This window comes from Gymnogyps californianus, chromosome 2 (assembly GCF_018139145.2).
Source record: "Gymnogyps californianus isolate 813 chromosome 2, ASM1813914v2, whole genome shotgun sequence".
Classification (NCBI taxonomy): domain Eukaryota; kingdom Metazoa; phylum Chordata; class Aves; order Accipitriformes; family Cathartidae; genus Gymnogyps; species Gymnogyps californianus.
Genome location: NC_059472.1, coordinates 47,976,103 through 48,120,281, shown reverse-complemented (window position 1 = coordinate 48,120,281; position 144,179 = coordinate 47,976,103). Strand labels below are relative to the sequence as shown.

General features: G+C 40.0%; 4 protein-coding genes across 5 annotated transcripts in view; 3 read left to right on the top strand and 1 right to left on the bottom strand.

Moving 5' to 3' along the window:
• Window positions 1-15,095, top strand: part of LOC127012825 (desmoglein-2-like) — a 25,393-nt gene extending 10,298 nt beyond the window's left edge. The window contains exons 6-15 of the mRNA XM_050891208.1: window positions 874-1,034; window positions 1,797-1,931; window positions 2,079-2,264; window positions 3,254-3,513; window positions 4,397-4,539; window positions 5,228-5,455; window positions 6,766-6,996; window positions 8,019-8,143; window positions 9,268-9,612; window positions 11,679-15,095. Coding sequence (XP_050747165.1) covers window positions 874-1,034; window positions 1,797-1,931; window positions 2,079-2,264; window positions 3,254-3,513; window positions 4,397-4,539; window positions 5,228-5,455; window positions 6,766-6,996; window positions 8,019-8,143; window positions 9,268-9,612; window positions 11,679-12,701 — 2,837 coding nt within the window. The 3' untranslated portion in view covers window positions 12,702-15,095. The remainder of the gene's footprint in view (window positions 1-873; window positions 1,035-1,796; window positions 1,932-2,078; window positions 2,265-3,253; window positions 3,514-4,396; window positions 4,540-5,227; window positions 5,456-6,765; window positions 6,997-8,018; window positions 8,144-9,267; window positions 9,613-11,678) is intronic.
• A 20,807-nt stretch (window positions 15,096-35,902) lies between these two features.
• LOC127013503 (transthyretin) lies at window positions 35,903-43,722 on the top strand. The gene is made up of 4 exons (XM_050892406.1): window positions 35,903-35,962; window positions 36,782-36,921; window positions 41,586-41,721; window positions 43,615-43,722. Exons 1-4 carry the CDS (start codon window positions 35,903-35,905, stop codon window positions 43,720-43,722), a joined length of 444 nt encoding a protein of 147 aa, XP_050748363.1.
• A 2,194-nt stretch (window positions 43,723-45,916) lies between these two features.
• LOC127013498 (transthyretin-like) lies at window positions 45,917-52,541 on the top strand. 2 transcript variants are annotated; one of them, XM_050892399.1, is made up of 4 exons: window positions 45,917-45,982; window positions 47,754-47,884; window positions 50,528-50,663; window positions 52,434-52,541. In XM_050892399.1, exons 1-4 carry the CDS (start codon window positions 45,917-45,919, stop codon window positions 52,539-52,541), a joined length of 441 nt encoding a protein of 146 aa, XP_050748356.1. The 2 variants fall into 2 exon arrangements, with proteins under 2 accessions (XP_050748356.1, XP_050748355.1); XM_050892398.1 differs by having other exon boundaries at window positions 45,917-45,988.
• A 4,362-nt stretch (window positions 52,542-56,903) lies between these two features.
• On the bottom strand, window positions 56,904-89,539 carry B4GALT6 (beta-1,4-galactosyltransferase 6). Its single transcript, XM_050892186.1, has 9 exons — window positions 89,474-89,539; window positions 72,216-72,332; window positions 71,741-71,854; window positions 65,984-66,108; window positions 65,352-65,468; window positions 62,741-62,928; window positions 60,284-60,406; window positions 59,292-59,393; window positions 56,904-57,432 (listed from the first exon to the last, which is right to left on the bottom strand). The coding sequence occupies exons 2-9, from the start codon at window positions 72,313-72,315 to the stop codon at window positions 57,285-57,287; spliced, it is 1,017 nt and encodes a 338-aa protein (XP_050748143.1). The 5' UTR covers window positions 72,316-72,332; window positions 89,474-89,539; the 3' UTR covers window positions 56,904-57,284.
• Window positions 89,540-144,179: the final 54,640 nt, after the last annotated feature.

Here is a 144,179-nt window from a genome sequence, read left to right as displayed (position 1 = left end):
TGCCATGCTCATGAAAAGCCCTGCTTTATCTATGGGCTGGAGAGGTACTTTGCTGTTAAGCGCATATGGCCATGACCTAACCCTCAAAGAACAAGTTAGTGGCAGTTTTCCTACTGATGTCAGTAGACATAAGAGCAACAGCTTATTTCCCAGGAGAGAAGAAAACAACCTAATAAATACCTGACATTGTGTCCATTTCAATGTCACAATAATCTGAAGAAACAAATTCTTGACCATCCACTTGGGTGAGGTATTGAGTTCCCTCAGCTCTCTTTCAAGTCAGTAGCAGCCATATGGTAATTGCTCTTTGCCTGAATTCCAGCTAATGTTCAAACTGGGGCACTGGACACGGAGGTACACCCTTTCCCAGAAGACAAAACTGTGTGCCATGAGTTATAAGGGCATTGCACCATGAAGACTGCCATGTATTTTGAGTAAAGCTGTTGGAGGGCATCAATACAGAGCAACTGTTTTAATAACGTTCAGGTAGAGGAGTTAGTAGTGCTGCCTTTAGAATAATGTGTGAGGGAAATGTAGCTGCATGTTCAAAAACTTCTTTCTTTGTATGATCTCTACAGTTTTCTATCAGAATTTTTGACAGAATTCAGCCTGTTGTTTAACTCTGGTGCATTGAATTCTATGAGTTACAGATGTGTGGATACAATCTTTTTGCTTGCTAGAGGATATACTTTTAACATGTACTGTTTGGATTTTAGGAACGCTTCTTCAGCTCTATTCGTTAAATAAAGGCAAGAGCATCAGAAAATTGTGCAGTGCATCTGACAACATGCTCTTATCTTTGACATTACAGTAAAAATACTTGCCAGTGCATGGCAGTGTAAACAAATACTGTATTTTGTTTGCTTTTTCCAGGTACAATTGTAATAAGGATAAATGCAACAGATGCAGATGAACCAAATAACCTAAATTCCAAAATTGCTTTCAGGATCATTTCCCAAAGCCCTAGCACTGCATTCAGTATCAATAAGGATACTGGCGAGGTTCGAGTAGCAAAAATAAACCTTGACAGAGAGGTAAAAAAAACCCTCCCATTTTTAATCTGTTAACAACAGTCTTCTGATGCCTGATGTTTTTCAGGGATTGGGGGAGGGTGTGGTGTGATGGGATCAAGGTTGTATTCCCCCTGTCACCTCCCTAGCACAGCACCAGCCTGATGGCTGTTGCTTTCTGTCCCTCCCGTGCAGCCAGGGCAGCAGTTACATGAAGCGAGGGGTCATTTCTTTCTGCTGGAGAGCATATGGCAAAGACAACCCAGATCACCATCTGCAAAGCTGCTGACCTGCATCTAGATTTTTGTAGCCTGCTATGCAAATCGAGGTGCAGAGAGTTAGGACGGGCGCTGCTGTGCAACAGCTTTGAAAGCCACGTATTACTAGCAACTTTATCTGTGCTTGCATGAATTTTCACTGGCCAGCAGATGGTGATCTGGATGTTAGCTCTCTGCAGCTGAAGGCAACATCTCTGGCTCTAGCCCTGACCTGACATGCAGGTATCACTGGTCCTGTCCCTGTTTATGGCCGCTGAAATTTTTTCACTTGCCACATAAGTACAGCCTAACTCTTTGTGGGGGAGATGCAAAAGTCCCATATGCTTTTCAGAGCCTCAGCTCTACTCCAGCAGAGCCTGTCAAGGTAGTTGTGTGTGAGATTTACTACTAGCTAGAGAGCAGAGGAGTTATAATTGGCCACGAGAGGGATTACCAAAATGTAGTAATGATAATACAGGGAAGGAAAAATTTTTAGCCTGGTTTAAACACTTCTTTCTTATTGTGGCAGACACAAAGTAGCTATTCTTTGGTGGTGGAGGCAAAAGACCGTGGTGGTGAATTAGGTGGGAATGCTGCAACATGTTCTTTAGAAATCAAGATTTTGGATGTCAATGACAATCTGCCTGTGGTTGAACATCGTGCAGTAAGTACATTTATCACAACATTTGGCATGTTCCTACACTTGCCAGTATCCCATTGCTTAATATGAGGTTGTGCAAACTTTCTTGCACTGGTGAAATGAGGTAAATCATTACATCTTTTTTTAAAGAAGGGCGTTTTTCGATTGCAGTTTGAAGGAAGCATTGAAGAAAACAGAGCAAATGTGGAAATTCTGCGAATGAAAGTATTTGACAAAGATGAAGAGTTTTCTGATAACTGGCTGGCAAACTTTTCATTTGTTTCTGGCAACGAAGGTGGCTTTTTTCGTATAGTAACAGATGCCAAAACAAATGAAGGAGTTTTGACTATCGTGAAGGTTAGTATATTCGTTAGAGAGTCTTCTTTAAATATTAGAATAATTTATTCCCTTTAAGTTGACATACAAATTATTTATATTCAGTCAGTATGTAAACTGTAAATTTACATGGTGGACATTCCTCCTTTGGCGTATTCTTTGTTGGTGTATTCAATAATTCCGTGCAAAATAATAATTTTGTCCAGCTTTACCATTTACATTCTGTGTGATCTCAAATATATCTAGTGGGACAGATGTCCCCAAACTTTCCTTGTTATTTGGGCAACAGTGCTAACAAATATGCTGTAAACTTTCCCATGTTTTTGCTCTCCTTGCTGATCCAAGTTTAAATTTCTTTATTTCCTGTGGCCACAGATAACGTTGCAGGCAACACCTACTCCATAAGCCATGAGCTACAGACTATTTTATTAATTTCCATAAATTGAAATTTCTGTTTTATGAATTTCGCTCCCTTTTAGTCCACAAGAACTGAAGATGCACAGTGCCCTAAGTACCCTTTTTTTTTTCTTTTTTTTTTTTTCTCTTTTCTGCTCTGGTTTCCTTATCTGAAAACTGATAACTGTAAAAAAAATTGATAAGCATTATTAAGTAAATGAATTGGTTTAAAAAAAAAAAAATTGGAAGAGCCAAGTAATATTGAGCCCAGATTCACTAAAAGTAAAGACAGAATATATGGGTAGGACTCATTGCACCTCCCTTACATTAGTTGAAAATCAATAATATGAAGACATACCTATAGTGCCATCCATTAAAAATAGAAGAGTAATCTTCCTTATGTACTTTTAAAGAGTTTGAAACATTATGTATTGAGAGTAACATGTTAACCAACAGTTCTTCTTTGCACTGTAGCATCTTTGTTATTTAAATAAGGATGCTACAGTATTATTTAAATAGTATTATTTAAATTTTAAATATATGAATGTTTTCTAGATACCAGATTCTGTTAAATTCTGAGTGTTTTTTGTTTTGTTTTTTTTTAATTACTCTAGGAGCTGGATTATGAAAAAATACAAACCCTAAACTTGGGCTTTGTTGTTACAAACAAAGCAGAGTTCCACAGGTCAATTAAACACAGTTATAAAGCACAAATAATTCCAATCAAAATTAATGTGATTAATGTGCGGGAAGGCCCTGTATTCCCTGGTGGCACAAAAATTATTGAAGCAAGTGAGAAACTGCAGATAAGACAGGTTATTGGACAGTATCAAGCCTATGATGAAGACACTGGAAAAATAGCGCAGCACATTACGTAAGAATCTTTTTATAACCATTATAACTGAGTATGTCAGAAATCACATCTTACTATAAAAATGTGTATATTGAACTGAAGTAATTTCGAAGGCAATCGTTTTCTGCTACTCATATTTGACACCAAAACAACATCATTAGCATCATCTTCAATATTCTATTATGCATAAAATAGCTGAAGTGACAATCCTACTTGTTTTGTTGTATATGGTGAGACATGAGTGTTTGGGCTGAAGTTGTCTGTGCTTGCATGCTGTTTGTCATGCCTGTCTGCTTTAGAGAGTAGATTTACTCATCTGACTTCATTGTCTGCAGAAACATTAGGAAGAAATACGCAGAAACATCTAGCAATCAGACAGAAAGGGTGTAAAGTAGATAAGTCTGCATGTGCATGCTTAGATTTTGAATCATAGCTCTTCAGCTAAAATGTTGTTGAACTGCCACCGTGGCTTTTACAAATGGCGCAGACCAGCAGAGGTGCATACCCAACGGTAGACCCCTCTCCCCCACGCCTGTAATGCAGTCTCTCCCGGGTGGCTGCTGCTCAGCTTTTGCTGGGAGCAGGGATGGAGGGGAAGAGGGCAATGACCAGCGGCGCAGCTCCCTCTCCTGCTCCGGCCTCGCTCCCTGAGTCTACTTTTTATAATGCCTCCACACCTAAATCCTGGCTCTAGAGGGAAAAGCAGGTTTCAACATTCAGGGCAGGTTTATAATCTTAGGTTTGTAGTTGAAACCAATTCCAGTGGCAGGAGCATCAGACCTAAGACCTAGGGTTTTGGTCTCTGCTTTAAATGAAGAGTAAACATACTGTGAAGCTGCTTTTTCCGCTGATGGTTGTTTTCCTCATTATAAATGTGTACATCTTTATATGTAATTTTAATCAGATACGTGAAAGGAAGAGATACAGCAAACTGGATCACAATAGACTCAGTCACAGGTGAAATCCGACTTGCCAAAGAACTCGATTACGAATCGTCCTATGTAGTAAATGGTACCTACACTATCACCATGCTGGGTATAACTACTGGTAAGTTGAGAGGGTTTTGTTTTCACACTAATTGGTTTGTTTAGGGTTTAGTTCGCCTTTCTACAACTATAGTTGGTTTAACCTCCCTATCTTTAACTGCCTAAAAGTTAGGCGCCTAATGCAGTTTCCCATAGGCTCTGTATTTGGAGGAGACACACAGGCAACTCATTGAAATGGGATGAACCTTGGAATGGGTTCCCAAGGTGCCCATTTCTCTTCTTCGACTAGGTGGAACTAGTGATGTGAACTTTTTGTAAAAGTTTTGCAAAGACGAAGTCTGATAGGAACATCCCTTGTCAAGGTGGAAATTGCCAGTATCTCAGTATGCTAATCGGCGAACTTCAGAGTCCTAAGTTTTCTTGAACGCTAAGCAAGAAGGACTCCCTGAACTACTTGTGTATCTAATTAGAGTTCTCCTTTTGTAATCTGCATGTTACTGTGTAACCATACGCAGGAAATACCTTATTTTTTTATAAGTTAAAATAGTAAAACAGCTTGCATTCAGAAGAACTTTGTCAATATGTTTATTAACATTAGGAATTAAATACTGCTCCCATAAGCTCCAAGGAGAGCTCTTTCAACTTATTTCAGCAATGTTTGTGTTTTGAAGAATATTGGGGTTTTTATTTTAAGATGAAATTTTTGCACTTTTCAAATCAATTTAATTTTTCATATTTTAAAATCTTAGATTTTCCTAAGAAAACGGTCACCGGCACAGTCATTATTCAAATTAAAGATGAGAATGATAACTGCCCAGTTATTGTGAACCCTGTGCAGACTGTGTGTTCAGATGCAAAATTAGTTGATGTTACAGCTGATGATTTGGATGGTTACCCAAACAGTGATCCCTTCAGCTTTACTGTCATTGATGAGCCAGAAGGGACAGCAAAAAAATGGATGATTGCATCCAGAAATGGTAAGAAAATATATTTTTAATTACTTCTAGTTCTTTGGAGTCCTAGAGTTGTAATTTGTTAATTCCAGTCAAACTGACAGTTTGGCTGATCCAGACCAAAAAATCCCATATATATGGAGTCAGGCATGAAGACACATCACTCACGTTCTGCTCCCTTCTCTGTAATGGCTATAAAAGCACAGTCATGTCTTCTGGGGCCTGTCGCCTTCCCTCAGTTGGACCACCTTTGCCTAGCTTGATGACCGGTATGTGGTGACCAGGATTTCACGGGTAATGCTGGGATCAAGCCATTCCCATCTTCCCACAAAAAGCACGCAGTGATGGAGGATGCTTTTTGTTAAAACTGAGCTTGGAGATATGGTTGTGTTACTGGCTGCAGTTGCTCTAAGTTACAAATAAATAAATAAATCTGTCTGCACAGTGGGCCTTGAAAAGGGAAAATACAGTGTAACCTGTCTAAGATTGTCCAGCACAGTAGGAACAAAAATAAATCAGAAATCATAAATAATTTTAATGAGTATTTCAAAATGAGATGAGCATTTTCTTCTTACATTTCCGTTCATACAAGCCCGGGAAATGCTTGAAGGAAACGCTTCAGGTAGATTGAAGGCATCAAGAAACGCTTTTTTCTTCCCAGACTCATTATTCTGTCCTCCGTAATCCTACAGCATAACACTGCAAAGCAATCAGCAGAGTCATCCTAACGGCCAGGTTTAGGACCAAGAAGGAATCTTCTTAGATTTCCTCACCCCGCTTGCAGCCAGACTAGCAGTAATTGTAGGGATCACAGCTTTTCCAAGTAGCGTGGCATTCCCCAGCTGGGAACATCATTTGGGAATCTCTTGCCTAGTTGTGTCCTTGACGTGACACGGCCACAGGAGCAGGTGGTATGTTGGCTCCCCAGTCTCTGCCTGTGGCCTACAACAGATTAAGCTCCTAAAGACTGAAGCTGTTTTTTTGTGAATTCAGCCTTTAGCTGTCCGGATGACGTGAAGGTTAACGCTATACAGGCACTTGAGCTGTCTTCCATGATAAGTCTCTGGTGGTGTGAAACTCTTCACAATTATCTGAGACTGCAAGTGAGCACGGCTGCTTTGTTACCGGCATGAATTACTTGATAAAAATAAGAGCACATACACTGTAGCAGTAGCTAATTAAACTTAATTCCATTGCGTTGGCTGGACTTAACTGGAGGGGGCTTGTTGGGAGGCTGTGAAGGTTTTATTTCCCTTAGTTTATAGGAGTCAACTTTCTCTCCACTCATTTCTTGTCTTTTCTTTTTCTTTAACTCCCCCCCGCTTCTGCCTCAGGCACCAGCATACAGCTGGTACCACAAAACCTGAAGCTGGGCAGAACTGAAGTTCCCATCCTAATAAAGGATTTCCAAGGGTTCAGCTGTCCTCAAGCACAGTATCTGCAGCTGACTGTTTGTAAGTGTACGGATGACGGCGTATGCAGAGAGAAAGTTATTGGCCCTAAATCAGTGGGTCTGGGACCAGGAGCGGTTGCACTAATCGTCTTGGCGTTTTTACTTTTGCTGCGTAAGTAATTCCTTCATATTATCTCAGAAGCACTGTAAATATGGTCTGCAAGGCATCAGGAAAGAAACAGTCCGGCTCCCAGGTTTTATCATCTTGATATATTCTGTGTAAACTCCTAGTCTGTGTGAAGTCATGGCAAATCCCCAACTAATTTTGGTAACATCAGCATTTCACCCTCAAAGGATATCAAGCTGTGCATTTTAAAATTAATATGTACAACTTTAATATTTGTTTATGGTGCTGTAAATAGCAGGTGGGGAAGCAGTAAGGAATCCTTTTGGTGTTCCTGCACCTCCCCGTGTGAACCCTAACTCTTCCCACTCAAACCACAGCACTCTTTCCACTCTCTTCTCCTTCACTGCAGACCCAGGTCTGGTGCCTTGCTCTGAGCAGCATGTGACATTGCTCTTTGAGACAACATAGAAGCTCGAAAATAAGAGAAGAATGCTTGTAGTCAGGGTATGGCCATGTGTACCAGTGCTGCATTTAAGATGGCAATAGTTTATTGCTTGTACCGGTAGCAATCTAGCTGTGGCAAAACAAAGTTCATGCCGTGTGAATATGCTCTGCTCCTGAAACTGGATTGAGTTCCCCAGGCAACGCTCTAGATGTGTCATAGGAGCGGTGAGGTGGAATTTACATGACGCCATGTCATTATCTAGTAGTAAAAGAACAGGAGGAGTTAGAAATGCTGAGGTTGTACACCGATATTTAGGGCTTGGGTTTGGTATATGAGATCTTCGATAGAAGTATAGCTACATACACACATGGTCATCTGCAGGATTGAGGCCCTGATGGGTTAATTGTCAGTTTATTCTCTAGGAAACCAGCCTGGCATATGTTTCTAGAAAATACCTTGAATATTTGGGAACTGTCTTCAGTCTTTATCAGCCCTCATACTGATCACTAGCTCATTAAAGATACATTTCAGTATGGGAGCAGGCCAAGCTTCGGTACTGGCTGTTAGCATGCTTTGACCCTAATAATCACATAGTTAATGGCAAACTTCTGTTTCCCTGTAGTTATTCCACTGTTACTGCTGCTGTGTCCCTGCGGCTCAGGAGCGAAGGGATTTGCTGCGATACCGGACTACAGCGAAGCGATGTTGCGTCAGTGGAACAGCGAAGGAGCAGCTCCCGAGGAGAAGGCATGTATCCCTAATAGTGTTTCTCTTTGATTTCTATCCAAGTGTTGAGTTTGGCACTTGGCACCTCTTCCACGTTACAGGCTGATGTTTCAGAGCTGTACAGCAGATTTTAACCGCACATGAACATTAATTAAAATTAACCCTGTGAGGCTCTGTGAAGGATGCGTGGAAGATTAATTCCACCAGCAGCTCTAGAAAAACCAACCATAGTCTTTAAATCCCAAAGTAAAGGGAAAGCAATCAAGCAAACGTTGATGGTATCTGAGCAGAAGATAGGAGTGTGGGAAAAGCATGCATGCTGTAAAGAGTGAAGCATTTGCATTTGCAAGCCTGGAATGTTCTGCACCCCTTTGGGAGCATGGTAAAGCAGCAAGAGAATGGGTTATAAAGCTTAGCTTCTCCTCACTAGTTTAAAGTTTTAGGCTGCATTTTAAATTACTTCCCTGTGTATTTGTCGTCTTAAACAGAGAAAATTCTTAATTAGAAAAGAAGGCAGAAAAAAGTGCAAATCTGTAGAGGGAACACTGAATGCCAAGAGAAGTTTGCCCATTCTTGTTATGCTCCAAAACCCAGTTTTCAAAAAAAGGGCATGACACTGCCATGCTTTTGCACAATAACAAAGAAGGAGAAGTAAGGTGAAAGACTTTGATTTAGGTCCAATGCTCACACCGAATTCTTGTTAAAAGACAATTAACAGGGAAGCCAAACTGCTAGAAAAGAAGGGCCAGGCAGCACCATAGAGGCAGCAGGCAGTGCCCAATCCCCCACTTTGTGTCTGAGGAAAGCTGGGCAGAGTCTTTCTTGGAACAGCTGAGCTCCCTGGAGTTTTGCAAGCCTCTTTGGTGGGGTTTTTTTCCCACTTTCACTCCCAACCTTTGAGTTTCAAGAAAACAATGATCTATAGAAACATTTCCATGATCCTCCTTGGGAACGCAGTTGTGGAAGCTGCACCCTATTTCAGGAAGCCTTTTACTCTTTGCAGCAACATGTATAAGTGCGAATTCAAACAAGTTGTAAGACGGCACCCTCCCAGGTCCCACCCAGCCCCGCTGCTGGTTTGGTGAGTTCCATGTGCTAGACAGCACGGCTTTCATGTCACATCCTAATTTGTGTTATTTATATAGCCAGTGCTAAGCTTCATCCCACCCACTGCACTGGGGAACTCGAGAGGAGCGACCAGTGGAGCACTAACAGCAGCGGCAGCAGCAGCAGGAATGAGTGGAGAGGAAACTGCAGCAGGAGAAGGCAGCTCTGCCTCTCATGTAAGAGAGCATCACAGCACTATTACCAAAGAAGGATGGGAAGAGCAAAGACATCTCCTTTCTGGTGCTAAGTATGGAGCCATGGCAGCTGGAGGAGCTGAAGGCATGGCAGGTGTAGAAGGCAAGACAGTGGTGGCTGGAGGAGGAGTCGTGGTGGGAGCAGCAGGAGCCATGAATGAAGAATTTTTAAGAGACTACTTCAGTGACGTAAGCATATGACCCAAAAATAACAGTATTTTGATATTTATGCTTAGCGTTGTGCAATGCTGTTCATGTTATTACAAACACAGATGAGTAGATATGTATATATAAACAGTCCTGATACAGTGGCCAATGTTGCGTGCATGTGGAGTTGGGGGCATTAAGGATTTTTGGATTAGGCTCACATGTAGGAGTTAGAGCATGACAATGCTGTCTTATAGCACTGGCTGCTTACAAGGTCTCCCACAACAAGACCCTTCTCTCAAGGGAGGTACTTGGGAATGGGATCCAGAATATTCATCAATGACAAGTGAGCTTCTTGCCCAGGAAAGAAGCCATGAGAAAGACTGTGTAATCTAAATCTCAGGGACTTAAGCACATTAAACTGGCCTGTCAGGAGGCACCTATGACTCATCGTGAGTCACAGCTATAAACTTTACCATGGAGCAGGTTTTTGAAAGATAAGCCATAGATGTCATATGGTCGAGGGTGGGTCTGCATTTTCAAAGTAGCTGATGAAGTAAGTAGTGCTGGACTTGTCTCTCTGCCCAGCAGCCTGGGCACATGTTGCAATTTCTGACTTCTTGTTTTGGTGACCTAACCATTGACCAATAGGCTATTCGTAGTCATTGCAGCTATTTCTCTTTGCATAACGCACATCACTAGTCCTTAGGCCAATGAGCTCCTTACAGTGAAAGTTTCACTTCCATATGCCAGGGAGTGTACAGATTGTCCATCACCTGTACAAACAAAACATCTTCACACTCTACAGCTGGCTGATGATGGGGTTCCTCAGGGGAGTAGCTGTGCAGGTTTAAATTAGCACCTCAGGCCAGGGAAGAATTTGAGCTTAAGATACTTGTATGTCTCCTGAGTGCTCTAGCTACTGGTCTTCTGGGTGAACAGATGCAACAGTAGCAATTCTGCTTTCCTTCCACTCTTTGCGCTTCCTAATATTAAGACATACTTTAAGCATAGCTGCCTCCTGAAGTTGTGCAGGAGGGCTTAGTAAAGGTCATAGTACAGTACTCTTTACCACTTCTGGGAGGTTAAAATATCTCAGATTATAGGGGGGAAAAAACCCCAGACAAGTAACCAAACCAAATAGTTTCAGATGTGTGCTGATTTTTGTAGAAGCATCTCGGGTAATGTGCCTACTTCCAGGACCAAATGCAGATAAACATACAGAGTCAATTTGGGTCTGGATATGTACCACATTACACAGATGCCTGAGCTAATATGCTTTCTAGAACTTCAGATGTGGTAGAAAAGTGGTTCTGAGCACAAGCCAGCAACCATGTTAGGTAAAGCTGGTTCAACAGGCCCACAGGATTTGGCTGTCTTCACTCCTGGAACGGGAGCTGGTGCAAGCATGTACACAGGTATTTGTGCTAGCACAGCAGCAACTCCATTGCAAATGCTGCGTTCAGACTGAGCTGGCCCTGGAAGCATTATGGTCAGAACCCGCGAGCCCTCCTTGTTGCAATGTGGCCTGCATAGAGCCTAAAAATTTATGTGCTGCACTATGTTCCCATACTTATTAAGCCATTTAACTTGTGATTTGTTTGCTGTTGGGCTCCTTGGGTGTGATCCTGAAGGCTATGCTAGTGAAAAGGGCCATGGCAGGTGATAACATGTCAGCATGTACTCATTAAATGTGTGTTTAAATATTAGGATACTCTCAGGCATGGTTTTGACACTCTCCCACAAACACCTGGTTAGAGGTGAAGTTCATTCACTGAACCAAAATAAAAGCAATCTCTTTGTGAAGGTGGAGCAGTGTCACAAATGGCACAGTTCCTGGCAGGAATAGCAGCAGGTGGTGATAGTACCCAAGGTTTTCAATTTAATCTCAGATTTTTCTTCTGATCCAGTGTACTGTCAAGTTCAGACTAACTTCAAAAAAGCAGAAAGCACTTTTAGGTACTGCCCTCGCTTGGTTGACGGTTTCTGTGGGTTTAGTTAAATTTTCTTATTTTAACCTTTTTGACGAAGCATTCCTGATTTTCAAATTTATTAAGTCTAGAGTTGACATTAATGAACTTTTGCTTGCTTTTGTTTTCTGTCTGTAGAAAGCTGTCTCTTTTGCGGATGAAGATGAAGCCCAAGCTGCAAATGACTGTCTCCTGGTTTATTCCCAGGGAGAGTCAGGCTCCCCCCACGGCTCCATCGGCTGCTGCAGCTTTATTGAGGGTGATCTTGATGACCATTTCCTTGATGATTTAGGAGACAAATTTAAGACTCTAGCAGAAATATGCATAGGCAGACACATCAACATGAAAGACGGTAGCTCTGGGAATGAATCAGGTTTCGGTCTTAATGACGCAAAGTCACGGTTCTTAGATCAGCAAAATACTTCCAGCTCCGAACAAGCCTTCGCCTCGGGCAGCCGCTTCCAGCCCGCCCCGCCCGTGCACACGGGCGGTGGCGCCGGAGAAGATACCCTGTCCAAGGAGGTGGTCATGGAAACAACCTTTGCATCCCGCTCTGGGCAGCACAATGCCCAGCCCCTTCCCACGGCCCACGCGGAGACCAATTTCAGCGTGACGGAAACGTCCTTTTCTGCAGGGGCTCCTGCCCGCTCGGCTGCTGTCTTTCTAGACCCCCAGTTTAAGGAGAACGTAGTGGTGACAGAGAGAGTGCTGGCACCCGCGTCGAGCTTGCAGGGCATGGTGGAAATCCCCAATTTACCGCACAGAAGTAACGTGGTGGTTACGGAGAGGATGGTGAAGTCGGAGGGTGCCGGGACAGGAGCCCTGACGGTTCAGGATCTCCCCGACTCCCAGTACGTCATGGTGAGGGAGCGGGAGAGGGTGCTTGTGCCTGCTGCAGAGCAGGGCTCGCTCAGCTTCCCTGCTTTGGCAGAGGGGCGCAGCACGGTGGTGAACGAAAGGGTGGTGACAACCTCGGGGATGCAGAGCAGAGCTGAACAGGCGGCAGGTGCCGGCCCGGGAAGGCAAGAGCACGTGCTGATCACAGACTCCCTGCTTAACCAGGCAGGCTCCAACTTAGAAGGGCCACCTCCTGCCAGTGCCACGCTGAGCAAGTCTTCCAGGGTCACCCAATACAGCACGGTGCAGTACACTCGCTCGTAGCCTGGCCCCTTGCAGGGGTGGCAGTGTCTGGCACTCTTGTGTCCGCGTGCGTCTCACCTCAGGCTTTTTCTTGAGACCTGAATTTGCTGGAGCTTTCAGAATGACATGGACTCACTTGTGATAGTTTGTATAAATAAGGATTATGACCAGGAAGCTAGTAAGGAAATCTGCTGTTGTTATTGTGTAACATTGGCTTTTGAAGTGGAAAGATGTGGGAAATACATTTTTTTTTTTCCTTGTTTGCTATTTTTGTAATTGCTTTTTATTATTCAGTTAGTGTAATAATACCACATAACCACAGCTGCATAATTATGGGTAAGCAGAAGAAAGTCTAAAATCTAGTGATGGATAGTAGCGTGCAAAGCACAAGTTAGGTTACTGAACTGCTGTTTAGTGTATCTGCTGAAGTCCCCCCCTAAGGGGCATCAGTTTCTCATTGCGTGTTTGCCATCTATTACTTTGTGGGCCAGGGCAGCTCCTCCTGAGCTGCAGATCTCTGCTCCTTGGTGAATTGCTAAGAAATCTCTCCTTCCTGAGAAGCCCAGGCCACCAAAGCCACTATGTCCTAAGGGCAGTGTTGTGTTGATCTCCTGGAGGGGAGGAATGTCACAATTTCAGGTTATCAGCGTTTGTACCTTAAGCAATCAATACTTGCATATTAGCACGGGGTTAAAGAGAGCAAGTAGCAAAAAAGCTGAGAACTGCAGTTTTTTTGGTACCTTGATGTAAAAATTCCATTACTTGGTGTGAGTCTAGGCTGACATGGACAAGTAAGCATTTGCATCATATCGATTTTTCACTGGCTCCTAATTGGTCCCTTAATAATGTATGAGAAACAGCCAAAACTTACCTTAGCTTTAGAGCCAGAGATTCAGTCAGTGGCTTTGCTAGCAAAGTTTATGGCCCCTAGACATCTATAGGATATGATTTACAAGTGCAATTAACTAAGTGATTTTAATTCTGTCTGTGAACTCACAGATACAAGCACAGAAATGCAGCCTGATGTGTGTGTGTGAGGTTGTGCTGGCTCCAGTACCAGAGCTGGGGTGGCCTGTGTAGTGCTGTATAATGGCAGCTTTCCTCAGCTCTGACAAGACTAGAGAAAGCTTCCTTTAAGTCTGCAACGCTTAAACTTCTTGGAAAGAAAAGTAATCTTATGTGGTAAAAGCAGAAGACAGTACTGCACTGTTTGGCACTATGTATATATGCACATGTAAATATTTGTATGCAGTTTGAAACTTTAAGTGAATTTTATAAAGGAAAAACTGTCATACACTCCTCATCTTTCTCAGAGTAGGAAGAAGTATTTTAGATTAGGTGTTGGTACCATGTTTATGTCATACCTGTAAAATCAGCAAGCTGGTCATACGGTACTGCAGAGCCCGTGCACCTGCAGAGCTTTCTGGTTGTCTCCATCTCTCCTGGAGTTTTCCTGCAGCTGTAGTGTTATGTTTTCTACTGATATGTTTTGCCTTTGACTAGAAATGCTTTCAGTGTATTTGATTTTACTGATAAGGATGTAAAAGTTGATTCAGAAACATAAACATAGAAAGTAGGAACCATGGCTATGCTCAACAGGGTGCATCTTGACAGATGGGCCATTACATTAAGTGGAGGAGGACTTCCAAGCAAATCAAACTACGCACTTGCTTGGACCTGTTGGTTATTTATCTCTTAAACTTTTTTTTTTAAAGTACGTGCATTCACTTTAAGCAAGCATGCAGTTTTAAGTGGTCACCACTTTTTCCTGCAGTTAGAGGGAGTGAACTTACTTCTGACTTTTTACTGGAGTATTTCTGTGGTTTTATGCAATCTTAAAATAAAGACCTCTGCTGTGTTTCTTTTATTCTTCATTCAGTTTTAAGACAGCTACTCCCGTGAAAACACTGACTTTCCTACTGCAAATAAAAGCTTTAAAGATAGAATGAGGATTGGGATTTTTCCAAACAGCCTGAAAGAATATCTGAAAGATGCAGATGTAATAAAAGTTGGTGTCCTGCTAACTTACAGATTCTGGGGAATAAAAAAAAATTCTGCCTGCTGGTTAAGCGCACTAAATTCTGTAAGAACTTCATGCAAGACAGCAGCATCCCATCCACTGATTTACTGGGCTTTGAGTCAAACTCTTCTAATCAGTTTATACTTCCAAACAACATGGCGTAAAATATTGTCTCAGTTTTATAGTTGTTAAAACGTATAGTTGTTAACATCTAGAAGATGTAAGAGTCAGGACTGTGTCACAGAAATCCTGACTTCCCTGTGTATTGTTTATATATAAACTTTTATCACAGATTTGCTAGTGCTGTAAAGAGTCTATTTGTATAGATTTGTTAAGAGTGAATCTCCATTATTTGGTTAGTCTTGTACCAAGACTTCAGGTGCTATCAGCCTGTGCTAATGCTGGCAGAACATCCATCAGATTAAATGTCACTTCTAATGGAGCTGTGTTTTGTAAATTATGGTGGCTGGTGGGAGGAATGTACAGACCCAAACTAATGGAAACGCCTGGTTAGCATCCAACCACTAGATAACCCAGAGACCAGGACTAGCCCTAGACACTTATTTTTGCCAGAGATGCCTCATTCTGACTTCAGAAGTAAAAACAAAGTCTGTAATTTTCTTATCTAAAAATAACAGAGCACGGTTATGCTGAAATACCAGCATGACAGGGACTGTAACCACACTGCTTTTCTGTGATTTGTGTTTCCTGCAAATCCTCACCAAGTATGTCAGACCCCACAAGTATGAAGCAGCCTGCTGCAACAAGGACGTGGCCATCCCCAGCAGGAGGGCAAGTGGAGTGCCTGTCCTGAGCACCCACGAGAAAGTGTTTCCTTTGTCATGCTTCAGCATATACTTAGAGCCAGGCTAGACTTTGCAAGACAGGATGATCTCTTCCAGGCTCCTTTCCTAGGAATTTGACCATTGTCCACCATCAAAGGCTTAAAGCTTGTCGGGGTTATCAGTAGTAAATCAGTTTTTAAAAAGTTAAATAAATCAGGGGCTCTCCCCAGGAGAGTGATGGTAAGTGTTTATGGCCTTGAGGCATCCCAAAAATGCATCATTCCCTCTGCTTGCGCTGCGGTAGCAGAGCTAGTGGCTCTGGCTGTCTCCTCTACTGGCCCCTTCTCCCTCCTGGTGGCCTTTGAGCTCCCTGTGAGCTCAAAACACAGTGACAACCATCTGCTCTTCCTACCTTGTGAGCGGGAAAGTTGGCCTCTGCCTGGTACCAGTGCAGGCTTTCAAATGCATTCCTCCAGCTGAACCAACCTGGGTGAAAATCAGTAGCGGGAGGCTGGGGAATCAAACTCCTTTTGTGTGTGAGAACACCAGGCTGGGCTGAACAGGGTCCCCAGGGGCTCAGAGTGCCAGTCGGGTGTAGTTTTTGAGCCCATCTTGTAGCACACAAGCTAGAAAGGTCAGCCCTTAGGTGCCTGAGGTCCTAGAGGTGCTCAGCACATCATGCAAAATTTGCCAGCACACCCTGAGCTGCAGGGCAGGCCCCCGGTGGGACCTGTTTTTGTTGTCGTGACACGCAAAATGGCTCCTGTCCACCTGGGCCTGTGTAGGCTTTGGCCCAGTGGCCATGCGTGGAGGTGGCTGGGGGACCGCAGCTAGCTAGCACGCAGACCCCAGCCCTGCCCACACCGACCTGGGCTGCAGCTGGGTGGTGGTGCTGGCACTGTGCCGTGTGTCATAGCTGGGGGTGGTGGGGGGCTGAGCGTGGCCAAGGACTCAGGATTTTTGGCCTTTCCTTGAGGGATTTGAACCCACTGCTCTCCCAGCCCGGGATGCTCCATGTGGGAAGGGGCGCCACGTCTCCTGCCCCTCAGTCCACACCTGAAGCTGAAGCTGAAGCACACACTCCACTACAAAAGCTGCTGCAAATGATAGGGTTTGCGCGGATTCAAGGCACAAGTGCACGGAAAAGCAAGCCATTGGGGGTTACTGAATACACAGAAATGGCTTCCAGCTCTGGGAAAAGCTGATAGCTGAGCGTCCTGGTGTGAAGACCCTCTTCCATAGGCATCCCCTTATGGTGACTGCTGATGATGGGATACTGGACAAGAAGGATTCTTGGCGTGATCCAGGAGAGGCTCGATGTCAAGGGAGAACAGGACAGCAGTCACCTGAGGCAAAAGGACAGTAGATTAGGGAAGTGACTGGATGAGGAGAAACAAGGTGTTTTGCTTTCCCTGCAGAGAGAGCAATCACTGAATAAAAAACTGATGAAGGGCAGGGCCCTGATTGCCAGATTGCCCAGTGCCCCAACCCTCTAGTGAGAGTCTCTGCCAAGAAACAACTGCACAAATGTAGCCATTGTGACCCTTGAACCACACAAAGCGGTTGCAGTCTCCAGCTCCCGGTTTCTCCAGGTGGCCTCACCTCAGGAGCCAGCACTGCAGGCGGTCAGGTCTCCCCGGCACGTCCTATTGCTTAGCACTCTAGCAGCTGAAAATCAAACTCAGGACTGCGACCCCAAGAAGAGGATAGATGGCAACGCAGTCTATGCAGTACAGGTGCCAAAAGCTGCTCCCAAAACGGGCACTTTAGCTTCAGGTGCTGCCACATAGAGCATCACCGTGTCCATGGCTCTCTGCTGACTGCCTGCCATGAAGGACAACTCCCTGGGCAGTATCGAGTGCTGGAGGGTCTCGGGTTTTGCAGTCCAAGAGGATACGGACAAAATAAGTTGTACCAGTCATTGGTACCAGTGGCCCATGCCGTCCTCCTCACTGTACCATGTCTTTATTTCCACAGCTGGAAAAAACACCGAAGTAGGCAAAGCTGCAGATGTAATTTTGAGGCAGAGAAGGGCTGGGTACCTGTTCCCCTATTGCGTAGGGGTGGTATGTGGAGAGGTTTTCCTCATTTTTACAGCTCCTGAGGCTGTAATGAAAGGGGGCATGAGGGTAGGGGCCACAGCTGAAAACTGTCTTCTTATTTAATACTAAGCAAATTTTTTGACATGCCAAATGCTGAGGGAAACTTCCATCATTACCTTGTATTAACTGGGGAAGCCCAGGGAGAGAGGGATTCACACTGTGCAGATGTTCCCTCTACTTACTTCATTATTTTCTTTTAGTTACTGAAATAGGTGTACAAAGCGATAGCACTGGTTTTAAAATTGCCCTGAAATTCATTTTCTTGAAATATAGAACAGAAAGCATCTTCAGCCAAATGGTGGGAGTGCCTCCAGAAGGTGCTGTGGATGTGCTGGGGGAAAACTGCATGGCAAACAGTTTGTTCTGCAGGGCGCTGGGGGCGGGAGGGTTTATAGCCCTCCCACCTCAGCTCCAAGCTGGTTTCTGACCTACGATTCAAACATTTCATCAGAATATTTCTCTTAGATCTGTTATCTCTAGCAAATAAAACTCAGAGATGAGATATCACCTCCCAGTGATTAAGCAACAAACTGCATTGATTCCCTGGCTAATGATTATCCAAGATCTTTGGAGCATGGCTAAATTTTAAAGCCTGGGGGAGCACCAGGGTTTGTGAGGACAGTGCTGGTACCAACTGATGGGTCTCCCTCAGGCCTTGAATCCAGCCTCCCGAAGCAGCCAACTGCCCTTCTCCTGCTGGGGACGGGGTATCTGGGAGCAGCTGTGGGACAGAGAATGGTGGGCAGACACTGAGCTGCTGGGAGTAGCTCGATGGCAGTGACACGGCACAGGGCAGCAGGAGGACATGGGCTGCAGCAGTGCCCTGCGCTGGGTACCAGGGGCAGGGCTGTGATAGCCTCCCTGGGCGACCTCCAGCCTGGTTGGTTGCCTTCGCTGCCTTCTCCTGCCACCCACACTGGTCAAGCTGGTGCCTTCCTCACTTCCCTTGATTTCTTTCCCTCATGAAAAACTCCTCTCTAAAGTAAGGCAGATTTTTTTAATTTTTTTTAATCTGCAAGCATTACCAATTACTCCTTTCATCCTTTCTTGAAAAGAAAACTAAAAGCAGAGCTTCCAACTAGAAGGAATTATGTACTTACGGCACCAGCTTTTAGATGGAGTCAAATCATGTCTCCTGGATGATGCATTGCACCTGATATAACTCACATCTGACAATGCCACTAGCGCTGGCAGGGAGAGACTTGCTCTGTGTGCAGGGGCGCTCACCCTTTTGCCATTTATCATCCTGTGATACACCTAACACTTTTGTCCTGTAGCCAGCAAGCTTGACTTTTGCAACAGCAGGAAAGACCAAGCCTCTCACACTCCTTTTGAATCAGGACCCCAGAGAGGTACTGTCAAAATAATAGATCTGTTAAAGAAAAGCTTCTTTGTCATCCATCCTGCCTTTGTTTTGTTCCTGTAAGCAAGATGTGGGACAGCTGAAATACAGATCCATGCAAATATTTAATGTTCCATAGTCCTGGTAACTTGGAGACGGGCTATTCCTCCTCCCTACACTCTGCCTCACTGGAATAAAATACTTTTCCCTAACACAAACAAACCAAACCATACCCATTCAGAGTTCTGTGTGAGGTTTTTCAGGCATCTCTTAAAATAAGGAAATTAGACTTAACATCGGATGGGTAAAAGTGTGGTTGCCCCCTAAATACCCCAAATACCCTTTTCCAGGTTAAATACCACCCTAATGGGTGGTGCTAGTGGAATTAGGTAGTAGTTGAGCTTACTGCACTTTGGATAAATGGCTGTCAGCTGGGGCAGATGAAGCCCAGACTACAGCAGGTAAACAGCTGGAGCAGATCTCAAGGACGTGTCCTGAACAAGGGGTGGAGGATCATTCTCACACCCCTGTTCTTCGAATTAATGAGCATTTAAATATTTGATACCATGTGAAACAAGTCCAAGCAGAGTGACCAGACAGCATCCTGGAAGCTGTTAGTTAGGATGCTCTTATCAAAGAAAGGGAAGGTAGGATGGAACTGAACACAAGTCTTCTCTCACATGAAAATTTCCCTTACAACTTGAGTAGAGGCAACCACCATTATAAATTCTGCTAAATTTTCTGGCTCACTCTGCTCATTTTACTTCATAAGATTAGTTCAAAATACTTGTGAGACATTCAGAATCACAATTTTTTGAAACATACAGTTAGAAAAAAAAAAATCTTAGCTGCCTTTAAATCCTCACCCCTTCCCGTTGTGTTCTCCTCCTTTCAAATCCAAGAAAATTCCTGCAAACTGGCTTAAAATTAAAAGAAGACATAAGTACCTTGCACCTGTTGAGCATAACAGAGTATTAAGAGCTGGGAAAGCAACCACAGTAAAATTGGACTCGTAAATTAATCCAGGTCACTACAGAAATATAGTTAGCTGTTCAAGGGTTAAGGAAGTCTTCTAAAGGAGATATTTAAGCAAATATTCTGCTAAAAGATCCTGAGCATTCAAGGCCCCCACTAACTCACTCATAGCAGATATTTCAGTGTACAATTTACCAAAGATCTCACCATTTTATTGTGACCCCTTCTTACAAACCCCACTGGTAACTTCTAGTGCAGTCCGGCATCCCACTGTACTGGTTTTGGCTGGGATAGAGTTAATTTTCTTCATAGTAGCTCCTATGGTGCTACGTTTCAGATTTGTGACCAAAACAGTGTTGATGATAACACAGGGATGCATTTGTTATTGCTGAGCAGTGCTTGCACAGCGTCAAGGCCTTTTCTGCTTCTCACATTGCCCTGCCAGCAAGTAGGCTAGGGGTGGGCAAGAAGTTGGGAGGGGACACAGCCGGGGCACTACACCCACAGTGCAAAATCCAAAAGGAAGGGCAGAACACAGTGCTGTCCCAGAGTGTCTTTCTTTACTTATTTTTCAGATATCCTATTCAGGTTTTTCACTGAGAAGGAGTATGCTGCCCTATGACAAAACAAAAAGAAGAATACTTCTGAAGCGCATGAATGGAACAGAAACATTCTTGATGTGATCTGGTGTGAGGAGCAAGAAAATAATTTAAGGTAGAAAGCTCCAGAGCAGTGAGGTTCTGCTGTAAACATGATTTTAGGCTCCCGAAAGCTGATTTATTGCATCAGCTGAAGTTTGGGATCAGCGGAAAAGGACAATATGTGACACAATATGTGATGGTGTGGAAGAAGGAGAGAAGCTGTTATTTTTAAAATTGTTTCTGGAAGAGAATGTGGTGAACGTACCGCTTGGTCTGAACTTACAAAATTATCTATCATCTGCTGTGTGTTAGAGAGAAATAATCTGCGAGGAATGTGTGCTGCACTGGAAGGAATTTGTATCACAAATAAATTAGCAGTTAGTGTCACCAGGGTTCATTTCAGAAAGAGCCTCCTTTGAAAAGCCCTGCCCCTCAGATAACCCCTCTTTGTTTCTCTCCCACATCTACCTTTTCCTGCTGTGCTCTGTAGCCGGATTAAGGGATCAACAGGAACAGAAATACTCCACTGGGCCGACGACTCGTCCAGCAGACTGGGTGCTTTTTTGTTTAGAGGAGTGGGAGTTTGACAATATCTGACCTATCTGAGTGCATTAAGTTTGTTTGCGGAGCGTTAGGAAAGAAATCCAGGCTTTCAAAGGGAAGGGAATGCCTTCAGCATTTTTTTTTCTTTGTTTTCCTTGGTGACAGAATGATTTTTAGTTTTTTATGGCCGGCTCTTTCTGCCACAACAAATAAGCTTCTTGAATGACAGTGACAGAGGAATGGCAGGCCTTTTCCCTGGTGTCGCTGAAAAGAGAATTGGTTTATTATCTTTATTACCAACAGATGACCAGCAGAAACATTAAATCTTTCCTCCTCTATAGGAAAGCCTGACGCTTGCTTCCCTGCCTGCCTCCTGCCGGCAGCGGGCCCTGCCGACGGGGCGGCCCGCAGGCAGCCGCCCCGGCGCCTCCCGCCCCACCGCCTCGGAAAAAAAAAAAAGGTATTTTCCCGGAGTCGGTGGAAAAAAAAAACCAAAAACAGCGGAGGGAGGTGGAGGCAGGCGGGTGCCTGAGGCCACCAGGTGGCAGCCTGCGATCGCGCGTGTCCCCTTGCCTCCCGGCGCTCAACAAAATCCCGAGTGACATTAAGGATGCTGGGAGAGGCTCGGCCAAGCCGGGGGTATGGGCCGGCGCACAGGGCGGTACCCGGGAGCGCGGTGTTACCGGCGCCTCTGCAAGGGACGGGCAGCGGAGCGGCCGGCAAAAGCGCCTTCGCACCCGGCAGCGCCACGCCGCAGCCAGCGAGGCTGCCCCAGCGTCGTTGCGTCTGGAAGATTTTTTGGTTTGGTTAGAAAGACGTCTTTACTGGCATGGAAATGTAACCAGCTGTGCTCAGCAAAGCCCATGGGAAGAAAGGACAAGGTCCTGGACTGCAACACAGCCTCTCTTTTCTAGTGTTTCCTTTCACGTAGGTAACAAATCGCTTCCAAAGAATAATGATTTTTCCAGCTTTGTCATTGATCTCTTAAATAAGATGTTCTCTGGCAACATATCAACACTTTCCTGTTCTCAAAGGATGAATCCCTTAGGAAGCACCTAGGGCATTTTTCTTTCAGAAGTTTTGACACATTTTGTAATGAAAAGAAAAACAATACTTAACCTGATTAATAGAACTGCAGCTAACAAAAGGCACCCTGGGGGAGCAGTAAGTTTCCTTATTGGTCTTACCATCGAGTAATGCCGGAGTGGTCTGTAGCAGCACCTCTCCATCCCCTTTTCCTTCACTCTTCTTCCTCTCAACTTTGCATGGTTTTAGCCTGAGGCAGCTCTACCAGTGTGCCGGACTTATACAGATGATGAGTCAAGCTACAGAGGGGGGAAAAAAGACATCCCAGCACCCCAGTTCACTGTGTGGTGGTTTCTGTATGACTGTCACCCTAAGTCAAAAGGAACAACCGATCAGTGACACCTTTAGAAAAGAGACCTATTATGGATTTATCTTTTTTTAACAGCAAAAATTAAGAAGGGATCGAGAAAAAAAATTACACAAAACAGCACAGGATGTCCCCTCCCTCAGAAAGCTAATAGTCTTGTTATGTGCTATGCAATACAGTACATCTTTCACCCCTTTTCTCTCTCCTTGCTTGGTAGGTTTTCTGCAGAAAGCTGTTTTTCTTCTATCAGTGCTTCTTTCTTCATGGTCCATCCTTTCCATCCCACTATGCTGGAAGAGTCGTAAGAGGAGACTAGACTTGACCTAGGGTCAAGACTAGACCCGATTTGCCACGAAGGCACTATTATGTTTACTTCATCAGGGTTCACTTGGTAGTTTCCTCAGCATCTAGGCAAGGGCACCACGAGAGGGTCCAGCAACTCCTTTTCCTTCTGGGCAGAGCTCAGCCTGGGATGAGATGCAAGTGTAATTCTAATGGGAGTCGCTATGTTAATCAGAGCAGTCATATAGGGAAACATATGTAATTACAAGGTCAGGGACAAATTAGTCACCCTGTCATAACTGGATATTCTGACAAATAGCAAGGCTGCCATAGTCCTAGTAATTTAGTTTTCATGGGTGCAAGGAATTTAGTTTTTGATAACTCTGGTCAAAGAGGGAGTTTAGACCGCAGATGACTAGTCATGAAAACAGTAGGATGTCTGTAGGAGTGAAAAGAGAATGCTCTCTATTTTTGAAGGGTATTTTTCTTCCTTCCAGAATGTCTTCAGATGAAGGGCCCTACCTGATCTTAGGCAAAACCTTTTCTTTCCAAAAGCAGACTGCTCATGGGGGCAACAATCAAAAGCAGAGGCTGTGCGTATCACTGCTCACAAGTACACGCTGGTCCCTCTGCCTGCTTGCTTCTCTGCTTTCCGCCATCTCCACATGGCAAGCTCTCCCAGGCCCTTAGTTCTGGAGTGGTCCCTGGGCACTGTCATGATGAAGTCAATGCTACCTGTTCAGACTGAAATCCCAAAAAACTGTGTCTCAGAGCTGAATGGACTCAGATGGGAAGGAAAGAAAGGGAGGAACCTCCTGTCCTCATCCAGGGTGCTGTGCCAAAACAGAAGAGCCACAAGGGCAGCAAACACCTCCTGCAGCTTGCTGCTGAGGATGAAGAGAAATCAAAACCGGTTCTCTTCTTTGAGTCTGGAGACCCATAACGTACATGGGAAAAATCTGTTCTGGGGTAGGAACTGCAAAGTGAATGTTTGCCTTGTGTTTGATCAGCTGAATTAGCACATCCCAGCAAGAGGAGTTCCATTTTTGGACCCACTGCTCTAGGCACTAGCTGCCCTGGTGGCCGCTGAGCTAAAACCCATCTTAGCAAACAGTGTCCTGTTTGAAAATAGCACAGTTACCTCCAAAGAGAAATTACATGCAAAGCTAAGGCAGAGTGGGGTGACAGGAGAATTACACAAGCTCTTCAGAAAAAAGGACAGTGCGTATTCATTTCTTCTAAAATTTGAAAGCAAAAAAAACCCCGATGTCTCCTTTGCGAGGGGCTCTGTAAAGCAGGATGTCCATCAAACACAAGGCCTTGAGTAGGCACATGGGCAGCACATATTTAATGTCAGCTACAGTTTAAAACACAGAGACTGCCCCAGAAAATATTATTGCAGCCTTGTTTTTTCTTGAGTTACTACTTCCCTGGGAGACTCAAGCATAAAAGACATTGAAAATATCAGTCCGCTGGGAAGCAGGTATATTGAACTGCGCACAGAATTGCTTTTCTATACGTTGCTACTTTCTGTTTCTGTGTTTTATTTGCATGACAGTCTATGTCCATCACCTCCTGAAAGTGTATCCTTTTTTTACCTCTCTCCCTCCACACATCGTTCCCTTCTGTTGTTTTTGCAGCTGTTGTTTCTCACCATCCCTCCATGCCAATCCTACCTTTTACTTCCATTTTAGCCAGGCAATTCTTCTCCTCCCCTTCCCTGCTCTTATCAAATGCTCAGCTTGCGTTCCTTCCTCCCCCTCAGTCCCAGGGACGGGTCCCCACGCAGCTCTGTCCTTTCTGTCTCCTCTTCCTTGCATGGTTCTCCTCAGTGCAGCTTTTCTACTTAAAATAATCTAAACTGCTTTCCTGCATGAAGAGGCCTTTGCTCCTCATGCTTCTGTGAATGGACGTGCTGTGCACGACCATCCTCTCCTCCCAGCTGACAGAGCACATCTCCTTCCCAGACTCTCTTTCTGTCTGCATCCCCACTACCGGCCAGCTATGCTGTTTCCTGATTTTTCCGTGCCCTTTTCACTGGTTCCCTCTCAAACCCCACTCTAAGCAATTTCTGCCAGAGGTTCACCCTTAACATTTAATAATTACCTTGGCCACTCAGGCTTGTTTCTTCCTCCAATTTCTGAAGCTGCTTGACCACTTTTGCTTGAGAGAGTGGAACCGCGTTGGCTGGGAAAAGAGAAAAAGAAGTGGGGAGTTTCCCCATGAAGGAAGAGAATCGGCGACCTCTGAAAGATCTGAGCTCTCTAAACGGTTTTATACACTCTTTCCTGCTCTCTCCCAAAATAAACCATTCAGAAGGACTAGGGTAGGACTTTAGTTTCTGAGACCCCCCCTAAGCGCAGAGACCCTCGGGGTACCCTAGTAGGCAGAGCCACCCTGGGGCACAGAGGCTGAGTGTGGAAAGGAAGGGCCAGTTGTTCAGGATCCTGACCAGCCCCTGAGGATAACAGATCTATGGAGGGGTAAGGGTGGGGTAGGAGCACCGCAGCTAAAAATCAGTTCTCAAATAAGTAACTGAAATGTATAATTACACAAAAGCACAGAATAGAGGTTTATGTTAATCTGTGATCCAATAATCTTCTTTCGTTGCCACTTAGCAACAGAATTACAAACTGAGGATGGAATGCCAGGGTGACTTAAAATTCCTCTCTTTGCTGAGCAGAGAGGAGAAAAGGTCCCTCTGGGCAGGCACAACAGCTTTCCAGGTACTGGCTATATTGTGCCTTTCAGCACTATTATGTAGACACTTGAATTTCAAATTGCCCAAAGTCCAGATCAGCTGGGCAAATAAAATTGTTTATAAGAATTAGCAAACTTTACTCACATACACACAGGATTAATCCAAACAAATACATGCACGGACTGTGTTAAGATCATACGTCGTAAGCAGGAGGAATGTGGAAGAAGGGACCGGTGGGCCAAAACTGCTGCACTGGAAATTACTCTTAACTGGTGGATAAAAACAACAGTCACCACATCTTTTGGAGGATCCACAATGTCACAGAGATGCTCAGAGAATGGTGCAGGAGGGTGTTATCCTACTGCAACGATCCCTACCCAGAGCCACTGGCCTTCATCATCCTATCTTTGAGAGAGGCTCTACACCTGGGAGAGTGCCAGCCTACCTCAACCCTCTCCTAGGCTCAGCTATTTTCATGAACGTCACAAAAAGTGTTAGATTTAGGTGCCTACCACCATGCTCTTTACATCTCAGCCTCTTTTTTCCATCTACTTCTTACCTTTTTTTCCTCCTTCTTCTTCTTCTTACCTTTTTTTCTTCTCCTGTGCTGTTTAACTAAAGAGTCTGGAGCAGCCAGACAAGCCATCATCTTTTGCAATGTTGCTATGATTCTGGGGGCAGAGAGGCAGTTAAAAGACATGCTATAAGCTGCTTGACAGCCAGGCTCAGCCGCATCTCGGAGGGGCTGGTAAGACTGCACGCCCTGCTTGTCATTCAGTAGATTCTCCCCGATAGTCCAGCTCGGATGCCTTTTTCTTTGCATGCGGCATGATCCTCAGAGACTCCAGCGACGACAGCTTTCTCCCACCTTGAGCAATTTGCTCCCCGTACTGCGGAAGGGATGGGCTCCCATCCCAGCGGTGCTGCCCAGCAGCAGAGGAGAGAGGGGAGGTATTCCAGCCAAAGGGCAACAGACCCAAGGGTGCTGTTAAAATGAAAGTTTAATTTAATATTTGCATTTTAAAGGGATTAACTTTGCTTTGCAAGGTTTGTTTATCTTCAGTCAAGGACATGGCTTTTTTTTTATTTTTACAGTGATATTTTGCTCTGGAACTGAGCAGCCAAGACCTGCCTATGCCAGACGCATGAACCCTGTTTAACAGAGTCACTTTGTGCCACAACATGACTCTAGCTCCAGGTTGCTGGAGCCGTTTATTCCCGGGCCAACCCAACCACGGTGGCATGGGTCTGGCCAAGGGGGCTACAGAGCTCCACGACCGCTGGGTGCCCTGCCACGGGCCCCGGGGCAGGGTCCCCTCAGGAAGGAGCTGACAGGCAGGCAAACAGGAAGGGCAGAACAGGGCACTCTGCTACCTCTCCTCTACTTTTTTGGATGGTTGGGTGAAAGGAAGTGCCGGAGGAGTTCTGGCTTTCAAAAGAGCCCAGGGGGTGGTTTCTCAAAGCAACTACACCTGTGTTGGTAGATGTTACTAGAGTACTTATGGACCTCTGCAGGAAATAAACCCACCATCCACAAGCCAGTTGCACGTAAGCAGCATGCAGCTGTGCATGCCACTTCAGGCAGAGGGGGGAAAAGTCTCGTAAGCCATGTATAGCTCAGTGCTTTCATGCACTGAGTTTCTCCCAACTTCTGCATGACAACCCTGGGTTTAAAAAAAAAAAAAAAAAAGACAAATTGCTCAACAAAAAGGAGTGTGACTAGCAATTACACACTTTTCCTGCTATTTACAGCCTTCCTCACATAATGGTACAAAGAAGGAGCAAAATTAGTATGTGTTCCTCTTTTTATGTGACTTTTCGTACTTTGCGGAGGAACTTCAATAGACTCATCAAGCTGATACTATTAAAAGATCTACAATTCTGTCTATAGTCAAATATTCCCCAGATAATAGTCGTGGGCTGGAGTTATTTGCTGCTTTTGCCCATCTCAGGCTATGCTGCTTTCATCATTTTTCAAAGACTAAAGCACCTACTTGGGGAGTATCTTCTTTAAAGAAAAAGTTAAAATTTATTTTTTCCCTGTCACCAGGAGCCCAATAGCTAACGATGTCAAGCTCATGGGAACTCATCAGTACAACGTAGTAGCCAACAGTGTAGAGAAGTCGAATACTGAGGACAGAGGGAATCTTTTAAATTGCATGAAGGAAAGCAGAATAAAGAAAATCATCCAGAGTGCGTTTTGTCCTCTGTTGGTGGAGAATGCTAATTAGCAAGGGTGGATAAGGATTTCAGTCTAACATTTCAAAGCATTTTGCGGGATGCAGGCGATCCTAAAGACTTGTCTATTTGGCCACACTTGAGAGTTAAGGCAGTATGTGAACATAAAGCGTGGTAACTATTCTGCTAGGTGTGGACAAGCTGCTAGCCTCGGTGCCTTCTCTGGCCTATATGAAGGGGGATTAAAATTCCTTTGAAACACACTTAGAGGGGAAAATCACAGAGATGAAGGGGATTAAACGAATTTAGTTTACCAGTACATATTTCCCTAAGCTGGTTTCCAGTGGCTCCAATATTATGTGCTGCGACGCAGCTTCAGGAAGACAAGGGATGCTGTGCACTGCATCATGTAGTAGGGAAGGGACCGTGGTGCTGCCCTACAAACAGGGAGGGCACTACCTGGCAGATGCCTTTGGGCAGGAGGCCTTGTGTGGCCCCCAGATCAGCTCTGCACGAACGCTGGGGTGATGAGGAGCAGGAGTGGTCCATGAGCTCTGGTCTGGGAACTGCTATTAGAAGGACCAGTACAACAATCACAGTTCATACTATAAGGACTCCGGATTTTCTTGGATTACTTTAGTCAAGCAACACTGAATTCCTCAGAGATCTGAAAAACCCAAACTCAACCTCTGGAGGAAAAAAATGTCCCAAAAGGTAAAACACAACCTAGGCATGTTTTACCGGTACATTCTACAGCATAATCTGCATTATAGAATTTATAGATTTTAGAGCCAAGCAAGGAGAAGGGTTTAGAATAATTGCCTGAATATGAAAGACCTGTGGGCTTATATTGAAGTTAGAAGTCATTCGTATATAGCATTCAGTGGACAAACATCCAGAATCAAGGGATCCTTTGGACAGCTCTGCTACTAGCTTGAATTGCTGCGAGCAAGGAAAATGAACCTTCATAGAAAGTTGCTTCAGACCTCCACATCCCATGACAGTGAGCAGTGGGAATAATTCCCCAATAGCTCCATGCTCATCCAGCGCTGTGGATCACTCCACTCACATGGTGGTTTTTTACACAATATTTAAAATCACTATGTGGACTCCAGGTTTTTAAAACAAGCTGTTGGAGTTAGAAACTCAAACTTCTTACCTCTCTGACTTGAGTACAGGTATACATCTTTTTTCCTAACTATAGCAGAGACCTGACTGGCTGCTGTAAGCCAGCTCCTGTTTCACCTCCTGGACACTACGTACTGCATGACACATAGAGGGTCTGCCGCATGAGGTGGTTGTTGTTCTGCTTGAGTTTGTCCTAAACGCACAGCAGGCCTCTGCTTCATTATTATTATTGATAAAGCATCCCTGCATGCAGAACAAGTCCGGAACACTCCTGAGACTGAACAGTTTCTCAGCAATGGTATGTGATGGGCCCATATACTATGCAGACCAAGAAAAGGAAGCTATATGCTCCTCAGAAAGAACATACACAGACACAGAGCAGGGATAAAATGCATACCCCAGTTGCAAAAAGCAGATTTTATAATAGCTGTGATTGTAGATCTAGAACAGTGGCACAACGGCCATACATACAGCTAAGTTGTAGCCTCAGCTGATATATATCTTATTTTTGCACCGCAAGAGGTGTTCTGAACCTAGTTCAGAGATAGTGAGCAAGAAACTGCTATTTTTATCCTCGGCAAGTGTTGCACTGAACTATTCACAAGCTTGCACTCTATAAACCTGAGCATGTACCTGTTACGTGATTAGAATTCAGTCTCCCATCTTGGCTGGCAGTAGGTAAAGGGGGTTATAACCACAGAGACTTAATCAGGGAAAAGCATACACATGTTGCCTTTGTTCATCCGTTTAAAGCAGCAATCTGTGTTTGCAATTATGTAAGGCAGACAGCACTTCATACAGAATGCATACTGGAGAGTTTGTGTGTTTATATACATGAAAGCATACACAAACTAGTTTTTCCCTTACAATATACCAAGTCATGACTGCCAGTTAATCTCCTGTTGACTCATGTAGCCCACAGCATTTCAAAGTTTACAAATGCTTTTTGTCCCACGTAGTACAAAACTAGCTCTATTTACTGGCAATGTGGTGAGAAGCACTAGGAATCTCAGAGCTACTCATATTTTTTATAGTATGCCTTCACCACGTATTTCCTATGTTGCTCACAGAGTTAGCTTTCACATCTACTACGGGTATAACCAGCAACAGCTTTTGGCTCAGGTAAGCTAGTCTAAGAGCAGTGGCTGGTCTACAATAGCTAGTAACTCTTTTCTTCTGCTTATGCATCACACTGCTGGTTCCACAGCATAGAAGTGTCTAGCCCTTCTTCAACAGTTTTTCTCCTTGAAATGTTCTAGTATACTTTATTCTTGTTCTTAAAAGTTGAGGAAGAGCAAAAAGACAAAAAAAGGAAATCCAGACGTTATTACTGTATTGTACATAAGGATCATAATCTGCCCTGTTCCTGTCCTTTTGAGATACCTTTTTCTCTCTATCCCTCAAAAGATACAAGGTGGTTTCCTCTCAGATCCATTTTCATGTGGTACACGTTTGTTTTTGCCAGACCAGTGACACTGGTAAATGTACTTGGAAGCTGATGCAAAAGTTCAGTGAAGCCTGTGATAGATACAGGAACACTGTTTATGAGATAAAATGATTAGTACAGCATTTTCTTAGAGCTTTTGGCAGGAAGCAGGCACCGGTTCAATTAATAAAAAGAAAGGCATGGATGCGTGACTGTCGCTGTAACTTGGTAGCTTCCCACTCAACAGCATGCCTGGTGGATTTTATTCCAGGGCAGATGGGGATCTTACTCCAAAGTGGGGCAGATTGGCAGGAGGGATATAGGGGCTGGGCAGCCCAGGACACATGACAGAGTGTAAAGGCACTCATGGGCACTCCAGCAACAGTTCACATCCAAGCTTTATCCAGATGAGTCCATGTGGTGATCTACACATATTGATCTCCACTAAAGAAAGAATTGAGTAATTTAAATGACATTACAGGATGATTAGCCATTAACCAATGGCTGATTTGGCCCTGTGCAAATTTGAAGAAGCTTTTGAAGAGACTACCCAGGTGGCCCTGCATGCTGGAAAAACAGGCATTTCCACACACCTATTTGTATTCAGGTACCAGAATGAAGTGCCTTAGACTCAGCAGTTTACAATCTTGAACAGCAAGATGCTGAGCAAAGTACATAGCTGCAATAGCTTTAGCAAATATATATATAACCTAAGAAAAGATTATAATTTAACCCTACAGAATCTTTTTAATGGTCATAATAGCTCAGGGAAGATTTTCATTGTCATATCTGATCTAATTATTTATTTGACATCTGCAGTCCGATGAGAATAAATTGAGAATTTATGGAGATTCCCTTAAAAAACATCATACACTCCCAAAAGAGCCTAGCCAAGAGCCTATGAAAGTAGTGGCCTCTGTTAATGTTTTTTGGTATCAGAAACATTTGCATCATGTTGTAGATTTACTGTGTACCTCTTACTGTAAAAAGAGGACAACAATAAATTTATAACCGAAACCATCTAATCATTTTGCTAACAAAGATATTGACCTTTAAAAACATCGATCTCATGGCAAGTTCCAAGCATCTTTCAGCAATAGGAAAGATTAAGGCATCAGGGCTGGGACAAGGTTATTCAGTTAGCTTTGTGTATAAATTGATTTGGGGTTTTTTTGCAGTCACTTGTCTAGACTGATGGATTAGTATGTAGACATGAATACATATTAAAGTTGAAGAACAGAAGTTTGTTTCAGAGGGATCCCAGGGACTATAGGGGTAGCTAATGAAGTAGTACTTCATAGTGATCAGTGCCCAGTGACCTTGGAGTTTAAACACTTCAGAGCAAAAGCCTGCTGAGATGAGCAGGTGCCAGGTGAATTCATACATTACAAATGCCCCAAAGCAACAATCACCTATTTAGATATTTCTTTTTTTTTTTTTGGACTTTGGGCTATGTCCCAGGATGCTCCTTGAACATAACCTTGAAGTGATCAAAACCTGTGATTTTAATACCTGAAGCCCAACCCAACCTATCTGTCTTCTAAATTGTTTGTTAACAGTTTACACTTCCTCGTTTTCAAATTAACTGGATTTGATATAAGATGCAAGATAAGGATGACTTTCTTATTTTTCTGTTTAAGATCAGTAGTGTTTCCTCACTTCCCATTAAAATAGTCAGTGCTAGTCCTATGAACAAAGAAAACTGAGAATGATCATTAAAACTCTAAATACAGACACACACCTCATAGAAAATCAAAACGGGCAGCAGGCTGACAAACATGCACACACCACACACACCTGAAATGCCACTATTTTTTAAATGCAATTCTTTACAAATTGAAATTCAAGCTCAAACATGAACCTCCCTGAGCACATTTTTTAATTATAAAAGTATTATCCCTGGCTTTGCAGAGAGGGAAAATGTTACATAATTAGCAAATAGTGAAATCAACAGAAAATCTCTCACTGGCTTCAGCAGTTACTGCATTGAGCACTCGCTGACGTGCCAGAGCTCTGCCACAGCAACTCAGTGGCAGACACCTGGAGTAAAACTCATAGAGTTCTTGACTGACGTTCAGAAAATTCAGGCAAACTTCTTCGAGAGGTAAATCTCAGGTCTTTTCCTATAAGTCCCTATGGAATGTTACTCCAGAAAAGTGAAAGAAAGTGTCACATCCAGGTATCTATACTATAGAAAGGATTTTTTTAGAGCTCAGGAATTCATTAATTCTTTGGAAAGTGCTAGGGAAATCTATCCAGATTACTGAATGGCTTGCCACCTATCAGCCCCTTTCACTCCAATGTCACAGGAGAAGCTTACAGGTTTTTATGGCCAAAGTCAGATATTCCAGCCTGTCTGAGCATTTAGTCATGTAGAAGCAGTTGGCTTTCTGAATAAAATCAAATAGAAGGGAATGGAGCAGAGAATAAGGAGCTTATCTATGTAAAACAAGCATAAGTGTGTGAGACTACATGGAAGAGAGAGAACAATACTGTAGCGCAGTTGGAAAAATCCTTGACATAAACAAGAGTATTAGCGGGACATGTTTGTTCTTGACCTGAACATTGTAATGCTTCCAAGCAGGGAACATGCTTTCATTAAAAATAGGCATTAATTCTAATTCTTCAGAGATGAACTTCAACTGATTTGGAATTCAGATAAGCCTTAAAGCATTCACATATTTGAGGATTATCTAAATTTTTCCATAACTGGAGGTCTCATACTTCTTGGCTTCCATAAGGCTGTGGTTACTGTGCACACCAGGAAATCTTTGCCATTCTCTTCTCCAGCCCCCTAATCACCCTGGGTGATCACCCCTTCTTCTGGGTTTTTTGTGTCCCCTAGCCCCCAAATAGCCTTATGCTATCTCTGTATTAGTTATGTAACCCTACTGTTTCTTCTACACCAGGATTCCTAAATACCTCTTTCTGAGGAGTTTTCAGTGACTCTGTTTACTGTTTACTCTTTTCTTACAGTAGGGCTTTTATGCTATTGCTTTGTGCTAAGGATTACCACTTTCCTTGTGGCATGTATCCTGCTAGCAGTCTCTGGGAGCTGCCCTGTTTCCTGCTCTTCATGGCAGCTTCCCTGCTTCTTCAGAAGGCCTAGAGTTTCCCAGCCCCACTTACTCCTCAGTGCTCAGCCCCTTGTCATTTCACGTTCCCATATTGTTTTATCTGGGATAAGTTATTCAGTTTATCAGCTTCAGACTGCCATTGTACAGAAAAGGTTTAACAATAGACAGACAACAGTCAATCAGCACTTGTTGGATGCTCAGCAGTTACCCACCCCCTTTCTCCTTTTCCCTCCCACAATCACGTTTCGATTCTCCACCAAGGGAGAATCATTATTCTCAGCCAGCTATTCCAAATTCCTGAGCCCTCCCATATATTTTACGGAAAGCTTTAGCGTATTGTGCTAAGACGTTGAGGCTGACAATGAACGGAGGAAGATCTACCTAGCATTGGTTTCACTAGGCTATAGTAATTTTAAATTAGGTTCACATGGGATTTTAATAGAATTCTGTATAAATTCTGGATACTCCATGACCTTCCAGATCAGAGAAATAATAAAGATCTTTTTTTTTTTACCTTCTCACTGAGTCCACTTGTACTTAGAACTTACGGAAATAATCTAGCTATCTGCAAAATGTGTGAATGGAGATTCACAAACACACAAAGTCTAATTTCCCTTCAGCATGGTGCCCCTGCTAATAGTCAAAGGATCCCTGTCTAGGCTACGTATGGGATGGTGAGAGCTGAAAAAAAACAGCAAATGAAGGACAAGAAAAAAATTCATGTTTGGGGTTAGAATTTTCCATGCTCCTTATTCACTTTAAAAACCAGCTGCCAAAAGGTCAATGTTATAAAAGAGAAAAGTAAAATAGGTAATATGGACAGCTGAAACGTACTATCTCTGTAGAGCTGATTTTTCAGAAACTGCTACCTTGCAGGAAAACCTAGGAAAAATAATTATTTTTTGAAGTTATTCTCCCATAGGAGAGCAATTTCACATGCAGGCAGGTGCCAATATCTTTAGCTCCTTGGCATTATTTCCTTGCAGAACAGCTGATAGCAAATGACAGGACAGTCTACTTGCACTAGAATATAGATGATTTCTCTTCCTGACATACAAAGCTTTACTGCTTCAGTGAAATATTTACAAACAATGAGAGCAAAATAATGAAGTTAAGTGTCGATGCTCAGATCTAAGAGCAGTATTTACCTTTCCTAGATCTGAATACAACCCATAAGCACTAGATTGCAGCATGATTTGTTACTGCTGGGCACCTTGCATTGACTTTTACGTACATGCAAAGCGAGTGCAGAATGCTACCTACGTATCAGCCTGCTTTGCTGTAAGTACAAAGGGCACTTTGATCCCAGTTCAGGAGATTACTGTAATATAGACTTTTTTCAAAAAACAACTTTGCCTGAAGAGAACAACTGCATAAAGCAGCCTGAAGGCATGAAAGCCACTGGAGAATACAGCCCATGACTTCTTTTTAAGACCTTCATCATAATCCTATTCAAGTTAAGAGGCAAAATTGCTTTTTGTTAGAATACTGTGAAATCAGTAAAAACTAAGTATGCCAGCTCCTGAGAACAGAAGTTCTCAGGGTTGTTTAGGATATGGGGAGAAGGAAATGCCAAACAGGGCTGTTTCTTTGTCTCTCAACTTGCAGAGGGTACAGTATGGACAATTTTTATCTGATGCAGCTGGAGAAACCCAGCTACACCATGCCTACTCCCACAGCTGACATCTTCTCCCAACTTATGTTGCGTCTGAGTTCACCCCTGAAAAACCTCTTACCTAAATGTACATTTCAGAGCATAACAATAACATTTCCAGGTTAATAAGAATTTGGCAACTAGAATGTTAGCTAGATGTTAACATAAACTACCAGTCTATGCTAGTTGCCTTGGCTCCTTCTGGTGTACATGGAGCAAGAGAGGACCCATTTCACTTTTCTGAGACATTTCTCTTCCCAAGGGGACAGATCTCTCCAGGTATCTTCCCAGTGACTACGAGGAAACCTCAATGTCTACCTGAAGATTAGGCAAGATGAATCCTTCGGAACTTCTGGTGAGAGGCAGCATGTTGTCAGATCCTATCTAAATTAGATTTCAAAAGAAACATTGCTCCTTCTAAACAAGCAAGAGAACTGCTTGGGAACCTGTCTCCCATCATGGACCATTAGCACTGCTTGAGCCAGACAACGAACAAACTCCATCACCCATACTGAGTCTGCATCTATGTGTGGTGACTGGTCTTCAAAAAGCATTAAGAAGAAACATGGAGCAGGCGCAGAGAAAGCATTGGAGCATTATCGTGCACAACCTGAGGGCAAGGTAAAGAAGATCTCCTAGAACTGGTTGGACTTCTGGGCAAACAAAGGTCATTTACATTATTCTGTGGAGGGCTTTCTACGAGTCTAATCTCCCCAGGCAAGGGTCATGTTTGTGTCCGTTACTTATTCTCTTTGCTCTAGTGATCCTGCAGTCCTTCCATTGACTGCAATGGCAGTGCTATTCATGGACTGACTCTAGGATTGGACTGTTTACTAAGCAAATAATCAGAATCAGCAGATTTGGAGTCATATGGGCACCCAATAAGCAGCCTGTTTTGTTGTAGGATTGGGTATAAAATCCCAAATCCTCTCAGCTCCTAGCTGCTGGCACCAAGGCTCACTAACAGCAAACAGAATGGCCTTTCACTCTGTGCTCTTTGTTTCCTTAGCTGGACTGGTATTTTTCTCTGAAGCTGTACCACTGGTGAGTGTCTTTTTATTCAAATTCAATCATTGCAAGAATGATAATCTAGATTTTCCAGATGACTAGCATCCTCTTCATCCATGAAATTCTGTAACCATTAGGCTTTGCTGGAGTGTTATTTTACTACCATTTTTTAAGTAGCTTTTTCAGAATTCTTAAAACTACTTTTTTTGCCATTTACCCATCTATTTTAGGATATTATGAAAGGGTCAGGGATCTAGGAGGTGTGACCTTTTATTTCTGTCTGTTTCTGTCAGTTCGTGACTCGCATCCCGTATCTTCACTATAGAGATAGCTTTACCTTCTTCACCAAACAAGTACTTCTCTAAAGCCCTAAAAGAATATTCTTGAAGTATGACTAAGGATTCTGTATAGTAAAATGAAGTTTAAGAAACAAATATTCTTTCAGCCCTAGGGATGTCATAGGTATTTCTTTGTTGGTTTCCTAGGCTAATATACTCTGCCTGCACTTAGAACAATTTACTATTTTCTTATTTGTGACCTCATTAAAAAGGTATACTTTATAACGTTTTCCCAGGGCCATATGCAATTCTAAATATTTATCAAGCAATCTGTTTGTGTGTGTTTGTGTGTGTGTGTGTGTGTGTGTAATAAAGTGATCAGTATAAAGCTCTAAGATACTCTGCTTTAAGAAACAGACGTTTGCAAACTAGCTTTGAATACCATTTGGCAAAGAACTTGCTTTTAAGTCGACGTTAATTCTGCAATAAGAATCCATCTTCTCTTTGAAAGAAAGTTTTTGCAGGGCTGGTGAACAGCTCCTATACAACCTCTCCTGCTTTCCCCAAGGTCTCCCATGGCTCTGTTGATTCCAAATGCCCTCTCATGGTGAAAGTGCTGGATGCAGTCAGAGGAAGCCCTGCAGCTAACGTAGCTGTGAAAGTCTTTAAAAAGGCTGCAGATGGAAGCTGGCAGCTCTTTGCTACTGGGTAAGTTATGTGGTCTTATGGACCCATTTTCAAGGTGCCTCGGGCAAACAATTGAGAAATAAAGGGAATGGAGCTCTGATCAAAAAAGCAATATGTTTTCTAGCACGTGTCACACTACCACTGTTAACAGCACAGGAATTCTGGTCTAAAATCCACCAGATTCAAGTGGAACTTATCCATGACTGAAAAACATACTAATTGCAAAAATATGTTGAGAAGCTCATCTTATCTTTGTAAGGGAATAGGTTTAATAACTAATTTTTCTCCTAGCTTCAGTACTTTCTTTTCTTTCTATAAAAAGGAAAAAAAAAATTAAAAGCCTATTTACCAGAATTTTGTCGGTAATAATCCAGGCTAACCTACTATCTTCATATGCAGTGGATATAGAGCTTTATTTGCAGCAGTCACATACAAAATCCTCTCTGTAAGCTTTGTCTGTACACATGAAAATAATAAGCACATTAGTCTTCTCCTATGTAACAAACGTGCTGGTTGGAAGAAACTCCTTGACCAGAAAGTTTTAAGGAGTCCCATTGTAACACAGCACAGAGGCACAATCTCAGCATTTGTTTGTGGTCATTTCTGTAGATCTGCATGGCTTTTGCTGGAATGACAGCTTAGTACTTACAAAGCATCCTCAGAACATCCCTGAGGGGCAGGCAATACTACTATTATCTTCAGTCTGTGGGAAAAGTGTGGGTAACAGAGGAATGCAATTTACTAAAATTCAAATAGGTGAGGTATTCAGGCATTTAAGTTTCATTGTAACAACTCATTGAATCAGATTTTTAAATAAGTCAAGAGAAATCTCTAGTAATAGCAGGATATTCAAGTACAGAATGACAAGCACAAGCATGGACAGGAGCCACCAGAGCATCCAGCTGCCTTTTACCAGGATTTTTATAGCATGATTTACATAAAAGCTGCAGAAAAAAACAGAGAAGACTACAAGGAGAGAGATACCTTTCTCTCCATCTGAAGGGTTTCTTTTTATAAAACTCAAAACAAAAAATACTTTTCCCCATTGAAAAGGAACAAGAAAGGTTAAGAGATTGAAGGAGGAACAAGCACCTCCACTCCCAAATGCTGAGTGTTAATTTAGGAACAAATGACTCTCAGAATGGATTTATATAGTCAAATGAACAGAGAAACCCCATGAAAAAATGACACGTTGTTTTCGAGGAAAGCAGAGACAAAGACAACGACTTGTCCTTAGTGAGCATTTCTGCCATTATTAGGAAACCCAGATTATTTCAGATGTTTCATCAAGTGCTCTTGAACATATAATGCAAAATACAATTTACAGAGGAATAAGATAAATGCAAAATCAGTGTTAAATGCCCTCACTTTTTGGGCATAACAGTGTTTTCTTGTTCAGTTTGCAATGCTGCGCTCAACAAGCCCAAGGAGACAAATACCGCAGTTCTTCTTAGCTAACCTCTGTTGACACCTTAGGTCAGTACACACCTGAGAAAAACAAATCACTTCTTCTTAAACATAAATTGAGAAGATTAACCCTAGGCAAGTGAGAAGCATTTTGATGGGGGAAGGCAGTGGAGGAACATTAAAACACAATTTTTATTGCAGGTAAAGATTTTGACCTTTCCCTTGACTTGCATCTTAACCAAGGCTGCTTTCAGCAATACCATTGTAGCTGATGACACTTGTTTGAACTGGGTTTTCACATGTGATTGCAATTTTTTTCTTTTGGGAAAACCAGAGTTTCTCTGTGTTAAACCAGATGAAAATCTGAAAGCAATCAAGGAACACAATCTGTAACTACTCCTGTCAGGTTAATAATATTTTGAAGTTACAGTAGCTAGCAGATGCATATGGAAAAGTTCTGTTCTGTACAAATGTCTATCAAAGTTTTTTTTTTACCTTTTTGTTTGTTTGTTCTTACTTTGCTACCACATTTTAGGGAATTAAGCAAATGCACGTAGCAACTGGTGAATTTGGAGTAATAGTATTTAAAAGGCAGGGAGGAAGTTAGCATAGCAACAGCTGACTTTATTAAGTGGCTTAATTCAAAATTAGTCTAGCCAAAAATATGCAAGAAGAGATAACTCGAGCTGAGGTGCACCCTGAGGAAGGCTTTAGGGCACAGAGACCTGAGAAGCATATGCTCTGGGTTCTGTATGAGCTCCTCCCATGACTAGCTTTGACCTTCTCACTCCTCACATGTTTTTGGACATCTAGGTCTTATCATGTAGTTCAAGAGTTGCATTCACCAAACATAGTTCTCATGTGACCTAGGTTGTAAATCATGGAAGAAAAAAAAAAAAGACAAAAAAAAAAAGACTACAGCATATTTGAAGTTTCTGACCTTTCTTTTCTTAAACTCCAAAATAATAATTCATGTTCCTGAGATATTTCCTCAGCAGTCTGCATCTGAGGGCAGAGTTTATCTCAGTGCAGTATGTGTCCCAAGAGTTCATAAACATCATTGCACAGACAGTGTAGATTTAACCTGGTCACAATATACAACTAAGGTCCAGACAGTGAAAAAGAGGATCAGGATTGCAGTCTAGGCTGGAGCTGTAGTAACTTAACCAGTGGTTTGCAATTTTTTTGCTGGAAAAGCACAACTTTTTTAACTTAACTGTCCATCTTACAGCAGATGCTGGCAGTCCACATCCTATTAAGAATAAGCAACCACACTATATTTGTTCCCCCACTCAGACAGAAATACAAGTGCTGTTCAGAAGGAATCACTTGTAGCATTTTGCTACCAGGGCCGAATGCAGGGCATCCTCTGCCTTGTGCTAATCCCATCCAGGCTCTGAATTGCATGCTGTCCTGTTGGCTGTCAATGCAGCAGTAATGCTGAAGGGTTTGCTTGTGAGACCACTTGCACTGAATGGCTACCACTTAATAACTAAAATTAAGAAAGTGCCATTAACTCCTGGTAGCAGTCTTCAAGTGAACTCTTGTTTCCAGTTTCCCAGCTGTTCTGGATGGTTAACATCTGCAGCTCTGGGTCAGCACCCATTAGGAAAAGCACCATTCAAGCTGCATCCACACTTTTCTCAAACTAAAACTTATTTGTTTACCTGAACAAAGATTTTGAGGCAGACACCATTTTTCTGTCTAATTGGTTTATGTCTAGACTGTCCAGCTTGTAAGCAGATGTATGTGAATTGCTAACTTGTACTCTGAACACTTCTGCAGGATCTCAGCAATTCTGTTTCACCGTTTCAAGGACACTCGCCCATGAATTCTTCCTCCTTTTACCTCCTGCCTTTTATTAAGGCAATATAGGTTAAGCCAGGAAGTACTAATTAAACCAAAAGAAAACAGATGTGTACACTTCACAAATTGCCTGTGAGCTATGTTTCAAATAGGGCTTGGCTTCTCTGCAGGTTTGGTCTACCATGGATACAGTTGATTTCACTTGTATTGGACCAGTGAGACTTTTGTCAGTCTTCAAAGTGCTAAACTTGAAATACAAGACAACTTGAAAATTACCATGGGATTTTCAATCCTGTTACTTCTTAATTTAAGCAAAAGCTCTGTCATTCAGACTTTTTTCATTCACCACCATTAATCAAAGATGACAAATACGATGAAGGAGGAGGCAGCAGCTGGGAAAGAAAAGCTGCAATAGCACAACTGATTCTGTCTCTGATAAGCAGCATGTCACTGCTTTCTCTCCTCCCTCTCTTCCTTCTCAAGCTTTTCTGTTTTCTGCCTAGACAGCTACTCCTTGCCGTAAGACAGGAAAGTTCCACTAGTTCTTCAAGTCAAGGCTTTCTTCATTTTTCCTTCAACTACATCATGTGGTTATGAAGTTCTATAAATATCAAATACGTATTTTCAGCAGAAAAAAAAAAAAACTGGTAAAAAAATCAGAAATAAAATAAAAGGAGGGAAAAGAGATAAATGGGCTTTAGCAGCTAAGTATGTAAATATTAAACAGCTGTCATACAAACCTTGCTCCTTTTCAAACAAATAGGGTGCAATCCCAGTTATATTTTCTTCTTGCTTCTGGACTTCATTCACCCACAGTTTTTTGTTATGAGCTGAGTACATAATCTCTCTGAGCTGGGAATTCCTATTGCTCATTTATATGGCACCCAGTAGAAGAGGCCCTTGCCCTTTGACCAAAGCATCATAATGCAAATTAACAAAATCTTGTGATGCTAAATTGCTTTTCCAAGACACTACCACTCAGGGTCACATAAAACCACATCTGTGTATAGGGGTAAAACCTATAGCCTCAATGCTAATAACTAGAGAATAAAATAATTTTCTCCTAAAATCTCTCTTTAATTATAATTTGAGATTTGGCATCTTGCCTTTCATCATGACAATCCTTTTCCTAAGCCACTAACATTTGGTTCCAGAGGGCACTTGGTACAAGTTAAACATGATATTAAAAGAGGGGCCTTAACTATAATCCCTGCCGTAGCAACAGAAATGACCAAAAAAGCCAGGCAGCTTTGATTTGTGATGTGTATGGACGAGTTGGTAGCAAGGACAGGCTCTGCAATATGGAAACATACACTACATAGGAGGAGGGAATTATTTCAGATTATTAGAAACCATTCAATGTAGAATTTGGCTGTGCAGCACCTCTGCTATTTAATATTCCACACCGACTGTTTCTGTTTAGCATCTAAATGACAGTATAAAATATTTATGTAGATATTTTACCATTACAGGAAAACCACAGAGTATGGGGAGATCCATGAGCTCACAACAGAAGAACAGTTTGTAGAAGGAATATACAGGGTTGAGTTCGACACCAGCTCTTACTGGAAGGGACTTGGCCTTTCTCCATTCCATGAATACGCTGATGTAAGTATTTGCAAATATACCTAATAACTGATATACTGTGTAGTGGCCAGTCCTTTAATACTGAAGGAGCGGTATCATTCAGTGAAATGGTTCACTGCCACATAACATTGGGCAAATAAAGGCAGTATTTAGCCAGGTAAGCCAAAGGAAGTAGCCGACTTCCCTGCAAATACTGACACAGCTCTTCCAAAGTGGAGCTGTGCCCATTCACCCATTCAGACCAGTAGGGACCTTTGTTCAAAAAGGGCTACATTATTCAAAAGTACACAGTGTTTAAAAAACAAACAAGAAAGAAAAAACAACACCCAAGAAAAAAAAAAAGACTGCTTTTATTGTTGCTGAAGGAATATAGGGATTTGGAAACCCTAATTTTATAGGAAATAAGCTATTCTTTAATCAGAGGTATTTCCCCCATAACAGTCACCTGAAAATCCCTGAATTCTAGTATGACCTGTAATTACAGGAAAAACCAATTCTTTCTGATGTGTCTTCTTTTTTTTTAAATTACGCTCAGTACGGAAATATGCAATAGAAAAAAAAAGGCATAAAAATATAAAGAAATAACCATAGTGGAAAAGGAAAAGTTGGCTGTTTCATCGATACTCAAATTTCATAAGCAGGCCAGCAATATAATCATGTCTTGTGCCTCCCTTTGCTTTCAGCCGTACACTGATTTATTGTGTGCTCTATTCTATTACATTTACTTAGCACTTCCAAAAAATTTGTTTAAATTCTTCAGGCTTAATCTGCCATTAAATTTAAGTTTCCTCAAATTAAGTAGTCTGGAATGGCTACAGGTTGTGTTGCAGAACATTTTAAAACACAAGTTTATGAAGCTCTGTGGAAGACTAAAACAAATGACTGAGGCCTAGGTCCATAAAAGTCTGAGGTGCGGCTTGGGTCATTTAGGTCAAAATAAACAATCCTCAAAAATATTCCCTAACCATTTGGATGTCTGAAAGTTGCTGGGGCCTATGGAAGGGCTTCACCTCAAAAGGTGCTTAAAAGCACCTGGTTGAGACTGTTCCAGCTAGGCTGCTGAAGATTTCCTTTGACATAATAGCCTACAGGTCAACAAATTAGGCTGGGAAGTGGGCAGAATTCAATGACTGTCTGTGTACAAAGTAACTGAAGCCTACAGTCCTCATGTCCCAGCAGCTTAGACTTTGGCAGGACCGGCATGTAGGAGGGAACTCTCTAGTCCTCTTGCAGAAAGTACATCATGGTTCAGAAAATAGATCAAATATTAGGCTAAAGAGAGCCAAAGAAAGTGAGACCTTAACCCAGGTGATGACACTTTCCTGGGAACTGGGTGTCCCAAGTTCCAGGGACTGATTTGGAGAGCAGCAAATTTGAATTATCTTAGGACAAGGGTCTCTCCTTGTTCTGGCAAGTCTAGCCACTCAGTTCTTAATGCAAGAACTGACCCATAACCAGCTGTGTTAAAAACAGGAGCGAGGCACTGAAGTACAGAAAGCAGCTTTGAGCTCCAACTGCCTACCTTGCTTGGACACCTCACACAGAGATTGTATGTAAGTTCACTAGACGGGATTTCATCTCTCTGTCTTTCTTATTGGTCGTTTGAGATACCTCCCCTTCATCCTCCCATTCCACATCACAAACTAGTTTGCCTGACTCAGGCGTAGATATCTCCACCTAGCTTCACCACAGCCGAGGCTCTTTGTGGACTTTGGTCCAAATCTCACAAATTTCTCAGTCTTCAGCAAACATCACAAAGTAACAGGGAGTGTTACCCTTCAGAAGGGTAAAATCATTGACTGGACAAAACTGGCAAAGTATTCTGCAGAAGAAATGGAGTGTGCTTCCTAATTCTTAATAAGGTAGTTTCGAACGCACGTTGTTCATCGTGATCACAAGTTTTCTCTTTTCCAGGTGGTGTTCACTGCTAATGATTCTGGTCACCGCCACTATACCATTGCCGCTCTCCTCAGTCCTTTCTCTTATTCAACCACTGCTGTTGTCAGCGAACCCCAGGAATAAACATGTACTGTCGTTATACAAACACCCTCCTCCGCTAGAACTATTGTAGGCTTTTAGGAGGAAGGTTTTTCCTACTGCTAATGCATAACTTTTTTGCTACATTAGGTTTTTTTCCATTTTGTAACCTGGCAAACCTCAGACAAGTCAATAAAATGTTACTTCTTTAAAACAGTTTTGATTCTATTGGTGAAGTTTTATTGTGTTCTAAGGTGTCATAATTTGTGTTCAAGTGCAAAGGACATCTCGAAAACACGCATGGCATGGCACTTGTTTTAGTTCTGTTATCTTCCTCCACTACCTTAAAAAAGTCTCACCAAATGCATTGGCTCAAAATAAGAAAGTTACAGAGTTGTGCTACCTTAAGAAATTTGACCAAACACATGTACTCAAAATAAGAAAGTCATCCATGCTACTCATAGTTTACACACAGAGATGGTCCCACTATCAACTAGGTCACAGGGTAAACAGGAGAAATTCTGAATACCTAGCAGCAGAACAAACAATGCAGAAAGACTGTTGAAATATATATAACCAGAGAGCTGAAAGAGTTAAAATCTGTGTACCTTTACTTAAAACTTCACGTAAACCTCAACACTGTCATTTCAAGAGGAAAGTTTGCTGCTCAATCAATCTAAGAAGTTCTGAAGCAATTTCAATTAGCACCATTTTTAACAACTTTGATCTTTAACCCAGCTGGTTACCATATTCAGGTGCATTCCAATTAAATCCCTACATCAAATCTCTAGCCATCATTTTTAAAAAGTCCTAAAATAGAAGCATCATCTTAATATTCTCTTCATATTTTTAGAAGCAGGAAAAGGCAAGCTGTAGAGTGACTGTGATTCAATAAACTGACCAAAGACTTTGAAGGCTTTAGAAGCAATTTCTGTAGACTGATGGCCTATTGTATTTAAAATATCCTGAAGCAGAGAAATTGTTTTTTAACAGGATTACAGAAACTAGAGATAGTTACTGAAATCATGCCATTCAGAAACCATCAGCACTCATCTGCCACTGACCTTTGAGTTTATCTCTATACCCAGAGCCTGCTTGGGATGACTGCATACCAAGTGAATTCACAAGTTACAAAAGCTTGCCTTAACATTTCACTATTTGGTTACTTTTTTCCCTGATTTCTGGACACTACCATAGTTACACAACTCTTGTAAGCAGTGCAAATAGTTTCAAAACAGCACCCGTCTTAAAGCATGCAGATTTCATGGGATCCTGCTGTTCCTGGAGCTTGAAAACCAGTAGGTTTGATTTGCAGTGGGCTATGCCCAGCCCTCAAAATAGGATATAAATATGTTCATACAGGTGTAGTCACTGAAAAAAAACCAACAAACCAAAAAACTACTCTGCACATAGTCATCCATCTGATGACAGGATAAACCTAGTAAGAGAGTGTACGTACATGTGTCTAACCAAATCTCAGAAAGACAAAGTTTAATTTCAAGAAGTAACATTTCCCTAAAATGAAGCAGATGCTTTTGGTGGGAGCTGACTTGCAGTTGTACAGGGAAAGTCTTGAACTTGTACTGCATCTAAGGGACAAGTAAAGTGATAGGACTTAAAACACTGTTTTAACTGTGCTTCAGAAATGGGTATGTAGGTATCTCATTATCATGCTGGGAACCAAAAGAAACGTATTTTTCCTCCAGGGGAATGCATAAGATAACTAGATAGCCCACGCATTATTCACTTAATTTTTATCAGCGCTAGAGAGAAGGCCACCACAGAGAGAAATCTCTTAATAGATAAACATGGGTGAGTCAATTATGCCAAGCCATAACCACAGAGAAATTCTTACTGAAACTGAAATTGCTGAGTTGACAAGAAATTTGTATTTCTCTCAAATATATGAGATCTACACAGCACTATTCCTCAACAAAAAGAGAAAAATAAAACAGAATAGGCATTGCTTCCAAGCAAACAGATCACTGCAGTTGAGCTAGGCAATATACACAATATTTCCACAGGCAATGATAGAATAGACTTATTTTTGCAGACAAGGTTCATGTTTGTATGGGTTACTTATTTTCTCATTGTTTACTAAGTAAATAGTATGAATCGGCATGTTGAAAGTCATATGGGTTTTCTGATAAGTAGCCTCAGTTTAGAGGCCTTGATATAAAAATCACAGATCCCACCAGTTTCTACTTGCTGACACTGAGACTTCCTAGTGGTAGGCAAAATGGCTTTTCATTCTGTGTTTGTTTTCTTAGCTGGCCTGGCATTTTTCTCCGAAGCTGCACCACCGGTAAGTGTCTCAGGATTGAGGTCCTTCATACTGATGTAGTCCCAGCTTTTTTTTTTTTTTTTTAAATACTTTAATTAGTGTAAGTGAAAAATAGAATATTCCATTTTATTGCAATTATTTTGTTTCTATGGTATGTATTGACTGTAGTTCTCTCCTACTGCTCTTTTTCTGGTCCTTCTTTCCCCTTCTCTAGTGATTAGTGAGAGGGCTTTACGGTTAGAAAAGCAGCACTTGTCATTAGACTCAGTGACTACGTGAAAAGCAATGTAAGACAAGAAAGGAAAAAAATACCATACTCACTACACAAAAGCCTCGGGCCTGTTGAAAAATAACTAATAGCCCTTATAACACAATGAACAAGCTCCTGTCGTGAGGGATTTAGTTTCTTGTTGTGAGATCCATGCTGGGGAAATGCCTTCTCTAGTCCTCTCCCTTACTGCTCTACCCACTACAGCTCTATCCCATGCAAGGAACGCTCACTGATGCAAGCAAGGAACAGAGCCAAAGCCAGGATCCCCCTTCCAGAGGGCTCATTCATTCCAGCAAAGCAAGCTAGAGACACAGACGCTTCAGCCTGAAATTCTCCTAGAACAGACTTGTCTCTCTCTCCTCCCCTACTCATTCTTCCTCTCAAGCTCTGATCTTTGAGAAAACGAATACCTGACCAACCTTTGTGAGGAAGCAGACTTTCATTGAGCTCCCCGGAGTGTAAAAGCCAGGAAAATACGTGGTGGCACTAGAATCCCCCTTGCCAATGCCTCAAAAGAAACACTAGCGAGGAGCCTCTGCATTCCAGAAAGGGAGCCTGAGGAGTCAGGGCATACAGGCAGTATAGATAGATGCTGATACATTGGTCTGATATAGGGCAGGGTTCCCGGCCGATGGGATGTTCAGTATGTCACGGACTGCAAGAAGGGATGTAAGAGAGGGCTCAGCTTTTACCATCTACATCACGATTCATTTTGCAATGATTAAATGGAGATCAATGATTGCTATTTTGAGATCACCTCTGATTAGCACCTTCCTCAAAGCTCTATTATCTTCTCGCTTTTCATCTACAGAATTAGGTAACGGAAGGTCAAAGCCCTGATTCAACTCTACCTTTGAACAGGTAAAACATCAGGGCATAACCACTGCTTGTGATGAACATGTTGGGAGTGAAACTAGAAAGCCATCCCATCTTTGAAGGAAGGTTTTCCTCTCCTATCCCTGCCTAGCTGCCAGGGCTGACAAATCTCATCCAACGTGGTGTTAGGAGAGAGTCCGTATGTGGTGCTTATCAAGTTTACAGCAGAATTAAGATAACTCTATGGCAACAAGACATCAGAGGCTCTCAAATCCAGAAAGCCGTGGTTGAATTGCCACTCCAAAATACAGAGGAAGCGTTGCCAGATTTTTAAACATTCCTACTACCTTTGATGATTTAATTATTTCCTGTTGAGGTCACAATTTAGTTACAACTTCATGCTGAAGATGATGTGTAGCTAAGCCATGCCAAAGAGAAAACAGAAATGTGTTCTTGCACACAGCCGCAGTGCCTCCCCAGAGCACATGGCTACAGTCCTCCTGACAGCTCCCGACATCTTCCTCCCTGGTTCCACAAAATCCAGCCCCCACAAAGCTTCAGGCTACATTTCTGCAGCACATAGTGATCCTGTTGAGGAAAATATGGTGTATTCTGTAGATCTAAAGAATAATATTCCTTACTGCTTTATTATGCATCATCGCTTACCTTTCTTACAACATAAAAATTCTCTCTTCCTATCTGAAGGACTCTGCTGACTCCAAGCATCCTCTTTTTATAAAAATTCTGGATTCAGTCCGAGGAAGTCCAGCTCCAAATGTTCCAGTTAAGTTATATAAAGAAGCTGCAGATGGATCTTGGGAACTGTTAAATTCAAAGTAAGTCATACCAAAATAATGAGTGAAAGAAGGGAAAGGCAATGGGAAGAGACCAAATAGTTGAAAAAACAGTTTCACATTCTCTAACGTGTCTTTTTTACTCAGAGGAAAGATAACATACTATTGAATGAATTTGCTGCAGACTGTCTTTTAACTGTACGACAGTTTCAGCTACCAAAAGGGCTTTATAATGCTTTATAATTACTGTGAGCACAAGAAGGTATTTTAAGCTATCCTTTAATTCAATCATTGCTTCTCTTCAATTTCATTACAAAGGATTATATTACTTTTTAGTATCCAGCAATGAACTGCTGCATTGTTACCAGAAGAATCACGCAGACTCTTTTAGTTTGTTTGAAACTAAGACTCTGGTTGAGAATCCTTTATTGGTGTCCTGGTTTTGGCTGGGATAGAGTCCCAGCTCAGGAAAATTGGCTATTTTCCTTCTTTCTAAATGGATTTTCATTTCATACAACACCACAGCTTTAAAAAGAAAACACAGAACTGTTTTGGACATATACCACATCATATCTGATAGCCTTCTTTGCTTCAAGAAAAAGGAATCAGCCAAAAGGAGAAAATTTGTGGATAAAGCTTTCTCACCTCCTCCCCCACAGAGAAGCAATTACATCTAAACTAAGAAAAAGAATCTCCCAGATATTTAAATGTTGCTATGTCTTAAAAAAATACAATTGTAGAATTTCAAATGTAGATGACTTTTTTTAAATTGCCCTCAATTTTACTATATATTAACACTTTAAAAACTCAAAAGCAATTTTTACTTAAAGTATAATCTGAAATGAAATTGAAAAGAATTCTTAGGGGGTACACAGAATGAACATTCTTTATTCAATAAGCAGCATCCCACTTCCACACTTATCTCCTCAAGATAGTTGCAAGGTCTCACCTGAGACCTTTCCAGGTCTGTTAACACTCTGTTCTACCTAAAAAAGTGAGATAGGGCTCATAAGGGCTAAAGCTGACATAGTGCAGGAATTTCAATAGTGGGATCTCAGACTCAGATGCATTTCTATGAAGTCCACGAGAAACTGTACGTAAGTGGCTCTCTGGTGCCACAGAGCAGTGGGCTGGCAGAAGCAACAGTACGCTCATATGTGTCCTTGAAAAATATAGCTACAGTGAAGGCCACACGTATTTGTACAAGGTGGGGAAGAACAATCTATTCACGTTGTCCTACCTAAATTGCCTTCCACCCCTCAAGTGAGAAAATCACTTCACACACATTCTGTCACTGGAAATGCGTGAAATTTTCCATTAAGAGTGTGTTCAGTTTACTTATCTTCAAATCTGAGCTTAGAGGCTTTATATAAAGATACTCGGCTGAACAGCTGGGTGTTGACTGAAGCCTTAAAAACATACTTAACATTTGAAACAAAGAACAAAGTAACCTTAACATGAGGTATGCAAAAGTTGTGATAATACTAAATCTACCTCTCCAGCCTTGTTAATTTGTAAATAATTGAACATTAGCAAAAGATTCTGAAATAACTGTTCTCAGTTAAAGGTATGTTTGGTTTTACCTGAGAAAGCTTGTTAGAGAAATGAAGCTACCTAACAATGATCAATCTATGATGAAAAAAATAGATATTTGAATGGATTAAAAAAAATCTGATAACTGACTACAGAGCATCTTGTAAGATATAAATGGTGTTCTATGACTTCACAGTTATAAGCACAGATTCTAAGTAATGCACTGGACAATGACATAAAAAACATTTAATTCTTTATTTTTCTCTGCATGCAATTTGAATAAAATATGTTCAGAAAAAGATTTGGCAGCTAGAACACAAAACAGTGGTTTGTAACTACTAAAATCAGGCACTAGCCGCACTGTTAATTGTGGATAACCTACCCAATCCAAAACCTAGTATTATGTAACTTATTTCACAGAAATAGGTCTCAACCAAGAGACATGTTTGAGAGACAGCATTCAATATTGGTTCTGGAGCCCTAAACTGGTTGGTGTTCAAAGGTGTATAGTTTCAAGCCAGCACTATGGCCTTGGAGAGCACTGATAGCATCTTCAAATCAAACAAAACCATCTGTTTGTTGAGGATGGAAAAACAACTGATCAATACAGACAACAGGGAATTCCATAAGGCGACACTGTTGGCTGACCTACAGTCATTTCAAACAGCAGATCTCAAATTTCAAAAAGCCAACTGTAAAAAATATTCATACCGCTAAAACAACGCAATACATTTAAATAAGAAAGAAAACTATGGGAAAATCAAGAGTTGACCCTACTTAGTTGCACAGTAAGTGCATCATAGAGCTTCCACATTGCTTACAGCAGTGAAGTTTTCCCTCTGAGTGGGTTCATTTAATTAACTCCAAGACTCTGCCAAGAGTCTATGAACAATAATGCCAGCTTTTGGCTCACCCCCAAACCATGCAGAGTAGTGACATGGCAGGCAGCCATCTGCTGTGCCGATCGTGGAAGTAGCAAATGCCAAGATAAGCTCTGAAGCATCCACAATACAGATGGACGTAAGCCATTCCAGATCAATAGAAGTATTCATCATACTACTTAAGCTACACAACATCACTCAAGTTCAATCGCTAAAAATTGCACTTTTCTTAGGCTTTTAACCAAAAATGCATTCTTCTGCCATCACACAGACAAACCAATGACAACGGAGAGCTCCATGAGCTCACAAATAAAAAACAATTTGTAACAGGTGTATACAAGATTGAGCTTGACACAGCCTCTTATTGGAAGAAATTGGGCTTGAATCCCTTTCATCACCATGCTGATGTGAGTATTCATTTTCTCCTGTACTTTAGTTGCAAAGAATGAAAATACTTTATATGTCTAGGCTTCAATTACTAATTGCACTTGTTGAACTTTCTTTTCACTTTAAAATATTTTTGCTTTAAATCCACAATCTCAAAGCTTTGTAACAACATACTCATGAGAGAACCTAGTTACTAGCTTCCCCATAACTCTCAATAAGCTCTTAGATGTATTACTTACGAAGAGGTTTTCCACCCTTCTACCTCTACTTAAGCCTGTAGTTCTTTCTGTGGCTATTTCTAGACACCTGAGGGAGAACAACAGGTGGGGTACTCTGTTAAGTCTCCTGGGAAAGGGATTTTTCTGCCTTTTGGATCCAGGATTTGTACAGCTGCAGACAAAGTTTATAATTTAGATTTTTAAAGATAATGAAAGTATGAACTGTGTTCTGGATGCTTGGATCGTCAGTTTACAGCAGAAAAAAGTGTAACAGGCCTTTTTAGTTTGCATGGGACAGATAAACTGGTTAGATGAAGGTGGTCCAAACCAGGTACCAACTGAGGTCAGCTGCAGGGTTTGGGACTCCTTGGGGGCTGTCCCCTTCCCCTCCACAGCATCAGCCCTTTCATATGACCTTTCAGTAGCAGCAGCAGTCCTGTATTAGTTGTTTGCTGGACTGTGACAGATCAGTGAGCACCACCAGCTGTGCAGTTTGCAACTGCTGCTCAGCCATTCCTCATCTCCTTGGAGAAAAGGTGGCAAACATCTGGGTTAAATTTTGTTTCTGCCTCCCTGAAATGGATGAGAGATGACATTCTTATTCTAGACAATAATGAAGGTTAATGCTGGATAGCCTTGCCTTCTGTGATAACTGAAATAAGAGGCAAGACGAAAGATTTACAGCGTGCAAGTAAATTGATTATATATCAAGATAATGTTTAAGTCTATATTCCAGACTAGAAATGAATTTAATCCAGAGTGCAAGAGCCTCCTTTCTTAAAAACAAGCCTCAGTAGGGATCATGTTTTGCTCAGTTCACTGGTTGTTTCATATGCATCTTTTTTTTATTAATGTTGAAAGGAGCACAAGCTATGCATCACAGTTATTAAACTGTGTCTATTTTAAAAGTTGACACTCACTGTCTCACAACACAAAATTATCTACTATGTAGAGGGAGAAATCAAAGGACAGGACATGAGCTGATTAAGGAGATGTTAAAAGGGCTGTTGTAAATCATTCATACGTAAGATTATCACGTTGTGGTCAAAGGACTAATGCAGTCCGTCCTTCTCTATCTACTAGATATGTAAGTGGGATTAAAGAAACTCATTGCTTCGTATTTTGACCTGATGACAGTTACTGTAGCACTATGTTTAATTCTGTTCCTCAAAGTTCAGGACTTCGTAAGAGCAACAAAAATATTCAAATACTTGAAATAATGCCTTTTTTTTTTTTTTTAAATAAAGACAATCAATGGGGTTCAATGTAGATCTTCAATAAGGAAAAAAATCTTGTTGCCATTTATGAGTACCAACAAGGAAACCCCAATCTGGATAATAAATATAACTGACAAAATTTTAAATAAGTGACATGTATGCTTTTAACAAAGGATATTTAACCAGTGGAAAAACTGTGTGTGACAGGCAATCTCAGATCACAGTGATCAAATCACCACAAGAGAAGATATTTCCAAAGTTTTGTGGGAGGTTAGATAAAATGATCACAGTGGTTCCATCTAGGCTCGTATCTAGAGATCACTTCTCATTTGTCTTTTGTTTTTTCTTTTTCCAGGTGGTGTTCACAGCTAATGATGCTGGTTATCGACATTACTGCATTGCTGTTCTCCTCAGTCCCTTTTCTTACTCAACTACAGCAGTAGTTAGTGAGCCAGTGGAATAGAAGTTGACATTAAGCATGAAAATTTAGATGTGTAAATTAAAATTTCCATAAATGATAAGAACTTAGTTTCTGACTGTATAAACAGCTTTAGATTTCATAGTAAATCACTAACATTAACAGTCGTTTATTCACTTTGTTAACTTTAAGAAGAATGTGTGTTGACTTTGTTTAAAAATACTCTTCTGAATAAAAGTATTCTGTATTTCTGTATTCTGTAAGTATTGCTCTTCTGAATAAAAGTTTAGGGTTTGAAAAAACACATTAAGCTTAGAAAAAATGCATTGGAACTCCATTACTGGGATGCTGAGAATAAACCAAAGTCTTCCATGAAGTTAATAAACTACATTCCCTCTTGCAAAGGAAGTGAACAAAACACATTTGAAAGGTGTCTCATGAAAAGTAAGCACAGAGGAAAGGCAATCCACCACCTACCATCATCTATATTACTGAAGCCCGCAATAGATGAAGTCATATGGGACTACTACCCAGGGCCCCATATAATCATCAGATAAACTCACCTCCCAATTCTGATTTTTAAGATACAGAAGCAAAAGCAGCTTAAAAGTGACAGCAAGGTAGAATAGCATCCTTAGCGTCCTTAAATGCTACACATACTTTAAATGCCTTCTTTCCTGCTTTCCAATATATTATAACTGGTGACACTTTCAAGGAGAGTCCATATCCAATATTGCAGAAAAGTATGTCCATCAAACATACTTGAAGTTTATTTGTGTATTTTCGTAAAATTCTGCAAATACCTTTGTCCCCAGTTGAAGTACTCCCAAAAATTACTTGCATACCTCTAACCATCAGACACTTCTGTAATAGCTGTAAGATACAAAGAAAAATAAGGATAACTGATGATTCCTGAGAAAACCAGCTCCCTATTTAACGCCAGGAGAAACATGGATGAATCCTTCTACTTCCCATTCTTGTAATCCATATACAAGGAAAATTACTCCTAAACAGAAATAAGTACAGAGAAGAGCCATTAGGAGATTCAACAGAATAGCAACCCTATCTTGGAAAAGTTCGCAAAAACGTTGAGTCATTTAGCCTAGTAAAACCAAAAGCTGAAAGCATATAAATACCAATAAAGGGAAAATGATTTGTTAGCCTAAGGCCTGATCCCATCACAGCCTAACCTGATGTATTTGCTGGCCAAGTGTCTCTTCCTTTTGTTATTACTTCGAGGAACGGAGCACTAGAAAAATGAGCACTTTGTCTATAAACAAAACACAAAGAAGATAAGTTCTCCACAGAACCTCAGAATAAACAAACCAACACAATCTTTAGAACATTATATTTCATAAAAGACAATGATAAAAAAGTACAAACATTTTCATGAACAACAAAAACCCAAAACTATGATAGTACACAGGAAATTCCCAGCATTTGTTTCAGTGCATTTTTCATTAAGCCTATCTTACATACCTCTACAAATAAAATAATCTTAAGTACACTTCCTCTTGCTGATATGCAATGGATCCTTTTAATATTTTTAAATAACTGGCTCATTAGTAACCCACTATAACACAGTCATTAGTAAACATAATGATAGAAAAACAGACTGGCAAGATCCAAGAAAAAGGACATTTTGCACTTGCTTTTCAATATACTGTCTATTGCAAAATGGGTATTTTATATTCTCCTACTTAAATCTGAAATACAGCAAATGGGCTTAAGAGTATCTTAGCATATCAGTCAGATTTCACTGTTAATATTTCTGTAATGTTTTTACTTGTTAATTTGCAAAATCTTCAGAATCTTGTAAAATACTCCCTCTTTCTTCTCCCTCCATGTTCACTCCTTGGAGAGAAGACGTCCTTCATTTGCCTTGTCAGCAATGCAAAAGCCAATGTGATTGGCTTCTCTCTACATTTTACAAGAATCATTAAAATATCAAAAGGAATGTGCACAACTCTTAGTTCTGCATCGCATTTATTTTGTTTGAAGGCACTGTCTATGTTAAAATTCACTACAGAATAGTACTGAGTTCAAGCAGGTAGTATACAAACACTATTTTGATGTAATTTAAGATGGCAACTTTTAAAACTTCCCAACAAAGTGATAAAAGGTATTTAGAGAAGAGTGTTGGTTAACAATTCATAATTTAACATCCATCACTTTGGGGCACCAAAATGTAAACTTTTTAAGAACTCAGCTATATGTCATAATCTAATCACATACTGGTTTAAATCACATTTTTCTAAGACCATACATGATTAATCACTTAGAGCTGTAAAGTTATATTAGTTCAGCCACAGCATATGTGTAATATATTATGTATATATATACACATATATGCATTAGAAATTTTAAAAATTGCACATTAATTTCACAGAATGCCTAACAAATGGGCACAAAAGCATGCTTCAGAAACCAGTACAGACCTACAGTACCAAAGGATGTTTCATAATCACAGGTGTTAAATCGTAGGTGAACTTGTACTGAAAACCAGAAATCACTTCAAAATTACATCAGGGATTTAAAAATTTATTCAACAGTTCTTAAAGAATTGTATTAGTCTGTTATGAAATAAGACTAATTTTATTTTGAAGATATAATTGTTCATACAGTGTATTAATTATCTCCCATTTATCCATATGCTTCAGAATATTCTATACACTCAGTTATAGAAAAATATAGCAGGAGGTGATCAAACCACTTAAGCATGCTTTTGAAAGATGTTTTGTTCACTTTATGCTCACTTTTTGTTATTTTCATTGCATTACATCATTCCTAAAGCATATTAGATTAACTGGTAGATTTTAAGGTAATTCCAATACTGTTTAAAATATCCCTTACAATTGTTCTCAACTACTTAAATTAAATCATTACATTTCTACTAAATATTTGGGATGCCTACAACTAAGCTCATAACTTTACCAAAGAATGGCTAAGGGCAAAATCTGCTGCTGGGATGCCAAAGAAATAAAAGGTGTTTATGGCAAACAAACTCAAATATACAAAGCACCACACCATCTGTGGCAGCAATTCAGGAAACCAACACACAGTAATGAGTTAAAGTTAGTATTCTTTGTCAACACTCTTACAGAACACTCTATGGATAAACAATCCTTATTATATTCTGCTTTCCATTCTTGATGGGAGCAGAAGTCAGTCTTTGGTTCCTAAAGAGTTGAGTAACCGTGACAAACAAAACAGTTTACTAGATCTTGGTCAATATCTTTGCATTAACATAGAAAATAAATGATCCGGTCCTTTTCCTTAGTATTAACGAGGGATGTAAAAAAATATTAGGAAAAGGTAATAATGCTTAGCAGTGGGACATTTTTAGGTAGCATAACATTACAAGCAAACAGAAAATAAGAAGGTATATTTCTCATTATAAGCCAGGGAAAGAGGCTAGTTACTCATACAGATAACACCACAAAAATAGAAAAACAGACAGGACCAATCCTTACTGGGACTGTGCAACCTCAATCTCATTGAAAGTCATCGACTTGAGGATACTTAGTGCATCATAGAAGCACTCAGCACTCTACCAGAATAGGCCCTTAAATAGCTATATTGATTAATATATTATGAGTGGAATTTTAAAAAGCACTTGGGATTGGCCTGTTTTCAGTTCCACTTATGCCATCATCATCATCAGCGGAACAGTTTGACCAACACCATGGTTCTGAAAATCCCACCCTGCAAGCATTAGAACTATTAGAACTATGTTTTATTATTTTCTTAAAAATCTAACTTTAATATTCTTCCAGTGAAGACATATTTTTGGCTCTTCTTATTTTGGAGGAATAAAAGTGCTGTTTACTAGGATTTAAAAAAAAAAGAACAATACCAAAATACTGTACACACCCAGACACATTGTTTTAGGCATTAAAATCCCTGACATTGACACTAGTGGCACACTTGGAAACAGTTAAGAGTTCCTGTAGATCATAATACACAACAACTGCAAGATTTTCCGTAATACACATGCAATATGCATATAAATAGGATTTAGATGGCAGGCAGGGTATCATACAATTTTGCTGGCAATAAATAAAATTAAAAGCTTTCTTTCTAGCAAGTTCATATACGAAATTGATTTTTCTATATAGATATGCAGGAGGCCTAGAGCTCAAAACTAGTATAACAGTTTACAGTCATAGCTGGCCAACAATTAATATTTCCTTCATTTCACATAAGGTATAACCTTTTTTTTAAGCATACTTACATTTTACACTTGTTCTTTCATGCTAATAAAAACGTTCCTATAGAATTCAAACCAGAACACACTCAAATACATACTGAAGCATAAAATATTGAGCAATTTAAAAGCAATGTACACACATTAATTTACATCACATATTTACAAAACACATTTTAAAAAGAAACAAAAGCATTCATTTAAATACGAGGCGGGGGGGTAGGGGGTTAGTATAAAAAATTCCTGGAAGAGGCGGCCTCTGTCCCTACTTCCAGAGAAGCTACAAGTCTGTTTTCTGCAGTTTATTTAGTTGAGTGGTTAAGATAGAGAATATGAAGAACGAAGGCTTGAACAGTAGTCTCATGCTGTAAACATCTGAGTGGTAGCTGCTGGCTTTTCTTTCAGAACAAAATGCATGGTACATACAATTACTTCTCATCCCAAATATGCATCATCAAATGGTCAAAAAATCTCTAATTCTAAGCTGCTGTTTGTTGGTTTTGTTTTGTTTTACAATGTCTATTAGTAGCTTCCAGTGTTAAAAGTCTGCTCTGGTAGGGTAGCTTGTCATTCCACTTCCATCAATAGTCTCTAACAGGAGCAAGTTCTGGTATGAGATTAACAGTTATATTTTTATACAATCTACTGACAAGTATTTTAGGAGTATATATTAAATTGTTCAACCCATCAAGATACTGACGTTCTCTGGAATACCTCAGAAGTTTGTATCTGCAGAGGGAGTTGGAAGAAGAAAACATGAGAAAGATTTGCAAGAAACAATTCAATTGATGTTAGACACGACACTGTTAACAGTCATTTCATTTTGAAATATGCTTTAAATTCTGAAACTACCTCTCAGCCCTCTGAAATTACGAAATTACCTGCCTAAGCTTTAAAAGCAAGCCACTTTCTGTTTTTTAATACACTTAGATTTTATGTTCACATATACAAGTTAACATTAAAACTAAATAACAAAGAAGGCATTTAATATGTATACTTTTTATGGTCCCAAACTGAACTGATTTTTAAAGAACATTCAATTTCTTCATGTTCTTTTGCTATGAATCTCAGCTATGGAGCTCAGAGAAGATTTAGGAACCTTCATTGTTCATCATTATACATTTAAATGTCTGAATTGTTTCTCATTTCATTCTTGAGACTCCTGCATTTGCAAACATCTAAATTTGAGGTGATTAAAAAAAGTTTCCCTCCCACTCCCTCAGATTACTGATGTGTACATTTTAGTTTCATATCATGTATTTACTCATGTCTACTGTACATGTCTTTAAAACTTATGAATAAAGCAGAAAATAAAGATGTTCCCAGAAAGAGACACCCATTGATAACACAATTAAACGGTATTTCTAATTATCTGAAAACACATACCATAGAATCATAGAATGGTTTGGGTTGGAAGGGACCTTAAAGATCATCTAGTTCCAACCCCCCTGCCATGGGCAGGGACACCTTCCACTAGACCAGGTTGCTCAAAGCCCCATCCAACCTGGCCTTCAACACTTCCAGGGATGGGGCATCCACAACTTTTCTGGGCAACCTGTTCCAGTGCCTCACCACCCTCACAGTAAAGAACTTCTTCCTTACATCTAATCTAAATCTACCCTCTTTCAGTTTAAAGCCATTACCCCTTGTCCTATCACTACATGGCCTTGTAAAAAGGGCCCTCTCCAGCTTTCTTGTAGGCCCCCTTAAGGTACTGGAAGGCTGCTATAAGGTCTCCCCAGAGCCTTCTCTTCTCCAGGCTGAACAACCTCAACTCTCTCAGCCTGTCTTCACAGGAGAGGTGCTTCAGCCCTCTGACCATCTTCATGGCCCTCCTCTGGACTCGCTCCAACAGGTCCTTCATATATTGGGGGCCCCAGAGCTGAACGCAGTACTCCAGGTGGGGTCTCAGGAGAGCAGTGTAGAGGGGGAGAATCACCTCCCTTGACCTGCTGGTCACACTTCTTTTGATGCAGCCCATAAACCCTTTATTTTGCGTTTCACATTCTACTTTTTAAGTGTAGCTCATCTGCTGCATTCTGGTTGCTATTCCAATCTAGGGCAGCCAGAACCTACTGCCCAGTTAAAAGTGTTTTGCATCTTTGTAGCAAAAGAAAGGAACCCCGAAAGAAGAAGTTCATGTCAATGTAAGCAGGAAATAGAAGACCTGCATCTCCGAAAAGAATGAAATACGATGGAAGAAACCTATCCTTGAGGAGTTTTAAAGTTTGTTTTCACGCAGGAGTCATTTCCCCTAGCTGTACTGCTTCCTTTTGCAGAATATCCAAATTAACCAACTAATGGAGCCCTGCCAGCACCAATGCCCAAACTATTAAGGAACAATAACATTCTGCATCAAAGATTATGACAATAATATCTTCTGACACACAGTCTCTCTCATGGTTAAATAAAAAATACATGAACAACAAACATAATGTCTTTAAGAAAATACAAAGTTTAGCACTAAAGAGAGAATAACACTGATAAGCACTGACTGCTTATTTGTACGTGTGGAAGATTTGCATGTGTGTAAAAAAAAATTTTACATCTTTAGCTCTAGTATTTCAACAGTTCTCTGTTTTTCTTACCGTCCTAAAAACTGGACTTCACCTCTGTGATGATGAGGAATGGATTTGTACTTCCCTAAATCTCCCTCTGGTCTTGTTACATTGTATCCAGCATAGTGAACCCTGCAGTATAATACATAAACATTGGTATGAGGAGTATTAAAAAGATGTTTTTACAAGTTACAGCAAAAGTGAAAAACACACATCAAATCTTTTAAAGCTAAGTCTTTGTGTTCACTGACATTCTCTCCCTAAAAAACCCAAACCACTCCTAACCCAACAACTAAAAAAGCTGGCAAAACCAATAAAGTGTGAAATCATGATTTCATATTTAGTATTTCCTGCTTTGTTCTTAAAGAACAACAGCATAAAAATATGGAAATAGTAAGGAAAAAGAATAAAAACACACAAACTCTTCCTTTAAAATATATCTCTTTATACATAAACTCATGCAGACACTTTGTTTCAACAGCTCAACTGGAACATTTTACACTCGTTTACCGTGAGCGGTTAGTATTACAGTCAGCATTGCTGTCCACTGTCCAATTTGTGACTATCAATACAGTCACAAATTAACCTCTCTCTCAAACACTGCTCCTAAGATATGAAAGATACTTAAACTCATGCTTACTCTACATGTCTGCGGGATGGTATTCCATAATGCTAGCAGCAAGAGAGATGTAAATTAAAATCAAAAAGCAATGCACAGAAGACTAGAAGGAATGAGACTAAAAATGCTTAATACTGTTATCTGTTGTTATATCCGTTATTTGTTACAAGCCCCATCTCTTAAAAGCCTGTTAACTGTCCCCAGGCCAAGAAAAAAGAACATCATACTTATCCCTTCAAATGGTATGTTCTGATATTTCTAAAGTGAACTCTTTAGAAATGTTAGAATTTGTTCATTTAGAACAAATTAAAAAAAGGTAACAATTAACAGAAAAGACACCTAATTGCTCTCAAAGGGTGGATACCACAGAACAATGAGAAAAACATAAGCACTGAACACACACCTGTTCCAAAGATCATCATCTTCTCCACCCCATCCCCAAAAGGCATTTGGAAACCCATTGATCTTCTTAAATTGTTCCACTGTCAGGCCACTTACACCACCAAAGAACTCATTGTATGGAAGACTGCAAACAAAAGACAAATTCTGTATTATTAGCTGAACTTAGACAGGTAGCCCTTTCTCTGAACAATACCTTTCAAAAAAAACAAGAACCCCAAACTAAGGACATGAAGAGATGCTGAATGTATTCACTAAGGGAAACTGGTTCACAGATCGCTGGCATTAAGTAACATACACGGAAGTTGAACAAAATGTTTGCAGTAGTGTCTGATCTGCATAAAAGGTACTCTTAAACTGTAGCTCAAATTAGTATCACCACATGAAACAAAAGTCTATCACGTATTTCAGATCACTGATTTAGACCCATAGCTGGAGTATTAAGTGAAGCCCTCAAACTATTGTATTTTGACACTATTCAACTGAAAAAACCTCTCTTTAATCAACTGAAAAAATGACAAAATCAGCAATGCATCAATTCAGTAATTTTAATTCATAACTATATTCTACAGAACTGTTAAAACTTGAGAGGAACAGTTTAACAGTACATATTCAACCACAGTGAAACACCTACTTATTTAAAAAACAATTTTCCATTTTTTAGAAGCTAAACTTTTGAATCAAAAGGCTTTTTTGTCAGTAAGCATACAGTAATTACTAACACATACTATTAAGTAATCAGCAGTTGGCCAACACGACCAGCCACTATAGCTATATAACATAACATACTAAGGCCCAGGCAATGTGATTTCCAGTTCTCAAAACACTTTGTCAATCTAAAAAAAAGAAAAAAAAAAAAAAACAGATTGTATTTAAGTATCTATATTTACTTCCATCAATATTGACTTGCGTCCTTAACCCAGAAGCTGCTACAGTAAAGTGCGTTCCTCTTTCAGAAACAGCATACAATTTCATCAAATAAACGTAATTTAACACATTTCTCAGGAGACGCTTCCAAATCTGAAACCTTGAAGGAATTAGGACTATCTACAAAAAGATTTACCATTGCTTAGGACACAATTGCCACACTGAACGACAAATAACTCCAGAATGCAAGGGGAAAGAAAAAGAAATACAGAGTCATGCAATTTCTAATCTCTGTGGAAACACAGGATTGAACCAAATCTTAATAGCTTTTGGGGAAGGTTGTTACTATATATCCCTTTCAACATTTAACTGAAATAACAAGTGTTCTAAAAATAAAAAACATCAAAAACCCAAACACCTCCCCTCAAAAAACAACCAACAAAAAACCACTACCAACCCACCAACCAAAAATAAAAACAACTGGGGTATGACAGTTAATGGAACTGTTTGAGGTTTTTATTCATATGTAAGTATGTGTGTGGTACACGTGCACTTTTTTGTATATATACATATATTTCTTTTTATATTTCATAAATATGTATTTATATATATTTATTGTGTATATATTGTAAACATATAGTTTGTAAATATTTGTAAATTATCTGTATTTAGACATTTTATAAATGTATATATAAATACATAAAGTATTTAAAAATACATATAAAGATAGATGAAATCTCTTATATATTTATATGTTTATTTATATATTTTTAAATACATATTAAATCTTTAAAGGTTTGATTGCTAATTGGCTGACAACCTGAAGTCCAAACAAAGTTATATTTTCAATGCATTGCTTCTGATGGGTCAGGTTGACCAAGTTGTCAAGTTGATCAACTTCACAAATAAAATTTCAGGATGGCAAATACATACATGTAGCAAGCAATAAGCTACAGCTTTACGTGAAGTGATTGGAAGAGTGTCATGAGACAGCAGAGTGTTAAAAAGCAAGTGAAACATCATTAATGTAAAATAGCAGAAGGAAAGGAGGTAACAAAACTGCAGGACCCACTACATTCATCAAATGTCAACAGAGACTGAATACAAGGTACAAGATGGTCTAGCAGTAAGAAAATCTTCTGTTTAAAAAGCAGTACAAAGCAGAAATAAATTGTACATTTACAAGAAAATTAAGTAAGACATTTTTCCTGTGGTATTTTGCTGCAGATTATCTGCTTATCTTTGTTAACAGCCACCGCAAAGGCTTATGTAGCCAGACAAGATTTCTAATAAGCAAGGTAAGTTTTTCCCCCTTGATACAAATAGCCCTTTTTTTTTTCCCCAAAGATCAACCTCACTGCAACAAGTTCAACACTGAAAATTATAAATAATATCTTCAAATTAGCAACATATCAAATGTAGACACTAAACTTAAAACTTCCTTTTAATAACTAGATATTCATTTATGTAAATAGCATGGTAGGAGGCTGTTTTATTGGTTTCACCTACTGCATATACTGTTGGAAAATTCATACACACTGCAAGAATGTTTCTGTGTCTTTAAGAAACAACGTGAATAAAGCTAATTACTTACATGTACATGTATTTGTCCAGCTTTGCTGCAAAATGGCGTGGCATTTCTCCACATCCATAATAATTTCGGTCATTTTCAGGTAAGTGATCCACATCATGAAATATTATGCAGTCCCAGACAGCATCCTTCATAGCCTCTTTGAAGCCAACATTAAAGAGCATTGCACGATTAAAAGGTTGTGTACCTGTCTTCAAACAGAAAACAAAGGAGACATTGTAAGAATCAAGAAGAGAGACACAAAATTTCAATACTATGAGAAATACATCCTCTACCACATAAAAAAAAAGCATTGACAAAGATGCCTGTTATTCCTCTAGCTAAGCAGAGCAATAGCTCTGGTTGGCACCAACTACATCAACTGTATTTTGTGATTTAAAAAGTCTAGATATTCTCCCCTCTTACACAAAACTTAACAGCACTAGCAACTCTGAAGTATCAAAATATGGGTGGTTTGGATTAATACAGCATGACATTACGAGTTAAATAAATACTGATACAAACGAAGAAACATTATGTTTTGTTGCTTGTTAAAATAGTCAACTAGAATAGAATAGACTACACTATTTCAGTTGGAAGGGACCTACAACGATCATCTAGTCCAATTGCCTGACCAATTCAGGGCTGACCAAGTTAAAGCACGTGTCCTGGTTTCAGCTAGGATAGAGCTAATTTTCTTCCTAGTAGCTGGTACAGTGTTATGTTTTGGATTTAGTATGAGAATAATGTTGATAACACGCTGATGGTTTTAGCTGTTGCTAAGTAGTGCTTATACTAAGTCAACGATTTTTCAGCTTCTCATGCCCAGCCAGCAAGAAGGCTGGAGGGGCACAAGAAGCTGGGAGGGGACACAGCCAGGACAGCTGACCCAAACTGGCCAAAGAGCTATTCCATACCATATGACATCATGCATTTCTTCTTCTCTATAGGGGTGACTGATACCAGCACAGTTTGGTTCTTTGGTTCAGCCACAGTCCTTGTGGGTGGCATGGCATGTGGGAGAATACAGGGCTAGTGGCCTGGAATTAGAGGGTAGGGAAGCCAAGCAGCTGGGATCACTTGCTAGGGAAGGTGGCATTGACAAGATGATTGGAAAAGGGCTGGTACATAAACTGGGGGGAGTTGGCCGGGAGGGGCAGACTGCTGCTTGGGAACTAACTGGGCATTGGTCGGCGAGCGGTGAGCAACTGTGTTGTGCATCACTTGTTTCGTATATTCTAATTTTTTTAGTATTATTATTGTCATTTTATTATTATTATCATTATCATTATTTTCCTTCCTTTCTGTCCTATTAAACTGTCTTTATCTCAACCCACGAGTTTTTTGGGTTTTTTTCCGATTCTCTCCCCCATTCCACTGGGTGGGGGAAGTGAGCGAGTGGCTGCGTGGTGCTTAGTTGCCGGCTGGGGTTAAACCACAACAGCATGTTATTAAGGGCATTGTCCAAATGCCTCTTAAACACTGACAGGCTTGGGGCATCGACCACCTCCTTAGGAAGCCTCTTCCAGTGTTTGACCACCCTCTCAATAAAGAAATGCTTCCTAATGTCCAGTCTGAACCTCCCCTGGCGCAGCTTTGAACCATTCCCACATGTCCTGTCACTGGATACCAGGGAGAAGAGATCAGCACCTCCCTCTCCACTTCCCCTCCTCAGGAAGCTCTAGAGAGCAATGAGGTCGCCCCTCAGCCTCCTTTTCTCCAAACTAGACAAGCCCAAAGTCCTTAGCCGTTCCTTATAGGACATGCCTTCCAGCCCTTTCACCAGCTTTGTTGCCCTCCTTCTCTGGACGCATTCAAGGACCTTAACATCCTTCTTGAATTGTGGGGCCCAGAACTGCACACAGTACTCAAGGTGAGGCCAGACCAATGCTGAAGACAGCGGGATCATCACCTCTTTTGACCGGCTGGTTATGCTGCGTTTGATGCACCCCAGGATGCGGTTTGCCCTCCTGGCTGCCAGGGCACACTGCTGACTCATATTGAGCCTGCTGTCAACCAGCACCCTCAGCTCCCTGTCTGCAAGGGCTGCTCTTCAGCCACTGCTCTCGCAATTCATACTTGTACCCGGCTTTACTCCGTCCTAGGTGCAGAATCCGGCATTTTGACTTGTTAAATTTCATCCCATTAATCATAGCCCAATGGTCCAATCTATCTAGATCCCTCTGCAAGGCATCCCATCCCTCAAGAGAATCAACAGCACCTCCCAGTTTGGTATCATCAGCAAACTTGCTAATGCTGCATTCAACTCCTCCATTCAGATTGCTGATAAATATACTGAACAGAACTGGCCCTAGAATTGAGCCCTGAGGAACACCGCTGGTGACTGGTTACCAGCCAGATGTAGCCCCATTTTTTTGTCCTTGAAAACTTACAAAGACAACAGATTCAAAGAGACTGTGTTATCACCTACAAAATATCGTATTTGAAGAAAAGCAACATGTATCTGGCCACTGCTTAAAGTCGGGAATGAGCTGAACTTTCCTTTTTCATTCAAAGGATTAGAACAGCAGAGTAACAATTTTTAAATTCTGGATTCATCCAAATCTTGATAAGAATATCAAATCCCCTTTAGTAAGGAACCTTGAAGAGTCACTTTTCAAGTAAATGCTGTTACCTGTTCAACAACATAGAAGGCAAATTCCAGCCGCTGCTTCTGCAACATAGGTATCAGATGACGGAAAAAAATTGGAAGATGCTCATGGCGATTCCGAAAGGGAATAAGGATCGCCACCTTCAAAAAATTATATATATATTAAGCTATTATATTAGCATTTTCAAATTTTAATGTTTCAATACAGATCAAGTTTCCCATAGCCTACATAAGCTTTTCAACTTCTACATTTAAATTGGCTTGGTGTTTTACACTTTCATTCCCACTAGGAAAGCGTGTTGGAATTTTGCTCAAACAAAAAAAAGAAAAAAATTCTGAGTAAAATATAAATAAGATTTTCCTTTTATGTTCACTTGCTTCTAATTATACTTTAAGCAACATACACATAGGACAAGTTTGCATCCATATGACAAAATGCTTAGTAACAACAGTTAATGAACCTTTAGAAGTTCTTGACAATCCATTTCAAGTTTTTCTTCAAGCTTTAGTCTCTTCTTGAGCACAGATAGCATAATACATATACTATAACATACTACATAATATATAAATTATATAGCAGTAAAAGACTAAGTGCTTGCAATGGTAAACTATTCTTATACACCAACAGGAAAAAAACCAGAAAAGCAGCATCTCACCTTCCATCGTGGCTTACAGTCTTTTGGTTTCCAGTGTCCTCCTGGTTTAATGTCTAAATCTTTTGAAAACAGTTGCTGAATTTCATCAAAACTAATTTCACTCATATTGACATCGATAAGGCCTCCTAAATAGAGGAAAAAAATTTTATTTATTGATTTCTATTAAGACAACAGATCTAATACTACAAGGTATATCACAGACAAATTACATCAGAAATTTGTAGTTACACTATCTACAGATAAAAAAGCAACAATTTATACTATCTTCTTAATATTCAGATTTTACAGAATGAATTTCAGTATTTCCCAATATAAACATTCCTTCAATAAATCCTATAAGCAAAATACTTATTTCAGAGGACACAGAGCAAGCAGAGTAATTTGAATTCTGTATCTATTCCAGAAAATAAGAGTCACCTTTCATTTCAAGTACCACTGTTAACAATTCCACATCATCTGCACTACTGAACTGATACTCAAATTCTGGGTGTCTTCCTTCCTGCACTTCCACAAAAAAAGAAAATGCATCATCACTACACTCAGCAAACTTCCTCAATTTAAGTTCTAGATAATTACGCACATTTCACATACAGCCTTCATCCACTAATTCACCACTGTCTGCATCAAACCAATTTATAGCAAGCAGCTGGATTTGAGAATTACCACTGATAGAACTAATGAGCCCAATGGGAAAAGCATTCGCAAATGGCTACTGATAAGAGTGGAATTCAGTAAGATATTGAATAAAGACCACAATATGGTAGCAAAAAAATCAGGTTAGTACTTATTACGAGAAAATATTTACACTTAGTTGATAGCTAAAACTGTTGGTCATTAGCGTGTGTATAAATTTCAAAACTGGAAATAATGATTCACAGTGAATACCCTCAAAAGCAGAAGTAGAAGGAATCAAGAAAATTTGGGGAGAAGAATAGTGTAACACTCATTAAGCAGAAGCTCAAGTTGTTCTTCAGCAACTACTATGCTAGGTCATCAAATAAAAATCTTGTAATAACTATCTGACAGACACCATGAAATATTCTACTTATTTTTGTCTAAAAATTTAAGTCTTTTGGTGAGGGTTGGAATTTTAAAGTCAATGAAAGAAATCACTCCCATTTTCTCCCCTGTGCCCATACCCAAAAGATCCTATTTGTGTCCAAAAGATTGCTTCATGTTGTAACACTGAATTGACTAGCTATCTAAATCTTTTGGAAAGATTGAAATTTTTGGAGCATACTAGGAATAACTATTGTTTTCAGAAGAAGGCAGAAGATACTGCAAGAGCTATTTTAGTTTCGGATTTGATTAAATGTAGAACTACTTGTAAATGTAGAAGATAACTTTAAAAAAAAAGGAAAATTATAGGAAAAAAAGGAAAATTATAGGAAAAAAAGGATCAGGAACAGCACAATAAGGAGAAGATCTTTTAAGAGCAGATTTAAACAAACTCACATTTATTTATTTATTTATTTAAGAAGAAAAAGGAAACCTGACAGTTGCTGAAAAGACTGTATAAATATACACCAGAACAAGTTAATCCTACAGAGCTTTAAATAAAAAAGAAAAAAAAATAAAAAAAGCTTAGATTATCATTATGTTTGTAACTGAAACTCTTCAATAACCTGAAAAAGAAATCTTACAAAAAGTAGAAACAAGGGCAATCAACAAAGGACCAATATAGAGTATAAACATGTATAAATTAAATTTAAAAAAATAAATATATCACTAAATCAATTTCAACTACCAACAGACAGAGAAGCAACAAGAGCCTTTCAGTTTATTTATAGAATCTAACAGGAAAATAAAGATAAATAAAGGTCAATTACTACACCAGAAAAGGAAGCAAACAACACATCATGCAAAGGACTCAGGTGCCTTAGTCTCCTGAGAAAAGTTTAGATGCGATCATACGCTTACAGAGTTCAAATAAAAAAAAATTTAAAAAAAAAAAAAAGGAATGGTAAAACAGTATTTCTATGAGGCAGGTGCTTCTGACTTGATGGGACATGATGAAATTCCCTCCAGACTGTTTAAAAAGCAGCTACAGTAAATTCTGAAATATTGGTACTATCAAAAGTACACAGGAGATGGGCAAATAGAAATCAGCAGTATTTCCCTGTCATTGGTGGGGGGCAGGAGAAGGCATCTCGGTAAATATCTGGACTTAGTATTCACTACTTCCATTACTGTCTAGCATGCTGCAATAAAACATATTTATACAACCCGCAAAAAAAGAAAGCTGAGGAAGCAGAAAGCATTTTGAAGAACAGAATCAGAAAACAAAATTATTTCAACAAATCAGATACATACTGAAATCAATAGAGTGAAATTAATTTAAAAAAAAAAAAGTATGGATTGTTACTGAAGGAGAAATGAAGCATACACACACAAAACAGGAAATACCTGGCTATGCTGCAGTACGCAAAAAGATATTTTGACGGTTTATAGTGGATTGCCTATTAATATGAGACAATAAACTGTAATGCAATTGCACAAAACCGGCAAATCTCATTCTGGAATACATTAACTGCTGAGTCACACACAAAAGGCACTAGCTGGTCCTGTTTTAAGAGCATATGTACTTGGGACAAAACATGATTTTATCATACTCCTTTCACGACACAAATTTGGCAAGTTGATGTAAAGAAACGTAGTTGACTTCTATAATAACCTTAGACTATTAAGCAGGTCAAAATATATGTGATTCAAACTTTCTTCCCTGGCTATCTCAGGACCACCTACAACATTTCATTGCACTAACTAATCTTCAGAGAAGTTTTATTTAGATTATAATTACATACACAGATGGCGATTAAAAAGGTATACTTGAAAACCAAAGGATGAGACATACATCTCTTTGCTGAACAGTAACTTATCCAGTGAATTATTTTTTATTAAAACTATAATTTCTCTATTAAATTAAGCAGGACAGAGTAAGTACAAAGAGATTACTAACATAACAGATGGAAAAGAGAGCAGCAATGAGGAGACTTATAGGCAAATTCTGGTAGAATTACATATAGCCAATGAGGCTGATAGCAAGGATGGCAGAGCAGATGCATTCCTACTCTGGCAATTCTAAACACCTGTCAGTGCAAACAAATCTGCATCAATGATTTAAGATAACATGCTATAAGTAGGCTGACCTTAGTACCTACCTAGGCTGACCTAGGTACCTCAGTACCTTCTAACTTGCCTCATCCCTCCACTCCTGGACAGAAGACTAATACACAAGTAGAACAGGTAGCAGAAGCCAATACAGTTTTGAGCTAACTAATCTGGCAGAATTCAAATGCCAGATCCCTTGAGAGTTTCATTAAAAATACTAATTTATATGCATTTTTCAATCAGCATAATCATCATTCTTGTTACTCTGGTTATCCAGAGTTGGTATTTTTCAAACTCTTTATTTGTTTCCCAAAGTAGCTAAAATATTTACTATTGGCATAATTTAGTTCTATTTGTTTACATGTGCAATATTACAGAAAAGAACATCCACATAGTTTTGAAAGTGTAACCCTATTTCTGGAGGGAAAGAGATTGAAATAAGGATATAATCACACCGTGGCTAATTGCTACTTGGCTTAAGACAGTTTTCAACATGATTTAAGCTCATAAACAGCAGCTGATTTATACTTTTGGCTCTATGTCTGTATATTTACAATGTAAGAGACAAAGTTTAGAATTTGGAGGAAACAATTGAAAAGAAACACAGATAGCAAGCACTGTTACTGTACTCTTCACTGGATAAACTTCTCTGTTGAAATTAAAAAAGAAGTTATAATGGAATCTAGATTAGCCTAATAAAATCCACTATTTTTCTTTGAAGAAAAAATGATCAGCAATTCAGTGTGGCTGTCAGCAACATTGTTTGGTATGATATGGATCTGAACTGCTATATTAAATACTTAATTACTTGCTCATGCTGAATGACAGCCCACAGCTTAAGTGAGGTGTTAGCCTAAAAGACAAGGGGTTAAAATTCTGGAAGGCATCACAAATATTTTCAGAAACTATTCCAAATTTTCTCTCTTACAAATCAGTAGTTTACTCATTTGATTTTAAATACAGCAAGTAAAATAAACATGTTAGCATAACAGATACTAATGAACAGTCACTTCTGGTAACATATTTACACTTATTTACAGAGAGTTGTTGATTCTTCTTCTCTAGTTGGTACATTCTGACACCAAATGAGACATTTCAATTTAACTAATTAGCTTTGAGATCTATACTAATGCTACTAGTAGTTCTTCACTCAAAAATACTAGGTCTGTCTACAAAACATGTACTAGAACTGAAGTAATTCCATGGATTACTGACTCAGGTTATGATTTCTTCCAAATGCAGAGCATAAAAAAGCATTTAAACTTAATCATCCCTTGCTTCCTACAGCAACTCTGATAATGTAACAACTCCTAACATAGAGAAAAAAGCTGAAAACTCAGTAGCAGTTTCTAAGAAGGAACCCTGTTTTAGCCAAGGGACTGCAATTTTACAAAGGTTAAATACGAGAACTATTTCTAACAGCAAACAATCAGTGGGGAAGGTCAAGGTAAAGCAGTCACCACCAGCAGTGATTTGCCTCTTTCTTTTTAATGTTCAAAACTGGTCTCCTACCTAACACATCTTGGTCTTTAAGGGTTGCTTTCTCTACAAGCTGGAAGAGAGTAAATTATGCCCAGAATTTTGTCTGAATCTGAACAATGGCAAGTTTGCAGGAAAGGGGAATTCACATGAAAACTTACAGTTCTTAACAATACTTTGTCTACAGAAAGAAGATAAAAAAGTCATGCCAACAGCCTTTCAGCCACATTATTAAATCAGGTTAAGCACACTGAATTACATCAAGGAACTCTTCCAATCTCAGTTTGTGTAACTGCTTTAATTGTGCAATACCTGCTTATAAGACCTTCTACATACACTGGGATACTGCTACTTAGGACAGCTGTGATATTACAGGTTTTATAAAAACCCAGCAAACCAAAACAGCAATGGTGCCAAGGTACTCAACTCTGTTTCTTATTTCTGCATGACACTCCTCTGCAACTAAACACTTTTAAACAAAATAATTAGAAGTTTAGATTCTAAGCTCAAAGACGAATAAAGTTAGGGTTACCTAATCAAGTTCTATTTAATAGCTTGGGATCTTAAACATCTGGGTTTGAAAGCTTAATTTTAAAATTTCCTGAGGATCACAACTTTTCACTTGTTAGATAAGTACTACTCCTCATTATGACAGGGCTTTAGCACTTTCTTACCTCCATCAATTCTCACTTCACTACACCATCTTGTTCAGTTTCCTATATATTGAGGTAACTGTGATTAGCTGATGAAGATTTGAGAACTAGTTTCTGGCTCATGAATCTTTGTATTAGGAATACCATTTCCAAAAAGGAAATTTTTAACTATTCCTCAAAATATGCAACTCTGAATGGGTACTTCCTATGAAGTTAGAGTATTCCTACATATTAATAAAAACATTTAGTATTTAATTTGTAGAAAGTAAAATGATTTGTAAATAAAATTTAAAACACATTGGGTGATTTGAAAAGAGGCCAAAAGCTTTAGTGATACAACAGTGACAGGCAAAATTCTGCTAAGCATTATTGTCCATCTCAGATGCATTTTATTCATTGTTTTCTGCTATATATTTGGACTCATTACAATTACATTTTATATTAAAATAATTGTATTTTGTTTTAAGTACAATCCAATTTAGTAGATAAACATTAAGGTCAGTTTAAAACTTACTCATGTAAGGCAGCTTCTCTGGACAAGCCTGGTAAGGAGAGTAAGTGAAGTTTTCTGGAAGATACATTGGTGTTTGAGCAACACAGTCACTAGAATTGCTTCCTTCAGGATAATCTTAAAAAGAGGAATTAATTTTTGTAAAAACCTATGTTATCCACTGAATTTGTAACATATCATCATACAGGTGAGAGCATTAACTTTGTAAGTAACAAATTCCTAGCAGCATGATTAAAAAAAAGAACATTTCACTGCACTAAAGGAACAGTAATTAAATTAAGGTATCTTTGTTACAGCTATGACAAATATTTCCTACTAAAGTGAACTGATAAACAGTAACTATTTGGCCTTCACTCCAGTTACGGAGAAGTAGGACTTGGGTCTAGGTTTTCATAATCAAGCTATGTCATTAAGGTTTGGCTTTTTTTTTTTTCATAAAGCTCTTTTAAAAATTAAATTAAATAAGAAATATTCTTACCTGTGCCATTCAATGTAGTATTTTTGTTAGTGTACAATCTGATCATGTGTCCTATTGTTTTTACATTTTCTCTCAACATTATACCACGAGCTTGCACCATAAAGAGATACGTGTTTGCTGATAAAACAAAAAGCAATTTTGAATTTGAATTAAAATAAGGTATTTCCAAATTATTCTAACATCCATTTATAATGTGTTCAATATTTGTTACTATGTCTGCATCCATGGCTAGTGAACATTAATCCTTCGAGATGAAGATCCAGAAAGAGTGAAACCTAACAGCAACAAAACAAAAGAATAAAATGGATTCATAACCACAGGTCTATATAAAAACCCAAAACTATAAAATGTCAATACACGCTTTATATGACACTTTCATTTCTCTTTAATTTACAAAAAGCAACTGACAGTGCCAAGAAACAATTGAATTTACCAATAAAAAGGTTTTCATATGTAGATACATCCCTCATATAGGCATTTACATATACATCACAGAAGTACAGGACAAAAAATGTCTAGAGAATCTTTTAGTCCCACAGAATAGTCCCCCTTTTTACTCATTAGTTAACACAACTTTCAGTCAAAATGTACTGCTATTCATTCACCCCCAACAGCTGTTTTGTTATACAACTGCTACAAATCACTGCCAATCTCAAAGTATTAATGTTTGATAATTATATGTGAAATATTTATTATAGGCATCAAGGATGGGTAAATCAACATTCTGAGTAATTAAGCGACTCGCTAACAACAGCAGCATGAAATATTCCTCTGTCTCAACCTTGCACTCAAAGCCCCAAATCTGATCTCAAGACAATTCTTTGTCCTAAAGAGAATACAGTAAGTTGGAAAAGAAGCTGCATTTATGTCTGAGTAAGCAAATGTCTATCCAGGACTCACAAAAAATAATGTAATGGCAAGGACAAATTCCCTTTGCAGAACAGTTTTTACTGTGGGTAGCAAAGAGGATCAAAGGGATCATCTGTCACTTCACCTATGTTAAGCACCCATTCGTCTGGCAGATATTTGGCTCGCTGTAACTAGCAACCACCCTAACCAAAAAATGCTCTGAGACTTTGGAGGAAAGAACTAATCATACCAGAAAAACAACAGACTAATCTTAATCTGGCCTAAAGAGATTAAAGAAAGTTAGAAAATTATCTCAGGAACTCCACTTCATCAGATGACCCAGCATCAGTGGCATGACACAAATAACTCCCGATCAGTTGATATCTTATTACAGCCCAACACAGAGACTACAGAGAACTGTTTATAAAGGATTGGGGTATTTCCAGAGAAAAACACAATGACTAATTCCACCACATTAGCAAACAATACTACCGACACCCACAGGGATACAAATACCAACATAATCTTTTAAGGAATATTATTTGCAAACCCTACAATAATGTCTTTGTTTTTAAAAGAATGAATGGAGGGGCTCTCCTGGCTTTCAAAGAACTCCTTATTAAAACAAGGAATATTATCACTTAAAAGACAGGTTCTGAACATGTCAGGTGCTATGCATGGCATGTAATTCTCAAACTCTTGGCCAGCATGACTAGCTGTTTTGGTTAACAAGAGATTACATGTGTGTAAAAGTTACTCAGCTGCTAAGATCCTGAAATTGTCTCAACACCCCCTGGCTAAAACAGAAAGAAAACAAAACAGAAAACCTACAACCTTGGCCTGATGACAGAGGTAGGAAATCCAACAAGAATGGTTCTTACTGGGATCCAAGAGAACAGATAACGTTCAGATTTCCTTACAGAAAACTTGCACAAAAACTTCTCAAAATTTTAACCCAATTCACTGTAAAGTAGCACTCTGGGGTTCCAATTATTTTCTTACATTTGCAGTTCTCCATTCAAATTCTGGTTTTTTAGGGTGTCTGTATTAAACATTTCAGGGAATCTGTACAATTCTTGAGTTCACATATGAAGTTACCCACTCAAGAAACCTTCTCCTTTAGGAATCAACATAAAGGCAATTTGATCTGTTCCTCCAAGAACAATTACTTACCTTCAAACAAACAATTTCAAAATTCAAAACTTCCCTGAAAGTAAAACTAAGTGGATTTTTGCCTTTCAAATAGGATAAAGTTTTCCTAATTAACAAAGAATGACTTTCTCCAAACTTTAACATATTTCAAATTGGTATCCTCCCTTCTCTTTTCCCCACATATTACCATACAGCTCTTCTCTTCAATATCTTCCTATTCCAACACTAAAATAAAAGTTCTTTTTTAATATAAATCAGTTAGTAAATACTGATTTCAGAGATAACCTCTGGAAGATTGTGTGCTGTGTTCTCCTTTTTAACATGAGACCAAAAGCCAAAGTCACTTGAGTTTTTAACACTGCAGAACAGCAGGTCTATAGAAACATAACCTTAATTCACATGTATCAGGTGTGGTGTTGACCTGGCTTGCAGGTAGGCCCCCACCCAGTTGCTTGCTCACTCCCCTGCAGTGGGATGGGGGAAAGAATCAGAAGGGCAAAAGTGAGGAAAAACAAAACCAAACCCAAACCCAACCAAACTCACCACCAGGAGACAGATGCCCTGCCAGTCCCCAAGCAACAGCTACTTTGGGGGAAAAAAACCACCAGTTTTATTGCTGAGCATGACATTACTCGGTATGGAATATCTCTTTGGTCACTACAGGCCAGCTGTGCCAGCTGCATCCCCTCCCCACCTCTTGCCCACCCCCAGCCTACTCACTGTGGGGGACAGAGTGGGAAACACAAAAGCTTTGACACTGTGCAAGCACTATGCAGCAGTAGCTAAAACATTGTGTTTGTCAACACTGTTTTGGTCACAAATCCAAAGCACGTGTCTCCGGAGACCTATGCTTAGGCCTCTTTCTGATTGCCCATAAATCATTTCATTAGCTGCTTCTTGTTCCTTTTTCATCATCGACACTACTAGCCCCTATCTTCAAACTTCCTAAGAATGATACCATCTTTCTTAATGAGAAAGATCAGTGCTTTTTCTTCTACTTACATGTTCACCAGCCTTGGGAATTTCTTTCTGGCTGCTACCAAATCACATTGATTGCAAACACATCAGCTGTTAGATAGATAGGTGTCACTTACTACGTACACAGCGACAGAAATTACGGACACTGTGCAGCCAGCGAGCATACTCTCCAGCATTGCTCCCGACACGGTTGAGATGAAAGATTTGCTCTGGAAGTCACTGCAAGGATTACTAGAAAAATCTACTTAAACATTACTGTTGCAGTCCTAGGAACCTGATACAGTACAGAACTGAGACTAAGACCTTCAAACAAGTCCATAAAACTGTTCTCAATTCCTATGGGAAACTTTACTGTAGTCCAGATAATGCAGACATAAACCTTGATAAAACAGATTTTCTGCAAAAGCATCTCCATCTCCCCTTTGTTGAAGACCAAATTCCTTCTTCTGACAAAGAGGAGAAAAATTAGAACACACACACCAGATCTTTGTGAGAGACAAAGCTAGAAAAGACATTTCTCTCAAAAGCAGGCATTATGAAAAGAGAGAATTAAAAAAACAACCAGGTAAAGTCTGCTGCCACCTTGGCCTAAGTATTCAAGAACTGCTCTTGCTAACAGGAAGATCTAGCCTTGCCATGTTTTCATCAAGCTATTCTTGTAGTCTACCCCAATCCAACACCTCCTCTGCCTGGCTGATCTGCTTGTCAACTCGCCATCCAGCTCTACTCAAATACATAAACACAATGAAACATCTTCCTTTCTGTGCCCTCTTTGTACCAGCTGCCTGGGTCTCCAGCACAATCATAGTTACAAGGAGTACAGACCTGATCAGTTTATTCCACTGTCATTCAACAGCTGCTTAGGTAGTAGCAGATGCTTGAGCAGCCAATTAGTTCAGAAGCTAAAAGCATCAGGCAAAAATCAAAGATATTAATTTAGTCCTAAAAATAAATCTCATCTACTGGCACAGGTTTGTCAGCAAAGACCTGTGAAAAAGAGTACAGTTCACATGTCACATCAACCAGCAGCAACAGCAACAAAGCATTCAAGATAATCCACAACGGCCAGAAGCGTAACAGAGAATACATCTTTTCTGCTAGTGTGGTGAGGGTGGAAGACTGACAGCAGAATACCAAGGGCTAGAGTTTCATGACTTCCACAGCAACCCTCTTTTCAGCTGTCTTTCGTACTTTACTACTAGTCATCTTCCTGCGCTTGGCATGGGTTTCCACAAACCTTACCTATGTCATCATGAATATGACCCTTAACCTGCTGGGGTGTCCCTCAAGTGCCTGTATACTAATGCACGCAGTACGGGGAATAAACATGATGACTTAAGAGATCTGTGTGCAGTTCCAGGGCTACAATCTTATTGGGATCACAGAGACGTGGTGGGATGACTCCCATGGCTGGAGTGTTGCAACACAGGGATACAGGCTGTTTAGGGAGGACAGAAAGGGAAGATGAGGAGGAGGAGTCACCCTTTATGTGAAAGAGTAGCTGGAGTGCATGGAGCTCTGCCTGGGCATGCAAAAGGAGCCAACTGGGAGCTTATGGGTTAGGATTAAAGGTGACATTATAGTGGGTGTCTGCCACAGTCCACCTGACCAGGAAAAACAAGTGGATCATGCCCTCTACAGACAGATATGAAAACAGCCTCACATTCACAGGCCCTGATCCTCAAGGGGGACTTCAACCACGCCAATATCTGCTGAGAGACAACACAGCCAGATAAAGCAGTGCAGCAGGTTCCTAGAGTGCACTGATGGTAACCTCCTGACACAAGTGATAGAGGAGCCAACAAGGGGAGGTGCTCTGCTGGACCTCACACTCACCAAGAAGGAGATGCTCACTGGGGATGTGAAGATCAAAGGCAGCCTTGGCTGCAGTGACCATGAGATGGTGGAGTTCAGGATCCCGGGGGCAAGAAGGAGAAGGAAAAGCAAGCTCACAACCCTGGACTTCAAGAGAGCAGACTCTGGCCTCTTCAAAGATCTGCTCGGAAGAGTCCCATGGGATAAGGTGCTTGAAGGAAGAGGGTGGCAAGAAAGCTGGATAATATTCAAGGATCACCTCCTTCAAGCTCAAGAGAGTTCCATCCTAATGAATAAGAAATCAGGCAAAAATGCCAGGAGGCCTGCATGGATGAACATGGAGCTCCTAGCCAAACTCAAACACAAAAAGGAAGCATACAGAAGGTGGAAGCAGGGACAGGTAACGTGGGAGGAATACAGAAATAATGTCCGAGCATCCAGGGATGCAGTTAGGAAAGCTAAAGCCCAAATGGAAATTAATCTGGCCAGAGACAACAAAAAGGGTTTCTATAAGTACACAGGTGATAAAAAGACGACCAGGGAAAATGTGGACCCATTGCTAAATGAGATGGGGACATGGAAAAGGATGCAGTACTGAATGCCACCTTTGCCTCAGTCTTTACAAGCAAGACCAGCCTTCAGGAACCCCAGGTCCCAGAGACCAAGGGGAAAGGCTGGAGCAAGGAAGATGTGCCCTTGGTGGAAGAGGATCAGGTCAAGGAATACTTAAGCAAACCAGACATACGTAAGTCCACGGGCCCTGACGGGATGCACCCACGAGTGCTGAGAGAGCTGGCAAATGTCATTGCAAGGCCACTCTTGACAATCTTTGATTAATCATGGCGACTCAGAGAAGTGCCCAAGGACTGGAGGAAAGCAAATGCCACTCCTGTCTTCAAGAAGCACAAGGAGGAGGACCCATGGAACTACAGACTGGTCAGCCCGAATGATCTCTGGGAAGGTGATAGAGCAGCTAATCCTGGAAACCATTCTTCAGGTACGTGAACGACAAGAAAATCACTAGGAGTAGTCAGCGTGGCTTCACCAAGAGGAATTCATGCTTGACCAACTTGATAAACTTCTGTGATGAAATGACTGGCCCGGCAGATAAAGAAGGAGCAGTGGACATTGTCTACCAGGACTTCAGTAAGGCCTTTCACACTGTATCCTGTAAGACTGTCATAGATAAGCTGTTGATGTACAGGCTGGATGAGCAAACAGTGAGGAGGATGACTGACCAGGCCCAAAGGGTGAGGATCAGTGGTATGATGTCTAGTTGGAGGCCAGTGACTAGCAGTGTACCCCAGGGGTCAATATTGGGTCCAGTCCTGTTTAACAAACATCCTCATTAGTGATCTGGATGATGGGGCAGAGTGTACCCTCAGAAAGTTTGCTGATGACACAAAACTGGGATAAGTAGCTGATACGACAGAGGGCCATGCTGCCATCCAGAGGGACCTCAACAGGCTGGAGAAATGGGCTGAAAGGAACCTCATGAAGTTCAACAAGGAGGAGTGCAAAGTCCTGCACCTGGGGAGGAACAACACCAGGCACCAATATATGCTGGGGCCCACCCAGCTGGAAAGCAGCTTGGCAGAAAAGGCCTTGCAGGTCCTGGTGGACACCAAGTTGAACATAAGCCAGCAATGTGCCACTGCTGCAACGAAGACCAATGGCATCCTGGGCTGCATTAGAAAGAATGTTGCCAGTAGGTCGAGGTGATCCTTCCCAGCCCTCACTCAGCACTGGTGAAGTCACACCTGGAGTACACCGTCCAGTTCTGGGCTCCATAGTAGAATAGAGACATGGACATACTGGAGAGAGTCCAACAAAGGGCCATGAAGAAGACAAAGGGACTGGAGCATCTCTCCTATGAGGAAAGGCTGAGAGAGCCGGGACTGTTCAGCCTGGAGAAGAGAAGGCTTAGGGGGAACATATTAATGTATATAAAGGATGGGTGTGTATGTATATAATGTATAAGAAGGGAGGGTGCAAAGAGAACAGAGCTAGGCTCTTTTCAGTAGTGCCCAGTGACAGGACCAGAGACAATGGGCACAAACTGAAACACAGGAGGTTTCACCTGAACATCAGGAAACACTTCTTTACTGTGAGGGTGACCAAGCACTGGCACAGGTTGCACATGGAGGTTGCAGAGTCTCTATCCTCAGAGATACTCTAAAGCCGTCTGGACACGGTCCTGGGCAACTGGCTCCAGGTGGCCTGCTTGAGCAGGGTGGTTGGATCAGATGACCTCCAGAGGTCCCATCCAGTCTCAACTATTCTGTGATTTTCCTCCACTATTGTCTTTCTGTATTTGTGCCAACCATCATTCCTGTCACAGTGCAAGGCAATGCAGAAACCAGGAAGGCAAAATTTCACATTTAACTGAAGAAAACTTCTAACAACGTACCACCTAGAACTAGTTTTATTCATATTCTCCTTATTTCACTGTACATGGTCCACTGTAAGAAAGACACAGCACTGATTCAAGAAATATATAGAATCCAGACTGTCACACAATTTACAAGGTAAGCAAATGGGAAATGCAGTGCAGGATATAAAACAACACACCCATATAGGACACCTTGGAATAAACACCATACTCAATGTTCTACCTAAAGCAACAGCAGTGTGAGCACGAGCTCATACCTAATTCAGATGAAATTTTCACTAGCAATTGATCCAGATCTGTATCAGCAATCATGGACACACAGCCACACGTCAGTCATCAAAAGTCCTGGTTTTAGGGCATTATTTAAAACTCATTCTGATAAAGCACATTAGGGCATTAAAGGGATCATCCGGTATTTCAGAGGAGATGTTAAAAATACCAGATGGATCATTTTTTGTCTCCAGTTTTTATAGCTCACTAGTTATTAATAGTTTTATGTGTTAGACTGAAAACAAGACCATTGGGGGGGGGAATGCATTAATTCTTAAAATATAAAAATACCTGTTAAAATGGCTCAATGTTTTACATCAGGTAACTTCCTCTTATTTAAATATTCACCTAAGGACTATTTACACCTTTTTTAAAGAAAAAAAGTCTCATTCACAGATCATTCTCCATTAGGGAATCAAGCTCCTTCCAAGCAGTACACGAAAAATTAAAGCATTTCTCACAACACTGCATTAATTTATCATCCCTTAGTTTCACAGAAAAAGCACAAAACTCAGTTTTATATAGAAACTTAGTAATTTATCATGCTGTACATATACACCAAAGCAAAGCCAAAACAATGTGCCATGCACTTAGAAGCAATCAATGTAGTAAAGTATACAACAGAACAACTGAAGTTAAAACTGGATCAATGACTAACATTCTGAAGAACAGTAGGAAGTTAGAACTGTGATTATTTTAACAAGATAGTCAGAAAAACATTATTAGATTACAAACTATGATTTCTTAAATGCCAAAGAAGAAAAGATGAACAGACTTGGAGATCACAAATTTCATTTTAAAATACAGCTTTTATCGTACAAAAAAAAAAAAAAAAACAACCAACTGCAAAAAAAACCACAGAAGAAAAAAGCCTTATCTCAAGAATGCTTTCAAAGCAATTAGCAAAAAAAGTTAACACCCCCCATACTTAAAAAGTGAGACGATGATCATCAGAGCAGCTGTAGCAACATTATACACTGATCTTCTGGGGGAGGGAAAATACTGAAAAGCTCAGATAGGAGATACTTCATAGAAAATCCAGAGACGCTGCAAAATTCAAATGCAATAAACACAGCTTTACAGAAAAAGGTCTTGTCAAATAACCATTGCCCCTGGAGTTACTGATCTGCTAGTCAACACCAGTTTTCACAGGACTTCTGAAAAGCACATTCAACACATTGCATTAAAATTGACATGGATTCGAATGCGTTAACAGAAAGTTCTCCACTAGTAATTGTAAATGGGGAATCATCTCATGGGGACATTTCTAGAACAAGTCCCACATGGATCTCTTCTCATCTCAAGGTTATATGATATTATTCTCAGTAATACTAGAGTTATAAATACACTATTGGAAGAGTTCATGCATGGCAAATTAACACAGAAGTGTTAAAGTTTAAATTCTAAAAACTAATCTAAATATACAGTAAGTAGAGCTCAGCTGAAGATTGTTTCTAAAACATCACAGTCACGATTCTAGGAGCTAGGAATATTTTTCACAACTACAGGATAGGGACTTTAGTCTGTAAAACAGATTCATTAAACAGTTTTGCAGTAAAGGACGATACCCAAAGTAATGTAAGACTGAATGTAAACTGGCTCCTATTCACAAACTGAAATTTACAGTGAACATAGACACTCCTATAGTAAGTGTTCAACTTCCATAGGATTTTATTTATTTTTACACCTTTGTTGTTAATCAGAAGTTGTTTTTAAAACATATGCAACAACCAGAAAAAAGCAAAAAAATGTATGCCTTGAAACATATTTTTCACTTGATTTGTTTTTGAATATTTAATATCAGTTTTGCACTATTTGTAATTTAACAATAAATCCAAATTTACTTCATAGGGATGGTGAGACTGCATTTGAGTCTACACATGTATACCTCCTTGTAAGGAAAATATATTAGAAAGATACAGATCACCTCAATCTACTGAAAATACCAAAAACTACCGATGTTTCTGGAGGCTAATAGGGATCATTCATATGGTGCAGATGGACGAATCTGTATCAGTTACAACAGAGAGGCTTCAAAATTGTTTTTAGTGGTGGTGTTTTTTCAATACTCCAGACACACTCTGTATACTCACGGCCACAAAGGACATGCCAAATGGATGAGTCCTCTGACTGCAAGTTTGAGGAATTGAATAAATGTCAGTTCACTGTTTATTGGAGCCAGTAAAAGAGGAAATCTCATGGATCAAGTCTCCATTTACGGGTGAAGAAAAAAAAATTAAATCAAAATTCCTTTCTCTAGCAATATGTTTAAGCATGATAAATGATACAATGTTCAATACAATTTCAAACACATTTGATACTATTCTATCTGCCAGTCTCGGGCTATTAGTTGATTACATAGCTAGTCAGAAATAATTTAATAGCTAATTCTGAAACAGTATCCTACAGAAATTTAAAAGTCAAAATTGCTGTAACCACCAACAATACAACTTAGATACTAATTTTGTTTGTTTTTTCCCTCCACTCAAGGCAGATTCAATCAGGAAAGTAAATATTTTTCCTTGAATGTCTACTATTTTAGCAAAATTTCAACTCCAACTTTAAAATACATAATTAAATTTCATTAAGACATTTGTTCAATGAAGAGTGTTCTAGGCAGGCCGACTTTGGACATTTTATACTGACATTTTAAGCCTAAGCCTTGTTAATTCTTCCAGAATTTTGATTTAATGAGTTCAGTTACTGAGAAAAATAGAAAACCGTAGTATCTGTAAATCAAATATTCCAAGTATTATCATAAATTAAATTAAAAAAAGAATACACGCACAATAAAGTGAAGGTAAAGAAGGACAACTGCAAACTTAGGAAAGTGAACTGACCATTGGGGATACCTTGCAAAGAAGCATCTTTTGTATCTGAAAGTCCTGAAACCAATCTCTGCACTGTATTCACAAGAATCCAGCACTGGATCCCACACGGTGCACAATCATTGCATGCTGCTCCCCATAATATCATTGCATAATTTGAATACAAAAGATTACCCACAACAGACCAAGAGCTGTAGAAAAGCAAGCAGAGATAGTCACTTGTAGAAACAGTCTTATTAATGAAAAGCCAGTAGATAAGTTGTCTTTCACCACAGAGAGATGTGGAAATGGTTAAAGCTTTGGCCATGTCAGTAAAGCACCATAGTTGAAATAAATGTTTACAGGGCATACAGTTTCTCCTCCTCAACAGGAGAATACATTCAAGTAACTGGGTAGCTTAGGTGAAAATTCATATCACATGAGGTCTCATAATTACTCTGTCCTTGTGAAGTTAGCTGCACACCATAAGCGCCTGTATTTTTTTCCCTTTTGTGACTAAGAGCAACACCACAAAATGAATATTGAATGAAATCTTACGCAGGCAAGTTCCCTGACTAATAACAGAGCACACCTAAGGGCTTTAGGAAAACTATCAGATAAAGATGCAAAACAACCGATTCAAAAAAAAAATATGCGTGTTTAGTCAAAGCTTATCTGTTGGTAAAAGTGAAAGACAGTCATGAATGACTGAACTGCAATAATTTATTCAGCATCAGGTGTTAGGAATGACTGTGCTGAGCCAACACCACGGAAAAAGATCTTTACACCTCCCAGAATAAGGCAGAAAGCTTACCCATTAAACTGAGTTCATATTGAGCTCAAGCCATTAGCCAGAATGCCAAGGAACTTTTGATCACTGGAAATCAGCAATCAAGCAGAAGAATAAACCTCATACTCCTCTTTGCACAAGAAAAAAAGGGAAGACCCTATTAATCAGAAAGTTGACTAGAATTTTTCTGTTAAAGACTTTGGTTGTAATTTGTGGAACTAAAGTGAAAAACTGCAATGCAAGCAAGCAAAAGACCACTGCAGCTAATGAAATTACTCCTGCCTCCAAATGAAGCTTTTAGTAACAGTTGAACCTTAATAAAGACTATAGCTGAAAATAGCTCCCAAACAACAACCAGGTCTGTAGTACAGACATTTCCCTGCAGAAATTATGAAACAAAGGGACAGACAAGTTTCATTCACTCAAGAAACTTGTGAGACCCACAAGAACAATTCCCTAAAAAGGAGTAAAAGGTGGCGATAGCAGAAGAAAAAACGTGAACACCTACCACATCCTGCAAAACCCATCAGCGTTTTATCAGATGGTATTTCCACACAGCATCAAAGAGGAGAGTAACAAAGATTTGTTTTGTTTTAAACAGGCTAGTTGTATTATTTCTATTTTAGTGCAGCCCTTGAGCTGCATTAAACCTACTGCCCTGCAGACACAGGCTTTATTACAAAACCCTCAGACAAGGTATTACCATCCGTGTATCATTGTGGCAAACACAGTCAACAGTATGCTGTCCTGTATTAGCAACAGCATAACCAGCAGATCGATAGGAGCAACCATTCTCCTCTATTCGCAACTTGTGAAACCATATTTGGGGTACTGTGTCCAGTTTGGGGATCCCAGTAAAAGACAGACATTAACATACCAGAGCAAGCCCAGAATAAAGCTTCCAAGATGGAGCATATGATGTACGAGCAGAAACTGAAAGAAACGGGTTTGTTCAGTCTTAAGTAGAAATGGCTAAGGGGAGGATGAATTTTTTTGCTGCCTTCATCTATGCAGTAGAAGTGTATAGAGAAGATGAAATTGAACACTTGGAGGTACACAGAGAGAAGACACAAGGCAATGAACACAAGGTGCAAGACAGGAAATTACTATTACATTATTACAATTTTCTTACAGTTGTCAAACACTGGAACAGGTTTCCCATAGAGACTGCAGAATCTCCATCCCTGGAGTTATTCAAAACTCAACTGGACATGGCCCTGAGCAATCCGATCTACTAGGATCTGTTTTCAGCAGGAGGTTGGATCAGATGACTTCCAGAGGTCCCTGCCAATCTAAATTATTCTGTGATCAAACAGCAAGTCTTTAGAAATACCACAACTGCCACAGATGCCAGGAACAAAGAATATTAGCACAAAGGCTGTGCCCATATCTATGGGCTCAGCATCTGGAAGCACTGGCAACCATTTATCTTGCTGATAGCATTTTCAGCTTCCATTTCTGCACAAGTTCAAAAAGGAGTGATATCACCCCTTCTTATTAGGAATATTATTTCATAGTAACAGAATAGGAAATAGATTGATATCAAATTGTGAGCTAAATCAATGGAGATGTTTCCAAGTTCCACCTAGCCTGCACAGCTGCCCTTTGGTTAGGATTGCCAGAGAAGTAGTAAAGTTTTAAGAGAAGCAGAAGACCAGAAAACAGTAGCTGTTTCTTCCTCCTCAATCTCATTCCACCGTTCAGGATTTCCAGTTACTGATGTCAAAGACAGACTGCATCTTCGCTGACCGCTGCACTGTTCCATAACCAGTTCTTATGAGAACTACAAAGGTCATCATGTCCAAACTGGCCAAGTGAGACTGGAATTGACAACAATATTGAGAGCTCTAAGGTACTTTTCCACCCAATCTGGTAAATGTTCTCTGCTGGAGTCAGACAGAAAGGAATAACCCCGAGATGAGTAAGAGATCATTTTCTGAGATCACTTATACTGTCCAATGTGATTTCAGTTATGATGCTGATAGAAAATGGGAAAAGCAAAGAAAAAAAATCTCTGGCAATACTTAGATTGGCTTGGCAGTGAAATAAGATCAGCCAATGCTCTCTCTTGGTCACTATTGCCTTGCTACTTTGTCTTATTCTCCTCATCTTCAGATCCTTTCCATGATGTAAACTTGAACCTAAATATGTGTTCTGAATAGCTGTCAGCACCAGACATCGACTATTCAAGTCCCTTTTATCAGTACTGTTATCTACAACACTGAACAAGAACGTACTGGTGCCAAAGATTCCTGCTCTCAGCTAGCTTCTTCAGTCTCTAACTGCAGTACACATGGATATTTGTAACTTCCAGGGACGTTTCAGAATCACAGGCCGTCTTCATTGACTAATTCAAAACCAGCAACTTCAGTTTGTATCTTTTCATTTCATGCACAAGAGGAGCACCAGATGAAGTACTGTCAGAGAAGTGGTCTTTCTGGAGAAGTAGCACCTGTTATCTGCTTCCATCAAATACTTGAGACTATCACACAGAAGTATCATTTAAACATTTAAATGAGATTTTTAAATTTTAAACATCTAAAATGTTTTCTACCATTTTACCTTGTCATCCTATCCCTCTAGGTTTTGCTTCAAAACATCCACTCAATTAAACAGGGAAAATTAAAACCAGAAAAATAGCTGTCTTCTCTAATCAGCAGTCGGAAATCTATCTGCTTCCATGTTTGAGCTCCTCTGACTATCAAAAGACCACTAGGGTGCTGAGGTAGGGTTGCGGCCATCTCTACCTCATCCCATCTTCTGTTCTTGCAGAAGAAGGGAAAGGAGCCACATGAAAAACCCCAACATAGTGTATGAATTCTTCTCAAACATATAAACCCTGTATTTTTATATTTTGTGGAATATTATGTGTCTTAGTCTCAAAACACAGAACAGTGTCTGACAACCTGAATTTTAAATGCTTTTCCTCTCCTCATATTCTGAAAAACATGGGATAAAAGTTTCTGTTTCCCAAAGAACTAACATCCTGTGAGGCCTCAAAAAAAAAAAAAAAGTGATATACAAGTACTTATTGTGCAAATAAAAACATTTAAATATTAGACAGAAATAATTAAAGACCTTAAAATAAGTAATTAAAATCTTTCCCTCTAAACAAACTGTCAGTATTCCAAATTGACCCAAACTGCATTTGTCACAAAATCTGCAATTTCACTAAAAAAATGCAGTAACTTTATTTTCTAATTAGCATGAAGGACAGAGGGAATGTGATAATGACCTCTTTGAGAACTCTCCCAGTGCTAAGGGCTTACTTGTGCAGACATCTCCTCCCTTTGATAAGCCATTAACTGCTTGCTAAGAGGGAATTCCACTCTATTAGCCCGTAAGAATTTGAATTTTTACTCAGCTTTGACGTCTCAGGAAGCCATTCTGCTACGTAACCCACTTATTTTTCCCCTCTCACCTTCCAGTACACTGATGCTCCATAAAACATTTGGGAGTCCAGCGTCTCCCTCTCTTTTTAGTTCCTCTGACCACGATGAAGAGAAACCAGCCAGGAAGCAGCTCCAGTTTCCTACAACACAATTAGAACTTTCCTCCTCTCTGCCACTGTGCCTTGTAGCTTGTTGAGGAAGAAAGTGTTCTGCTGAACCGAAGTATCTTCACTAAAACATATCTGTACACATAAATCATGACAGATCCCAACCATTTATGACTTAACTGCAGAATATAGTTCATGAAAAGCTGCTAATAGGTAAGGGGGCTGAACTTCCATAAGCAATCTTAAGCCCTCCTCCTCTCCACACACACAATCAGCTTTGACTTAGATACACCTATTTCATCACACTCAGTCGAAAGGAGCAAGCACACTGAAATATTCTACTCTATTGCAATATGCAAGTGGCATGAGCATACAGCATAGGATTATTAAATGAATCATCTGCCTTATAAACTTGGGGGTGGGGTGTTACTGTTTTTTTTTAAAATCTTCCATTCTTACAACTTACATTTTCCCCAAGAATACTGCCAGGATGCCTGTTGGTTTTAAGATAATATTTGACCTTCTTTCTCTCCATTCTACACAGTAACGTTTCCAGAAGCAGATTCCTGGGAAATCAGCATCACATCTGCAAGCTGACAGGCTTAGATTACCAGTGTAAAACTTTCCTATTGCCCTTTCCTTTACCATTTTCTGTATTCCCTCCCCCAGTAAGACCCGCACAGCATGGTAGCATTTCGAACTGGATCCAAGAAGTGCCACAGACAAAGAATAACTCCAATATTGTAGGGTTTTGATATGTTTAAGCTGGGTGAGTTCACAACTGTATACAGTTAGGGCAGCACACCATTGAACAGTAGCCAGAAAGAGCCGTAATCTCACAAACTCGTGTAACCACTGAAGATTTTTCTATCATTAAACCACAGCTTGACAGGGCTAACTGCAGTATATACATCTGAGATAGCAAGAGACACCAGTTTGAGTATGATTTTTTCCTTAAGGTTGATCAGACCTAAATAACCTACCTCAAGAATACTTTTGGTGCATACTGTTGATTTCATTTCATTTCTGGAACAAAGGAAACTGAACAGACATGTAAACTCCAATAGCTGAGCAGGAAGATGAAGTCAGGAAAGAAAAGTCTCATCACTAGAGGCTCTGGTTCTGAACAAGATACTGCATAAGCCTTGTTTAGTAAGAAGAGGATGTACTTGTAAGAAGGTACCCATTGAAGAAGAAACATTTAAATAATGAAGTAAAACTCCAGCTGCACACATTATGGAAGATGTTAAAAGTTTCACTTACTTATAAAGATGTGGAAACTGCACTTTGCTTTCTAAATCATACACCAACTGCTTGTAATTAGTCTACTCTGATATTGCACTAGTGTCTCATAGAACTATGATGTCTAAATGGACCCTAGCAGCATCATTCTCTCACAAGACTAAATTACATCCCTTTCAGTGGGGAAACACTGACAGACAAGAAACTCAAGAACTCCAACCCATGACATATTCCCTAATATTTTTTTATATTTTTTTAAACTGTAGTAATAATCGACAGGGATGTCAATATTGTATGAAGTGCTGTAAGTATGGGAGAAGTAATTGCACCCTGAAAGGGTTTACAAGCTAAATAGAAGATTGCGAACAAGACGAAGCCAAACAGCATAAAGACATCAGTCAACGGGAAACAACTCCTGCAGATTCAGTGGTCAAATCAACGCGGACGTTTTGTAGTAATGAGTGCAGAGAGGAGTTTTAAGCACTGAGGACAAACAGCAAGATGGTTTCACTGGTATTTAGGTAGCACCTGGTAAGCAAGGACAAGTACAGGAGAAAGTGTCAATGTTCCCTGGAAAAAAAGGAAAACACTGCCTAGCCAACAGACAGCCAACACAGTGAAACACCACAGAGCATCATACAGGATACCGCTTGCCTTAGCTCAGGGGTAAGGCTAACCAGTTCTGAAAGGATCATCCAGTGAAAAAAAGCCTGATGGTCTCCCAGAAACAGCAGAAGAGCGAACTAAGGAAAACAGCATATTTTTTTGTCTGACACAGACTTGCACAGTTATTTTATGTAGCTTTTCTTAAAGAAACTGTTTGTCTCCCCTCTGAAGTGGTTCCTGCAGGAGTGGAAGTTAACAAACTGTAAAATCTGTGAAGAGATCGCACCGACAGAAGTAAACAACAAATAGTCAAATTGGTTCTTAATTTCTGTTCACACATGCTTTATTAGTAATGCAGTTACTAATGATTTAAAAGATGAATGCATTCAAGTGACTCCAGCAGGCAGTTTTCCAGTTATTTCCTGGTTTCTACCATTAATTTATAACGTGATGAAACGGTGAGCTGCTTTTTTGCCTCACTTTTCCGGCCTGGGAAGCAAGAACAGCATTTACCTACCTCGCGATGGCAGATGAATCTTCTAGAGCATTTGAAATCAACAGAACAAAGATGCGAGATTAACACACGTTACCGCCGCCGCGACGGCCCTTGTCAGCCGCCCCGACCCTCCCTCGGCAGGGGGGCTCGCGTCTCGACACCCGAGACGCCCCTCGCCCGGCGCCGCTCCTGCCCTCCCCGCCGCGGTACCGGCGTGACAGGCCGGGGGAGGCGGGTGCGCACCGCCGAGGCCGTCCCGCAGCGCCCGCCGCCGCCCCTCGCCCGCTGGGCCGCGGCGCCCACCTCCGCCCTCATCACCCACCCACCCCCCTCCCGCCCCGAGGGGGCGGCTCCCGACTCACCGATCCCGGGGGCCACATAGATGAAGTAGAGGCAGGAGGAGGAGAAGGAGAAAAAGAAGATGAAGGCGAGCATGGAGCGATTGGAGACCCGCAGCACCTTCCGGAGCAGTGGCATCCTCCCTCCGCGCCGGCGGCCGGCCGCTCCGCTCAATCCCGGCGAGCCGCGGCGGCGCTTCCCAGAGGGAGGCGGCCCGCTCCTCCCATGGATCGGGCAGCGAGAAAGTGACGAGGGGGCTCCGCTCGCCTTCTCCCTCCCTCCCGCCGCCTCCCCGGGAGCGGGCGGGCCGGTGAGGGCCGGCAGAGGCAGCGCCGCGGCTCGAGGAGGAGGGAGGGAGGGCGGCAGCGGTGCTTTGTGGCCGGCCCGGCTGCCCCCTTCGCGGGCGGCCGGAGGGGGCCTTGCCTTCCTTCGCGCTGCGCCTCCGGGCGGGCTGAACCCGCCGCCGCGGCTCGCAGCTGGCGGCCGGAGCGGGGAGAAGCCCCTAGCGCTGCCGCGGGGCTCGGGGAATGTTCCCGCCGCTGCTCATGCCGCCGGGCCCCGCGGCCGCCCGCTCTCCCGCCTGCTGCCCCCTCACAAGCGGCGGCGGCGGTAGCGGCGGCAGCAGCATCCCCGCTGCCGGCGGGCAGTCACCTTCGCGCCCAGCCCAGCCCAGCCCAGCCCAGCCCCGCCGCTCCCACCTCCACCCGCACCGGCGGGGAGCGCGCTGCAGCCGCGCGGCCCGGCCCGGCCCCGCCCCGCCGAGACCCGGCTACTGCGGCGGTTGGAGCGTGCGCGAGCCCCGGCGCGGCGGCGGACTGCAGAACTGCGGCGGGCGGGCGCGCGCGCCCGCTGGCTTGCTCGCCCGCCCGCCTCGCGCTCCGGCGGCGGGGGCCGGGGGGGGGGGGTCACCGGAGGTGCCGCCCTGCGCTCCGGGCCAATTGGAGGCCAGAGAAAAGCGAGCCCGCGAGCCCGATTGGCTGGTGCGTGGACGAGCGTTTGTATCACCGGGGCGGGGGGAGCGGTGCGAGGCGGTCTGGCCCCGCGTGGCTGGGGTCCGCCAGGGTCCTCGCGGTCGTCATGTGAGGGCGGGGCGGGAAGAGCCGTTGGGGAGAAGCGGGCGGTGAGGGGAGAAGGCGTCTCTCTCTCCAGGCGCTCCGGTTGTGCCTGACCGTCAGGCGGGGGATAACCTTTTCTGTGCCCCGCCACCTCGGGCTTTGGCGGAACACGGCGGGCAAGGGCCGGGTCCCGCGGGCGGGAGCACCGCCGCGCCTCTCGGGAACTTGGCCTACCCCGGCCGTGCCCGCTGTTCAGCGGTGGTGCTTTCCTCCCCCTCTCTTCCCCTTCACTGCCCCTCTCGTCGTGCTTGAGCTGCTTTTAGTGCAGAACAGTTGGAAATGGGAGTCAGGGCTAGCAGACCCAACAGCTCTCCACAGAGCAAATCAGAAAACATTTCCTGAAAAATTGGGCTACGCTTGTCCTTTCAAATTTGCTGAATTCATATGTGATTATCTACACACTCTATAAGCAGTTTGCCCATTGCACGAAAAAAGTATTTTAAAAGCCGGTAATGTAAGCTTCACATCAAGTAGCTGTTCTTCTTTCTTGCTTTAGCAACTAACCTTGGCTACCACAAGTTGCTAGGTGATAGGGTCAAGTCAGTGATCTCTCCATTCTTCTGCAGAATGCTGTCACCAATGGGAAGATGTGTGCCATGGGGTTGGCAGCTGCCCAGGATGTGCCTGAGTGCATCTGAGATGGCAGCAGGATCCAGTTGCGTAAGAATCCAGGTCTGTATTGTTAACGTGTGTTGAGTTTATTCAGATATAGGGTAAAAAGAATGGAGATACAGAATTGCCCCCACCCCATTACAGTTTCGTCTCAGTCACTATACTTGCGCTACGGTTTTTATGCAATAGGCATTATTGATAGCTTCGTTTTGTTTTACCCAGCACAGCTCGTGGTCCAGTAGAGTTGTTTAAGCTGAGGGGATGAGCTTATCACTTCCTTCACTTCAGTCACAGGCAAACAGCCTCCAAACACTCTGCAGGCTTCCATATCAGTATTTTTGTATCATAAATGTAAAAAGCCTAAGTCACTTGACACGTAAAAGTCTGAGCTAGAAATATAAAATTATTGGTTAATCAGTGAAGTAGTGATGCAAATAAGTGATAGTAATAACAAAACCGCATGTTTACTTAAAAGACCTTTTACTTAAACAGTCAAAAAGAGGTTACTCTATCCTCCAGTCTTGCTAGCTGTTGAACCGGAACATTTCTATGTACAGTAAAATACAGTATACACAGTAATGATCTATAGCCACATCATAGAATTTCCTGATTGTCACTTTGATGCAAAGCATAGACATAAGAATTTCCCAGTAAGAGTTTCCATAGGAGAGAGAGAAATTCTGCTCCTTCAGCTCTGAAACAGAGATTTGTCAGTAGTATTTTGATGGATGTTATTGCAATGGGTATCAGATAGATGGATAGACTGACTGATGCATTTTGTCACAAAATTGTTTCTGAATTGCCAGTAGCAGCTATGTAACTTGATGTATGTCATTTATTTTATTGAGCAGAGTGTAAAACTAGCTATAAAAATACAACATTGAACTACTATATACATATATGGCTTAAATTTGAAGCTTCAGCTGACTGTAATATAGAGGGTCCCTATGGACATGAACTTGGGTTTGTGAAGCAAAAATGTACTGTATCTTTATGTCTTGTTACTATCTCACATTAAGGTAACATTTATTTTACATGTGATGCAGTGTTATTACTGCTTTATTTTTACATATTAAAGCTATTGATTTACTGTATTAACTGTAATAACTGAGTATTAATTGACAGATGCTTCTCTGGTATTCCACTTCTATTAGTGTTTTTGATATTTTAGAAGATTTGTTTCTGTGCTGTAAACATAGAGAAGGACATTAGAAGATCAATACAGTGACAACCTGCAGAATTTTGTCAGAGGAAAGAGAAAGATCCATGGTACATGAAATCTTAAGACTTTTGTCTTAAGGAGTTTGTGCCCTAACTTTTGTGTGGAGAAACATTAAGTGGTGCCGTACACATCACTGTCTCTGCATAACTAAAAGCAAGTGCCATGTCTTCAGCTCAACAGTATTAATTTTTTTTAATTGCTTAGACTGTTAGGTGCACTTTTGTAAGACTTTAAATGCTACTGTGATGAGCATGCAAAAACCTGCGGAATAATATCATAACTTAAATATATAGAGACATTTGTGGAAGAATATCAAAATGGAATTTCAGAAGATAGACATGTCACGTTTAATTGAATCTCCAGCAGCAGGACGCTGCAGGACTCATACACAGTTGTGGTAGACAACTAGGCCTAGGTATCTGCTCTGAAAAGAATACTTGAAACATCCTCCATCTTCTTTAAGTACTATTTTCTTCAGTAAAAAGATTACTGCACAATAAGTAGATCACTTTGAATAAGTCATGATATTGCAATTTACTTATAAGAAAAGGAAACTCCATTGAGTATACATTGCTTTTTGCTGTATTTCATCCTGCAATGGAATTTGTGCAGAAAGGTTCTTAAACAAGTGTAGCTTACTCTGGAAGAAGATGGTAGTTCAAAAAAACTCCCTCCCCATTCCTGTTTTCAATCTAACCATCCAAAAGTGAATTTTCTATGGATCAGCAAACATGAAATCAAAACAGATCTCACCAGAGCAACAACTGCAAAACCATCAAGGTGTCCAAAGCTACAATAATCAACACATCTGTCAGTTGTTCCAAAAGGTCGTATATTTCATCAAGTCCAACAAATGCTGCCATAGGGAGTACATGTGTGAAACTAAACTAATGTGCTTCCCGTGTTAGTCCCATTGGCACAATTGTGCATGACGATGTTCTGTTAACGAAATCAGGGCACTGATCTGTTGGAGAAAAGTACACACCACTTTTTTTGGATAGGGGAAGAGGGGGCGGTTTGATGATTTTTCATCTGGGTCACTTCTGGAATCCATTTGAAAGAGTGACACCCCAAACCATTGTGGCTTTATAATTGTGCTGTGAGACAGCGGGCAGGAAGGAATGCCGGAAGACCTTGAGGGAAGCAAAAGTATCTTAAACTACTGTAGTCACCAAGTGTAGAACCTGAGCCTGACACAAGCGTCACTGAAGCTGTATCCGAGGTTTCAAGGAAGTAGAAGGTGGTATTCTGCTTAAATCATTTGTTAGAGCTGGGGGTTAAAACAATCCATGTATGAATGTGCTGTCCATATGACATCCAGTTTTACAGTCTGCAATACTAACTTAAAATCTCACATTTTGTTCTCCAGGTCATTTACTGCTGCATGTTTATGTTATTTCTTATTGCTCATACCCAGTCTTTGAATCAGGTGTGGTAAGCTATTGTTTAACTAGCTGTTTTTTCTCTTCCGTGTAATGATCTATCTTCAGTCTGTCTTTCCTCCAATTACTACTCCTGTACACATTGCCAATTTTTACTTGGCTGCCTCCATATTCTGTAATGCTCAGGCAGAAAGATTGCATGATTCTGTCACAACTTTTCTTGTCATTTATCTGTTTAATACACTTTTTCTCAACAATAAAGTACTCAAGTACCACATAAATCTTGCAACTTTTGCATTGTCTTCTTTGTTTCTGCAAGTTCAATCACTAACACCAACATCATTGTGTCTTCCTTGAACCCTACCTTTAAATTCCAATACAGTCATGTTTATTTGCTCTCTGGTTGCTGACTGTCCCTTTGTCTTCACTTTTCGGCTAAGCCAGCCCAACTGCCTTATTTGGGCTGTAGTTAATAGCCCAGCAAGCAGAAAGATTCTTCCACACTCTTTTTGCAAGAACTCTCTCCTACTCACACCACCTGTTCCCCAAACAAGCCCGGTGAACTGCAGCCAAGCCACAAACCTCCCTTGGTTCCAAGCAACCCCCTGAGCCACAGGCAAAAGTACACGATCAGCTTTCTCCTCACCACAGGGAATTCCATTAAATCTTCCCCGTGGCTTGGCTTCTTAAATCTTTTGCCATCACTGCTTTAGTTTTCTTCCTTACCTTTTCTGTTTTCCTAAATGGTAGTAATAAAAATCGATAAATGAGTGTAACATGGTTTCATTACTAATCCTACATGTAGCAGTTAGTTACTTTGTTGGTATTATTCATAAATACCTTTGGTTTTTCATTTACTTGGATTTAGCAGCTTGATTTTTATTAATAACACTTTATTATATAGGGCAACAGCATTTCAGGATCCTGTACAATAATTGATATGTAATCCTTCTTGCAAGGTCAACAAGGAGTTAAAATGCCTTGAATGAAAAAGCTCGGGGTAAGAAGCATGAGAACAGGCCTGACAATTCAAAAAAAATGCACAGTCTGTGTAAGATTTTTAAAGATTAAGATTTTTAAAGATAAAGATTAATTATGATTAAAGATTAAATCAAGTTGTGTCAGGGTGATCTAGACTGTAATTTAGCAAGGAAAGTTAGTGTTCTTCAGTGTGGTACACAAACACATAAAACTCACACCAATAAATACTGAGAACTAGAGTAATGTACTTAAGTTTTGGGTCATGTGACCTAACCTCATTACATCAGTTATAATCCCATTATTAAATCAAATGTCAAATTGGAAATATTTTGAGAATGTTTTGGATTTTTCTGGTAGTGCAACTTTGTACCTGAAATGTATGTTTAATAACTGCAGTCTCTGAGTTCTACATTCAAAAATAAGTTTGCCAGTGTGTTGTAGTTGCTACCATAAAAGAGTATTATCCAACAAGAAGGGTTGTGAACCTTTTTGTTCTGAACTGAATTTTCTTTCACTGGTAGAATGAAAAAAATGAAACATTAGGCAAGGCCTTGTGTTCTTTGCTCCCAGCATTCCTCCCATGTGTTTCCCAGGCTGTGATATTTTGCAAAATCATACTCTTTTATCTTTATTTAAGTTAATAGATAACAACTAGGTTCACATTTCACTCATATTTAACTTTTCTAGCTGATACTGCTTTTTTTGGTTTGAAGTAGATCCGGATGCCATTTCTTATAAAAAGCCTCAATTACTACTCTAGGAAAGATGACCTCCATGGAAAGAAGGGCAGCTTTTTCTAATGCTAATCTTGAATCTGTAGATCACAGGCAGTGTCCGTTCTAGAGCTAACGCATGCAACATACAGAAGAGGGAGGAAAGCTGTTAGTTTTCATAAAGAGGCTCAGCCTAGGATCACACGTTGTTTTAACACTGCAGATAACCCAAAATAAAGTCATTTCTCTCAGTGGCAGTTAAAACAAAAATCAGAAAAAAATATTTTGGAGGGGAGGGTTGCTTTTGAGATTTTAATGGTAAATGTTATAAAACTACTTCCATTAAAATCATTTACTAGCCGCTATATATCCCTCTACCAATAACTATAAAAGATGCAAAACTCCTCAGCCAAGTTGTAACACCCAGTTTTATAAAGTCAAGAGACGGGAATATATAATAAACTATTACGTGCCATATTAATACTTTATGAAAGAAAACAGAGCATGTAGTTAGGGGAAGGGTTAAGTTTTAAACTCAACAAATGAAGTTAAAATATTCCTATTTAAGAATTTGTCAGGAATTTTCTGCCAGCAGAAGGCCAGTTCATCGAAGCCAAAATATTGGAACATGCCAGCTTAGGTGAAACTTTTCTTGGAAAATGTGTCTGAAGTTCAGAATGCCATTTCAGAGGATTTCAATCCTCATGTCCCTAATTTCAGGTGAGTATCAAACCGACACTAGGCAACAATTTGGCAATTGCAGAATTTCAGGAACAGGCGTATGTCTGTCTGCCTGTGTGTGCATCCATTCTACTACAGAACAAGAATGTTTGCAGACCCTTGCTTCTGCAGGGTTGGAGTTTGGTGCCCTGTAACTTTTGTCATTTTTATGCTTTGATGAAATCTGTCATGATAAGGAATTCTTAACCGTCTTATCTTTCCAATGATAGAGCACTTGTGTTCAATCAATTTCTCAGAGTCAATTCAGAGCAGTTAGTTCTTATCACTAATGAACTTCTGTAGTACTGAAAGGGACAAATAAAGGGAGACACAGTAAGTAAAAGAATTAATTGTCACCTTTGGATTTACAGATGAGTCTTATACCAAAATCAGTTGGAGCAGGGGATTGACATTTCAGGGCATCGTATGATCAAATAAACCATTGTGCTATCATTACACATCAGCAAACTCCGTGGTCGAGTATGCCAATCGCCTTATCCCCCATAGTACAGATCAGAGCCACAGAACATGTGTTCTGTGCAGTCCTTTACTGATATTAAAGAGAGTGAAGAGAGACCTGTGCAATTAGATAGAGGGGATAATCCCATCACATACCTTTAGGCTTTCTCACACAATCAACCGAGAGAAAGAAGCACCTAATCTACATTTTACAGACTCTACTGTTGGCGTAAGGAGCCTCAGTTAACTAGGCTGTGTGATTATTCACCATCTTATCAGAGGTACGTGAGATATCCAGAATCACAAATAATCAGTCATCACTGTGCGAAAACATTCATTGTCTTAACCAGTGCTGTCATGTATCTTAAAAAGGGTGAATCTGATAAGGATTATCGTTTTGAGATTAGGCAATTTATAAATTTTTCTGTGTCATGGATATAACTATTTGCTATGGGATAACATTGTAAGCATCTTATGTGGAAAAAACAGTATCTTGCATTAGATCATGTACACATTCCTTTAAAATGATGCGTGCATAGTTGTTTGAAATCTACATAGCAAGGATAACGTGCCAGTAAAAAATATTTTTATTGCTGTAAAAGTGCAGTATGAAGAGAGATTGATAGAAGAGTAGGTTTACAATTTGGGTATCGTGGGAGTTATTTCACTGTAACTTGTACAGGTGAAAAATAAATGCAAAAGGAGACATAATCACCACTAACTAACATCAAATACTATTTTTACAGAAATCAGAATTTAAATGGCCTGAATTACTGACATCAGAATTAGTGTGAAACCTCTATTTGCTACATTTGGAGTAATAGCTGTTCCTTAAAACATTTCTGAAAAAGGAGCGTGACTAAGAAATCCTAAGAGCAGACTGCAGGCTAAGCTTACACTCTTGGACTGCTTCCCTAACCTCACTTTTAAAGATGTCATTCAAGTCTTAAAAGTCAGAGTACAAAACTAAATCATGCAGTTTGGCTGGTAATCGCTTCAGTGGTGAAATAAATTAATAGAAGATTTTGTGGAAAGCTTGAGGACTTTTGCTTTGCTTTGTTTTTCATGGCTAAAATCTTATCCTCAGAAACGCAATTCCTTTGCATATATAAATAGAAACAATCTGATCCCACTCTTTCTACTGCAATTAGGGAAAAAGCAATCAGAGTTTGTTAAACAGACTTCAGAGAGAGTAGTCTCTTACGTCTTAGAAGACAGATGTTTTCTGATTAAGCCTTCTATTGCGGTCTCATTTAGAAATTGCACAAGTCACAGATAACTTTAGCAAAGGTTACAGCTGGTGCAATTCCACTGCTTTGTTCAGTTCTCAATACCAGCTTTATTTAGTTTGTGAGAGAGTGTTTAAATAGTTTGAACCTTCTTAAGAGCTGAAGCGATGCTACTGTCCTCAGAAAAACTCTTTGGTGTACTGCAAACCTGAATAATAGACTCTAAAGTTTTCCTAAAGTGTCATCTTGCTACTTTTCTGATTATGCTATGCAAAATGGGAGTGCTAAAAATGAATAAATGTATTTTCATGAATACAATCTCATTTATGCAGAGGGTCATGTACTGACAGTTGTGTAGAGATGGTGATGCTGTTGCTTATACTTCCCACTACAAAATCTCCATTTATTTGCTTATAATTTAAGTAACCATTAATTTGTTAAGATAAATTCTGTGTAAAGTGTCTTTCCTAGGTTGAACTTTTCCCAAACCTAGATAAAAGTTCTCTATGTAGAAAAAACAGAAACCAAAATCCCCCAAACTCTTAATCTCTCTTGCTCCCCAAGAGAAAAACAGCAAGACCATTTGGTCATAATTTAAATTATCTATATTTTGAAAGAGAAATAGTGGCCTTTTACACCATTTGCTCAGTCATGGGCATGAACATCTTCCCAAATGTTGCCAAATAGTAAGCATTTGAAAAAATGCAGCTGATTTCTTAGAACAAGTGAAATTCTGAAGATTCTGCCCCCACAGAGCATGTGCCAACCTCTCAGTTTCAAGAACTGACAATAAAAGTATGTTTGGCAAAAAGATTAAAGATTGTAACAGTATTGCAGTTACTCCTTGGGGAAGTGAGATATTCTGGGAGGAAAGGATACTATATATATTACACTTGATACAACAAACACCCAGTCTTTGAAATTCTAGAAATAGTCACAAAATTCCAGTGAATGTTCCAGACACCATAAGAAGAATGCCAAACTGGAAGGGGTTTTTTAAAAATTATATTTAGGTCTAGATTTAAAAAAGATTTTGGATCACAATTCTAGCTTACCTTTGTCAGAGTTAGCTAAAACTCCTTACTTCTGTGGGTTACTTCCCTTGCAGTACATTTCTAAGTATGTCTGACTGCTTATAGATTAGTGGTGATCTGCGGCATCATGCCACGAGACCTCCTTTCCAGTCTCCAGGCCATAGCATCAGTCACAAGAACTAAGGCTAAAAAGGGCTAAAATAGAGTTTGGCATAACCTACAGCAACCTGAGACCCAATCTAGGACTGTACTACTATCTGAGGGCCTCCAAGGCTCACTACAGGTTTTTTTTTTCTGCTAGTGGTATGCTTCCTATCCCAAAGACAACAAAGCAGAAGTATCCTACACAACTCTTAGACAGTTCTAGGATAGCCATCTATTCCCGTTATTTATTATTGGTATTGCAATGGTGCCTAAAAGTCCCAGTCACAGAAGAGAACCCTAGGATTGTCCTACGGTCTGTATAAATGAAAAAATGAAAATAAACCCTACATCAGGAATTTATGTCTGTCCTACGTTCAACGTCTGGTGCTTCCATTATAGGTATTTATGTGCATACACACACACAGAGATACACTCAAACATCTACAGCTTGCAAAAATATAAGTCTTTTCGTCTACTTCTCAAAGCTGGTAATTTATCTTGATCTGAAACACAATGACAAAAATGAAATTCGTGGAGCTCCACATGCTTAATAAGAACAACCAAAAACTGCTGTAGAAATCAGTCTGCCAAAAACTGATTAGATGGAGTAATTGTGTATTGTCGCTCAGAGAGTTTTTCACAAGGGAGAACTTGGTAAGATGAATTTTTCCAAGTTCCCATGGTAAAAGCAGTAAGAAATATTAAATTCTTATGAGCTGTGGTTATGAAATTATTTTTTATGTTCTTGTCCTGGCTTCGGCTGGGACAGAGTTAACTTTCTTTTTAGTAGCTGGTACAGTGCTGTGTTTTGGATTTAGTGTAAGAATAATGTTGATAACACACTGATGTTTTAGTTGTTGCTAAGTAGCACTTATCTTAAGCCAAGGACTTTTCAGTTTCCCATGCTCTGCCAGCAAGCAGGTGTGCAAGAAGCTGGGAGGGAGCAGAGCCGGGGCAGCTGACCTGAACTAGCCAAAGGGGTATTCCATACCATGGAACGTCATGCCCAGTATATAAACAGGGGGGAGTTGGCTGGGAGGCGTGGATCGCGGCTTGAGAACTAACTGGGCATCTGTCAGCGGGTGGTGAGCAATTGCATTGTGCATCACTGGTTTTTTTCCTCCCCCCCCCTTCCTTTTTTTGTTGTATTCCTTTTCATTACTATTATTATTATATTTCATTATTACTATTGTTAGTATTATATTTTACTTTAGTTATTAAACTGTTGTTATCTCAACCCACGAGTTTTACTTTTTTTTTCTTTCCTTTCCTTCTCCTCACCCCACTGGGAGGGGGAGGGGGAAACAGCTGCGTGGTGCTTAGTTGCTGACTGGGGTTAAACCACGACAGCCCTCAAATACAACCAACAACAGTCAGTTCTTAAATAGATTTAAATTTATTTAGGAATAAAGATTAAAAAAAAACTGAAGCAAGAACAGCATCTTAGAGAAATTCTTGAATCTGAACATTTTCTGAGCAAGCGTCTACTTTTTTCCCCAAGATCTTTTGGTAGAATGACATTGCAAGCTTTTAAATACAAACTGTTAAGAAGAGAAAATGAAAGGATACAAGGGAAATAGGTTCTGCATTTCAGAACAGTTTTGGAGAGAATCAAACAGACCAATAAATGGGTATGAAATTATATTTAAATTGAGGATTAATGACATGGCACCAAATGCACATGCAATCAGATACAGGCAGTCTGGAAAATACGTTTTGTGATAGGGAGAGAAGGTCTTTTCATTCATAATACCTTCCACATAGGAATGTAAATATTCTCTCTAGCTTACTTAGCATCTATTTTCCATGGCTAACACAACTCTTTGAAGAGAATTCTGAGTTTTAGTGATGCTAGGGAATAGGACTTGACAGCATAGAAAGACAGAGATTACCTAATTAAGTTACCATGTAATATACTGAAAGACTAACATCCTTCTGTTCTGCTTTTTTTTCTATTAGACTTAGGATAACCTTCATTTTATTTACTTTGGAGCTAGCATCTTCTTTGTTTGTCATGAGGTTTTCTGCAGCTACCCTTTTCACATAACTGGGTACCCTCCCCATAGTTTCCAGCTCATTGTCTAAATAAAAGGTTCCAATTTAATTCTCCCAAAAATGCAACTTAACTTCTGTGGAAAGCAAACAAAAAGTCACGGGAAAACCTTTACATTGCAGAAGCTATGCAAGGAGCAACCAACCAATACTGACATAGTTACCCAACATCTATGTGGTCTGTTGGTTCAAATTTCTAGTTATTTCTGTTCCTTTTTTTTTTTTATCCTAGTTTTGTTACTTAGGTGTTTTTCAGTGCACTTGCTGTGACATTCGTGCTTTCACTGATTGTTTTTTAATTGCCTTACTTTCTTCCATGATCTCTGTTTGTTTTCTTCGTTTCCTGTTTCTTTTTCCTGTATTGTCTTTTCAGTAAATACAGAAGTTTGCAAATAAATGTGTGAACAAAAGAAGCATTTGAAAATAAATAGCCCTGTAACACAAAATAAAATTAGTAATTTATAATATTTGTGGTTCAACAGAAATTACTGTCTAGCTTTAATTTCCTGAAAATCATATGTTCATTTTAGTTATTTCTGCATTCAGTGTGGCTTAGTTCAAAATCCTTAGCTGATGATTTTAGAGGTCCTTATGTTCAGCCAAGTCTAGAAAGAGTTTAAATGACCAAATGCTCTAAGAGGCAACACTAAACTATCAAATTTCCAGGGCTGTTCTCATTATCCTGGATGCATAGGGGATTTGCAGAAAGGTGGAGATGAAAATATCCAGAAAACATGCTGTTACAGTCCTGCAGGGAACTTTGCGATGTTTGTGTCCACACAGGTTTCGTTGATGGATCAGGAATTAAGCAGGAAATGTATTTTTTTAAGTGTTGTATAAAAAACTTCTGTCTGGTGAAGAGGGCTTTAAACTAGAGTTGCCGGGGGAGGGGAACCTCAATCCATCCCACTCCTACCAGTTTGATGCCAGTGCCAGCAATAGATGCCCAGAGCCTGGAGAAGGATCACAGGTCAGCAGGAGAGCAGCCGAAGAGCAGCACAAAGGAATTCCAGCCAGTAAGTCAACTTCATCGGGGACCCAACTTAAATGCCTCTGTGCAAATGCTTGTAGCATGGGGAATAAACAAGAGGAGTTAGAGGCGTGCGCACGCTTGCAGGGCTGTGATCTTATTGGCAGCACGGAGACGTGGTGGGATGGCTCCTGTGAGTGGAGTGTTGGAATGGAAGGATACAGGCTCTTTAGGAAGGACAGGCAGGGGAGACAAGGAGAGGGTGTCACCCTCTATGTCAATGACCAGCTGGAGTGCATGGATCTCCGCCTGGGGATGGATGAGGAGCCAACTGAGAGCCTATGGGTCAGCATTAAAGGGAGGGCAGGGACAGGTGACGTTATAGTGGGGGTCTGCTACAGGCCACCCAGCCAGGAAGACGGAGCAGATGAGGCCCTCTATAGACAGATAGGAGCAGCCTCACATTCACAAGCCCTGGTCCTCCTGGGGGACTTCAACCACCCCGATATCTGTTGGAGGGACAACACAGCGGGGCATAAGCAATCCAGGAGGTTCCTGGAGTGTGTTGATGCTAACTTCCTTCTCCAAGTGACAGAGGAGCCAATGAGGAGAAGTGCTATGCTGGACCTTGTTCTCACCAACAAGGAGGGGCTGGTGGGGAATGTGAAGCTCAAGGGCAGCCTTGCCTGCAGTGACCATGAAATGGTGGAGTTCAAGATTGTTAGGGCAGCAAGGAGGGCGCACAGCAAGCTCACTACCCAGGACTTCAGGAGAGCAGACTTTGGCCTCTTCAGGGATCTGCTTGGCAGAGTACCATGGGATACAGCCCTGGAGGGAAGAGGGGCCCAAGAAAGGTGGTTAATATTCAAGGATCACCTCCTCCAAGCTCAGGAGGGATGCATCCCAACAAAGAGGAAGTCAGGCAAAAACACCAGGAGGCCTGCATGGATCAACAAGGAGTTCCTAGCCAAATTCAAACACAAAAAGGAAGCCTACAGAGGGTGGAAACAAGGACAGGTAGTCTGGGAGGAATACAGAGAAATTGTCCAAGCAGCCAGGGATCAGGTTAGGAAAGCCAAAGCCCTGATAGAATTAAATCTGGCCAGGGACGTCAAGGGCAACAAGAAAAGCTTCTATAGGTACGTCGGTGGTAAAAGGAAGACTAGGGAAAATGTGGGCCCTCTCTGGAAGGAAACAGGAGACCTGGTTATCCAGCATGTGGAGAAGGCTGAGGTATTCAATTACTTTTTTGCCTCAGTCTTCACTGGCAAGTGCTCCAGCCGCGCTGCCCAAGTCACAGAAGGCAAAGGCAGGGACTGGGAGAATGAAGAACCACCCACTGTAGGAGAAGATCAGGTTCGAGACCATCTAAGGAACCTGAAGGTGCACAAGTCCATGGGACCTGATGAGATGCATTCGCGAGTCCTGAGGAAACTGGCGGATGAAGTGGCTAAGACACTATCCATCATATTTGACAAGTCATGGAAGTCCAGTGAAGTTCCCACTGACTGGAAAAGAGGAAACATAACCCCTGATTTTAAAAAGGGAAAAAAGGAAGACCCGGGGAACTACAGGCCAGTCAGTCTCAACTCTGTGCCTGGCAAGATCATGGAGCAGATCCTCCTGGAAACTATGCTAAGGCACATGGAAAATAAGGAGTTGATTGGTGACAGCCAGCATGGCTTCACTAAGGGCAAATCATGACTGACAAATTTGGTGGCCTTCTATGACAGGGTTACAGCGTTGGTATATAAGGGAAGAGCAACGGATGTCATCTACCTGGACTTGTGCAAAGCATTTGACACTGTCTTGCATGACATCCTTGTCTCTAAATTGGAGAGACATGGATTTGACGGATGGACCACTTGATGGATAAGGAATTGGCTGGATGGTCACACTCAAGGAGTTGCGGTCAACAGCTCGATGTCTGAGTGGAGACCAGTGACGAGTGGCATTCCTCATGGGTCGGTATTGGGACCAGTGCTGTTTAACATCTTTGTCGGTGACATGGACAGTGGAATTGAGTGCACCCTCAGCAAGTTTGCCGACAACACCAAGCTGTGTGGTGCAGTCGACATGCTGGAGGGCAGGGATGGCATCCAGAGGGACCTTGACAGGCTTGAGAGGTGGGCCCATGTGAACCTCATGAAGTTCAACAAGGCCAAGTGCAAGGTCCTGCACATGGGTCAGGGCAATCCCAAGCACAAATACAGGCTGGGCAGACAATGGATTGAGAGCAGCCCTGCGGAGAAGGACTTGGGGGTATTAGTGGATGAAAAACTGAATATGAGCCAGCAATGTGCACTCGCAGCCCAGAAAGCCAGTCGCATCCTGGGCTGCATCAAAAGAAGTGTGGCTAGCAGGTCGAGGGAGGTGATTCTCCCCCTCTACTCCACTCTCGTGAGACCCCCCCTGGAGTACTGTGTTCAGCTCTGGAGCCCCCAACATAAGAAAGATATGGACCTGCTCTAGCGGGTCTACAGGAGGGCCACAAAGACGATCAAGGGGCTGGAGCACCTCCCCTATGAGGACAGGCTGAGAGAGTTGAGGTTGTTCAGCCTGGAGAAGAGAAGGCTCCAGGGAGACTTTATAGCAGCCTTCCAGTACTTAAAGGGGGCCTACAGGAAAGATGGAGAGGGACTCTTTATCAGGGAATGTAGTGATAGGACGAGGGGTAATGGTTTTAAACTGGAAGAAGATAGATTTAGATTAGATGTAAGGAAGAAATTCTTTATTGTGAGCATGGTGAGACACTGGAACAGGTTGCCCACAGAGGTTGTGGATGTCCCATCCCTGGAAGTGTTGAAGGCCAGGTTGGATGGGACTTTGAGCAACCTGACCTAGTGGAAGGTATCCCTGTCCATGGCAGGGAGGTTGGAACTAGATGATCTTTAAGGTCCCTTCCAACCCAAACCATTCTATGATTCTTTGATTCAATGGATAAAGTCATGGTTGCAGTTCTGATCATTGCACCTCCAAAAAGTATAATTTAAAAGGGTACAAGGAGAAGTGAAAAAAGAGAGGCAGAGCTGTGGGTGGCTTTCGCACAAAGGAAACTAAATGGGTCAGGACACTTCAGTTTGGAATCTGACAGCTAGAACAAGGTAATTAGTGAATGATTATTCATTTTTTTTCCTCCAAACGCAGAAAATGGGAATCCTCCAAATAAATAATCAGGCTGCAAGTTTAAAGCATACAAAAAGAAGTATATTTTCATACAATGCAAAATTAAATTTTAGAGCTCACTGCCACAGGGAGTTATAGGGGGCAAATGTTAATGTGGTTTGAGAAAAATTAGTCAAAGTCACAGGAGATACGTTTAATAATTACTGATGGACTCAGTGGTTCTGTCTGAATTTCTGGTTCCAGTAATCCCCAACCTGCTGACCACAGAAGCTAAGGAGTTTCTGTGTCATGGAAAAGCAAATGTATCATCCACCCTCTTTCTTGACATAGTCCTTCTGTCTGGGACAGCACAGTGAGCTAAATGAATCCCAACCATTATGGACATTTAAAAATTTTGCACTATGAACAATCACAACAGGTTAATCAAGCAAATAAACACTCTGTTAATAGAACACAGTAGAATAGCATTTTAACTCTGAACCTAAATTTGTGAACTATTTACTGCTTTTAGCATAACACAGAAGTTCTTTCACACATACAGGAGCCACATTACGAAGCTCAGAGATCTGGGATACAGAGAGCCAAAGTTTCAGTGGAAGTTATCAGACAACCTGCTCCCAGAGCAAAACAATAAGGATGAAGTCTTACATTTGCAAGCAGGACTAAATAACTTGCAAATTTATTACCCAGCATTATTTATGCTCTTGGAATCCATGAGCTGTGCTGCGACTTCTGTGATTAGATCACTCCCATGTTCATTTTTAAATATTTTTATTTGAAAGGATCAGCAACTAAGAATCTGTATTATCCAAAGCTATAATTATTGTAGCTTTACTGAATATAATAGAGATTAAAGATTACAATTCAGATTAAACCATTATGTTCAGCACACACAAGGAAACAGTAAAATATGTAATCACTTCAAACGATGAGGTTACTTTTAAAAGAACAGCTTAAGAAGAGGAGCTATGCCTAAGGCTCAGACTTATAATTTTGTAACAACTGGCTGATTTTGTAACTGGCTGGACATTAGGAGGGCTTACAGTAACTGAATACATATGCGTTCTTAGCCTCAGCAAATGCAAAACACTAAGTAGGACTGCATAGGAAGTCTAAGCCAAGGCACACGATTGCTGTTGTCTGGTCCTGCTCTATGTTCTGTGCAGCTGAGAAAAAACAGCAAGGTCAGTGCATTTTTTTGTTCAGAAATCTGTTCGGGTGCCAAAGCTCAGATTCATGATCTCCCCCTTACTCTTGGGTCACCTTTGTGTCTAGAGACTACTCCTTCTTCCAAGTCTATTGGTATATGTGAGTATGCATGTTGAAGTCAGGATGATGCAGAGGAGAAAGGAAGGTGGTATCTCCTTTTCCTGAAGAATGAGGATCAGAAGAAGAAAACCTTCCAATTTCCTGTCACAGAAGAGTTTGTCCCTCTCCACTTCCAATTCTCTCCTTCTGTCTCCTGTGAAAAACGATGTTTAGACCTGCCTCGTCCATTCACTTAAGGCAGTTTGACCACCCTCTGGCTCTTCTTTCCTCTAGGCTTGGAGGTTTGCCCCACCACCTTGCTGAAGGCCACACACAGAAATAGGATGCAAGTACCCATAGCATCTAGCCATCCATTCTGTTCCACCCTTACTTAGCTAAGCTGCCGAGGTTATGTCATGGTTTAACCCCAGCCGGCAACTAAGCACCACACAGCCGCTCGCTCACTCCCTGCCACCAGTGGGATGGGGGAGAGAATCGGAAGGGTAAAAGTGAGAAAACTCGTGCATTGAGATAAAGACAGCTTAATAGGGAAAGCAAAAGCTGCGCACGCAAGCAAAGCAAAACAAGGAATTCATTCTCTGCTTCCCATCGGCAGGCAGGTGTTCAGCCATCTCCAGGAAAGCAGGGCTCCATCATGCATAACAGTTACTTGGGAAGACAAAGGCCATCACTCCGAATGTCCCCCCCTTCCTTCTTCTTCCCACAGCTTTATATGCTGAGCATGACGCCATCTGGTATGGAATATCCCTTTGGTCAGTTGGGGTCAGCTGTGTCCCCTCCCAACTTCTTGTGCACCCCCAGCCTACTGGCTGGTGGGGTGGGGTGAGAAGCAGAAAAGGCCTTGACTCCTCTGTGTAAGCACTGCTCAGCAGTAACGAAAACATCCCTGTATTATCAGCACTGTTTCCAGCACAAATCCAAAACATAGCCCCATACTAGCTACTATGAAGAAAATTAACTCTGTCACAGCCAAAACCAGCACAGGTTACAATCATCTTTTAGCTTAGGCTGAGGAAGTGCAATAACTTTTCACACATAATTGTGGTTGGTTTTCCAAACTTTCATAAAATAACACAGGAACTTCCCATACATGAATACAGAAATGCTAGCTACACAATATAGATTAATAGCTTTTAAATGCCTATTCTTTGTTTCAGGAGGATCTACTGACTTGTTTGATTGATAGTATGTTTTTGTTTGTGCTTAGGATCTGTGGTTAGAATAGTGTGCTGTAAGGTGGTATGCCATACCAGCATCGCAAACAAACTGATCATCTCTGACCACAGACAAGAAAGGGCCACTGGCATATTAGCACCTTACTCCTCTTTACCTCTTCTCTCCCCCTCCTGCTTGTTCGTTAGTCATTACCATGCTTCCAAACCTTTATTCGGGTATCTATTGCTATAAAAACTGCTACATACTGCTATATATATCTATAAAAACAGACTTGCACTACACTAATGGGCAAATGAAAAGTGGAGATATTTGTCACCAAAATAAAGTGACAATAATGGCTTTTTTATCACTTTTGGAACTGTCAGCTCTCAAGTTTCACTTGTAATGCATTCAGATTTTCTTATCAGGGTACAAACTGAGCACGTCAGCCTTGCTGGTGATTCAAGCCTCATTTATTCTGTTCCAGATGGTCTGTCCCGGCAAGAGAAGGACAGATAGCTTCAGACATTTCAGTGGTAGGAAATAGCAAGGGAGCAGATTTTCTCCTGCATGTGCTTTGCTTTTCTAATTTGTCTTTTTCCTGGAAACAATCTTGTTGCTGCAAGATCAGTTAGGTGACAGTGAGTGTTCATTTAGTCCATTGTCCTTATAATGGAGAGACTTTAGGTCTCAGATAATGGTTGAAATGTCCATAACAATCACAGTTTTTCAGATTAGTTTTTTTTGTTCTCTAATAAGATTATATTCTAGTCAATAAAAAGGCACATGTGAGAGAGGAAGAAACAAAAACATTGATCTCCAACTGTTTTTTTTCTTTTTAAATCCTACTACCTAATCAATTTGTTCCTGCCAGGAATGCAGTCTTATCTGTGGCAGTGAACTCAGCAAGGTTAGCACTTATAAAAGTTATTCCAGAATTCTTATTCACAAAAAATTGCAGAACTAATAAGAGCTTAAGGATTTCTCTTTAATGATTTCATTACCATCCCATTATTTTATTACAATTATGTTATTTCATTATAATAAATTCCAGCCATAACTCAATAGTGCTTTTTTTTCCTGGAAAAAACGGAAATCTGGACTTGTGTTCGTGATAAGCAAGCGTGAAGTGCTGTGAAAGTGCACATCAAACTCTGAATTACAACTATCACATCTTCATAATCCAACAAAGCTTTTAATCTGTTCCTCAGACACTAATTGTAGGGTAGTTAGTTAATCCTGAAGTGGGTAGTTCAGCCTTCTGGCTCCTTTTGCAGGCCACTAGCTTCTGGCCTGCAAAATGGACATCGTGGCACTGCTGTAATGCACATGGAGATCTTCAGATGGAAAGGCATGGTATTAACTTATATTTCTAAATGTTTTATTGGATGATGTATATCTGTCATTTCCTAGATTATACAGTAAGTATTGAATTATTTTCTGCAAATAATACTGCATTTTGGGACATTTCCTAGACTTGGCATTAGCTGTTCTGACAGGAAACCAGAAATCAGACTCGAGACTCTCTCAGCTGCTGTAAAGTGTCACAGTTCCAGTAAGCCAAAGATCAATCAGCCTGTTCAGCAGATTATAAAAGACAAACAGAAATCCACTCTTTAGCAAGGGTCAATATTTGCTGTTGCCTCAGTTTATGAAACAATAAAATGTCATAGTGTCTGAAGAGGAGGGAATAGCCTTTAAAAATAAGAAGAGGGAAGGAGCAAAATTGATCATCTTTGTCACAGAATGCTCCCCAGTGAGAAAGAAAAAAAACTGTGATAGAGACAGTACACACCTTAGGAAGAAAAAAGAGGGAAAAAAAGGTACTGTATGGCAAAGGGAGAGTGGATTCTTAAATAGCATCATTGTGCATATACTGCTGTAGTTTCCAGCAGAGAGAAATAGAACATTTTTCTGCAAAGCATCAGGATAAATATGATATCCATCTTTCAATATATGGAAATAGACTGATGGGTTCTTATATTAAAATATTGCCTGAATAGTACATAACCAGCAAAAATATAGAAAAAAACCCTTTGGTTACCAGAGAGCTGAAAAGAGAGCTGAGGGAGAGAAAAGCACCCCATTTCTCCAGGATGCTAAAAGCTAGAAATTATTTAGTGGTGAATAATCAATGTGAAACCAGCAGCCTGACTACATTACCTTATGCCATGTAGGTCAACAGGAAAGACAGAGAGACAGAGACAAGTATTTAAATTAAAGATTATTTTCACTCAGCTTGCATAAATGCAAATCATATCTAAGTTATTTGCCTCTTCCGTGAACAAGGCAATGAAGTTTCATATTTCTGGCTTTACAATCCTGAAATACTTTAAATATCTAACTTAGAATGAGATAAATAGCCTTCAGGAAATGTTTGAGGTTTTTTCTCTCCTCTGTCTTTCTACTCAATGTAAAGCTTAGACAACTTGTTTAAACATTAGCAATTTAATCCCATCTTCAGAGTTTAGGGTTTTTACATCTATCATTTTTAGACTTTTCTAATAAACAGCCAGGGAACATCAAACTCTTCAGAAAGACTGAGGGAAGGATGAAAGAAAATCAATATCAGCCAAAATAAATTGTACGTGTAATAGTTGAGAATAGTTTCAGTCAACTGTATGTTGACTGAAATTCATTCTAGGGCCAGTGCTGTCAATAGAATGAGGACTTTCTTTCACAGCGTCTTCTTCTGATCCCATCATCTCCATCGATTGCTTTCAGTTGGCCTTTCTCACCTGCCATTAGCATACTGCAGTACCATTTCTAAAAGTGTGTTTTATTTGCCACATATATTTTGTTGCATTTCAATTTCATGTTGCAGACTTCCTGTGAAAGAACATTGAATTCATGGTCACAGGTTGCACTTTATAACCTCAAGACACTCTTTAATAGACTACAAGGTGACTAAAGCATAAAAGACACTCTAAAAGCACTTTATGGGAGTTATTTGCAGCAAGCGTCAGTTGTTAATGACCCAACACAAAATGTCGTCTAGATTCCACATATTAATGATCCCTTGTAGCCTAGGTAACTCATTTTAATTACATTTGCAAGAACGGAAATGCCAGCTCTTCAAAATGAACCAGAAAGATGATGTTGTTAGTAATAAGCCAGCCTAAAAATTAACTATGAACTCCAATAATAGACAACTAACCTGAAAATTTGGAGCATCTACTTCAGTTGTATGTCAAATATCCTTCTATAGTCTGTTCTTATTATACTCATTTTTTCCATGGAAACAAAATTCCCCGAATGAAAATTATTAACAGATAATGGATACATCATCATTAAAAATTGCAGTATTTTTAATTTTTGTTTTTAATAAGACATATGCCTGATTTTTTCTTTAAAAATCTCAGATACATGGTTTGGAAGATTGGAGTCCTTTGAAATATGGTAATATATTAAGACAGTAGGAGAGGAGGCCATTTGGATTGAATTACAAAGGAATGATATAGGTTGCCTTGTAAGCTGACCAAAAAAGTATCTCTTATCAACATTTATTAGAAACATGTTGCTAATCCTAACTCCATGGATCTTTATGAGACTTTTGGAACACTTAGGTTATTTGTCATCTAGATATCATTGCATTAAAATATGCTTATACATCCACTCACATGTATATTTGTTTATAGTAAAGATCAAGTAAGTAACTGGTGATACTGTGTACTCTGAGAAGTAAGGAAGTGGTTAAATTCACTAGGTTAGCCCCAGATCTACAAGTCTGTTCTCTTCTACTTCGTGGTGTTGAGGAGGTAAAAGACAGATTTCTCAGGCTTATCATATTTATTACGTTCGTGTCAAACAGAAATTGAAATCTTATTGCAATAGTCATTTTCATATGCAATGCAGGAAATAAATAGAATTTGCCTTGCAGAATTTTTTGTTTAATAGGAAGAACTTTATTGCTGCCTTCAAACGTAAAGAGAAAGTTAATCAAATCCCAAATATTCTAGACTTCCCTTTTCCCTTTTAAAAAAAAAAAAGATAAAATACTGTACTGTGTTTTCTCATGTCTGTCTTTTGATTTTTTAACTTCTTTCTGCACCATTCAGAGGGAGGAAAATCTCCCAAATTTTTTTCAGCAAAGTCATGTCATGAAGAAAACACGATTGTCAACAGCTGAAAACCATGCAAAGGAATATTATTCCTATTTTATAGATAGAAAAATCAAAGCAGAACTAAAAAGTATATGCAAATATTCCAAAAATAGAACAACCATAAGTTCATTCTTCTTTTTTGAAGTTTTAAAAAAGTGGTATCTGCTGACAAAGTAGATGATTGTTCTCAATGCTTATGTGCAATCCCTTTTTTCAAATAAATGAGTTGTGCTTTCCCCCCGCGCCCCCCCCCAATACATTGGAGGAAATTCGCAAAATACAGATAATTTTGTTATCTCTTAATTTATTTCTGGATTTGATTATTCCGTGTTGCGTCTGAGTTATGTAAATGTAAAATCAGTAGTATTACAAATTAATCCCCTACTTTTCACATCATTTGTTATATTTCTCTGAAAGATGAGACCATTTTTTCTGGAAAAGTTTCTGTGTGCTTAGATTTGACAAGGATGAGTTTATTTTAGCTGCAAAGAGGACACAGGTAATCTGTTAATTTAAAAGTGGATAAGCTGTATGATCAAATGTGGAAAGCATGGTGAAAAGCTCTGGACATGTTCATTGGCAGGTGAATTCCAGGAAAATATTTAAAGTGTGGCATTGGGACTAGAGATGGAGCAAAGCACTGGTTCAAGCAGCTGCAGCATTTTTCATGGACTTCTGTTGTTAAATGAAGTTAATGAAAGATAGTTACGGTGCAATGCTTAACCTAAGCCCCAGCACTTCTGAAACATATAACCAAATGGATATAATAGAGAAGACTGCAAATTGGCACATAAACTTTGATGGCCAAGTTAATGAACAGCACAAATACCAGTTAGTATATAAAAGTGGAAGATGCAATTAGTGTTCCAGTGGCACAGAACAATTCTAGTAATTAAGAAAATCCTTCTGTGGTTTTAAGGCATGGTGCCAAACGCACTAATATTTTTCTTGTCTAGAAAGTTAATCTAGGATGTTGCTTGTGCATTATCTGTAACGTGGCTACAGGGCACTGAAAAGCTTAGACTACCTGGGTTCCCCAGGTTTATAGTTTTGAGATATTGCTTCTTCTGAAGGTGGAGAGTTTGTGCGGAGCCAACAGTCCTCCAAAATGATTCAGTAAATTCCTTCAGGTTCAGGCTCCCCAATATTGCCCCAAATAAGAGGGTGGGTAAATTTGTGAATAGTTCAGAAGATCACTGAGGTCATAAACCTGTTTCTCACTCAGTTAAATCAGTTATCCAGATTAACTGTGTAATGAAAATATAACACTAGCATTTCTAGCATTTCCCAAATATGAAAGGGATCAGATAACTTTTCTCTAACCATCCACGAAAACTCTGAGAAGACCAGCAATACCATTTCTCAGCGATGTGTGTTTAATTTGGTTACCCTTTCTGTAAATTCAGTCAGAACAAAAAAGTCATTCTGCCTGCTAAGAAGATGAAACATTACTCATAAAGGACCTTGTCAGCTAGGACTTCAAAATATTTTTACAAAGGTATTGCACATAATAAAAGATGCTGCATTGGTTATACAACTGGGATATTAGGAAAATTAGGTTCTGCTTAATATGCTTGCTTGAGCATATTTTCAAAACTGCTGAAATAGGCATAAAATTAGGTTCTGTAAAAAGATACACTCCTACTCTTTTCTCTTTTCCGAGTGTAAATCAGCAAGAGGAACTACAGAGAAGTAATAAAAACTCCCCCCCCCCAAGTGAAGTGGATATATTTAACCTCTGCAGCAAAGTCCCTTTCAGCTGACTTGGGAAAGGGAACTGGGTTCTGTTACCCTGCTTGCGCAATGCTGTGCCTCGCCACAGTCTGTAACCGGTGTGCAATTAGGCCACAGACACAATGAAGTGGAAGTATTGCACAAGTTGATTGCTATATGAACAAGCATATGCTCATGTATTATGAAGAAGAAAATCACTTCACGTCATAGACTAACCAACTGTAGCCTTGAAATAAAACAGGAAATAATTAAAGTTTTTTGTCTGGCAAAGGGTATATCACATATTTTAAGACAGGCACACAGTGCAAGCTCTTAAAAGTAATTATATATGCACATCTGTTTATAGGGAACTTAAAACTTCAGTGTCTCCTGAGCGTACCATTCCCATGAACAGTCACTCAGAAACAGTATATCCTACAGGAATCAACCCACAGTAGTAGCGTACAGGACAAAAGAGGAACTTCAACTACAAATACCCGACTGGAACATGATACATTCCTCAGTTTTTTCTTTTAGAGGATAGTGGCAGTTCACTGCAGAGAAAATTTTCAATAAAAATCAATTCCAGCTAAAGTAGCTTTTTGATTTTCTATTTTTTTCTGCATCTTTCTAGGTTTATATGACTTCTCTTACCATCTCAACACCACGCCAGCAATTATATCAGCACAGGGCACTTCTTTTAATACAGGCAAGAGAGGCAGGCAAGAAAGAACCACTTTCTAGAAAAAGCAGAGTGTTTTTGCAAATGCCCCTTTTCTCCATTCAGCTACTTCTCCTTTGTTCTCATCAGCCTCGTCCTTTTCAACTTTTTATATTTTTTGTTGAGGAGGAAGGGGGTGGCCAGGGCTATTTTTAGAAGCACTGATTCACAGTCTTTTATGCTTCCCTATTCCCATCAGGCTGAGATGAATGCTGGTTATTAGTGGAGTACAATATCTGGCATACACCACAACAATACAGTTACAGCATCACCTGAAATTACCTTAGGAATTTGCAAAAACAAAAAGACCCACACATTTAATTAGAATGTTGTGGTTTCTTTTTAATGAGTTAGATTCATAATTCAGAGTTTATTTTAAATAAGTATTTAGTATGTTCTTTCCTTCCAGGTTCAGGGATGATATAATTTATGTCTGAAGGGGCTCTTTTAATCACTTGCATGAAGAAGATCATATCAGTTAGCTTTGTCAATAACCTCAACCAGTGTGAAACTAGCAGAAGAAGGAGAAACAGAAAGAGGCACTGAAGCAGAAGTTATTTCTTAGTCTGCAGTATTCATTAATATTTTGATTCATTTTTGTTCTCAGCCAGTCGAGTAGAATACATTTTATTTTTATATAGCTTCTTACTGCACAAATCTCTCTCTCTGAATTTCACTTACACTTAATTTATAACCTCTGGGCCAGGCTCTTCTTTCACATCCATTTTGTGCTGGGGAGCTCCATTAATTTCTGTGGAATTACTCCCAATTTCAAATGAAAGAAGAATGCATCTTCCCTTCATTCCCTCTCCATTAGAGCAGAGAGTGAGCAGCAGCTGTGCTCCTGCGTATGCTCTGCAGGGAAACATCTTCTAATTCTGTCTAACGTAGCAAGGTAGATATGAGATACCAGCAATAGTGTTACTCAGTTTAAATAGGAATTACGAAACTATTAAAAACAGACAGCTGTGCAAGGTGTTGTTTGTTTTAGTAATCGTACATTCCTTTTTGCCAAGGAAAGCAGGAACATCACATTCAGAACAGTTCATCCCACTTAACCAAAGCAGAGGGATCTAGCTTTATCTCCGTTACATCCATAGTACACAAGAGAATCAATACGTCTTAGCTGACGTTCTTTCATTTGGTCCCCATCTCCAGTCAAAAGCAGTACGAGAGCTAATTCCGTTATCAGATTTAAGGGAAGCCGCCAGCTCCCATGTCTTCAAGTAGCTCGCTCACAGATCTTGATTACATTTAAATGCTGCAATCTTGCACAAGGATTGCTCCTAGTCATTATATTGGAATAAAACATGTTCACTTCCCAGTCATTTTGGACCCCGCTATTTTTCAATAAAACCAATCTAACTTAAAAATCAGATATGAAGAGATGAACACTATCCATGGAGAGTGACATGTTCTCCATCCGTATTTCAGTTAAGAAATGCCACAGCATTATACCTGGGCAGATTGAAGGAGAAAAAAGAGGACAGAAATTAAACTTCCTCTTACGCATTTGTTGTGCACCCAGGTATAAACACACTGAGAAACCAGTCACAGAAAACCTGTCCAGAACCATGCTTGGGCATGGCTCAAGAGCTGAAAACAAGAAGAAGCTTGGGGAGCAACTCAATGTAGGGTCTGATTAGAGTATACCTGTAGTTAATTGAGAAATCTGCATATGCTAGCTGAACTTAATAAAAAGATGTTTTCTTAAGAAGATTCAATTAAGGTATTTTTACTTGACATGCGAACTAGAAAGTCACATATTAATTGCTTCAGACTGTTTGAGATGCTGAACATCCTGTACAGCTTAGCTCGTGATGCTTATTACAGGATTTGCCATTGCTAACTTCTGTGAAAGTTTTCAAATGGCTCCCACCTGAGTTAAGAAAATGGAAAGTCATGATTTAAGACAACTGCAGCTAGGCAGCTTGCCTGCCGGTCAAGCAGAATAGCTTTGCAGTACTGTGGTGGTATGGAACTGATCTTGTTCTCCTTTCAAAAAGATGAAAAATATGTAAATGTCTTTAATATATATGATAAGCCCAGGATATTAGCAATCTTTTACTTTAGTATAATGTTCTTGCAATAAGCTTTTTCCACGGTCAGTGAATAAAAATGGTTCAGGCCATTAATTTCCTTTCAGCTTATTTAAAAAAAAAAAATCTAACAATGCAAGAAGATCGAAATATACGATAAAACAATGCTTGACCTGAACGGCCAGAAAGTTTTCCAATAAAAGATTTACCCCAGATTCTGGATAAAGGAAATAAATACTCATCATGAACTATCTGGAGGTAACTCGGACAAACCCACTCACTCATTTGCTCTTTGTGGCAGTCAAAACCCCCTAATTTTAGCTTTATACACCCACGCAGAGTCTAGCTGATTTCAGTGGGGCACGGCAGAGAGCAGAGACCCACACATTATGCCAGCACTAGACTGTCAACTCAGTATTTATTGACATGAACCTTCTGGATACATTCTGTTCTCTCCAGATCTCAGTAACTCAGTGATTTGTGTCTGTCTGAGGAAAAAACCAAACAAATAAACCTAAAAACAAAATGGTAAATTTAGAGTAATTAAGGAAAATAGCCTGTGAGACTCTCTCCTCTAATATGAGTCACATTTCCATGTGTGCTAGTAACTAGTATCAGAATCTTTTTTTAAAATATGTATTAACTGCATCATACTTTCCTAAAGAAGGGATCATGACTGAAATAAAGAGTCATTTCTCTCTGGCTGCCAAAGACTTGTCAGGCTTCACAAGCTTAAAGAGCGATTCACTGGTCTGTCTATATGCTTAAGTTTTTCCACCGCCCCCACGTCTGCACCTTACCCCTTCGCGCTGCAGCACGGTGCAGGGTTGCAGCCCGTCTGCTGCTCTCGCGTAGCAAGACGCAGCAGACCAGTGATGTCCCTGAACAATCGTGCCTCTTAGAGCAAAGAGGTCATTGCTCTGTAGTAAGTGGGGGATATATGCAGCCAACGTGTTGTAGGAAAGCTTTGCGCTCAAAGGGGCCTTGGCACGCTCCCTAGTGTGACCTGTGTCACAGGTGTTCCCTCGTCTCGTTTTGATGACCTCATCACATGATTCAAATTGGGTAAAAACCCCATGTTTTACCAACATGAGCCAGCATGATGAAGTTGACATTTTGGGAGACAAATTTGTTAAGAACTCTGGAAGTATCATGTGGCTTGGAAGTAAAGTTTGCATGTTTATGAGAGCTTCTTCATATGCTCTTGCTTATATTTCAGGAAAGGGTTGGATAAGGAACCAGAACACCTCATGGAATTGTTCCAGAAACAGTAACAACATAGGACATTTTTTGTCACTGCAGTTACTGTAGATGGTGATTAGCCAGAGATTAATTCCTCAAAAGACATTATACTGATTGCACGTATTTCCAAATTTAACTTTTATTTAAAACATTTCTTACTGTAAAATCGAGTGTGCTACAATGTCAGATTGGTTATCAATACAAAGCTGAGCACTGCAGTGAGCTGAAGGGCCAGCCTATCCAGCAATTAGGTAGGTAAATGAGCAAAATGGCATCCTCAGTTTTAGCGTGGTGTCATTTTGCCTCTATGTTTTCACAGTCTTACTCTACATCATTTCTTTGTGTTTTATTATCCAAATGAAACCCCTACAGAAGCTGGCCAGTGAATGCAAATACCCAGCTGAACATGCATTTTAGAATTTGTGTAGACAAATTGGGCTTTTGTAGAACAAAATGTTTGGTAATCAGTGTGTAGTAAGCATTAAAAAGAGCTTTAAGAAAACTCTTGATTCCCTGTCAGTATCTGTATCATCAGGTTTTCAAATCCCGTGGGAAACAGTTTCCAATGAAGTTCAGCTTTAGGTCTGCAGAACAGAAACTTATCCCAGAACGCTTTTACTGAAAACTTAAGGGGTTTTCTGCCCTGTCCTGGTTTCGGCTGGGACAGGGTTAACTCTCTTCTTAGTAGCTGGTACAGTGCTGTGGTTTGGATTTAGTGTAAGAATGATGTTGATAACGCTCTGATGTTTTAGTTGTTGCTAAGTAGCGCTTATCTTAAGTCAAGGATTTTTTGGTTTCCCATGCTCTGCCAGCAAGCAGGTGTGCAAGAAGCTGGGAGGGAGCAGAGCCAGGACAGCTGACCTGAACTAGCCAAAGGGGTATTCCATACCATGGAACGTCATGCTCAGTATATAAACAGGGGGGGGTTGGCCGGGAGGCGCGGATCGGGAACTAACTGGGCATCGGTCAGCGGGTGGTGAGCAATTGCATTGTGCATCACTGTTTTTTTTTCTCCCCCCCCTTCCTTTTTTTGTTATATTACTTTTCATTACTATTATTATTATTATATTTCATTATTACTATTGTTAGTATTATATTTTACTTTAGTTATTAAACTGTTGTTATCTCAGCCCACGAGTTTTACTTTTGGTTTTTTTCTTTCCTCCTCCTCACCCCACTGGGAGGGGGGAGGGGGAAGCAGCTGCGTGGTGCTTAGTTGCTGACTGGGGTTAAACCACGACATGCCCACACCCTTAACACAGAACACTATTTTTTCTCTGAAAGTCTGTCAGATCAGACCCATACTATCTGACACTGACATTTTCTGACCTTTTCTGTGACTGCTTCTCTTGTAAGCAATGCCCACGCAGAGTGAATCAAACCAAACATTAAAATACAGACAATCCCAATATATTCCTTCCAGGCTTCCGGTTCACATCTCATTTTCTCTGTCCTGCCTATTCATTTGTAAATTCTTTGTCTCTCATACATTGCAGTGTTCATTGCTGTCACTTAGGAAATGAATAAGGGTGAAAAAAAGTTTTGTGTGCACTGACTATGCAGAATGCTTTCTATCTGAAGCACATACTGGCTCTCCAGCCTTGCTGTCTGTAAGTGTATCATGATATTGAATATATTTATCCTCAATACCCCTGCATTTTACAACTCCCTCTACTATGCAGATGGGAACTTGAGGTATAGAAATAGTAAGGGTTAGATCTGCCAAAGGAACTTAATATCAAAATGTTCTAGCAGCCATATCAGGGTGTAAACCCCCATTTAGAGCCTCCACTCATGCATTGCCTAACCCTAGAAACACATAAAGTCCATAGATAGCTAAGTTTGCACTATGAAGGTCACTAGATACCTAACTGAGTTTTCCTGAGGATGGCCCAAAGCATCCAAGCCTTTCCAGTGCCAAGTAGCTAGGATCTTGAGACAAAATGGGTTTCAGCAACTGAATGCTTCTCCAAGGATTATATATGGCTGGGTTCCACAAAGTGTTCCTAGATAAATCTAACCAGAAAGTGCTGAGCAGACAAGACGGTGATGCCAGTCTTGATCACTGAGCCACCCCAGACTGAAGCTGCAGGAATGCCAATACCAGTGCCGCTGTAGTGATTGGTAATATCTCCACATGTTAAACAAATAACAAGAGACTAAGTGAGATTTATCATAGGATAAGAGTAATGATGCATAATCAAAAGGCTTGGGAGATCCAGAGCAGAAAACATATTTTACCCACTAAGGAAGACCCCAGATAAAATCTAGATGCTACAGAGATTACCAATTTCAGAGCAAAGTACTAAATCTAAAATTTTCATAACGCCATCAGGTTACTTACGTTTCAGTCTTAGCACCTGTGAAATAATCTGGTGTAGCTGTATAGTTGAGGGCTTCAAAGTTTGAGGGTTAGTATAACATTACCTGAAATTATGAGAAACTGGGGAATATGAAACCAATCCTCATAGCCTTGTAACTTAAGCATATTTTCCTATACCTTATAAATTTATCCCCAAGACATTTTCACTGTGGCACAAGTATTCTATGCATAGGTATCAGAAAATGCCACCTCCCTCACATATTCTTTTCCCTGTACTTTAATAAGCACTAAGATACTTAACAGTCATCTTTAGAGTATCATGACTGACGTTTGTACCTCACCACTATTGTTTCAGTTTTCTACAGATTCAGGCAGATATACGTGTAAAGGTTACATGTCCATTGTATTCTCACAGTTTGCTTTTAAACACTGCAATTAGTCAGCTTGTCTTTTGAAATGAAGCTGAGCATCAGGAGAATAATCTTTGGCTCTGTGCAGGTGTCCTGTCCTATAAAGGAAGCATTCTCCTGATTTAGGAACAGTGGTCTGGTGTGTGTTCAGAGGAAGAAACGTGATTGGAAAAAATCTTTAATGATGTAATGAATGTACTTGCAGTTTGCAGTTTTCAGTGAGAAAAGCACAGTTCAATCTTTTTCAGCTATATATGAAATTATATATTTAATGAAAATAATTTGAATCTTCAATCGGATTAAAAATTACTTTTTGTCTTTACTTTCAGAGATAGAAATTACTTTTTATGTCTCTACTGTCCCATTTCTCTCTCCAACTTCCATTCTCAAGAGCTTGTAGCTCTGTCTCCAGTATTAGACATGGAAAAATATGTTTGCATCTTGTTAGGATTGACCAAATACAGACTTTCTCCTGTTAATGTTAAACATGCATGTGATACCTTATGAATTCTTTCCCTGTTGCACCCTGCTCTGTGAGTCAGTAGCATGATTATGTTGAATGGAAGAGGACTGCTGATTATCATTCAAAAAGGAGGCTTTGGGCCTCTGTCAAACTGTGTTTTCACAACATATGTGAATTTCCATTCTTGATCAGGAACCTATTTTAAGGGACTTCTAAAAAATTTTTCCCTGGGTTTATTCCATGTAAAAGAGAAATGATAGATTATTTCCTGAACAATAAATTCATATTGAAGAGTGGGATGCAATCCTAATTTTGAATTCCCAGAGTCTCAGAAACATGAAATATTTTATTGATTTTTCCCCTTACGCTAATGCACTGTTTGCCTTTAACCCTAATTTAACTTGATTTTCTTTCAAGTTTTATTGTCTCTGGATATGGTTTGCAGTTCTTTATATTTATGTCTTTCATGAGGGGGCAGCAAAGACAGAATCAGAAGATTAAAGTAGTTTTTTGTTTCTATTTTTATAACTCAGCATTAGAACCTGAACTAGTCACTAGATGTCATTCTAACACACCAAATAATTTCTTTGAAATTAGGCAGTTTTCTACCATAAATGCTACCTACCTGTCTCTTGAGGTTCCATTTAAAGCTAAATGCTTACTCTACTGCAATCTCTATTCATTGCAGCTGCAGCTAATTCAGTGTTCCAATGTTCTGACAAAAAAAAAATTCTATAAAATTGTTGGAGCTGAGTGATTAATAGCAAAAGCAATTCATAGATTACATTGAGTTGTCTGCTGAGTCTCATTAAATAATCAGCCACTGTGAGTTCACAAAATTTCAAAGATTTCATAAATTATAGCATGTTTGAACATTGTCTGAAAATTCATACTGAAAATGTATTATTCATTATTATTTCATATCAGCCATCCCAGGAAAGCAGAAGAGCAATATTATGCAACTTTGGTGACCATTATACTACTTTAGTGAGCAGTCACAAGAAACAACCCTCTTACAGAATTTTTTTTTTGTAGAAATAATAATTCAATCTCTTTTCAAGTTATGCATGTCTGAGGAATTAAACATCATTACGTGGTGCCATCATTCTGCAGTGGAGGAGGACTGGGCACTGCCAGGGGCATAATAGCAGGGAATTCTGGAGTTTTAACTCACTGGAGGAGGATTGTCTTCTTGCTGCCTCCTTTTCTCTTTGATCCCTAAGGTGTTTCCTCTGCTTGTTGGTATTTTGATGTGAGTATGATGGCCTAAAACATGCATTCGGTCAGCATGTACCCAGATTCAAGATTGACGAGGATGAAGACAGGGACAAGGTCAGCCCATTGTTATAATCTTTTCCCTTTATTTTTTTCTGTTTCTTCTTCCTCTTACTTTCAATCCTCATTTATTTCCCTTTGAAGTCCCCATGGTATAAGATGGCTATTTTCCAGCTACATCTATTCAATATTGCAGTCATTAAATTCTTCAAGTTTTCCTCCTGTTGAAACATTACCTTAAGCTCCTGCGTGTGACTGGATACTCTCTTTACAGATCAGTAGCTGATGTATTTGCTGAAGAAATTCCCACCCTTGTTTGTTTAGGGCTCTTTACTGGCAATTATCCCCTACTCCCCATTCAGTAGAAGAAAATGTGTGAATCCCAATCCATGATGATCAAAATCAGTTACTTTAAATCAACTAATCAATGAAAGAAGTCTCAATAAAGCCAGCTGGTTTTGACTGAGGTAACCTAGGCAGGGATCCTGGAAGCTCTTCAGTAGAGAGGTGGGGAGTAGCATGGGAAAGCGAAGAACAGCTGAGGGTGGTCAATGCTCCATCTGACATGGATCAAGAAGGGAACAGCTGCCCGCAGAAAATGTGGAGAAAAAAAGACTTTTAGAGAAAACCTTAATGTAAAAAATGTTTGTAGAATTCAGTTTCATCTAAAGAAAACCCAGCTTGTTACATGCACCAAAAGTGAACTGAACTAAGCACAGTGAGAAATTCACATATTGAGAGCTTTCTTCTCTGTTCATATTTTGTTCCTGGCCAATCTTATGACAGATTAAATCTTCCTCCTGGTAATCCATGGACTGCTGTGTCAGGAAAGAGTCACAGAAATGTTAAACTATGGGTAGAGTCTCATAAAAAATTGTGCCTATGCAATTAATTTATAAGGTATTATATTGCATATTGTTCTACAGGTGAACGCCATTTGTACCAACTGATGACCAAAGCAATTAAAAAGAAAGCCTAATAAAGGTAATGAAGCTTATACTAGTTTATATGGGATCTATGAATCAGTGCAATTTTAAAATTGATAATTTAGGTAGATCTATATATACGCACACAAACACATTTTTATAAAACATTGCAAACCTACAGTGTGACACGTGATGATTTACAGCTACCTAGAAGGTCCATGAAATTAGTTTGCTGCAGAACAATTTCTACACTGAAAGTTACTTATAATTTTTTTAATGGAGGACATGGCAGCAACCTCAAAGCTTTACATTTCTATCCAGTTCTTAATTTGTGCAGCCACTCTTTTCCCATGAGAATTATGTAGTTGACAGGATATTGTTGATACATGATAAAGGAGGGGAAGGGGCAAATACTGTTGCAGTAAGGGAAGGTGAACTTCTAGCCTATTCATATTTTATGTGGAAACTCAAAACTTGTACTTCAATTATTATTTTTACAATGGAAATTAGCACAAATTTACTGTTGACAGTAGCTCACTGGTAGATATCACTGGTAGATTTGTCTCAAATCAGAGAGGTGCAAAGACCTTATTCATGCATGCAGCTAATTCTTTATTTCAAGAATTTCTATTTCCAAATGTTGTTGGACAGAGTTCTCCCAGACTACCTGCACAGTGTTAGAGGTTGCTTCTAGTGATTGAAAATGGGGTATGAGGTTTCCTCTTATCTTCACTTCCATGGATTTCCTCTGATGAATGTGGGGTAGGTGCTGCATTTCCTAAAACAGCATGACAGTAATGTATGATCCTGCTGCACATCTGGAAGGTATATTCCAAATTTTGCCTTCTTGATGTGGGACCCAGCCTTTCTGGAAGGAGGCATCCCCATACCACCTGGAACAGTCCTTTGTGTGGGTCAGAGGGGGAGCAGGAGTTGATCTTAAAACTCTCATTATGATTTTTGTTGTGTATGCCAGAAAACAGGCTGGCCAGGAATAGCCCATGCCCAGTTCTGCATGACATTGTCTTAGTTGAACCACTGAAATATTTCAGAGTTGTAACTGGAAGAGTTACAGAAATGAGATTCCATTACATAAAAATGTTTCTCATGCTGTTTGCAAAGAGGACAAAGGAACAGAAAGTCTGAAAGCAAGAACTACAAAGAAGAAAAAGAAGTCCTTCAGATGCAGTGAAATGTTTTTGTCTCCCAGCCTTTCAATGAGGCAATACAGAGCCATTGTCCTAACCTGAATGACTCACACTAATGCTGTTTGAAACCAGCAAAGTTAACTGTCTTACATTATTCTTTCTTAAGTCATAGCTTCTTTTTGATACAATTTTCATAATCTTATTAAAAAATTCCTGGGATTAAATTATCCTCCTAGCAGCAGTTATCAGAAGCTAAACAGGAATCAAAGAGATGAATTACATAATTTTCCAATGAAAGACAGTAGAATTGTTGCATAGTTTTACATTTTTATTTGTCACCCTTTGTCAGTTTAATGTTGGCAGCAGAATGATTATACTCTGGACACTTCAATCTCAGAAATTTATAGAAAGTATCTCAGAAATATCGCATGTTGAATTTACAAAATCCATCATTGTGGAGCTATTTAAAAAGACAATCATTATTTCAAGCAATAATCATGGCCAATTGGCAGACAAAAGCTTCATTCTTTTGTGTAAGAGAAACTTTCTGTTAGTGTAATCGAGGGCTTTATCTAACAATTGTAGAAACCTACAAAATATTTTTTTTCTTTTCACCTACACATAGTTAAAGCTAAGGGCTTAAATGAAATTCTGATGTACACATGGGATTCTTCAACATGTCCAGATTTCTCTGGTTTGAGCCATTTTTACATCCTTGTTACAGAGATGCTTCTGGTATAGCTATACCAACACAGTTGTGTTGGGGAGATGCAGTATTTGTAGAAAAAAAGGTTTTTCACCCATTGAGCTCTTCTACCTCTCCAAGATCTACAAGCCTCTAAGCCCTGCTGTAAGCACAGTGGGCAATGGCATTATTTTGCTGGCCAGCTGATATAAATCTAGGGTTTAGGCCAACACCACCCAGTGTGAGTGCTGTAGACAGAAGGGGTATTTCTCTCCACTCCTGGCAGACATAGCCGTGTCACCAGAATCCTCATACTGAGAACAGAAATTCAGGCCTTTATCATAGGCAAGAATTTCCCATGTTGTCAATGCTAGTCAGATAAAGTGAAGGTTTTTTGTGCAAGGTGATTTAAAGACTTGGGCCAGGGCTTGAGGGAGACTTTAGAGTATAAATCAGTTTTCATTGGTTTATTTTACATAAAGTGTATGTGAATGCACGTGTGTGAAAGCTTTAGGACTTTTGATCTTCCTCCTGTGCAAGTGAGACCTGGTCAAGTCTCTTGGGCTACATGTATAATTGCCAAAATTATTATTACTTGTAATTAATGAGCACATGAAAAGATGGCTGACTCTAATAACTAACCTTGGGGTACCCTGTTCTGTTGTTAAATTACCTTGAGCCCTGTTGCCGATGATCATTATATAATTGCTGCAGCCCAAGGGATTGGGGCTCACTTGAGTATCAGGAACCTGAACTAGGCTAAGAATATGTCTTTATTTTGTTGACTCACAGTGGTAAGTGTACCCTGGTTGAACACGAGGAGATTGAAAAAAATGCCATCTAAGAGGAAATTGCAAGATGGCACAAAATAGCAAGGACAGGGAGGAAGTTTAGCTCATACTTTGGCTTCACCATTAAGATTTTTTCATTAAGTTGCTAGCTTCCATTAAATTACGACCTGGACAACCACACACTTTTTTTATTGCTTTTATAAGAAACTAAACACTGCAGCTCATTCCATTCCTTTGCATGCTACTGGAAGTCGCTTATCTGCCCCTTCCTCCACTCCCCTGTGTCCTCCCTCAACTTAGGCCTCATGCGAGGAGCTTCGAGTGTCCCCCGTCTCTCTGTATAATTATCCTCCACCTCCTCAGCTCCATCAGATGGATATGCCCCCCTACACATACATTAGACAGTCCATATACCTTCTCTCCCACCTTTCCTTCTTCTACAATTCCATACTTTATTTGAGCTGGTTCTGGAAGGCAACCTAGAAGTTCACCTGCTCACTTTCAAGTGATTATTTGTAGCCACTCAGTGAAAGAAGGCATAGAGTAGCTATGCAGTGGCTTTTCCTTTTCATAGAATAGCAGGAAAAAGCAATGTAGATTATTCCTAATGGAGCCAAGACTACTGTTCAAGGTTATGCAGCTGGATCGGTTAAAAGTGTGAGCAGCTTTTCCAAAAATGGTAACTCTTTGGCTTAAGCCAAAGACCCGATGTGCTAGGAAGGACCTTGCTACCTCACAACAAGGCAGTAGTTAGATGGTGAGGTTCACTCCAGGAGTGTGCTGGGACAGGGCCTCTGTCCTAGTACAGGCTATATGACAAATGGAGGAAGAATCGTAAGAAAAAATATAACACTTGTTAACTGGGCAAAGGAAAACTTACTTGATAGCTGGAGAAGTACCTTTAAAACCAAGTGTCATACATTTGGCTTCTGTGTATGTAAAAATGATCCCTATCATAACAAAGAGAAAGAAAAGGCCTTCATAGTGCAGCTACTTTCCTTTGCAAAGCACTTGTCTTCTATTTTCCTAGGAACTTGCATGAGAAACTCATTTGACCACTGGCAGAAGGAAAAGGAAGGAAGCAGTTTACCCAGTGGTAATCTTTAGCCACCTAAAGGCTTCAGCTGCTATTACTTGGCACTAAATTGGCTCTGACAGCAGAGACAAAAATCAGTCCTGTTTATTTTAAAAGCAGAGCTTTCTGCTGCGGAAAGCGTTTGCTGTTTGTCACCATGTTGTGTTGTGTTGTGCAGCTGAGCAGCCCGATCTCACCCAGCTGAAGGCAAACCCCTGCGTGCACCCAGGCTAACTCACAGCATCTCCTTCCAGACAGAACAGGCCGTCGACACTGCTGCTACAACACACTGCTTCAGCCTGGTGGTGTCCACAGAGCACCAAATTGTTCAACTATGTAAGCTGAAAGTGCTTTAAACTCATCTCTTGGATTTAGCACTGAAATTGGCTCGGGGTGCTTACACAGTCAGTTACAGCTGAAAGGCCCCTCGCTGCCTTTGGCAGAGAACTACTGTTCTCCAGCTAAGAGCAATATCTGACAAACTGGGGGTAGACTCGGTGTGTCCAAAAAGTTATGTCTGGTGCACTAAGAAGCCTCAACTGTCTCCCCACATCTTCTGGGGTCTCCTTACAGTCAGGCAGAAAGGCTGACCAAAGAACCAAGCCTGCAGCACCTGAGTGCAAAGGCAGTGCTTTAGGCATTGAGCCATTTGTCTTCTATTTAAATGAGAGTGGGAAAAGAGTGAAAATATACATTTATTCTGCAAAAACTGATTTAAATTTTTAAAAATCCAGAAAGCTGAAAACTGAAGGCTTTGGTTCATTGGTCTGTAGCTCAAAATTAATTGCTAAAACTGCTACCACAATAAGATCAGTTAATTAGGGCGCTCTGGTTCCTTGAGCGCTAGAGGACACGATCATCTGACTTTGCTGTTTGTATACTGCAATGTACTGAAAATAGAAAATAAAAGTTACACATGACAAAGTATTGATTAATTGTCTCCAAAAACCAAAAAGACAAAACAGCATTAACCAGTTATACAAATCTTTAAAAGACAAACTAATGGAAACAACATTTCCTTCTGTTGCAATTTCGTTTGGAACAGCAGGCTGTGCTCCTGAATTAATTTTACAGCTGAGACGCAGCTAATCCACAAATAAGCCTGTTACAGTTGGTGGGCATAACAAAAGAAATGCTTGCCAATAGGCGCACATGACATCTGGAGCTTGAAGACATTTTCACAAGGAAGAGTATTTTTGGTAATATATTAAAACTTTGGGAGTAGCTCCCCACAGAAAAATGTGTCCACAAAGAATCCATACCTACTATAAATCCTTATGAAAAGCATATGCTTACAGCACATCTGCAAATGTGAGAAAAGCTATTTTTATGATTCCCAGTGACAGAAAATTGTGTATAAAAAAGTGAAAACTCATGCTTTTCTTTAAGTGAATTTCTTCTACAGAGAGAACTAAAATGATAGACTAATTTTAATGTGCTACTACTGAAATCTTTTTTCAATACATTAAATGTTGAAACACAGAAGCCTTTCAGTTTGAACAGGATTGTTTGTAGTACAGGTGAGATCCTGGCCCTTTTGAAGTCATTGACCTCTCTCCTACTATTTGTAAGGACACCAGAATGTTATCCTGCATATTCAGGATGGTGTAAAACCTAAAGGTGATAGGTGTAAGAGGAATTTACTCTGGAAGACTTAAAGGTATTTAATTTCCAAGAAATTTGGAAATTTCAGGAGTTTTGCATCTGAAAAAGGCAAAGTAGGTTCATTCACATCCTCTCCCTGTCTGATAGATATGATGCCAACCAGGAGAGTAACCTCACTGCGTGAGTGCTAGCACTTATTAAATCCAGGCAACGTCGGATTTTTCAACATTCGTAGGCCAATTCAAAGCCCTGTCCTTAGTGCAGAAATGAAGAAGAAATGAGACGTTAGCAGCAAGGAAAACTACATCTGTCACCTAGCTCCTGTATGTACTGCTCTCCTAATTAAAATCACATTCAGACAAACACTTGAGCATGTGCTAATTTAGGTAATGACTTTAATAGGATGATTCTCATGCTTAAACATTATTTGCATAATGAAGTGCTTTGAGAAGTAAATCTGTCACTCAAAGAAAGAGGTATGAGGTGATTTTAAAAAGCTGGTGCTTAGTAGTTTCTCAAGCAAAAAAGATTTCTGTGTTAGTCAAACTATAGAGAGTTACACAATGGTAGAAAACATTTATTCTCAGTACATATGACTAAATTCAAGCCATGTGAGAATGCCTAATTATAGTCCCATTAAAACTATATGTACCACATCATTTAAGGAAAAATATAAAAGGATACCAGTAATGTGAAATTTAATGACAAGAAGGAAATTCCTAGTTTATATGGGAATGAATTGCTAATAAGGGCTTTAATGTGAATAAATTGATGCTTTAATGCTAATTATTTAATTCCAATGTGTATTGTTAAACTTAACTGCATGTAAAGGAGCAACTATAACTTGAAATATACTGGTCTTTGCCCGGTGGTCTGGAAAATGCACTGCTAGTCAAAATCATGAGCCAACTGCATAAAACATTTTGATATCGTATCATGCAATGAACTGTATGATTGCTGTTAAAACCAGTGTAAGTGGCAGGGTTCGGTATTATTTATGCATTGCTTTGACAATGCTATCCCTACAACCCACAAAATTTCTAGGAAGCTCAAATTTTAAAAATCAAGTCCTGATTACTTATGGAGAAGCTTGCATTAGATTTGCAGCTGTTCTGCCAATAACATTTATGCAATAAAATATTGTTAATGATGCTAAAACATTTGGTCTTGGCTTAAGACATTAGCAAATTCAATTTCAACATATTTGACTGTTTGTTACCTTTATGGGTTTCCGATAGAGGTGATCCAACCTCTGTTTTAGCTTCTGGAGCAGCACTGAAGTAATGTAACAGCCAGTCAAGCCTCTGATGTCTCCCAGAAAAGAGTTTGTTTATCAAGGACATGTAAAAAGAGGAGTTACAAGAAACAGCTGTGCCAGCTCTGGAACTTCCTCATGCAAAACCCGCTGTGAGAGCTTGGCAAAAACCTCACACATTTTGTTGTTCTCGCTTCAGGTTTGGATGTGATATAGTAGTTTTGGGTGTCTGTTTTCTCAGGAGAACATTAATTGCTCTCTGGGCTGTGCTAACTTGTTTGCAATAACCATGCAGCAAGAGGGCGATAAATTTGGACAAACATATGCCATTGAGACAGCTCTTCAATGTCTTTAATCTTCTGAGATTTGCTTATCTTTTCCTAACGCAGGAATTGCACACAGCATAACATAACCTGAATTAGTGGTGGGACTGGAAGTTGGCCATTGCCTAGGAAGCAGCAGTTGCATTCTGTGTGGACAAGCTGAGGTGAATCCATGCTGATAACATGGTGTGAAGCAAGCGCTGGGCTGTTTCGGAAGAGTTAGTTTCTCGAAGATGATGGTCACGTATTCAAACAACAATGTGAGTGAATGTACATTAGTGCAGAAGCTGGTTAGGGCCCCCTATGGTGTTTAAATCCCGAACTAAGAGAAGCTTTGCAGCCAAAGAAACCCTTTGACCAGAGAAAGCCTCTCATCCTTTGTATGCAGCTCTTCTTTTCATCCTCAAGCAGTTTCTAGGTTTAAAGTCATTTTCTCCTCTGCTCTGTCATGAATGGGAAGAACAAGATCACAATTCCCTTTGCGAACTCTCTGAGCTGTCTCCTTAGCATCAAGATGAAGAGGTCATCTGCACAATAGAAGCAGGTATTTCAACCTCTAGTTAGAACTTCCCAGCATGAAAGCAGCCAAAATCATATTCTTGGGGAGATTTTTAAGATAGTCTTTGTAGTTGATTTGCAGATCCAGCCTTCAGCTATGAGAAAACACAGTGCAGTGCGGTCCAGAGTGGGTCTGTACAGTTACTAACTGCAAGGTACTTTTGTTGTGGTTAGATCTCCCAGCAATGCCCTGACTAGTCCCTGAGACTCTTTTAATATGCCCCAGCAGACCATGATGCCAGCAAGGATTAATATGGATTCTCCATTTTAAAAGTCAGGATAATAGGAGTTCAAATATTTATAATAGTCCACGTATACCATAAACTGGGGTGAACTCAGTCTGTTATGGCAGCAATCGTTCAGTGCAAAGAAGCTGAAGAACAGTTTAGGATCTGTATCTGGAGACTCCCATATGGAATTTAAAAAACATATTAAGAACATCCCAGCTATTAGTTCAATCTGAAGGTCTCCAGCAAAAGCTGGCTGATATCTAAAGGCTAAATCAAAACCCAAAAAGTTGCAACGTAGTCAGAATTGTGTCAATTTTTTTTTTTTTTTTAAGTTTACAATCAGATGTTTTCTCCTTAGTGTATCACTTTTACTAGCCTTCTATTGAAAGACCTCACATCTGGCTTTCCTGAGTTGAAAACCTCAGCACTGTTAAAAAAAAAAAAAAAAAAAAAAAAAAAGATAAATTGCAGTATTTGATGCATCATACCAGAAGTTTGGTTTGAGATTTTTTTTCTCTTCTGCAGAAATATTTCTTTTCAAGGAGAAGGTGCCAGTAATGAACACCTCACTGAGTCCCAGCTATAGTATACTGGTTTTTTCAAACCTGTATGATGTGGTTGTTTGAAATCCACTTCAAGATATTTGAAATCTGGGCTTGTGTAATAGTTTATGAAACAGCATTTTACAAATTTTAGAATTTTATATACAAATCTAGTCAATTCAATTATTTTGGCAGTGGAAAACCTGGATCTGAGGAGAAAAATACTGATCTCTAAATGGTTTTCTGGCATTCTCATGCACTAAACTAGAACAATATCTTATCTGCTCACTGCAAGATGAACCCTTATCTTACTGGTAAATAGAAATCAAATTTCTGGTTAACTTATTGAAGAGTGTCTTTAGTGGAAACGTAGAGTAACAAATTTATATATATATAAATGGTTATCTCTCTGTTCATCATCTACAAAGAACAACTCTTATAGAGCACATGTAATATCCAAGTGCCTCATCATGGAAATTAAAAAAAAATATTGACTCATCCAAATTCATTGAAAGACTTTGATTCTTGCTCCTCTGGTTTCTTTTGTTGCACAAGGTAGAATGATTTTGCCATTCTCATTCGCTGATGATCTCTTTTTCAAAGGTCAGGACTGCTGCCTCTTTTTGCTATCTTAGCAGCCTTAAATTGTGATGCTATCAGGACTATTTCCATTCATTTTTCAAAGAAACTGGAAAAAAAAAATCAATACCTTCACTATCAGCACCTAGCTAACAAAAAGTCTTGTCGATAGAGCATTAGCCAGTTAACTGTCAAAAGACATTGGTATGCATCTTACAATTTCTCAGCTTTAAACAGCAGATTGAAGCAGTCTATTAAAATACTTGCTTTCTGTCACCAAAAGAAGCATTAAAACCTCTGGTCATCCAAGGCACACAAGTGTAGCAGAAGGCCTCAAATTACCCCTCAGACAGAGCGGCTGTGAAAGAAAATTTGGAGAATGGGTAAAACCTTGGGAGAAAAGTACTGCACATTTGTAATACCTTATTAGATTACTAGACCCTCTGGTGGTTATCAGTTAATTCCATGCAAAGAAGCTGTAAGATATAAAAAAGCATAAATCAAGATAAAATAAGATGTAAGAATCATAAAATAGTAGGTGCCTCGTCTTTCTTGTGGCTGGCGTCTTCTCCAAGCAACTCTCAGTTTGCATAAGCAGCTTCAGTCTCAAGGATATCTATATCTTTTTTTTACTATTTAAGTGAACTGTTTGAACTGCTGCTTGTAAAGAGCAGACAATATTGCTACAGGTTGTAGAGTTTCTCCCCTGACGAAGTCAAGTGCTTCTGTTTCTCTTGCACAGGTTTCTCAAAAGAAGTGTCTTCTACCCAGGCAACCTGCTTCCTAACCGTAGGAAGTGATAATGTACTCCAGACTCAACTCCAGAGGGCAGAAGTCTGTAGGAACTCAGAAAAGCTTTGTCCTCCTTAGAGAAGGATTTAGACTTCCAAAATTGTTCACTACAGGAAAGTTTTTCAGATTTTCAGAGCACACAGCAGGCATGCTTGTCTGCTTATCCCTATTACAAGTAAAATGCATCACAGCAACCAGAGCCTCTATTTATAGTCATAAAATTCAATAATATGCAAAGACTGAGGGCAAAAACAGAATGAAGGTCTTGCTCATCTGTTGCAGCAAGAGTGGCTTTTGATGTTTTTCTTTGAAGAAATGCATAGACCAAATTTCAAATGAAGAAGGTAAGTACATAAATTGTGCTTTTCTAAGTCAAAACTAAGTAGCACATCCTTTTCAGTGGAGTAATTGTAGGATTATGAATGTCTCCAAAAACATAGATTTAAAGACAGCATTCTGTTTGCTATTCATTATGTTAATCCTTCAGTTTTCTTTATTCAAGTTCATATTCTGAATCTTATTTCTGTCTGTATGATTTGGGTGTTCACTGTATAAGCAAAAAGTCAATCCATTAAAGTCATTTGCATATCAGAATAGTTGACAGAGCACAAGACTCAAATACTGAATTTTAATCTAGAGGAAAATAAAACATACCAGCAGGTACTGAACTAAATCCAAGTTTAGCTTTGGCCACCACTGAGAAAAGTTTATGATAAAGAAATGTATGATTATTCGCCTGCAAGAAATTTTACTTCCTGCTAGTCAGTGTGACAAGTGTTCTTGAGCAAGAGAGTTTATTTTCATTCCAGAGCCTTGTATTTTGTTTTGTTTAGGATTATTACACAGTTTATAATTTAATTCTGTATCTTGTCACCTGTTGAAAGTAAACTGTGTAATAGGGTCAAGAAAAGATGTAGGATCAACATTTCACTTTCTGTTCAACCGCAGTATCACTGCCTGTGTAGACACCCTCAAGAGGGATCGTTCTATGGTTTCCTTGTTTTAAATTAACTTGTGTTTGTGCATCACATTAGTTTAATTAGTATAACTGCCAGTAAGTCAAACAGCTGTAATGGGTAATTATGCAATTACACATAATTACTTCACCGAGATGAGTTATAATGCAAGCATTCTTATTAAGCTTGAAAATCAGAAGGAAACCAGGGCGTACAGGCATTGGTCTGGTATTAGCCAGCCATAAGATGTCTCCACATTGATTCTTCATTCATGAATGGGTTGCAGCCGTACAAGGAGACAGAGTCAAGTAAACAAATATTAGTTTAATGATCTCAAGTACTCAAAGGCGCACTGAAATTTTTAAAGAGTCATGGTAGTCATTTCAGTCTGTTAGAGTAGGCATTCGACTCAATGCTTAGGGCAACCAAGAACTGCACTTCTTGGATAAGAGGATATGTACAAGGATCTTTTCCCCATGCATTTTTTCCTACTATGACATGAAAGTTGAAAAAAAATCTGAAATTATTTCTCCGGTATTTCCCCTGGAAGATGCTTATGCTTGAGCTAGACAGACAAAATGAAAAGAACAGAAAAAATCCCCAGTTTGGGGCCTATTTTGGTGAAAGAATGGAAAGTGTAAAGAATTGATACCACTTTCTGTCAACAGAAAGTCAATTAAGACTAACAGCTATTCAGCCAAATACTGTTGAATTCAAGCATTTCTCACATGTACAAGTGATCTGGGACTGGCATAATTGTTCTACTTATCCCAGAAACCACTGTGGACTAACGAGAAACAGTGAAAATCTCAGCATGTGCTAAGAGAATGCATTAAGTTACATAAAACTCTGCCATGGAACTGCTGATACGAAAGAGCACTGGAAATGTCTGGTTTTGTTATTTTAATAAGAAACTTAGGGTTTGCCTTCCCAGGTAAGTCCAGTGACTCATTTAGGAGAACCAAAACCTCTCCCTGCATAGGAGACAGTTATGAAATAGTGTCTACGCAGAACCTCTTTTTGCAACCAAGTTAATTTTTTGAAACATGAGTTTACCACAGAAGCTCTTTTTATTGGGTAATGGATTTAAAACAAACCAAAGGAAATTATTTATACCTATAGGATTCCCTACTACAGGATGTTGCTTCTGCTGATGCAGTGTCCCAGACGGACTGGACAAATTCATGGAAGAAGAGTCCATTAAGAGCTGTGAAACTCTATGATATAAATCCAAACTCTGGCTTAGGAAGTGCCGTAGAGACAGACCGCTGGAAGCAGATGCGGAAAAGCAGAAGTATGTATTTGCCTTGCCATGTTTTTCTCAAAGTATCTGCTCCTGAGCACTGTCAAAAACATGGTACTTAGGTAAGGAGACCGTTCACCTGAGTTGCATTAAAGAACTTGTCCTTTGGCAAGGGAGCATAGTGTCTCCCTGCAGTCCATGTGCTGTTTGCCTCAATAATTTCTCTAGTTTTTCTCTTTTTCTCTACTTAATTGAACTGTTTTCCATTCTAAACAGGTATCTGTCACATTCAATTTAGAAAGAATCCTGCCCATCTTCCCTCTCTGCATCCACTCGTGTGTCCAGCACAACTTTGCAAGGAACACGTGCAAAATGGGGCAGTACCTCTACTTTGGTTGCATCTCCAGTCAAGATACAATGCTATTCAAGTTACTGAAAATTTGTACCAATGTAGGGAAACGTAAAACATTATCCCAGTTTTTTTTGGTTTTTTTCAAGCTGCAGGCTGGTCTTTTCAGTTAGCTAATTGCTCAGGTCTCAGAAACTGGTTTTCCACAATGAGCTTGATCAATGCAAGCACCAATAGCCAACTTGAAACATTACACTGAGAAGTTAAGTTTATTTTTTGATGTGTAGAGTTAACAAGATGAACCACAAACCATCTAGTCAGTGCTTTCTGGAGTACAGTTGTGCTCCACTTTTCTCTTGTTTATCAAGAAAAGAGGAGCTCCTGAGAAAAGGGATGCACATTGAATTCAGATTTGACAGTTATGGTGGTGCAACAGTCTTGGCTACAACACATATCAGTATTGTTTTGGCTCCACAGAGTGCAATGCAAGGAAAGAAGCCCTACTGGTCACTGACATCCCTGACTGAAGGAGTCCAACAGACAAGATTTGGGGTGATGGCTAAAGTGAAGCGAGAAGCACTGCTATCTTCCTGGTCTAACTTGATACGAATGTGCCTCTCGAGCGTGAAGAGGGAATTTAAGATCTCCACAAGCTTTACGTAATACAAATGGAGGAATTGCAGTCTCCTTCCTCTGTGTGGAGTTACTCCCTCTGCTTCCAAACCAGAGCAGCAGGGACAAATGTGTACACTAATATACTGGAAGCGGGGGCTGAGCTCTGCAATAAATGGTCTGTGCTACAACACTAGGCTGAGGTTGAGGAACCAGAGCACTGGACATGCTCCCTTCTGTCAGCTCAGGTTACAGGTGGTAACCAAAGAAAGAGCTGAGAGTGGGGAACAGTGACTTCAGTTGTCTTAAAGCATTCTGGGAAAAAGCTATTTACTACAGCTTGTAGCTTGCATCTCACTGTGGATATGAGAAGGCAGAAAGTTGATGTTTTTTTCTTCACCTTCCACACCAAATTACAATTCAATACAATATAATGCCTGTAAAATGCAGTCTCCTAAAGTCCTTTAAACATATTCTTGTGAGATTACTTTGGCTTAATCTATTTTACATCCACAGAGACCTAGGGTGCTTAGTTATAAGCCTGTCATATTAAAAAGTACATGTAAAAGTCAGAAAAGCCCACTGAAAGATGCAGATTTTGAAATTAATCTCTTGCGTCATGTAGTATGTCATGCAGTAGCATAGCACAGCCACTGGGTAGAGACATAAACCACTCAGAAACATAGAGGCAAGACGCTTGCTTGGAACAGATCCAAGACAACTCCAAGAGCCCAGCCTGGGAAAACAATGAAGTCTTTCACAAGAACTATAATAAATTGAGTACAGGTCTTTGCTACTTCTCTGGGAATTTCAACTTACCACTACATATTGTGATTCATGGTTTATGGAGGAACAGGAACTCATACACTCACACATCCAAATTTTATTATCACTGGGGTCTGCTGCTACATCTCTTCATTTCCCTTTCATAACTACTTCCCTCCACCCTCTCCTCATGTAAATGAACAAGATTTCTTGCCAGACAGGCTAACAACATTTAATGTAATTTATAAAATATGTATTGTAAATTGTAACCATCTTAAAATGAAAACAATTTGCATCAAAAGATATAAGGAAAAGGTATTACTTAGCTAGAAATTAAAGTAGCTGTGCTCCAGTTGGCTTTATTGTGGCCAATGTCTGACATTTTACTGATAATGATCAGTTAAGCTGGCAGGAAAAAGACGACTATTTCAGATGAGGAAGACACATAAAACGATTAGATAAATGTTTCTTGGCTGACTTTGTGTATAGTCCACTGAAATCAATGTAAATATTCATACTGACCTTTGGATAAGGTCCATTTGAGATCTTAATGAGTTGGTTCATTTTAACATAACAGAGTCCTAGATAAAAGGCCTCTATATCTTGTTGATAACTAAACAGCAGAATCAAACTAATCCTTGGCTTTGGATGAAACTGAAAGACATACTAATTTGTGGCTTGAGCCCTGTTCTCATTTATAATGAGAACAGAATATTTTGCTATTGACCAAAGAGAAGCATAGTTGAACAATTTTCACTGGTGATCCTTTGAATAAGATGCAACTTCTTGACGGAGTTTGCTTTCCACCTGCGTATATGTGCAGAATATGTGCATTATGTTGCACACGGCAAAGGTCACCAGCGGAGCTATGGCTAAAGCTGGAAGCACGTTTTGCACCACAAGCAGTAAAATCATGAGCTAATTAGCCTAAATGTACCTCTCTTAGGACCTGTGATATTATCTCCATATGGCATTGCACAGAGTGGTCATTCTAGCAGACTCAAGCTCTTGGATCTAGCTGTACAAATCTGCACTGCGTAAAGCACATCAGTGTTGCCTCCAAGCAAACCCGAAAACTTTCTTCATTAAATTGGATTAAGATTAAAAGATTTACTGAAAGATTAAATATGAAGGGCAGAAGTTTGCAACTCTATTTCTTTGCCTTCCAATCAACCTCCATCGGGGTCTCTAGTTCTTTTCCATATGTGTGTTGATGTAGGCCACTGTTTCTGCACTAAAATACCAACACGTTGCATGTAACAATGGCAAGTACAAAAGGGCACAGAAAGAAAAGAATATTTACTAGTCTATGTAATTGATGTTTGGAGAAAACAGGCGAGACAGTGGAAACAGATCTGAAAAGAAAAGTGGTTGCCTGAAGCTCATTACAACTGATGGTTAAAAGTTGTTCCATCAGTACAGAAGAGTGGGACGGAGCATTATGTATCTACATCTATTTCAGTGTGCATATGTATATAAGGAGCAGAAAAAGAAGTTTTAAAACTGAAAATACCATTCCCTTCTACAGAGACATTGACAATTCAGGATCTCAGGAATTTTAATGTCCATGGATAAAATTTCTAAATAAATTAATTACATGGGAAACTAGAAAGCATCTTTACTGTCCACCTCACCTCATTAGCTAACAAGATGATCTGCTACTAAACATTCACTAGATATACTTTCCTGTATCAGAATGCACAGAAAAAAGTTGTATACTCACAAATGACCTTAACCTGGAGACATTCATAGAGATTTCACGTGGCTTTTGTACAATTTCAAAAAGTAGTCGATGATGATTTGTAAACATAGAAAGTCCTGCACTTTGAAGTAACTGCTTATTGAAACCCATGCTGACTGGCAAAGGGGTGTTAATTACAATACCTAAAATCAGCCATTGCACTGCTCCCCTGGTGATGATGACATTTCTAAAACATATCCCCATTGTAATATACATGCTTGGGACTCCAGAAGAACCATTTTTTGAAACCCCATTTTTGGCATAAGTGACTGGGAATACACATATGTGCTAAGAAGTGTTAGTGAAAACTGAGACTTGTTTCAAGATACACTACCCATTACCCCCAAAAAAGCTACGATGGGATTGCAATGTAGAAGAAGCCATCTTGGCTAAAAGGAGTCAAGGAAGCAGAAACAAGTCATTCGGAAAAGTAATATGGGTGAAAGGAGGATAGGGAGTAGAATGACCATTATACATTAGATACTGGCATTTAGTAAATGAAGCTGAAGGAAAAGAAAAGAGCCTAAAATGAAAAAAAAAACCAAGCCAGGAAATGCAAATCTGTGAGTCTATATGGGTCTTAAGTCAGGTAGTATAACAGTAATTTAAGACTCTATCAAAAATAATTTAAGGCTAAAAATATCATGGCTACTAGTCAATGGGGTTTTCAGGAAGCCAGACCTTGTCAACAATCACAGAATCTGTTTGCAAGCAGAAGGGCCCCCAGGTTGGCATTTTGGCCTGGCACAATATGATACAACAATTAGCATCCTAGATATGAACAGAAAACTTCTGCTGATGGCAGTTTTCAGAAGATGCAGACCAAAAGGGTCATAAAGGGGATGTTTCTGAAAGAAAACTTGATCTGGTGAGATGGCCATTATCGAAATATGTGTGTGTGTGTGTGTGTGTGTGTGTGTGTGTGTGTATTTTTGTATACATATTTGTGTATATATGTATACACACAAACACACACACACACAAATATATATTAAACCAGCCATAAGAAATTTAAAACATGCAGAACGAGAGCTACATTGTCAGTATATGGGACTGTCGTGCCACAAAGGGAGAGGAGAAATTACTAGCAGAAGTTTGGAGAAAATCCACAGAAATACCTCAGAGCTCTCAGAAGTCTGATCAGGTGAAGAAACTATGTTTTGATCCTCAAACAGAGAAAGTTTATTTATGGAGTAACTTCAATCACATAAATTACTATATGTAAAGCAAAAAATTGACAGTAAATAGCTATGCTGTAGCAATCAAAACAAAATTTGTTGCAATTTGGCACTCGTTAGTAGTACTTGTCTTTGGTTATCAGCTGCCTATATAGCTTAGAACGAAACAAATTTTGGTGCTTTTCCTTGAAAGGAACAGGTTATTAAATATATGAAAAAATGTAAAACTATAAATGAACAAATCATCTTGAATCAGCTAGCTAATTAATTGCCAAAAACCTCATTAAGAGTCAACATGTGTGTAAATAATGAGCGCAGTGTTAAGGAGTGAGATGTTTTATCCTGATTGAAATGTAATCATAGACAGTGACATATTTAGAAGAAGAATATATAACACTGGATTATAATCTGAAACCTTTACTGACATGAGTCTAGGATAACAAAGTGTTGCAGGTAATTTCAGGCAAGATTAACCTGCCAGAGAAAGGTAATTTTAGTTTACGTTTTGACCTTTCAGGTCAGATACAGGGAAAGTACCAGTCTAGTCACACATGGAGGTACACAGGCTCTACAACAAAACTTCCTAGCAAGGGCTTTCAACCATAAGGATTTTCTACACATGTATATAAAACTCATCCTTCAGGTAGTGGAGTCACATACCTAGAAAGATGGGTTGTCACAGCCAAAAATCATTCAGGAATGGTGGCCTCTGTACAGGATAAGAACTTTCCAAAGATACAGGCTTAATATAAAACCAATTCATCCTCCTTTTCTCCTACTATTTAATCCAAGTTTCAAAATTCTCTGCAGCAGGTGCAACTTTTCAGTACTTATGAGACAATATAGACAGTATTTCCTATGGTATCATCGACCAGCTTGTTGGATGAAGCTCGTGTGAGTCCTACTGCAGTGAAATCATTGTCATAGTAGTAAATTAACCAACTGAAGGGGGAGGGAAGTGACATATGGGAAAAAATCTAATGAAAGGGGTAAGAAAGGAAGTATTTTCACAGTAGATCAATGAAGGCAGAGGAAGAAAAGTCAAGCCTAAAAGTGAGTTTAAAAAACTCCGAGCAATGTATCTATGTTTATAGGAAAACGTGGATCTGTGCACTAAAAAGGACATCACCTACCTTCAAGGATTTATCTTCATTGCCAACCAGTGCTCTAATGCTAGAGGCAGTACCCAAAGACATCAGTGAAAGAATTGAAAACCAAGTACTGTAGCACTGCAGAAATACAAATAGACATGTCTTCCTAAAGATGAAAAGGTGGATGGTTCAAACATACTGTATTTAAGATTTCAAAATCAACATTACATTTATCAGCAATTTTGCTGTCATTCTGAAAGCTCTCTAGGACCAAGCATCAGGTAAAAAGCATATTCTTCACCACTTTTGGGTTGCAGAGGCTTTGAAGAATGCAAGTGCTATGTTAGTTCAGTCTATTAATATGATACAGATGTGCAACTAGTATAAATCAAAAAAGACTGGAAATCAAAGTACAGTTTTAATGTCTTAGCTGTGTGGAGGTAAAAGTGCCAAAAACTGACATAATTCTTTAATATGACATATGAGTTACAGAACACAGGGGTCTGCATCCAAAACCGTCTGAAGTCAACTGAAGTCTTGCCATTAATTTCACTGGCTGTAGATAAGACCTATGTCTTCTGACAACAGCTAAATATTAATTTGGCAAGTAAAAGAGTAGCCTCCATTATACTTGGCTGTCCCTGTTTACACCTCTTCCCTTGGGGGCATGCCTATACACGCATTATTTTAGTCCATGTAAATCAGCATGCATTAACCAATGTAAATTAGGACTACATTATTTTTGATTGATAGATTTCTCTCCTTCATTCCAAAATCATGAAATAACATGATTAAAAATTTACATCGTTTCATTATATTTTTGTAGGTCAGCAAATTATTGTCCCCATTTTACTTACAGACAGTTGATTCAATACAAAGTGCCAGACTGTCAGAGATTTTTAACCACATAACTCTCCCTGACCTTAATCATCTTCAAAAAAAAAAAACAAAACAACCAAACATCAGGCTTGTTTTTCCCCCCTGAAGTCCTTCATTTTCTGACCTGTGTTGGGAAAGGTGAAGAGGTTTTCATATCAATAGAACATCAATAGGTTTCTGCATCTCTTTCACAGGATAGGGAATGGGCCTCTATCTTCATTGCAGTCAACTGCTGTTGTATGTACATAAAGTGCATATAAAGGCTCACACGAGAATAGAAACAGTCCATAATGTTTCCATTTCCAATGTTGAAGCCATCAAGAAAAATAAAAAACTAGCGAAAATATAAACAAAAAAAAAAACCTAGGACTCCTCTTAGTGCTAATATAATACTTCTCAAAAACGTTACTTTATTTGCCTCCTTTGTGCAGCTTGTTTGCTCTGCATTTACGAGCTGATTTGTCAGTAGTTCTGGGCTTACATGGCATGCAATCCAGAGTTATTTTAAAAGTTAAGTTATGGATGCTTTTGGTTTAAAAACAAAATATCCTGTGAAGACTGGTTCAGACATCTTTTAAGATGTGATCTTAATGCAGATTAAATACCAGAGCAAGATATGATGCTCTGCAAACTGGTGCTATGTACCACAGAGAATAACATCAAGTCTTACCAGGGAAAGAGAAAAATCTCCCAGCTGTGGGGCGCAACCTCTCATCTAGATTTTAGCCAGGAAAAACAGTTATATTTTTGCACAGGGAGCCTAATGCCAGAACAACTATTAGCATTGTGAGAAGAGAAAGATCAGCTATGAAACAGCCTCTCTCCTTGACTGAGCTGGGAGAGAATTATTCTTGTACCAGCTTCAGCCCTCCTGCTTCTGTGCCCTGTATACAGCAGAGCACTCCATTTATTATTTTGCTGTCCAGCTCAAAATTCTGTGGCATGACAGGAGGGTCAAGAACATTTTTTCCTCCCAAATTTGTTTTCCTGAGGATTAGGGTGGTATTTTGCACTTTTAGACTGCAACAACTCCTAAGAAGTAAGTTACCATTACAAAACAATTTTTAAATTAAATCCTGCAATGCTGAAAAATGTATTTTTACATAAAAATCAGTGTGTCACAGGGAGACAGAGGAAGAGGGAATGTGTATAACACCAGGATCTGTAGGATGTGCCCCCTTCCTACTGAGCTGTTGAGATTGGAAGGGACCTCTGAGGTCCTCTGGTCCAACCTCCTGTTTCAAACAGGACCAACTTTGAAGTTAGAGCAGGTTGCTTGCACCCCGTCCAGTCTAGCTTTGAATGTCTCCAAGAGTGGAGATTCCAAGGACCTTCTGCTCAACCTCTTTCAGTGCTGAACCCCTTTCACCGTGAATAATTTTTTTCCTTACATCCACGTAGAATTTCCCTTGCTCCTTGCTGCAATGTGTGCTCATTGACCCTTGTCCTTTCATTGTATACTTCCAAGAAGAGTCTGTCTTCACTATAACCTCTCCTTAGGTCACTGAAGACTGCGCTTAAACCCACCCCTCCTTAGTCTTCTTTTCCCTAGGATGAACAAACCCATGGTGACACTACAGCACCCAGCTTGAGATTATAAACCTTGCATGGAGTTAGCAGCTCAGACTCAATACCAGGGTATATCACAACCGCTTGCATTATAGATTAGAGCTGGCTTGCATCCTTGTGGTGCAGTTCGCAGGCAGAGCAGGCTTACACCAGCCTGCAGTCTCTCAGGCTGGCAAAGCTATAAGGATACTACTGCGTTTCTAACGAATATTTAATCCAGTGGCACTCACTAGAACAGAGCACAGTAATAACTAGTTTTACCAGCTGAGCAGCATTAGCAGGGAGTTAGAGTCTAAGCTGCTGGAACTGAGCCCAGACACTCAGCTCCGGTAACACTGTTTCAGTTTAAAAGGATCTACTATGAATCTTCACAACACTGGAGAAAATAAAGAATCCATTATTATTATGGATCTGTATTCCTGTAGCAGTTGGATCTCCCCCATTTTAGGTAAAGATCAAACAAGCACAGAGCAAAAAGTTGGTCCCCGGTCAAACACCTTGCAAGTACTGTATATTCTAAAAAATGTTGTTATAACTGAGAAGAAAAAATATGATTTAATCTTCCTTGAAGAGAAAGGTCAACACATTATAAAATACTAAAACTGATGTGCCAAGAGTACCTTGACAACATTACAAAACAAGTTACTGATTACAAAAGAGACTAGTTAGTTTTTGTTATTGCTTAAGAAAAAGGTTATCATCACTGCAAGACAAAGCAGATAACATCCCTCCTGCCCTGTAATTGTTTCTAATACAAGCAATTAAGCAGAATATGTAATTCATCACCTTTCATTGAATGAAGGACTAATTAGATTCCATCTAATTTTAAAACTTCAATAGCAACTAATCGTGTCACTTGATTTTCCCATCACCTCTAATCATATCACTACTGTAGGCTTTTCTTGAGGTTATCAGAGAGTGTTAGGTATGATTCTAATCATACATTTTATTTCCAATTAATTTAATTCAGTGGAAATACTTCCCTACTGTGTTCTGGCCTTCTTGACAGAGTTTCTGGCACTCCAAGATTTTGTATATCAAGACTTGCTAGTTTCCTAAAACTTTTATCGTATTCGAGGTGGAATCAAACTCTGAGGAAAGCAGAAAGGAAGAAGTACCAGACTGTTGGCTTTTGTAGCTACCATTTTTGATGAAGCTGTGGAAGTGAGCATGCACTGGTGTGAAAAAAATCAACTATTTTTTCTGACCTGAATTTCATGTAGTAAAATGAAATAAGGCAGCATTGTTTCTACACCTGCCCCCCTTCCTGAATCAGTCACTATAGCATTTGATGAATGTGCCAGGTAGGTTTGCTGCTTAAGATAGCGAAGTGTCTCCCAGAGAAATGTCTTCCAAGATTTTCTG

What these genes read in the sequence shown, in the direction of transcription:
- B4GALT6 (XM_050892186.1), bottom strand. Translation starts at nt 72,315, where the DNA reads ATGGTGCAAGCTCGTGGTATAATGTTGAGAGAAAATGTAAAAACAATA. An exon ending in AGAGAAGCTGCCTTACATGA is followed by an intron (nt 66,109 to 71,740) that starts GTAAGTTTTAAA and finishes TCCTCTATTTAG; the next exon opens with GAGGCCTTATCGATGTCAAT. An exon ending in GAAGTCCAGTTTTTAGGACG is followed by an intron (nt 57,433 to 59,291) that starts GTAAGAAAAACA and finishes CTCCCTCTGCAG; the next exon opens with ATACAAACTTCTGAGGTATT.
- LOC127013503 (XM_050892406.1), top strand. Translation starts at nt 35,903, where the DNA reads ATGGCCTTTCACTCTGTGCTCTTTGTTTCCTTAGCTGGACTGGTATTT. An exon ending in TGGTATTTTTCTCTGAAGCT is followed by an intron (nt 35,963 to 36,781) that starts GTACCACTGGTG and finishes GCTTTCCCCAAG; the next exon opens with GTCTCCCATGGCTCTGTTGA. An exon ending in CATTCCATGAATACGCTGAT is followed by an intron (nt 41,722 to 43,614) that starts GTAAGTATTTGC and finishes TCTCTTTTCCAG; the next exon opens with GTGGTGTTCACTGCTAATGA.
- LOC127013498 (XM_050892398.1), top strand. Translation starts at nt 45,917, where the DNA reads ATGGCTTTTCATTCTGTGTTTGTTTTCTTAGCTGGCCTGGCATTTTTC. An exon ending in AAGCTGCACCACCGGTAAGT is followed by an intron (nt 45,989 to 47,753) that starts GTCTCAGGATTG and finishes TCCTATCTGAAG; the next exon opens with GACTCTGCTGACTCCAAGCA. An exon ending in TGGGAACTGTTAAATTCAAA is followed by an intron (nt 47,885 to 50,527) that starts GTAAGTCATACC and finishes GCCATCACACAG; the next exon opens with ACAAACCAATGACAACGGAG.